At 45.5% G+C, this 144,179-nt stretch overlaps 3 protein-coding genes across 4 annotated transcripts in view; all 3 read right to left on the bottom strand.

The window, feature by feature from the left end:
* Positions 1 to 10,020, bottom strand: part of LOC137528923 (cytochrome P450 2G1-like) — a 21,017-nt gene extending 10,997 nt beyond the window's left edge. Inside the window, exons 1-3 of the mRNA XM_068250690.1 lie at positions 9,825 to 10,020; positions 7,714 to 7,876; positions 3,926 to 4,075 (exon numbers count right to left, since the gene is read on the bottom strand). Coding sequence (XP_068106791.1) covers positions 3,926 to 4,075; positions 7,714 to 7,876; positions 9,825 to 10,004 — 493 coding nt within the window. The 5' untranslated portion in view covers positions 10,005 to 10,020. The remainder of the gene's footprint in view (positions 1 to 3,925; positions 4,076 to 7,713; positions 7,877 to 9,824) is intronic.
* A 17,000-nt stretch (positions 10,021 to 27,020) lies between these two features.
* LOC137528924 (cytochrome P450 2A5-like) lies at positions 27,021 to 61,571 on the bottom strand. Of its 2 annotated transcripts, XM_068250691.1 has the most exons (10): positions 61,499 to 61,571; positions 57,107 to 57,294; positions 50,666 to 50,828; positions 45,870 to 46,019; positions 37,538 to 37,698; positions 36,160 to 36,336; positions 34,667 to 34,808; positions 31,560 to 31,747; positions 29,848 to 29,989; positions 27,021 to 28,549 (listed from the first exon to the last, which is right to left on the bottom strand). In XM_068250691.1, exons 2-10 carry the CDS (start codon positions 57,284 to 57,286, stop codon positions 28,368 to 28,370), a joined length of 1,485 nt encoding a protein of 494 aa, XP_068106792.1. In that variant the 5' UTR covers positions 57,287 to 57,294; positions 61,499 to 61,571; the 3' UTR covers positions 27,021 to 28,367. The 2 variants fall into 2 exon arrangements, with proteins under 2 accessions (XP_068106792.1, XP_068106793.1); XM_068250692.1 differs by lacking the exon at positions 45,870 to 46,019.
* A 25,744-nt stretch (positions 61,572 to 87,315) lies between these two features.
* On the bottom strand, positions 87,316 to 143,536 carry LOC137528922 (cytochrome P450 2A5-like). Its single transcript, XM_068250689.1, has 9 exons — positions 143,343 to 143,536; positions 137,462 to 137,624; positions 132,038 to 132,187; positions 123,655 to 123,815; positions 116,261 to 116,437; positions 102,547 to 102,688; positions 98,710 to 98,897; positions 96,654 to 96,795; positions 87,316 to 88,247 (listed from the first exon to the last, which is right to left on the bottom strand). Exons 1-9 carry the CDS (start codon positions 143,520 to 143,522, stop codon positions 88,066 to 88,068), a joined length of 1,485 nt encoding a protein of 494 aa, XP_068106790.1. The 5' UTR covers positions 143,523 to 143,536; the 3' UTR covers positions 87,316 to 88,065.
* Positions 143,537 to 144,179: the final 643 nt, after the last annotated feature.

Below are 144,179 nucleotides of genomic sequence, written 5' to 3'. Positions count from 1 at the left end.
TTTGTGCTCATTTGTGCTGCAAAAATCACCATTCTATCTGTTATCGTTTTTGAGATATTAAAGGTTTTTTATAAAGGTCAAAAGTTCATCTAGCTTCATTCACTTCACTATTGAGGTGTTTCTGGTTTATTTAATGTACAGATAATCCCAGGTTAACGAACAAGATAGGGACTGTAGGTTCATTCTTCTATGTCCCCACCTCTGTTTGTACCCCCTCTGTGTGCCTCTGCTTGTACCCCCCCTCCTGTGTTCTGTAACCCCTCTCTGTCTCTGTACCCCTGTGCCTCTGTACCTACTCTGTGCCTTTGGTTTTGCACCCTGTGCCTCTGTCTGTACCCCCAGTGCCTCTGCTTGTACCCCTCTGTGCCTCTATTTGTACCCCTGTGCTTCTGTTTGTACCCACTTGCCTGTTTTTGTACTCCCTGTGGCACACAGAGGAGGTACAAACAGAGGGATCAGTGAAAAATGGCACCCAGCTCCGTTTATATAAAAATGGCACAGCTGGAATTCCATTAAAAAACGATATTTATCGTTTTAACGATAAGAACTGTAAAAAAATGGCACCGAATTCCAAAACGTTAATTATCGTTTTAAGATGCCCATAAAACAGTTAATTATGATATTATTTTGAATGGATTTATTTCCGTTATTTATCGTTTTAGCTCTTAAACGTTATTTTATAAAACGTTTATTAACGTTTTAGTTGTTAAACTTTATTTTTCCATTACTACATACATGCATACATACATACATACATACATACATACATACATGCATACATGCATACATACATACTGTACATACAAGCATACATACATACATACAAGCATACATACATGAATACAAGCACACATACATGAATACATACATGCATGCATGCATACATGCATGCATACATACATAAATACATACATGCATACATACATACAAGCATTCATACATACAAGCATACATAAATACATACATGAATGCATACATGCATACATACATAAATACATATATACATGCATGCATACATACATAAATACATACATACATAGATAAATACATGCATACATACATGTATGTATTCATGTATGTATGTATGCATGTATGTATGTATGTATTCATGTATGTATGTATGCATGTATGTATGTATGCATGTATGTATGTACGTACGTATGCTTGTATGTATGTATATGTATGTATGTATGTATGTATGTATGTATGTACATATGCTTGTATGTATGTATGTAGTATTGGAAAAATAAAGTTTAACAACTAAAACTTTAAATAATGTTTTATAAAATAACGTTTAAGAGCTAAAACGATAAATAACGTTTAAAGGTAACCTTAAGTCTGCCCAAAAAAATGACATTTACTCACCTGGGGCTTCCCTCAGCCCCCTGCAGCCGATCGGTGCCCTCGCCGTGTCTTGGAGATCCTCCCGTCCACTTCCGGTTTCGCCGTCAGGACCCGACAGGCATGGGAACGCGAGTGATTCTTTGCGTTCCCAGCCACAATATCGCCCCCTATGCTGCAATTGCGGCCAGGAGGCTGGCCGCAATAGCAGCATAGGGGGCGATATTATGGCTGGGAACGCAAAGAATCACTCGCGTTCCCATGCCTGTCAGCCGGTGACAGCCAAACCGGCAGTGGTCACCGGCGTGGACGGGAGGATCTCCGAGACACGGCGAGGGCACCAATCGGCTGCAGGGGGCTGAGGGAAGCCCCAGGTGAGTAAATGTCATTTTTTGACAGACTTAAGGATACCTTTAAGAGCTAAAACGATAAATAACGTTTTATAATATCGTACGCTAAATATCGCACGGTAAAATGGCGCCATTATTTAGCCGGCGCAATTTTTCACTGTATGCCAAACAGAGGTGGGGACATAGAAGAATGAACCTACAGTCCCTATCTTGTTCGTTCACCGGGGACTATCTGTACATTAAATAAACCAGAAACGTGAAGTGAATGAAGCTAGATGCACTTTTGACCTTTATAAAAAACCTTTAATATATCAAAAAAGATAACAGATAGAACGGTGATTTTTGCAGCACAAATGAGCACAAACCCAGCACTAACCAACAACACCACTTTTGTGTCCGTGCGCCTTTGTAGGGGGGCTGTGTGATGTCATTGTTTGGAAAAAGATAATTGCTATTATCTTTAAAACAAAAGCAGCACAAATGTTTATTTTTTTTCGGCACAAACGGGCACAAACGTAGCACTAACCAAACATGCTAGAACTTTTATTTGTGCTGATTGTAGGGGGGCCAACTTCACATAGCCTTAGAACAAAGAGTTATTTTTTATCCACTGTTGGCAACTTTTAGCAGAGATCACCACTGTAAAAGATGGGAAAGCGTGACCCTCGGGATCACCACGCTGCTCCCATTCGTTTCTACCGCAATCCCAATGGTCTGTGATCGGTAAATGGGAACAGCTGTTCCTAAAGACGATAACAGTGCTTGTAATGAATGAAAGCCGGCATCAGTGAGATGCCAGTATTCATTCACAACGTAAAAGTAAAACACAGACACATAAAACTTCCTGTGTACTGTTCACAGTACACAGGAATTAAGTGTGGCAAGATCTTAGGGCCCAAAAGTAAAAACAACACGCACAAAATAAATACATTTTTATTAGTTTTTAACCCTTTCACTCCAAAGAAAAAAAAACCTGTAAAAAAATGACATCATTAAAAAAAATACATAAATAGTTACTTTAGGGACTTTGTTTTTAATATGTATGTCATGAACCTATATCATTATTATTTTTGCAAATAATGGCTTGTAGTTATTGATATCGTATATTAAAAAAACAAACAAACACTAAACAGTGTTATTAAAATATTATCGTACATTGTATTACCATACAATCTACTACGGACATAATTTAAATGTTGTAATAATTGGGACAAATGGGCATTTATAATGTATGGGTTTTATCTGCAATAGCACATTTTATTTTAAAACTGTAATGGCTGGAAACTACCAGTTTTTTCCATTTGTCTTTCTTCTTATTCTTTTTAAAGGAATACAAAATAAAATAATTCTTAGAAAAAAGTACCACCCAAAGAAAGCCTAATTTGTGTTGAAAAAAAATATATAGATAATTTTGGTGTGATAAGTAACAATAAAGTTATTGGCAAATGAATGGGTGGAGCATGATGTGAAAATTGCTCTGGTTTTTAAAGGACGGATATGAAGCCTGCTATATTTATTTCCTTTTAAGCAATACTAGTTGCCTGGCTATCATGCCAATGATTTGCCTCTAAAACTTTTAGCCATAGACCCTTAACAAGCATATACAGTTCAGGTGTTTCTGACAAAAGTGTCACTGAATTACATGCTTGTTTCTTGCTTTATTCAGACACTACCACAACCAGAGAGATCAGCAGAGCCGCCAGGCAGCTGGCATTGCTTAAAGAGACCCTGTATAGAAAAAAAAGTCCTCTGGGGGGTACTTACCTCAGGAGGGGGAAGCCTCAGGGTCCCAATGAGGCTTCCTCCATCCCTGTAGCTGCAGGCAATCCAGGGCAGGATCCCCTGAAGCTCCAGCGGGTGGCGCTGTTGCGGCTCTCAGCACGGAAATAGACGGAAATAGCCGATCTCTGTCGGATCCGCTCTACTACACAAGCGCCTATCTCTGAGCGGAGAGCCGATACTGCACTTGCGCTGGAGCCGGGAAGGTCAATTTTTGGAGGGGCACAGCAAGACCGCCGTGGTACACAGGAGGACTGGGGAAGCCTCGATAGAATCCGGAAGCCTCCCCCACCTGAGGTGAGTACCCCCAGGGGAACTTTTTTTAGTTACAGGTTTTCTTTAAAAGGAAATAACTATGACAGCCTTCATATTCGTCTCATTACAGTTGTCCTTTAAGGGGGACAATTCTGTGGTTGGGAAGTTGTTAATCTGTAATGGCGCGAGATTTTACCAACCTCCATGTTTCCTGAACTCCTCCGCCAGGCACTGAGCTTCTTCCTGGATCCGCTCTGCGATTCCTCTCTTTCCCATACCAAAGTTCCTCAAGGTGGTGAGTGAGAAGCGACGCAACTGTTGCCATCGTTCCCCATTACTCAGTACAATTCCTGGGTAGAGAGAATGGTGGGAATATTTCAACCCTCAAAAAGAAACTATCATCAATTTGATTTTTATATTAAAATTTGTAAGTAGCATTTTATGTATATGTAAGGAGAGGACAACTTATGTAGACTTTGTATGAGAGGGCGAGGAGTTTAACTAGTTAAGTACTGTGCTAATTGAAATCTATGCCCTTTTTTGATGGCTATCTGGCTGCCAAAGCATAGATTTCAATACACCGGCGCCGCGCGTTCTCGCTGCTTTTGTTGCTCCCGACGATCTCGTCGCTGTCTTCCCGCCGCAGCTCACTCGCTCTGTTGTCTCTATGACAGCAGAGCCCTGTGAGCGGATCAGGAGCCCATTTCATCGGTTTCTGACCCTGTCTACCAATGTAAGCAGCTCTCATTGGCTTACATTGATAGGCAGGGCCAGGAGCCAAAGAAAGCGGCTCCTGACCGTCTCACAGGAACTCTGCCACCATAGAGACTGCAGACTGGGTGGTTGAGGTTCCCAGAGTGCGGCGTGGACGGAAATTGCGGCGGGTATGTGCGACGATTCGTCGGTATTCATCATTATTCCGCCGTTTCTTGTACCAGCGATCTCTCCTTAGGGACCTCAGAGACCGCTGGTACTTAAGTGGTTAAACTGGATCCTTTGGATAATAGGCTAGTTTAAACTCCTCGCCCTATCATACTAAGTTTTATTTACTGTAAGTTGTCACCTTTTAACATTTCGGCATTAATCTCCAAATATCATTCCACCCGGAATCTTTGCTCCTCCCAGGAGACCCTCCTATAATCTAGCTTGGTCACCTTCTCCCACTCCCACATCCAGGACTTCTCACGAGCATCACCTCTGCTTTGGAACACTCTCCTTCAGCCTGTCCTTCTCCTTTGGAATGCTCTCCCCCAGCATATCCATCATTCTCCAACTTATTCTGCTGTATTTATCATATGAACATGTACCTCAGGGGCGTAACTAGAAATCACTGGGCCCCCTGCAAAACTTTGGATGGCCCCTCCCTACCCCTGGTATAGGTGCCTGCAGTATATATAGCCAGGTATAGGTGCCCACCCCTAGTATAGCCAGGTATAGGTGCCCTCAGTATAGCTAGGTATAGGTGCCCACAGTATAGCTAGGTATAGGTGCCCACAGTATAGCTAGGTATGGGTGCCCACAGTTTAGCCAGGCATGCATGCCCCCAGTAAAGCCAGGCACGGGTTCCCTTAGTACAGCTAGGCATGGGTGCCCACAAAACAGCCAGGCATGGAAGCCCACAGTATAGCCAGGCATGGGTACCCCCAGTATAGCCAGGCATGGGTGCCCACAGTATAGCTAGGCATGGGTGCCCTCATTATAGCCAGGCATGGATGCCCTCAGTATAGCTAGGCATGGGTGCCCCCAGTATAGCCAGGCATGGGTGCCCACAGTATAGCTAGGCATGGGTGCCCTCATTATAGCCAGGCATGGGTGCCCACAATATAGCCAGGCATGGGTGCCCACAGTATAGCCAGGCATGGGTGCCCACAGTATAGCTAGATATAGGTGCCCTCAGTCTAGCTAGGCATGTGTGCCCACAGTATAGCCAGGAGGGGACACAGCGGCGGGGAAGGGGGCCCACCTCCCTCCTCCCACACCTTGGACTCCTCAGCACTTCCTTCTCCGGCATTAGTTATCAGTGAGCAGCCGTGATTACCAGGGCTGCACATCGATTGGCTGCAGCCATGTCGGTAGCCTCTCTCCTCTGGCTCTCATTAAGGAGATAGCAGCATGCCCAATGCCGCCCACCCTCAGCCTTTTGGCATGCAGGTATGCGATCACAATGTGTTGGGGGGAGCGGCCAAATTGTAGTATCCAAACCATAAGACTTTTCCCCCCACTTTTGGGGAAGGAAAAGTGCATCTTTTGGGCCAAAAATACAGTAAATATAATAAATAATAATGTGTATTTTCATGCAAAAAGAAGCCAATCTATATAATACCATTTTGTATTTTCTGTTTGCTGTCCTGTGTTTCTTGTTTCTGCAGCCTCTGATTTAGAGCAGTAAAGATTTTACTGTTTAGACCTCTACAGTATTAATTTACATTTAAAGGGAACCTGAAGTTAGAGCGACACGGTGATGGCCATCTTGATTCGATTATAAACAATGCCAGTTGCCTGGCTGTCATGCTGTGCTTTTTGCTTTAGTTGGTTTTGAGTCACACACCTGCAACGAAGTGAAGTCAAAGCATCTGATCTGCATGCTCTTTCTGGCCCAGTGACTTAAACCTGGTACACACATTCAATTCTGATTGGCCAAAGATTGACCAATGTTACTACTTTCCTGTGGTATGTCAGCTTACCTACACAATCTTTTCCATAGTATTCAAAATGTGTTGGCCCTTATACTATATAGAGGTGGTAATATTGCCTATTGATTGGCCAATCAAAATTAGTCTGAACCAACCCTTAAATGGACACTGAGCCCTGATTAAAAAAAAAATTTGCGTCCTCCTGTTCCCTTCCGTGGTCCTGGTCCCAGTTCCAGTAATTTGGTGACTTCGGCTGAAGTCACCCCCTTGCACGCCCCCGCTGTGCGCCATCATGCTGGCTGGCGTAAGAGTTCTGCTCATGAGCGGTTCAGTCTTAGAGAACCGCACATGCACAGGGCACTTACGCTGAAGTTGCTGGATTACCGGAGCCGGGACCAGGACCACGGAAGGGACCAGGAGGACACCGGGAGGACCTTGTAGGTTACAGGGGGCTGGAGGAGGCTTCAGGTAAGTGCAAATTTCATTTTTAATCAGAGCTTGGGGTCCCTTTAAAGTATCAGAGGCATTTCATCAGTACAGAGGTCACACAACTGGCAATATTTGCAATGCTTATTAGAGAAAGAAGATAGAAGCATCCATATTACTTTCATTTCAGGTACCCTATTTAAAACGAGTCAGGCAGAAACGGTGCAGGAAATTTGGGCGCACCATAGGCTGCAATGGGAATTACAGATATAGTGGCGCTTAGGCAGTAATTTGGGTGCCGTCAAGAGATGGAACACAAATTACAATAAAAACAGCATAATTCAGCTGCCAGCAATAGCTGGCAGCCAAATTACTTCTTACCCCACAGTCCCCAGCGGACTGGAGAGGGACTTTTGCAGGAGCAGGGTGAGCCGTTTTTAGGCTTCACCCTACACCCAAATTTCCAGGCGCCTTAATTACATGTACACATTTTAACTCTTTATCAGCCAATTTATTTAGAGACTTGCATGTGCTCCATGCCAATTTATTTTAGCACATTTATTATTTCTTCTTTGTTACATTTCCCTGCTTCTAATTGGTACTGCTATAATGTGTCTTTATGGCCACTTGTCACTAGGGGGCAGTGTGAGACAATAACACAGGACCTCTGCTTGCAGTTTCTATATTTTCTGCTAGCAGAGAGACATCAAAGCATTCCAAGAATTTACAGAGAGGTCTGCCGACTGAGGTCAAAAGCAGAGCACTGATCTCAAACAAGAGAACTCTTTTGAAGCTTCTAATGGGTTAAAGGCTTGTTCTGCTGTAGATTGTGTTTGCCATATAAAATAATGCCATCCATTTGCATACAATTTTCATTTAAAAAATTCAAACGATTTATGTTGAGATAGTCTTGATTTATGGTAACTCACCAAAATCTTTTAAAGTTGAATGAGCAAAGAAGGTATTGCCTCTTGCACTGAACACCTCGCTGTTATCCACAAAGGCCTCCTTTACACAGTCGTAACCAATCAGGTACACCATCGGGGTATTGCCTATAAAGATTGTCAACATAGGTCCATACTTCTCACTCAGCTGTAGAGGAACAAGATTAATTATGTCATAGGCATTAAAATTATTCTTTCGCTGCCCGAAGTCCACCCCTGTGCTGTGCATGGGCGCCAGGAAAAATCAGGCACGGCTCTAGACTTTTTGCTGCCTGAGGCAAACTTTTGAGGATGTGGAATATCAGCACAGCCCCGACAATTTACTCACCATTTACTACAATAGCACACTGGCTGGCTGTGAGTCTGTGACAAACAAACTGCTCAACCTCAGCCACTCCATTCCTCCTCAGGAAGGTACACACAGTACAAAAAGGAATCTCCTCACCTGAAGCAAATGTTTCATCTTGCTTCATTAACCATTTCAGCCCGCGGGTATTTTTCACCCTATAGACGAGAGGAATGTTCCCATTTCAGCGCTCCTCCATTTCATTCCCCAATAACTTTATCACTACTTATCAAAAATAAATGATCTATACCTTGTTTTTTCCGCCACCAATTAGGCTTTCTTTGGGTGGTACATTATGTTAAGAATTATTTTATTCTAAATGCATTTTAATTGTAATAATTAAGAAAAAATTGAAAAAATCATTTTTTCTCAGTTTTCGGCCATTATAGTTTTAGGCTACTTTTACAGTGGGACATTGCGTTTTCACGCAATGTTAACGTCGCAACACAAACTAACAACGCAACATCCCAAAAATGTCACAACGCAACTCTATTCCCTGTTATCGTCGCATACAGTAGGCATACAGGCAATGAAAAGTATGCTTCCAGGTCATTACTGAGCATGTGCAAACAGTCCACCGCAGTTAATAACGTGTATAACGCACAGCATGCAGCTCTTTCTAATAATGCTACACATTACACACAAACGCAATGTGTGCACTATGAATGTTGCACAGACTTTAGTATTGCTGTGCATTAGTGCACGGTAAAACATTTTCTAATGTGCGACTTTAACATTGCACTGTGAAAGAGCCCTTAAAATTCCACATGCTACCGTGCTTAAAATCCACACATTTTATTTTCCCATTTGTCCCGGTTATTGCAATGTTAAAATTATATCCCTAGTACAATGTATGGTGACAATATTTTATTTGGAAATAAAGGTACATTTTTTCAGTTTTACATCCATCGCAAATTTTTAGCCCATACATTTATAATAATATGCCCTCTTGACATACATATATTATTATTTGATTATTCCCTAAAGTCAATAGGTGTAATTTTACTATTTGGCCACAAGATGTCCCCGCTGAGCAAATCCTATTAGCATACAAGGGAAAGCCTGCGATCACGGGTGGCCTGCGGGGAGATTAATGAATGGGTTTGTTCCCATTCATAAATGTAATGATTGGCAGCGGAAATCGTCGGCGGAAGGAAGCACAGCGGCTCTAGTTAAGAGTAAACACTGTTTTTGAACAAAAACAGTGTTTATTCTCGGCAGACATGTACGGATTGGCACAGGGGACTTTTGTCCCCTGCAGCTAATTACCCCGGCTACCAGCAACATCGCGATTGCGGGCATTTGCACGCACGATTGCCCGCAAAACACCCCAAACTGCAGGGACATGACTCGTGCGTCCCTGCGTCTGTCGCAGCTGCCGCTGCGGACGTGAAGCTCACATCCATGCAGCACAAATGGTTAAAGAACCGACCCTGGGTACAATGGGTGCACAGACACAGGGACAGAGGAGGACACAGGGACAGAGGAGGACACAGGGACAGGGGTTGTAATATATAGGACAGTGATGGCTAACCTTGGCACTCCAGCTGTGGTGGAACTGCAAGTCCCATGAGGCATTGCAATACTCTGACAGCTCTAAACATAACTCGGGGAGGCATGATGGGATTTGTAGTTTTGTCACAGCTGGAGTGCCAAGGTTAGCCATCACTGATATAGGATAATAATAATAATAATAGTTCACAAAGACAGACTGTCACTTCAAAAGAAGGCCAGTGTGAGGCAAACTTACCTTTTTTAAAGACTGGGGCATTTCTGTAACACTCACATGCCCTAGGGTGCCTAAATAAGGCAGTGTGGGTGGCCCAGGAGGCAGTTTCATGCTCTTCACCTTCCTCTTCCATGAGAACACATAGAGCACTAGGCTGACACAGACTGCCAGGAGAAGCGTTCCTGTTATTCCCAGCTCCATTCTCTCTCTCTCTCTCTCTCTCTCTCTAGACAGACTGGTTGAATACAGGAAGTACATATACAACAGCAGTTGCTGTGATGTATGGTAAATATATACTCCCTCAGCAGGCAGGGCGTGTTATCCTACAGTCTGTTATTGGAGAGCACGTGAGTCCCAAGTACAACATTTTTACTGGTTATATGCGATTGTATTACATCACATACGCAATCAGCCAATGTACACGATTGTGTGGGAGGAGATAGGAAGCTATACAATTAAATGCAGATATAAAGAAATGTATTCCATTTAAGGAGAATATTCCTTTTATGCCATATAGGGAAGATTCATGTGTAAATCCCAAGTTCAGTCACAGCAGGTTTTAATGTATATGCATTTAACTGACTCCTTCAGGATCACATGGTTCTGGCCCATTTTAGCCTGTGATTACTGCGATTGGCTCACAGTGATCACAGGGTCAGGCGCCAATGAAATTGGCTCCTGACTGGAATGCAGAGCTCTGCTCTCACTGTGACAGCAGAGTAAGCAGGCTGCAGCATTGCCGGATTGGCAAGAGAGACAGGAATGGCGTGAGTGTGCGCACGGAACTTATACCCTAGTAGGGATAAGCGGCCACTAGAACATTGATTTGAATCATGTATAAAAAGATCAGTAAGAAAAAATATTTTCGTTTCTAAAAAATAAAAATAGACTGCGGCACCAGTACATAAATTCTTATATCCTCGCTGACAACGGTAGCAGGAAAAAAAGGGGCGCTGGCAGCTAGTGGATGAAAAGGGCGCTGCCATAGGCATTTATCGTTAATACGGTGCCCAAATCAGAAAACAGGGCGCCCGAGAAATATTGTTAACAACATTAGAACATTAAAGTTTTTGAAATATGTGATAATTTTAGAAGTTTGCTATGTAATAGGTTTTTTTCATATTATTTTGTTTGTATGTAGTTATCAAATATATTATCATTTCTATTTGTGTAAGAGTGTTTCTGCTGGGGGAGTGGTTAGGGTTAGGCACCACCCGGGGGTGGGGGGGGGGGTGTTAGGGTTAGGCACTACCAGAGGGTTAGGGCTAGGAACCACTGGGGGGGTTGTTAGAGTTAGGCACCACCAGGGGAGTGGTTGGTTTTAGGCACCACCAGGGGAGGGTTCTGTGTGAGAGTAGGATTGAGTGTGTGTTGTTAAATTATGTAACGAGGGTTGGATGTGTGTTGTTAAATTACGTAACGATTTTTACGTTAATATCTTTTCGTTATCATCTCCCATCTGTTCTAAAACTGTAATTATTGTTAACCAATTTCATTAAAGATGTTTATTGTTATTGAGATTTTGTTATTCACCAACGCCAATTCGTTATCTAACCGGGCCCTTTTTTTCCTAGCGCCCTTTTTTCATGCACCCCTGACAACAGCTTGCTGCTCATTCTCAGGCACTCTGAAACACTCCCCCATTTAGTCACATGTTTGTACAGGCAGATAAGGATTGGTCTGCCCTCTGATGCCACGCCTTCCCACAGACTGTTATCCCACCATTGCCATTAGAGATGGTCAATGACAGACAAATAATTCCCGTTTTCATACAAAGTTTATGCAGTTTTGGAATTACCCAGTCAAATTTACTTCTTGCTAATAGTGATTGGCCCCATTCTACTTCATACAACTCGCATTACATTTGCAAGCAAGCTGGCATTTTTTGCATCTCATCGACCTTCTCTAGGATTCAGGCCTGGAAGGGGATTATGAACTGATGCTGAGATATTTTCCTGTTCTAATGTTACAAAAAACAATACTATTTTTTTTTTCAACAAATAGTACGGCTTGCCAGCAAGACTACATTTGAGAACTGTGCTTTCTTGCCTAGGCTTGCAAGGTGGGATCCCAATGATCTTCAAAGTGCACCCGAAACAGGGGCATAACTACAGGGAAGCAGCCTGTGGGAGAGCTGATAGAAGGCCATTAACTACTACTTCACTACCTGCAATAAAGGGGTCCATCCTTTAGATCAGGTGGTTTTGTGGCTAGTGGCTACACTTGTTTTAGGTGCGAAGATTAGGATGCCCACACTTGTTTTATGACCCTTGCAAGATGGGCCCCAAGACTGTTAGGGTCACCAAGGGTTGGTAGGGGAAAGGGTGTGAACATTGGGGGACCCCATCAAAGTTTTGCTGGTGGGCCCCTTGATTTCTAGTTACGCCCCTGACCGAAAAGACAAGGAGCCAATAGTGTGATGTAACCCAAACGCCAAAGGATAATAGTTTTAAACAAATAAATTGCACATACACATTGGGTTGCAAGGGATGCAGCCACCAAGTCAAGCCGTTGAGACGTTACTTATGGCAAAGACCATTGGAGTGTCCCGGCAAGCAATTGGAAGTCATCAGGTGACTCCCATCTGACTGCACTGACGTGTGAGACGCGGGAACCGCTGAATCTAAAGGATTATGGCATTCAGGAAGCTGGCATTTTTCAGAGGTTATGCACATGATTGCTTACATATTCCTACCTTTTACGAAATTACCCAACTGAAAAATACTGCTATCCGCCAATGTCCAAGCAGTCTGTCTGTCCAACCAAACTCCTCCCAAAGTATAATCTACTTATTGTACTTCTCTTCCATGTCTTAAAAATCTCCACTCCTCCCACCTAACTCGTATCTAGCCCAAACTAAACATTCAAAGAAATGAATAACTCTAGCTAAGAAATCGCTGCACAGCGCTTCCAATCATCAGGAAATTGCGAATGCAAACACTCTAGGAATCGCTGCACACAACGCTGTGGCAATTTTAAGGCACTGCAGTGATTCCTAGTGGGTTCCAGGCCTAATACTGTTTTTCCTTTAATCCTGTTGCTGAGCCTCTGCCTGTGACCCAACCAGCGGCATAACTACAAATTATGGGGCCCTCCCAGAGAATTTTTGATGGTGCCCCCCTATATTCACAACCCTGCCCTTCCTGCCTCCCCTTGGTGACCCGCACAGCCTGGGGGCCCATCTTACAATCATCATAAAACAAGTGTGGCCATCAGGATCTTCACACCCATACCATGTGCAGCCACAAAAACACCTGATCTGGAGTATCAGAGAAAGGCAAGGTTAGTAACTGGGGCCCCCCACACCTCTAGGCTCCCCTGCAGTTGCAGGTGCTGCTCCTCCCTAGTTACGTCCTAGGACCCAACTACTATCACCTGCCTTTTCCTCTAGTTGTGACTGGACTACTGCTTGACTCTCTTGTGGACATTACCTGTTCTGCCTGTCTCTGCTGGGGTGGTTCCGGGGGTTGTGACCTGGTAAACACTTACAGCAACACAGTCTGCTGACCACTAGGGGTACCTGCTCTTTGGCCCTTGTGGGACTCTCTGGTGTGGACCATGGCTGCTTAGACTTTGCACTTTTCTTGGGAGAGTCCACACTTGAAGCAGATCCTAACCAAACATTTTTTTAATTCAAAATATTTATGTGATGAATAGCGGAAAAGCCGACGCGTGTGCTGGCAGTAAGGCGGCTGTTTCCGCATCTGATGCGGCGGTTTGTCCGCGTCAGCATGCGGCTAGGTTATCTGGAACTAATAGTGCACATGGGAAGAATGGTGTGGGGGCCGCCGCATGTGCTGACGGTGAGGCGGCGGATTCCGCGTCCAGTGCGGCGGTTACCCCGCAGCAACATGTGTCTGGGTTGTCTGGACCTAGTAGTGCACACAGATGGAGAGCTACGCGCGCGCGCTGCTAGACAGGCTCTTTATACCAATAGGAGGAAGATCAGCTGATCAGAGCGGTCAGCTGATTCCGGCTCACTCAGGGGATTGGTTGATGGGAGCTGGGCGGCGCTGGGGAGCGCTTTACTATATATATCTCCTGCTGTTCAGTTGCTGGTTGTCTGGCGTTGCGAATGCTTATGTGTTAGCACTCAGACCTTAGTCAGATCGTTCTGTGTGGTGGAACCAGGAGGACCTGGGAATCCACACTTAGCCAGTTACTGTATATTATCTGTGTTATTCTCTAGTATAGTTCCAGGGTGTTGAGATCACGGCCCTCACACCCCAGACTAGGAATACTGTATATCATCTGTGTATTCTCTAGCATAGTTCCAGGGTGTTGAGATCACGGCCCTCACACCCCAGACTAGGGATACTGTATATCATCTGTGTATTCTCTAGCATAGTTCCAGGGTGTTGAGATCATGGCCCTCACACCCCAGACTAGGGACACTGTATATCATCTGTGTATTCTCTAGCATAGTTCCAGGGTGTTGAGATCAAGGCTCTCACACCTCAGACTAGAACTTGTTCTGATATCTGTTATGACGTATTGCTTTCCTGACCACTCCTTTGATTACTGATTCGGTACCTTGCCATTCTGATTCCTGTTGCCAAAACCGGCTTGTCTTGGATACCGAATCAGCTTACTGTCTTTGTACTTTATCTGTCAGTGTGTTGCCGACCCGGCCTGCCCGACCTTTCTGGCTGTCACCCACTCCTTGGGTGCTCAGCCTCCCGGCAGGGGCTCCCTGCCTCTCAGAGGGGGCACTGCTGTTATCCAGTCCAAGACTCCTTTCCCTGGAGTCTTTGTCTGCAGTAGAGTCTGTCTCTACTTATTGGACCACTTGCTACCCCAGTGGTCCAATTTCTACTGTTGCACCAAACACTCACACGCTTCAGGTGTCCAGAGGTTAGCAATATATCTGATTATCGGTGATACTGCAGATCATCAATAATCGGGTATATATCTGTATTCTTGGTGATACTGCAGATCGCCAATAATCAGATTCTCTCTGTGCGCTGACATCAATCGTTACAATTTAGTTGCAGCACTCTGACACATACAAAGATAAATAAACACTCCTTCAAGCCTATGAGCATTTCAGTGCATGCTTTTCACCCTTCTCTTTCCATAACTAGAGTTATACAGGTGGCAGCTAGTGTTGGGCGAACAGTGTTCGCCACTGTTCGGGTTCTGCAGAACATCACCCTGTTCGGGTGATGTTCGAGTTCGGCCGAACACCTCATGGTGTTCGGCCTTTTAAGTTCGGGTTCGCCCCGAACTTCTGTATGCCCCCGAACAGGGCCGAACAGGGCCCCTGTTCGGGCGAACAGGGCCCTGTTCGGCCGAACAGGCCGCAATACGGCCCCCCTATGGGGTCGCAGGCATAAGGGGGGAGCATGCCCCGATTGCGGGGGGGGTCGGAAATTCCCCCCACCCCCTCCGCTAGCGCTCCCCCCTCTGCCCGCTTCCCCATTCAAAAGTTTCAAGAAGTAGCTGTATAGCGGATGGCCTGGCAGTGGCACTGTGGAGTGAGGAGGAGGAGGAGTCCGGAGAGTGACGAGTTGAGGGAGGCCGGGCAGCGGGCGTGAGGTCAGAGAAAGGGCGAGTTCCGCCCTTTCTCTGACCTCACGCCCGCTGCCCGGCCTCCCTCAACTCGTCACTCTCCGGACTCCTCCTCCTCCTCACTCCACAGTGCCACTGCCAGGCCATCCGCTATACAGGTACTTCTTGAAACTTTTGAATGGGGAAGCGGGCAGAGGGGGGAGCGCTAGCGGAGGGGGTGGGGGGAATTTCCGACCCCCCCCGCGATCGGGGCATGCTCCCCCCTTATGCCTGCGACCCCATAGGGCCCCCAAAATAGGGATGTTCGGGAAGTTCGGGGTTCGGCCCGAACATGCCGAACATCTCGGCCATGTTCGGCGAACTTTCCCGAACCCGAACATCCAGGTGTTCGCCCATCACTAGTGGCAGCCATTAGCAATTCCTCCTTTGCTGGACACCTCCTACTCCACCAGTCTGCCGGATTCTGTCCCGGCAATATGAAAGGAAGGGAGGGGTTCCTACAATAAATGTTAAATATTTGATATTTAAAAACAATAATGGTGCACAAGCCAGCCTGGGGCCCCAGGAACTCTCACTGCCCGGGGCCCCAGAACCAGCATGCAACACCATATGTGAGCGCAGCCAAGCCCTGGATCTGCCACACCCAGGAGCTTGTCCCCAACTGCTCTGAAACTTACCAAACACACAGGAGATACTCACTTCCCAAACAGTTCTCTGCTGCTTATATAAAGCCTGCAGGCTGCTTGTAAGCCAATCAAGAAGTGCACATACACATTACACCTAGTCTGCAGTGATTAATTCAAACAGAAGCTGAGCTACTCAGCTAGTCATAGTAGAGGGTTTCAGTTGCATATAGACAATGGCTATATGGCCAGCAGGGGGCACCAGCGTGCAGGATATACCCTCTCATCTGCCCCCCTCCTAACTAAACTGCATGGAAATCCACATTAAAATTTAAAAACAATAATGATGCACAAGCCAGCCTGAGGCCCCAGGAACTCTCACTGCCCGGGGCCCCAGAACCAGCATGCAACACCATATGTGAGCGCAGCCAAGCCCTGGATCTGCCACACCCAGGAGCTTGTCCCCAACTGCTCTGAAACTTACCAAACACACAGGAGATACTCACTTCCCAAACAGTTCTCTGCTGCTTATATAAAGCCTGCAGGCTGCTTGTAAGCCAATCAAGAAGTGCACATACACATTACACCTAGTCTGCAGTGATTAATTCAAACAGAAGCTGAGCTACTCAGCTAGTCATAGGAGAGGGTTTCAGTTGCATATAGACAATGGCTATATGGCCAGCAGGGGGCACCAGCGTGCAGGATATACCCTCTCATCTGCCCCCCTCCTAACTAAACTGCATGGGAATCTACATTAAAATTTAAAAACAATAATGGTGCACAAGCCAGCCTGGGGCCCCAGGAACTCTCACTGCCCGGGGCCCCAGAACCAGCATGCAACACCATATGTGAGCGCAGCCAAGCCCTGGATCTGCCACACCCAGGAGCTTGTCCCCAACTGCTCTGAAACTTACCAAACACACAGGAGATACTCACTTCCCAAACAGTTCTCTGCTGCTTATATAAAGCCTGCAGGCTGCTTGTAAGCCAATCAAGAAGTGCACATACACATTACACCTAGTCTGCAGTGATTAATTCAAACAGAAGCTGAGCTACTCAGCTAGTCATAGGAGAGGGTTTCAGTTGCATATAGACAATGGCTATATGGCCAGCAGGGGGCACCAGCGTGCAGGATATACCCTTCTCATCTGCCCCCCTCCTAACTAAACTGCATGGGAATCTACATTAAAATTTAAAAACAATAATGGTGCACAAGCCAGCCTGGGGCCCCAGGAACTCTCACTGCCCGGGGCCCCAGAACCAGCATGCAACACCATATGTGAGCGCAGCCAAGCCCTGGATCTGCCACACCCAGGAGCTTGTCCCCAACTGCTCTGAAACTTACCAAACACACAGGAGATACTCACTTCCCAAACAGTTCTCTGCTGCTTATATAAAGCCTGCAGGCTGCTTGTAAGCCAATCAAGAAGTGCACATACACATTACACCTAGTCTGCAGTGATTAATTCAAACAGAAGTTGAGCTACTCACCTAGTCATAGGAGAGGGTTTCAGTTGCATATAGACAATGGCTATATGGCCAGCAGGGGGCACCAGCGTGCAGGATATACCCTCTCATCTGCCCCCCTCCTAACTAAACTGCATGGGAATCTACATTAAAATTTAAAAACAATAATGGTGCACAAGCCAGCCTGGGGCCCCAGGAACTCTCACTGCCCGGGGCCCCAGAACCAGCATGCAACACCATATGTGAGCGCAGCCAAGCCCTGGATCTGCCACACCCAGGAGCTTGTCCCCAACTGCTCTGAAACTTACCAAACACACAGGAGATACTCACTTCCCAAACAGTTCTCTGCTGCTTATATAAAGCCTGCAGGCTGCTTGTAAGCCAATCAAGAAGTGCACATACACATTACACCTAGTCTGCAGTGATTAATTCAAACAGAAGCTGAGCTACTCAGCTAGTCATAGGAGAGGGTTTCAGTTGCATATAGACAATGGCCATATGGCCAGCAGGGGGCACCAGCGTGCAGGATATACCCTCTCATCTGCCCCCCTCCTAACTAAACTGCATGGGAATCTACATTAAAATTTAAAAACAATAATGGTGCACAAGCCAGCCTGGGGCCCCAGGAACTCTCACTGCCCGGGGCCCCAGAACCAGCATGCAACACCATATGTGAGCGCAGCCAAGCCCTGGATCTGCCACACCCAGGAGCTTGTCCCCAACTGCTCTGAAACTTACCAAACACACAGGAGATACTCACTTCCCAAACAGTTCTCTGCTGCTTATATAAAGCCTGCAGGCTGCTTGTAAGCCAATCAAGAAGTGCACATACACATTACACCTAGTCTGCAGTGATTAATTCAAACAGAAGCTGAGCTACTCAGCTAGTCATAGGAGAGGGTTTCAGTTGCATATAGACAATGGCTATATGGCCAGCAGGGGGCACCAGCGTGCAGGATATACCCTTCTCATCTGCCCCCCTCCTAACTAAACTGCATGGGAATCTACATTAAAATTTAAAAACAATAATGGTGCACAAGCCAGCCTGGGGCCCCAGGAACTCTCACTGCCCGGGGCCCCAGAACCAGCATGCAACACCATATGTGAGCGCAGCCAAGCCCTGGATCTGCCACACCCAGGAGCTTGTCCCCAACTGCTCTGAAACTTACCAAACACACAGGAGATACTCACTTCCCAAACAGTTCTCTGCTGCTTATATAAAGCCTGCAGGCTGCTTGTAAGCCAATCAAGAAGTGCACATACACATTACACCTAGTCTGCAGTGATTAATTCAAACAGAAGTTGAGCTACTCAGCTAGTCATAGGAGAGGGTTTCAGTTGCATATAGACAATGGCTATATGGCCAGCAGGGGGCACCAGCGTGCAGGATATACCCTCTCATCTGCCCCCCTCCTAACTAAACTGCATGGGAATCTACATTAAAATTTAAAAACAATAATGGTGCACAAGCCAGCCTGGGGCCCCAGGAACTCTCACTGCCCGGGGCCCCAGAACCAGCATGCAACACCATATGTGAGCGCAGCCAAGCCCTGGATCTGCCACACCCAGGAGCTTGTCCCCAACTGCTCTGAAACTTACCAAACACACAGGAGATACTCACTTCCCAAACAGTTCTCTGCTGCTTATATAAAGCCTGCAGGCTGCTTGTAAGCCAATCAAGAAGTGCACATACACATTACACCTAGTCTGCAGTGATTAATTCAAACAGAAGCTGAGCTACTCAGCTAGTCATAGGAGAGGGTTTCAGTTGCATATAGACAATGGCTATATGGCCAGCAGGGGGCACCAGCGTGCAGGATATACCCTCTCATCTGCCCCCCTCCTAACTAAACTGCATGGGAATCTACATTAAAATTTAAAAACAATAATGGTGCACAAGCCAGCCTGGGGCCCCAGGAACTCTCACTGCCCGGGGCCCCAGAACCAGCATGCAACACCATATGTGAGCGCAGCCAAGCCCTGGATCTGCCACACCCAGGAGCTTGTCCCCAACTGCTCTGAAACTTACCAAACACACAGGAGATACTCACTTCCCAAACAGTTCTCTGCTGCTTATATAAAGCCTGCAGGCTGCTTGTAAGCCAATCAAGAAGTGCACATACACATTACACCTAGTCTGCAGTGATTAATTCAAACAGAAGCTGAGCTACTCAGCTAGTCATAGGAGAGGGTTTCAGTTGCATATAGACAATGGCTATATGGCCAGCAGGGGGCACCAGCGTGCAGGATATACCGTCTCATCTGCCCCCCTCCTAACTAAACTGCATGGGAATCTACATTAAAATTTAAAAACAATAATGGTGCACAAGCCAGCCTGGGGCCCCAGGAACTCTCACTGCCCGGGGCCCCAGAACCAGCATGCAACACCATATGTGAGCGCAGCCAAGCCCTGGATCTGCCACACCCAGGAGCTTGTCCCCAACTGCTCTGAAACTTACCAAACACACAGGAGATACTCACTTCCCAAACAGTTCTCTGCTGCTTATATAAAGCCTGCAGGCTGCTTGTAAGCCAATCAATGTGTGTTTGGTAAGTTTCAGAGCAATTGGGGACAAGCTCCTGGGTGTGGCAGATCCAGGGCTTGGCTGCGCTCACATATGGTGTTGCATGCTGGTTCTGGGGCCCCGGGCAGTGAGAGTTCCTGGGGCCCCAGGCTGGCTTGTGCACCATTATTGTTTTTAAATTTTAATGTAGATTCCCATGCAGTTTAGTTAGGAGGGGGGCAGATGAGAGGGTATATCCTGCACGCTGGTGCCCCCTGCTGGCCATATAGCCATTGTCTATATGCAACTGAAACCCTCTCCTATGACTAGCTGAGTAGCTCAGCTTCTGTTTGAATTAATCACTGCAGACTAGGTGTAATGTGTATGTGCACTTCTTGATTGGCTTACAAGCAGCCTGCAGGCTTTATATAAGCAGCAGAGAACTGTTTGGGAAGTGAGTATCTCCTGTGTGTTTGGTAAGTTTCAGAGCAGTTGGGGACAAGCTCCTGGGTGTGGCAGATCCAGGGCTTGGCTGCGCTCACATATGGTGTTGCATGCTGGTTCTGGGGCCCCGGGCAGTGAGAGTTCCTGGGGCCCCAGGCTGGCTTGTGCACCATTATTGTTTTAAAATTTTAATGTAGATTCCCATGCAGTTTAGTTAGGAGGGGGGCAGATGAGAGGGTATATCCTGCACGCTGGTGCCCCCTGCTGGCCATATAGCCATTGTCTATATGCAACTGAAACCCTCTCCTATGACTAGCTGAGTAGCTCAGCTTCTGTTTGAATTAATCACTGCAGACTAGGTGTAATGTGTATGTGCACTTCTTGATTGGCTTACAAGCAGCCTGCAGGCTTTATATAAGCAGCAGAGAACTGTTTGGGAAGTGAGTATCTCCTGTGTGTTTGGTAAGTTTCAGAGCAGTTGGGGACAAGCTCCTGGGTGTGGCAGATCCAGGGCTTGGCTGCGCTCACATATGGTGTTGCATGCTGGTTCTGGGGCCCCGGGCAGTGAGAGTTCCTGGGGCCCCAGGCTGGCTTGTGCACCATTATTGTTTTTAAATTTTAATGTAGATTCCCATGCAGTTTAGTTAGGAGGGGGGCAGATGAGAGGGTATATCCTGCACGCTGGTGCCCCCTGCTGGCCATATAGCCATTGTCTATATGCAACTGAAACCCTCTCCTATGACTAGCTGAGTAGCTCAGCTTCTGTTTGAATTAATCACTGCAGACTAGGTGTAATGTGTATGTGCACTTCTTGATTGGCTTACAAGCAGCCTGCAGGCTTTATATAAGCAGCAGAGAACTGTTTGGGAAGTGAGTATCTCCTGTGTGTTTGGTAAGTTTCAGAGCAGTTGGGGACAAGCTCCTGGGTGTGGCAGATCCAGGGCTTGGCTGCGCTCACATATGGTGTTGCATGCTGGTTCTGGGGCCCCGGGCAGTGAGAGTTCCTGGGGCCCCAGGCTGGCTTGTGCACCATTATTGTTTTTAAATTTTAATGTAGATTCCCATGCAGTTTAGTTAGGAGGGGGGCAGATGAGAGGGTATATCCTGCACGCTGGTGCCCCCTGCTGGCCATATAGCCATTGTCTATATGCAACTGAAACCCTCTCCTATGACTAGCTGAGTAGCTCAGCTTCTGTTTGAATTAATCACTGCAGACTAGGTGTAATGTGTATGTGCACTTCTTGATTGGCTTACAAGCAGCCTGCAGGCTTTATATAAGCAGCAGAGAACTGTTTGGGAAGTGAGTATCTCCTGTGTGTTTGGTAAGTTTCAGAGCAGTTGGGGACAAGCTCCTGGGTGTGGCAGATCCAGGGCTTGGCTGCGCTCACATATGGTGTTGCATGCTGGTTCTGGGGCCCCGGGCAGTGAGAGTTCCTGGGGCCCCAGGCTGGCTTGTGCACCATTATTGTTTTTAAATTTTAATGTAGATTCCCATGCAGTTTAGTTAGGAGGGGGGCAGATGAGAGGGTATATCCTGCACGCTGGTGCCCCCTGCTGGCCATATAGCCATTGTCTATATGCAACTGAAACCCTCTCCTATGACTAGCTGAGTAGCTCAACTTCTGTTTGAATTAATCACTGCAGACTAGGTGTAATGTGTATGTGCACTTCTTGATTGGCTTACAAGCAGCCTGCAAGCTTTATATAAGCAGCAGAGAACTGTTTGGGAAGTGAGTATCTCCTGTGTGTTTGGTAAGTTTCAGAGCAGTTGGGGACAAGCTCCTGGGTGTGGCAGATCCAGGGCTTGGCTGCGCTCACATATGGTGTTGCATGCTGGTTCTGGGGCCCCGGGCAGTGAGAGTTCCTGGGGCCCCAGGCTGGCTTGTGCACCATTATTGTTTTTAAATTTTAATGTAGATTCCCATGCAGTTTAGTTAGGAGGGGGGCAGATGAGAGGGTATATCCTGCACGCTGGTGCCCCCTGCTGGCCATATAGCCATTGTCTATATGCAACTGAAACCCTCTCCTATGACTAGCTGAGTAGCTCAGCTTCTGTTTGAATTAATCACTGCAGACTAGGTGTAATGTGTATGTGCACTTCTTGATTGGCTTACAAGCAGCCTGCAGGCTTTATATAAGCAGCAGAGAACTGTTTGGGAAGTGAGTATCTCCTGTGTGTTTGGTAAGTTTCAGAGCAGTTGGGGACAAGCTCCTGGGTGTGGCAGATCCAGGGCTTGGCTGCGCTCACATATGGTGTTGCATGCTGGTTCTGGGGCCCCGGGCAGTGAGAGTTCCTGGGGCCCCAGGCTGGCTTGTGCACCATTATTGTTTTTAAATTTTAATGTAGATTCCCATGCAGTTTAGTTAGGAGGGGGGCAGATGAGAGGGTATATCCTGCACGCTGGTGCCCCCTGCTGGCCATATAGCCATTGTCTATATGCAACTGAAACCCTCTCCTATGACTAGCTGAGTAGCTCAGCTTCTGTTTGAATTAATCACTGCAGACTAGGTGTAATGTGTATGTGCACTTCTTGATTGGCTTACAAGCAGCCTGCAGGCTTTATATAAGCAGCAGAGAACTGTTTGGGAAGTGAGTATCTCCTGTGTGTTTGGTAAGTTTCAGAGCAGTTGGGGACAAGCTCCTGGGTGTGGCAGATCCAGGGCTTGGCTGCGCTCACATATGGTGTTGCATGCTGGTTCTGGGGCCCCGGGCAGTGAGAGTTCCTGGGGCCCCAGGCTGGCTTGTGCACCATTATTGTTTTTAAATTTTAATGTAGATTCCCATGCAGTTTAGTTAGGAGGGGGGCAGATGAGAGGGTATATCCTGCACGCTGGTGCCCCCTGCTGGCCATATAGCCATTGTCTATATGCAACTGAAACCCTCTCCTATGACTAGCTGAGTAGCTCAGCTTCTGTTTGAATTAATCACTGCAGACTAGGTGTAATGTGTATGTGCACTTCTTGATTGGCTTACAAGCAGCCTGCAGGCTTTATATAAGCAGCAGAGAACTGTTTGGGAAGTGAGTATCTCCTGTGTGTTTGGTAAGTTTCAGAGCAGTTGGGGACAAGCTCCTGGGTGTGGCAGATCCAGGGCTTGGCTGCGCTCACATATGGTGTTGCATGCTGGTTCTGGGGCCCCGGGCAGTGAGAGTTCCTGGGGCCCCAGGCTGGCTTGTGCACCATTATTGTTTTTAAATTTTAATGTAGATTCCCATGCAGTTTAGTTAGGAGGGGGGCAGATGAGAGGGTATATCCTGCACGCTGGTGCCCCCTGCTGGCCATATAGCCATTGTCTATATGCAACTGAAACCCTCTCCTATGACTAGCTGAGTAGCTCAGCTTCTGTTTGAATTAATCACTGCAGACTAGGTGTAATGTGTATGTGCACTTCTTGATTGGCTTACAAGCAGCCTGCAGGCTTTATATAAGCAGAAGAGAACTGTTTGGGAAGTGAGTATCTCCTGTGTGTTTGGTAAAAATATTTGATATTTGTCATCATGCAGCTGAAAAAAGGCTGCAATTTATTATTATAATTTAGAAAATAGATTTTATTTCTGAAATCTTGTATTTTTAATTTGGGTCCACTTTAACATTGCTATTAGACTCAACCATTGTAACAACTGGGAAATTCATAAACTTGGTCTACCAATGAAAGCACATGGCAACGCATTGTAAACTTAGGCAGCAAGTGTTGCTTCACTGTTATGGTATTCCAACTTGAGATCCTCACTGTAATTTCTATGCCTATGTTTTCTAATATTGACCTTGCTGATATTAGGGAGCTGGGCTGTTTGCAGAGTGATAAGAGACAAGGTGTGCTCAGAAGAATATACAAACATTAACGTCAGTTCAACGTTCAAAACTGACAAGTGATTATGCAAATGGGATTCTGTATCACCCTATAAGGATGTGAAGGAATTATACTGACTCTGCATAAAGTATCCTTGTTGTAAGACCAAATGTAGCAATTAATAGTGGCTACTAAAATGGTAGTCATAGTCAAAACCAAATAAGGAGATACTGGTTAAAAACAAAGTAGCCGACCCGCGGCGTAGCATACGCTGCATAAGGGGTAGCGGGCAGGAAGGGGGTACTGGGCACAGCGGCGGGGAGGGGGGGTCAGACCCCCCCCTCCCTCACCTGGGTCCTCCATGTGCGCTCCCCCTCCAGCTTAATTTCAAGGCGGGGAGGGGGGTCGGACCCCCCCTCCCTCACCTGAGTCCCCCATGTGCGCTCCCCCTCCAGCTTAATTTCACGGCGGGGAGGGGGATCGGACCCTCCCCCTCCCTCACCTGGTTCCCCCATCTGCGCTCCCCCTGTAGCTTAAGTTCAGCAGCAGACGCCACTATTTGTAAGAGGCAGCGGGCGGGGATGACTCACATCTTCCGCGTTCCAGCGTGCGTTCCACTGTCGTCAATTCCTGCAATGCCGCCCACTGTATTGTAAGTGGACAGCATTGCAGAAAGTGACGACAGTGGAATGCACGATGGAACGCGGAAGAGGTGGGTCATCCCCACCCACTGCCTCTTACTAATAGCGGCGGCTGCTGCTGAACTTAAGCTACAGCCAAGCTCATGGTGAACCAGAACTCATTGGAGTGTGTGAGGGGCTACAATGGTCCTAAAAGCCCCCTTACTAAAGTGCTAAGAAATACAAAAGTTTGCTTTTTTAGAACAGAAAGAATTTGCGATAATTCAGGTTGCAGTGAGCTTGAGATGTCACCCAGTGCATCACTGCTGAATATATGCAAATGAACCATTGTTGCCCTTAGAAGCTAAACACACCTCCAGAGCCGCTGGAATGCAGTGTTTAGCTTCTAAGGGCAACAATGGTTAATTTGCATATATTCAGCAGTGATGCCCTGGGAGACATCTCAAGCTCACTCCAACCTGAATTATCGCAAATTCTTTCTGTTCCAAGAAAGCGCCTCTTAAGCTTAACACACACCATACAATCTTGGTTGTACAGATTTATCAAATCTATGTAGTATAAGGGCCAACAGATTGAAAATACCTTGAATGATTGATTGGTTAAGCTCTTATACTACATGAAAGTGGTAAGATTGAACAACCAAGATTGTATGGTGTGTGTTGAGCCTTAGTCTAATAACAATCAGTGTGTGATGGCTGGGGTGGGAGGGATGGAGGAGCGCACTTTGGTTTCTCAGCCTTGGGTGCTGGAGAACCTTGCCCTGGCACTGGCCCAAAGGGTCAATATTTTGTGTGTCCACCATTAGTTTTCAGCACTCCCTTATACTCTCTGGTCATGGAGATCACTAGAGCTTCACAAGTTACCACTGGAATCCTCTCCTACTCCTCCTTGATGACATCATGTAGCTGGTGAATGTGTCACTCCTCCACCTTTTGTTTTGAGGATGCCCCAAAGATGCTTAATAGGGTTTAGGTCTGGAGATATCCTTGACTAGTCCAGCACCTTTATCCTCAGTTTCTTCAGCAAGGCAGTGGTTGGAAACAGCGTTATGGAAACAGCGCAGGAGATTTGGGTGTCACCATAGGCTGTAATAGGAATTACGGCTAAAGTGGCGTTCAGAGAGTAATTTGGGCGTCGTCAAAAGATGGAGCACAGATTAATCAAAAAATCTCTAATTTGGCTGCCAGCAATAGCTGGAAGCGGAATTACATCTTTCCCCCACTATCCACGGCAACCTGGAGGGGGAAAGGTAATTAGCGCCGCCGGGACTTGTGCAGGAGCAGGGTGAGCCGTTTATCGGCTTTACCCTGCGGCCAAATCTCCTGGCCGCTAAATCATATGTAAGCATTGGAAATATGGTAAGTTGTAAATCAAGTTATGTAATGTTTATCCATTCCTGCCGCCTGGACGTGATTGTCACATCCAGGCAGCTGCTGCTGTGCTGTTGCGCGCGTCTGCGCATGCCCGTGCCACCCCCCGTTAGCCCAGAGATCAATGAATTGGAACATCTAAGTCCCCTGCAGAAAAACCGACAGCTTCTTATCTGAGGCCGCAGTCTTTCTGAGCAAAAATAGTTTCCCATCTTCCACATGCCTCCTGGAAGCGAGAGCATTCGCTTCCAGGACTAAAAAAATGTTTTTCACTGTGGCCATCTTTTGGCCAAATAGTAAAGCTACATCCACATACATTTTGATTAAATAAACACATATTATTACATTTGAAATTAACTGTTTACCTCCCACACCATAGCTGATGGGTTGGTGAGGTTATTACCTCACCTTCTTACTTTCATACTTACCATAGTACCCACAGCTTTTGCATTGATTCAGTTTCTTCTGTAAATTAGCAGCCGTCTCACAGGCTTCTAATATATTTTAATAATTTTATTAAAAGTTATGTTTTAGTCCTCTATATAGGATAATAATAGGTGTGTAGAATCTCTGATTCAGGCTTTGTAAATTATAGAGACATAGGTGCTCAGAAGGCTTACTACTTATTTTTTTGGCTCCAATTGTTTATTTGATTTCATTTTTCCATTCTATGTCATTGCCATTGACCTTTATAAGCAAGAACTGCCAGGGAGCCAATCAGGCTGAAAAAGCTGTTAAGTTTCCAGGCAATTTTCATGAATTTTAGGGGGGAAATTCTGCCAGTCCCTACTTATTATGGGTTGTGTAATTTAGTTGAATTGATAAGACTAAATTTCAATTACATCACAAAATAATGAAAATCAACACTCTATGAGAGGTCATTATGTAATTTAAGGCAAACAAAGATTTGTAGTACAAAATGTGTTTATAGCATACAAACTGTTGCAGTCCAGAAAAATTAATATTAGTTAAAACCTATTTCGGTTTTTTTTCTTTCAGCCTGTGTTCTTACCAGGCAGAAGTCACCTTTAAGCTGGCCATACACTGGCCCGATTTGCGGCCGTTTCGACAGCAGATTCGATCACTTGGATCGAATCTGCTGCCAATCGTTAGCGCTACACGCCGAATTTCGATCCACTTCGTCCGATCCCGTCGATCGCTCCGTGCGGAAAATTACCGTCGATCGCCCGCGGGTAGGGAGCGCGTCGCTAGCGGCGTTCGAGTGCCCGACGACCGACGCAATAGAGCGGCATACATTACCTGCTCCGCCGGCGCGACTCCAGTCCCCTGGTCACCGCTGCTCTGTCTCCGCTCTGGTCTTCGGCATGCTTCAGTTCCTCCTGCCCGGCAGGAAGTTTAAACAGTAGAGGGCGCACCACAACAGATTGTGAACGGTTTCAGGCTGAAATCGGTTTACAATCTGTTTGCAGTAAAGGCAGCCATACGATCCCTCTCTGATCAGATTCGATCAGAGAGGGATCTATCTGTTGGTCGAATCTGATGGCAAATCGACCAGTGTATGGCTACCTTTAGTGACAGTCATGTCTAGGAGAACTCATGGAGAAGCATGTGGTTTGTTTGATTAGCTGATAGATTTCCAAAGCTCTAATTTGCTAAGAGCACATCTTGATTTAGCACATGATCATGACTAGAAAATCAGAGACTTGCATATCTATTACCTGACCAAACTGATCACATGCTTTTCCATTAGTTCTCCTAGACTTTCTTGGCAGGAAGTGGGTATACCGGATACTTTAACTATAGACATAGACCGCAATAAATACTTGTTTCTCACTTATCTTCAGACCCCATAATAAAACCATGGTAGTGCCTGGGGGGGGGGGGGGGGGGGGGGGGTTGGGGGGGGCACATGGAGTGAGAAACAATGGGCCCAAATCTAATTCCCTTTTTATCCTAGGTTTTCTCCAGCAAAGCAAGACAATACTATAATAATTTGGACAGTTCTTTGTCATCTCCTTTTTCAATTGCAGAATGCTGAAGAGTTATTTTAAACAGAAGATAAAAAATTATCTCCTAGGAGAAAACTTAAAAGAAAAAGAGAATTAGATCGGGTCCAATCTCCTCAGTGGGGACAAAGGCACCAATAAAACCCTAAAGCCTTTCTGAACCCTTATTACAGTTCCACAGTGTGCAACGCTAAAATAATTTCTCTTTGGGTTAGCCTTTAAATGCTGTAATAAATTAAATGTTTTGTTATCTGGATTCCGCACTCATATGGTATGAACGGGGTAAAGAACCATTATTTCCAGGTTCTGGGGTAATATCAATATCTTCTGGGGCTTTGTTTGTTTTCAGATTAAACTTCTGCAGTACGGTAGTTACAAAGAGGAAGATCTCCATTCGAGCCAGACCCTCTCCGAGACAGCTTCTCTTCCCTGTGAATGAACAACAGTAGTAGAAATATTACTAAAGGATTTTATACTTTTCATGAAAATCAAAAAAAAAAGAGTCCTGGTGCACTAACCTTCTAATCTTTTTAGTGGTATTTGTTCAGTTCACACTGCACAAAAAAAATTCTGTTTAGCGGAACTAAACAGAACAGAGCAGCACATAGGTGAACAAATTCTAAGCAAAGCAATAGGATCTGTTCATATTAGTCCATTTGGAATGGATCCATTCATTCGGTTCCGATGAGCAGAACACAAACATGCACCATACATGATAATTCCAGATTGGCCAAAGCGGATGCCAACGGAATTAATAGAAGCCTATGAAAATGGACTGTGTCTATTCTCACTCGGCTGGTTGCCACATACATTTTGCAAATTTTACTCATATGTCACCATCCATTCAATTCCACTACTCCTGATGGAACCGCCCCTCAGTCCACTGAGGGGGAAAAGTGCCGGTATACAGATTATAGATAGACAACAGACCAATACTGTGTCTATTGCATCGGACAGATCATAGATAACATGTCCAACGTCTGACCGGTGAAATTATGCAAGTCAGAGTTTTGCATTCCATCATTGCAAAGAGGCAATGGATACCAGACAGAACATAAATGTTGGGACATGTCTGAACAGACATTATGGTTAACATAGGATCCATCAACATGTCCGTTGGTCTGTTCCGTGAAGTGGACAGCTTTAGGCTGTAGTGGGAATCTAGCCTAGCAGGAGACTCCCAGTCAGCCTATCTCTCACATTCAAGGTCATCAGTTTACTGTGGTCACTCAGTTATCAATGTACCAATTAAGTGCTCTGGACTATGGTCTGTAATGAATGTGTAAACCAGCATCATGTCATGTGAGTTTTTTTTTTACAATTGTGTGTTGAGGGTCTCGTTTGCTCTCGGGATACCCTAATGTGCCTTTTTCCTTTAGTTTTTTTTAGCATTGGCCCTCAAGGAAGAGCATGTTAAAATTAGTATGAAACTAATTTAGACCTCTTGCACACTACATGCGATTCAGATTTTTTATACGTCCGATATTTAATTCCGATTAAAAAACGTAACAGCATGCAGTATTTTTTTTAATCGGAATCAAAAATCGGGTTGGAAAAAAAAAAATCGGAATCGCATGTAGTGTGCAAGAGGCCGAAAACATTTTTAGAACTAAATTGTCAATGAAAGCCGAGCTTTAGACATAATCATATTAGGAGTCTAGGTCCACTTTACTAAATTATTCATTCATTTTTGATGAATTCCATACTGATTATTGCTTTTGCATTACCTATAGAAAAGGGCAGAAAAGCATCACTATTTCTGAAACCTCCGTTTTCATCCAGAAAGTGTCCAGGGTTAAATTCTTCAGGCTGCTTAAAATATTGGCCATCTTTATGGACTGAAGTCAGCAATGGGGCAATCATTGTACCCTGAAATGAAATGTCCAAAAATGAAGGGTCAGGCAGTTTATTTTTATTCTTTCATTTAGGTTATTGTGGGTGCAGGTAAGAGTAACATGTACAAAGTATGTGTACAAAAACTACAGTGCGTAACTGCTTTTGTAAAATGAATTATATATATTTTATGTGAAAGAACACTGGGGTTGATTCACTTTTAACACTTTGCACAATCGTAATAAGCAGATTATGATCATTACTACTTGAATAGAAAGGTTTGTGACTGAACACTCACATAGAATATTGCACACTCAGTCAGTACACTGAGTAGGCCAAACGAATGCCTATCTCACTGAGATAGAACTGCTTATATTATAATTATTATAATTACCGTTTATACTCGCATATAAACTGACCTATGTATAAGTTGAGGCACCCACAGGAAAAAGTGATTGACTCGTGTATAAGGGCATGTACACACTTGCTGCATTTGCACTGCGTTTTTAAAATCGCATGTGTTTTTTAAATGGCAAGATCTTTTGAAAAATCATAAAAATCATGATGACCTGTAAACACCGGTGTGTTGCATTTTTAGAAAAACGCAACCACACTGACTGCTGCGCTTTTTAAGCACTGCGTTTTAAAAAACACATGAAAAACGCAATGCATGCGATTTTCATTGTGTTTTTTAGGTAAGCAATCAGAAAACCAGGAAAAGATCAGTAAAACCGCAAGCGTATCGTAAGCGCGCAAAAATCGCAAGTAGAAATTTGATTAAAAATGCAATCGCATTGCACTGCATTTGCACTTACGGTTTTCAGTGTGTACAGGCCCTAAGCCCCCTCCCCGCTGCCACCTCCATAGTAGAAAAATGTGCCCCCAGTACGAGTTAGCCCCCCCTCCCCATAGCCAGATGTGCCCCAATGATGATACTGCTGTGTGTCAAGACGCAACTAGATAGCATCATAGATGTGAGACACAGCGGCTGCCACACAGGAGGAATCCCCAATCACTGCACCACTGACACGTTGATGGCATGCTCCATAAGCCAGGGGACACAGAATGTCTTGAACAGCACACTCTGCACACCATGTTGCAGGGGATGGGGGGCACAGACATAGCAGGGAGTAAGCTGGTAAGAGCAAGATCACTAGTACATGAATCTTACGCTCCTCTGCTAGTAACAAAACCTGCCCCAACATCCTGTCTGCTCCACTGACTCGCATATAAGCCGAGGGGGTAACTTTTCAGCACATTTTTTGTGCTGAAAAATTAGGCTCATACACAAGTATATAAGGTATTAATATTATTATTTTTAGGATTTAAATACTGTATATTTGGGTTTTTCCTCCCGACTTCATTTGTGAAAGAGGATTTCATTTTGATACTCTATAATACAGAAACAGGATATTTTAATCTAACCAATCAAAATCTTATTTTTTTATAGCTATCTAAAATCCAATAGTTTAAAGGAGCTATAAAATGAACGGATTAGTGAAGCATTGTATAAAAAATGTTTGTAAATTTCATAGTTAATTACTGTATAGGTTTCTATATATTTGGTGTCTCCTGGAGAAACTCACAAACATCCAAATGTCCTCACCTTTGGGATATGGTATCCTCGGAACTCTGTGTCTTTGCTTGTAGCGCGTGCTACTCCCATGGGCACTATGTCAGCAAATCTCTGAATCTCATGAACCACTGCATCTGTATATGGCATGCTGATACGGTCTGATGCTGATGGACACCGACTCTGCCCAATAACACTGTCTATCTCCTCCTGCATCTTTCCTGTGATTACATACACATCATAAACTGAGATGATGCATCACGGTAAACAACATAGGATATCTTTGTATTTAACACGAGGTAATTATGAACCAGTGTCTAGACCAGGCATGGGCAAACTTGGCCCTCCAGCTGTTAAGGAACTACAAGTCCCACAATGCATTGCAGGACTCTTACAGCCACAGTCATGACTCATAAAGGCAAATGCATTGTGGGACTTGTAGTTCCTTAACAGCTGGAGGGCCAAGTTTGCCCATGCCTGGTCAGAGTATGTAAACTGAGAGTCTATACAATGAGTACATCATCTGAAATTCTAGGTTTCTTCTTAAACTTCACAGAAAAATCACAAAAATATCTAGAAAATAAATACTGTAAGAAAAAGTCTGTCATATGTTTCTATTGGTGTGGTTGAATTCAGCTAATAGGTTCTTCTTCTTTTTTGTCTGGGGCCTCTGGGCCATGAGACACTGTCCTCATAAGTGATTTACCTGTGTCTGCTAGTGTCCTCTTCTCATTAACCTTGCTACTAGTTGAGCACCATTGTGTGCCCGATGACCTTATTTTCATGTGCACCAGGCAATATGCTTAAAGTGTACCTGAGATCAAAAATAAGATCTCTGGGTTTTATACTTACCCAGGGCTTCCTCCAGCCCCATGAGCACAGCTGTGTCCCTCGCCGTCCTACCGAGTGCCTTTGTTCCACCGCAATCAGCCCCAGATATAATAAATCACCTTTAAGTGTATGCCATAAAATACTTGCGTTTATTTGCTCAGTCAGAGCTTCAAACAGGTCAAGTACAATAATAAAAAGCTTGCCCTTACATTCTTGCTCTTCTGACAGGGACCTCGAAAGTAAATAAGCAAAAATAAAAAAAATCATCACAACCGTATTGCTGTCTACTCCTTCCTGGCTGGCTAGCCCCTAATGATGCAATACTAGCAAAACTGGTTGTGCAGGTGTGGACAATGGTATGGTGGTGATTTATTATATCTATTATGACATGCCTCATTTCAATGTGGATGTTTAAGAACCATATGAGTAGAGGGCTACTTATCTTGAATAGAGTTGGGCCGAACGGTTCGCCGGCGAACGTGGTTCGCGCGAACTTAGGTGGTTCGCGTGCGGGTGTCGCACGCGAACGTTTTGCGGCAAAAGTTCGCAAAAAATCGGTTCGCCCCATAATGCACCTGAGGGTCAACTTTGACCCTCTACATCACAGTCAGCAGGCCCAGTGTAGCCAATTAGGCTACACTAGCCCCTGGAGCCCCACCCCCCCTTATATAAGGCAGGCAGCGGCGGCCGTTATGGCCACTCGTGTGCCTGCATTAGTGAGAGTAGGGCGAGCTGCTGCAGTCTCTCATAGGGAAAGATTAGTTAGGCTTAACTTCTTCCTGGCTGCATACCTGTTCTGTTCAGTGAGCCCTCAGCCCACTGCATACCTGTACTGTGATCCTGCCACTGCATACCTGTTCATTGATCCTGCCACTGCATACCTGTTCAGTGATCCTGCCAGTGCATACCTGTTCAGTGATCCTGCCAGTGCATACCTGTTCATTGATCCTGCCACTGCATACCTGTTCAGTGATCCTGCCACTGCATACCTGTTCATTGATCCTGCCACTGCATACCTGTTCAGTGATCCTGCCAGTGCATACCTGTTCAGTGATCCTGCCACTGCGTACCTGTTCAGTGATCCTGCCACTGCATACCTGTTCATTGATCCTGCCACTGCATACCTGTTCAGTGAACCCGCCACTGCATACCTGTTCTGTTCAGTGAACAGTTTGGTGTGTCAGTGTGAAGCAGTATCTTAATTACACTACCTGATTGATGTATACACATGCAAGATGTTTTAAAGCACTTTAGGCCTGTCATTTAGCATTCAATGTGATTTCTGCCCTTAAAACGCTGCTTTGCATCAAATCCAGATTTTTCCCGGGGACTTTTGGCATCTATCCCACTCCGCTATGCCCCCCTCCAGGTGTTAGACCCCTTGAAACATCTTTTCCATCACTTTTGTGGCCAGCATAATTTTTTTTTTTTTTCAAAGTTCGCATCCCCATTGAAGTCTATTGCGGTTCGCGAACTTTAACGCGAACCGAACCTTCCGCGAAAGTTCGCGAACCCGGTTCGCGAACCTAAAATCGGAGGTTCGGCCCAACTCTAATCTTGAATAATAAAAAGCATAAAATCTGGGCCTGCATGTCTCTAGTAAACCTATTTCCCCAATCTGTGTGGTGGAATACTATAGTAAACTTTATGTTGCTTAAAAGGAACCAAAACTAAAGTAAAAAAAAAAAAAAAAAATCACTTACCTGGGGCTTTTACCAGCCCCCTGCAGCCGTCCTGTGCCCACACCATCCTGGAATGATCCTCCGGTCTACCACTGTGCTTCAGTATCGTTTTCCAGTGGCCAAGCCACTGTGCCTACGTGGCCCAGCCCACATGCATCCTTGCTCTTGCTCACAAAGTCATCGTGGTCCTGCACATCCACAGGAAGTGTAATCTCATACTGCACATGCGAGGAAGCATGCAGCCAGGGCTCGGTGGGTAGCCAGTCAACGTAAATAAAGTTGATGGGCAGAGGGGGACCGGAGGATCTTTCTAGGACAGTGTGGGCACAGGGTGGCAGCAGTGGGGTGGTAGAAGCTCCGGGTAAGTGAAACTCTTTTTTTTACTTTGGTTTAGGTTCCCTTTAATTAATCAATGGACATTCACAGAAGGTCTTTTCTGAGGACAGGACTTTGGCAGCTTGTTTTGTGTGTTGGTCGTGTTTATGCGCAGATATACCAACTACATAGTGTATGTAGTGTTGGCAGGTATTTTGCTTCAAAATAATTCTAGGCATAAGGTATAATGATTGTTTTGTCTATAATAAAAGTCCTATATACATAAATATGGCTCCAGTAATCATGCCTTACTTGTCACATCGGTTCGTTTCAGCAGGATGAGGAAGGCATGCCTCAGGGTAACACTGGTGGTCTCCACTCCAGCAAAGAACAGGTCAGTGACTGTCCCAATCAAGTTATCAAAATGGAATTCAGTGCTCGGATTGTTCTTTTCCTGTGGATATCATGGAAATATAGCAGTGAGCCTAAAAAGTATTCAAAATGTTCTCCATTAGTAGTTTACTCCATTTACTTTTGCAGTCATGTTAACTGGATTACGCATTATTATTTAACTTGCTGAAGCCCCAGCATAGCTCGGGTATGTATTTGGTTACTGTTGGGTCCGGCCACTTTTTGTAACCTTTACACATAGTTAGTCAATGACCAAGTTAACATTTTCCCATTTAAAATTAACGGTTGAAATTTGATTGGCTATTGTATGCTCCACCCACTTTCCCTGAATTTTTCATCTCAGTCACCAAGTGACCGATTGTGCCAAGTTTGGAACTTTATTACTATGAGCATTGCAGCCTTTTAAATTTTCCCATTGACGTCAATGAATGAAATCTGATTGGCTGTTAGTGGTTCCGCCCAGATGTACAGGGGGGCTGTGAGACCCCCAGAAAATATCTTTCCAGGTAGTAAGGGACCTGTATAGCAAGTTTTGTTTAAATCGGTCAATTCCCATACATACATACAAACACACACTATTCTGGTTAGTTTGTCTTTCTTCACTCACACACTACATTGGATGCCAGGAAGGCCGCAGCACCACTATTTAATATTAATGCCCCTAGTAATGCACTTTCTTCCTTAATTGAATAAAAATACTCAGTATATATTACTGTTGTGCGATCTAACCATCCCTTAAAAGACAAATGACAATCTGTAATTGGGCTGGTGCTCAACGGGATTCTGTAGCAAATTTCAATAACGTAAACACATTAGAAAATGTGAATAACCCACAAGGACCCCACGAACCCTACGCTAAAAACCAATGCCAGACCCCCCTTCACTCTATGGGCTTGATTCCCCTATGCGGCGTTACTCATATCACGGCTGTTTTCACACACATTTCCGCGCGTTCGCGGACTTTCGCGTGCAATTCCGACTTTTCGTGCGAAAATTCGCAATTGCGAACAAACACGAAAATGTGTGCGATAACGGCCATGATATGAGTTATCACGGTTTAGTGACTCAAGCTCAATGCGCATGCGCGCGTACACACACACACAATCTGAGAAGGATCTATTAGTTAGCCACTTCGATCAGTGTATGACCATCTTAACAATTACTGCAAAGTTGGACTGTTATTTATTTGAAATATATATTTTTGAAAATACTTTTTATGTTGTTAACTCACTTCCTCCCACTATATTATTTTATTTAATTTTTTTAGTTATTTTATACTTTTTAATTTCGGTTTGTATTTTTTTTCCTTTAGATAATTTACAGAAGGTTACATATGACTGCTTTTTTTTCCTGCTGCTTTGCCCACAAGATGAAGCAGTTACTCTATACATCACCTCCACCATCTTTATTAGGAAGCTGTCAATGAAATCCCGTGGGCAGTTCATGTCGATTGTCTTCTTGTGATACTCTATAGATTGAAGAATGAACTTTTTCATTTTATCAGTATTTTTGAAGACTTTCTGGTGAGGTCCCGGTAAGCAGTAAAGGAGTTTTGGAAACAAATTCAGTAACTGTTGAAAACAAACACATTTTTTAATGTTACTTGTGAGTCATTACAAAACAATTACTGAAATGAGTGAGGCCTGGAACCCACAAGCAGCCCTTTAGAAGTATTTCTGGTTTGCCGGTGAATCGCTATGGCATTGGAACCCTATGAGGACGGTTCCACTGCAACACTTGCGATCAGGCTGCAACAAAATTGCAGACTTCCACAGTTTTGGAAATCGCCAGTGTTTTGCAATATGTTGCAAAGCACCGCCAGTTGGAAGCAGGCTTGGGATGGTTTTATCAGAGATTGCAATCTTTCTGTCTAAAAATCTGGACCATGCGGATAGTATTTTGATTACAGAATAGGACCAAGGAGAGGAGGACTGTAGAAGGACTGTAGAAAAGAGACAATTTTCTCTAACTGGTACCTAAGATATGCTATAAAAAGTGTATGCATAGCCTCAGTGCCATAATTCTGGTACACAGCAATTTGGGCACAGGATATTGTGGTTAAAGAATAACCCCTATGTCCTGAAATTTACCCCTGCTCAAATGTATCCGAACCCCAACCTACCCAAATACTAATATTGAGCCCTCATTCCTCCTCTGCTCAACACTTACTTTTACTATTTACCAACCACAGCCCTCTACGAACTTTCTTTACCAAAAGCTAAGACCAACCTTGATTTTTCTCATAACCTGACCTGTTTTCTACCATTGACCTATCTCTCATGTTCAAATTACCCTGACGTAACCAAACATTATTACCTAACCCTAATCAAACTTACTCTTGTAGTTCCAGTTTAAAGTGCACATAAAAGGAACTTTAACTTACCTGGAACTTCATGTATTTTAAGATATTGAAGTTGCTTTTCCTAAAACCAATATCTGCACACAGACCACCAGCCATCAGAATGTTAGTGCTGAACCTTGTGGGGTCCTTCTCTTCTCACCCACACCCATTTCCTCTTCCCCTGTGTGGTGATTCCCAAAGCCTACATATTCATCTGCCAAGGTTCATTCAACAAGTGTGGCCAGTATGATATCTCCCTTGAAATGGGGGAGGGGGGGTGGGGGCTCAACAACACTTAATCTGGAGAACTGGGCGGTCCGCATTAGAGGTAGAGTTAGAAACGGGGGTTTCTAGGCCCCTCTGCAGTCATAGAGTCTGCTCTCCAATAGTTACACTATTAGTTACCTGGAAGTATTAGCATAGGCACTTACAATACCCCATGGAGAAGCAAGCTTGTTAAAGATCTCTTCTAACAAGTTCAACAGATTCATAAATTTCTCATCTTCATAATCAAACCTCTCCCCAAACACAACGGAGCAGATGACGTTGGAAACTGCCAGACGAAGCAGATCTGTTGGATCGAACAAGGAGTCTAAACACAGAGAAACAGAAATGAAATATTAAAGCTCCTTTTCACCCTCAGCTTTTCTGCTCTTTCCTCCAACAACAAAATACCATTTAAAACAAGCAAAATAACAAAAGAGCTAAAGCAATCATCGCTGCTAGACGCAGTTTGTGCTACCATTGTAGCCTATGCCTGCAATCAATTCACTGGGCGTGCCTTAGTTTGTGCCCAATTTACCTGCAAGAGGTTGTTGAACACCATGAGAATGTATAATCAAAAGCAGAATGTGCCTTTCATAGGATGATCTTTATTAAAAATGCCCGTATCCATGCTCAGAGCTCAGTTGCATTTATGTAGTTACAATGTTTGAGTAAGCATCACACACCTTATGTAGAAGGCTGCTAGGGAATCTAAAATGGATGCTGTGGACAAGACTGAATTTATACTTTTTTTGCTCCTAGGGTAAGTATATTGTGTCTCCCCTTCCATGTGCAGTAGTGCCCCTCCCATTTTTATGTGCATCCCCGTAACATCCCTGTACTGCAGCCCCTCTCTTTCATGTTCAACTCCCTTAGGCATCAGCTTCCATTTCCATGTGTTGCTCCCCATTGCAGCCTTCTCTTTCATTATGTAGCAGCCCCTTTTTCATGTCCAGGTGCCCCCTTAGGCTGCAGCCGTCCAAGGCCCCGGCCTTTGGGGCCATTTCGGCCCTGGCTGTGGACGGAAGCTTCACTCTGAACCTTCAAATCTCCTATTCCCTGCTGCTGGTGGCAAGCCTCTATCCTTCCTGTCTGCCCACTCTTGCCCCCTCAGCATGGAATGGATAATATCACCATTACCCCCTCCCCCCTTTTATCAGTTGTCAATCTATGTATTTGTGATCCCTCAGCAACCATGGAACCAATCACAGGTTACCAACTAAGATGCTACCATCTAGTGGTTAGAAATAAAAAATAAAATACGTTGAATAAAATATTATGATAATAATAATATTGATGCATACTTTGCTGGCCAGGTTCTAACAGCGTAAAATCAATTAACACTTCACTATACTAGATATGTTCAATAGAATTACCTAAAAACATATACAAATATGTATAAAAATGAATGAATGTTAAAAGGCTAAATTAAAATGAAATGACATAAAAAACAGCTTGTTTGTGGTAACTGGTAATAGTTAAACATGACAAGTGTCCAAATTTCACCCATAAATAATATCAAAGTAATGAATGTATGTGTGTGTGTGTGTGTGTGTGGTGGTGGAGAAGAAAGGAAGAGGGTGGAAATTGATTGGGGAAAGTTACTAAGACAATCCCCAACATTAACATTCTCAAGAAATCCCCAACATTAACATTCTCCAGAAAAAAAAAGAAAGAACTGGAGTTTGCTGCTGGAAGACCATATCTTCCCCAGGACCCCACCACCCTTCCACAGTGTTCTACAAATCTAGGCACCTCAAAAATATGACTGCTAGTAGGAAAAGAAGGACACACCACTCAAAAACTGTACATAGCAACACGCTCAAAAGGCACTTGAGTAAGCTAGGTGTCTGCCTGAAACATGTAGTTGTTATAATTTGCATGGAGTTTGTGCGCTGCACCTGGAGCAAACAGAAACCAACGCACAAACCCGCAACCAGGCAGAGATGTCACTGTTTAGGAAAAGACTGCCAAACCAGGAGTAAATGAATAATAAGGATTTATTATTAAATGAAAATAAAGAAATACTGTGCATTCACCTCATGCACAGAAACAATCAGTATCAACTTGCAGGCAATGTATTCTACACACATACAACACACTGCATCAAAGAATACTGGCAGATATATACAATAAGCATACAAGGTATGAAAATCAGGGTTTATACAAGGACTTCTCTGCATAAGCGAGCTATGCAGAGTAGATCCAGTGTATAGAATTGTGTGCACACAGACCCTGGATCCAGAATAGTAATACAACATAAACCTAGGAATATATATACAAAATACAGATTACAATCGAGGAGGAGACACACGAATAGTCGGCAAGCAGAGGTCATACACAGGAGATCAAACAGTACAGTAATCGCTAGGCAAAGAGTAGTCGGTATACAAGCACAAGGTCAAAACACGGGAGATCAATACAGCAGGGAATCAAGGAACAAGGTAATCAGGAACAGGGAACTCCGGACAGGATGGCTAGGATCAGGAACAAAGAGCTAGCAAGTTCTGAGTGTTCAGGTGTGGCCTAAATACCATGCTGAAAGGCCATGTGACAGTCCAGGCCTCCTTCCTGTCTGTGAAGAGATCTCCAGAGAGTCCACCCTCTGCTGGTGGGCAGAGGAAAGTTCAGGCTGTAACTTCATAGAGGCTGGTGACATCTGCTGGTGAAGCAGAGGTAGTACATACAGGAATCTACCAGCAGATGCAGATTGTAACATTACCCCCCCCTCAAGGAGCAGCCTCCGGATGCTCCATTTGGACTTATGCCCACCTGGGTCCCAGAAAATACTGGCAAAGAGGCAGGCCATAAATCGGTCAGCACATGAGGCCACAACCCGGGTATTACCAGGCTGACTGGACAAAAGGACCCAGAGGCAATAGGACATGTTGCAAGTCCCTCTGAAGACCTTTGGGTGAAACAAAAAAAATGAAGGACACCAAGAAGAGCCATAGATTGGACATCCACAGGAGCAGGGCATCTGAGGTCATCAAATAAAACAGAAAACTGGATGCCATCAGGAAGGGATGCATAATGGCCATAAACAGGAGGAGCAGGATACCACCAGGAGAGGCACCAGACAGGAACTCATCAGGAGAGGTACCAGACAGGATCTCATCAGGAGAGGTACCAGCAGGAGCAGCAGATGGGAGGGCATCGGCAGAAGCAGCAGACGGGAGGGCATCGGCAGCAACTGCGGACTTGGAGGCAACAGGAGCGGGAACTGCAGACTTGGAGGCAACAGGAGCGGGAACTGCAGACTTGGAGGCAACAGGAGCGGGAACTGCAGACTTGGAGGCAACAGGAGCGGGAACTGCAGACTTGGAGGCAACAGGAGCGGGAACTGCAGACTTGGAGGCAACAGGAGCGGGAACTGCAGACTTGGAGGCAACAGGAGCGGGAACTGCAGACTTGGAGGCAACAGGAGCGGGAACTGCAGACTTGGAGGCAACAGGAGCGGGAACTGCAGACTTGGAGGCAACAGGAGCGGGAACTGCAGACTTGGAGGCAACAGGAGCGGGAACTGCAGACTTGGAGGCAACAGGAGCGGGAACTGCAGACTTGGAGGCAACAGGAGCGGGAACTGCAGACTTGGAGGCAACAGGAGCGGGAACTGCAGACTTGGAGGCAACAGGAGCGGGAACTGCAGACTTGGAGGCAACAGGAGCGGGAACTGCAGACTTGGAGGCAACAGGAGCGGGAACTGCAGACTTGGAGGCAACAGGAGCGGGAACTGCAGACTTGGAGGCAACAGGAGCGGGAACTGCAGACTTGGAGGCAACAGGAGCGGGAACTGCAGACTTGGAGGCAACAGGAGCGGGAACTGCAGACTTGGAGGCAACAGGAGCAGGAACTGCAGACTTGGAGGCAACAGGAGCAGGAACTGCAGACTTGGAGGCAACAGGAGCAGGAACTGCAGACTTGGAGGCAACAGGAGCAGGAACTGCAGACTTGGAGGCAACAGGAGCAGGAACTGCAGACTTGGAGGCAACAGGAGCAGGAACTGCAGACTTGGAGGCAACAGGAGCAGGAACTGCAGACTTGGAGGCAACAGGAGCAGGAACTGCAGACTTGGAGGCAACAGGAGCAGGAACTGCAGACTTGGAGGCAACAGGAGCAGGAACTGCAGACTTGGAGGCAACAGGAGCAGGAACTGCAGACTTGGAGGCAACAGGAGCAGGAACTGCAGACTTGGAGGCAACAGGAGCAGGAACTGCAGACTTGGAGGCAACAGGAGCAGGAACTGCAGACTTGGAGGCAACAGGAGCAGGAACAGCAGACTGTGGGTTATCAGAAGCAGGAACAGCAGACTGTAAGTCATCAGGAGCAGAAACAGCAGACTGTAGGTCATCAGGAGCAGCGGACTGGAGGCCATCGGGAACAGCGGACTGGAGGCCATCAGGATGGATAAACTGAAAGTCATTTTCCAATAGAGCAGGCAAAGCAGCAGACTGGACAACAGTTTGTAAATGCAGGGTATCTGGAAGAATCTGTGGGAATTGAGTACCAGAAAATGTCTTTGAGGACAAGCCATCAGCAGAAATGAGTGTGCGCTTAGCCTCAGCAGAAGACTGTGGGAGCCCTCTTTCAGCCGAGCATTGAGGAAGCTGGATCTCAGCAGGAGTCTGTGGAAACAGGGCATTAACAGGGGTCTGTGGTGCCTGAGTGTCAGACATCTGTGCGGGTTGAGCCTCAGCATAAGTCTGTGCTCTAGCAGAAGTTGAAGGGCAAAGGGCATCAGCAGAGACTCGAGAAAGCTGGACCTTTGGCTGAGCGACTGGCTGGACCACTGGCTGCATAGCTGACAAGACCCTTGGCAGAGCTATTAGCTGAACCTCAGATCGAGCAACTGGCAGACCAACTGATCGAGCACCCGGCTGGGCCTTTGGCTGAGCTGTGGAGTACGATTCTGCTGGAACGGCAGACTGAGACTTTGCCGGAGCAGCTGGCAGGAGACTTGCTGAGACGTCTGGAGGACCCACTGCCGGACCAACTGACAGAGGTTCTGCCAAGCTGTCTGACTGGGTCACTGCCAAACTGACCAACAGGGACACTGCCAAGCCGACCGACAAGGATACTGCCAAATCTTCTGAAAGGGAAAACATTGGGCCGACGGACACTGGTACTGCTGAGCTTACAGACACTGGTACTGCTGAGCTGACTGGCACAGGCAGGGCTGAGGAGACTGGCACAGGCAGGGCTGAGGAGACTGGCACAGGCAGGGCTGAGGAGACTGGCACAGGCAGGGCTGAGGAGACTGGCACAGGCAGGGCTGAGGAGACTGGCACAGGCAGGGCTGAGGAGACTGGCACGGCTGAGGAGACTGGCACGGCTGAGGAGACTGGCACGGCTGAGGAGACTGGCACGGCTGAGGAGACTGGCACGGCTGAGGAGACTGGCACGGCTGAGGAGACTGGCGCTGGCACGACAGGAGTAACTGGCACGACTGAGGTAAGTGGTACAGGCAGAGCTGAGGTAACTGGCATAACAGGGACAGCAGGCTGGAGTGAAGATGGATTATGTTTCGGTAAAGATACAGTTTGTGGATCTGCGGAAACTGGCAACATAACTGTTGGAGTCTTTGCGGTGGTAACTGGAAGGATGGAGGCTGTAGGAAAATATTTCCGTTTGAACTTAGATTTTTGACTCAGTCTGGAAGCAGGGGTGAGTTTAACAAAGTCCTGATGTGCAGAAGAACAGGGCAGGTATGATGTAGGTAGCTGGAATGACCATGGAGTGGATCTAACCGCAGTTTGTAAAGGAGCAGTTCTTTTATGATTTTTGGATACAGGTAATTCCAAGTCCGTGGAACAGGTTACTGAGGACAGAGAGCATGTCTCTCCCTTGATGCCTGGGGCAGAATTAACAGGTGGTGTGCTCTGATAATCATAAGAATGAGACAAAATTCTTTGCCAAGCGATTACTAGACCAGAACCTGATTCATATTTACAAGTCTTGTGATCAACCATAGACTGGACAGCACGCATGCATGCAAATATATATGAATCCCCTTTTTCTAGATAGAACTCAAGAAATCGATCCCAGTCACTCTTAAGGTAACCATACATCTGATCAATCTGTTCAGGATGGAATACTGGATCAAAGCTGACAAACTTATTGCTGGAACTGACAGGGTTAACATTGGCTGCTGAATGCTGCACAAACTGACTACCAGAAAACTCAGAAGGATCTTTTTTATGCAAAATCTTTTTCCATTCATCAATCAAAGGAAGTACACGGTCAGACTTGCAAACATTCAGGTTCATCAGAGAAGTTGCAGATTTTATACATGCATCCAAAAATGTCTTTTCTTTTGTGGAATAGAATTCATTAAATGATTCCCAATCATACTTTAATTTATCATTTAGTGCATTAATTTCCCATCTACTGAATGGGGGATCCCAATCACTCTTAATGGGAGCTTGCAGATTACCCTGAGCATAATTGCAGGACTGAACTGTCTGTTTGGAAGTGACAGGAATATGATTAGTTTTAATTGGCTTGGTTTGGTTTATTACTGAAGAGGAGTTGTTATTGCAATAGACAGGCAGGGATCTAACTTGAGTCCAGGAGGTAGAAGGGTCTCTTACTGCAATTAGGGTTTGCAGAATCTGCAACAATGCTTGCATCTCAGATTCTGCAGAGTTGCCCTGCTGCATAAAAGATTTAACGTGCATAACAATTTGCATTAACTCTTCACGGGAATATGCTGACAATTCCTTATAACACTCATATTGGTCTTCCTCTGCTAGCAAGGAGTAGAAGTTATTGTGCTGAATAGTCCAATCAACTTCCATAGCTGAAACAAAAGAGATTCCAGTATTAATGGAAGTAGCAGGATTATGAGTGGGCTTGATTGAATCTGGTTAATTACTGGCCAGGATTTGGCTTGATTCAAAGGGGCAGCAGGACAATTAATGGGGCCTGATAAATTACCCGGAACATGCATTGTGGAATAAGCAACTGAATTTTGTTGGGCTTCAGAACAACATTCATGCAAAACCGACAAAAAGTCTTTTAAATCATAAGGAAAGGTTCTTTCATTACTCACAGACTGAACCCATGAAATCAGCTGCTGCAGATCCTCAAATGAATCGTCTGCAAACGTATAATAGCAAAGTTTCCTTTTGTCTCTTGCTAGAATAGCATATTCAGACAGGTGTTTTAAATCCATGTCAATCATGGCTGGAGAAACAGGATCTCAGACCTTTTCCTAGTGACAAATTGTTTTGGCTAGCTCTTCTGTTATAATTTGCATGGAGTTTGTGCGCTGCACCTGGAGCAAACAGAAACCAACGCACAAACCCGCAACCAGGCAGAGATGTCACTGTTTAGGAAAAGACTGCCAAACCAGGAGTAAATGAATAATAAGGATTTATTATTAAATGAAAATAAAGAAATACTGTGCATTCACCTCATGCACAGAAACAATCAGTATCAACTTGCAGGCAATGTATTCTACACACATACAACACACTGCATCAAAGAATACTGGCAGATATATACAATAAGCATACAAGGTATGAAAATCAGGGTTTATACAAGGACCTCTCTGCATAAGCGAGCTATGCAGAGTAGATCCAGTGTATAGAATTGTGTGCACACAGACCCTGGATCCAGAATAGTAATACAACATAAACCTAGGAATATATATACAAAATACAGATTACAATCGAGGAGGAGACACACGAATAGTCGGCAAGCAGAGGTCATACACAGGAGATCAAACAGTACAGTAATCGCTAGGCAAAAAGTAGTCGGTATACAAGCACAAGGTCAAAACACGGGAGATCAATACAGCAGGGAATCAAGGAACAAGGTAATCAGGAACAGGGAACTCCGGACAGGATGGCTAGGATCAGGAACAAAGAGCTAGCAAGTTCTGAGTGTTCAGGTGTGGCCTAAATACCATGCTGAAAGGCCATGTGACAGTCCAGGCCTCCTTCCTGTCTGTGAAGAGATCTCCAGAGAGTCCACCCTCTGCTGGTGGGCAGAGGAAAGTTCAGGCTGTAACTTCATAGAGGCTGGTGACATCTGCTGGTGAAGCAGAGGTAGTACATACAGGAATCTACCAGCAGATGCAGATTGTAACAGTAGTGTATTGCCTTTTGAGCTCCGATACAGCTTGTTGCCTTATAGCCTTGAGTAGCATGTTCTTCTTTGCTACGTTTGATCTGTAATTACAGTAGTGGTGGACTACAGGCACCAGCCATCTGTTTATATACCAGTTTTGCTCCAGTGAAGGAGTATTCATATATTCAAAAATAGGATTTCAATAGCAATGCTTCAAACACAGACACTCCAGACACTTCTCCAGCTATCGGAGGAATGCTCGTCTTCCTGCGTCATTGAGTATATAGTTTAAGCAATAATAAAAAAAAAAACCTCAATCTCAGTCTTTCTTTCATATATGCAGAGCCTTAGCCATCCATTCCACTTGGCCCTGAGCCTTATCAACCACAGTGATGGAGCTACTGGCATACAGAAGATCTCACCTACCTCCATTTTTCCTGAAAGCTTCTGCAAGGTAATGAGCCTCTTCCTGGATCCGCTCCTCAATGCCTCGCTTCCCCATTCCAAAATTCCTCAGAGTGGTGAGAGAGAAGCGTCTCATCTGCTTCCAGCGTTCGCCGTTACTTAAGGCCACACCTTCCATTATTCACAAGAAAAAAATCTTATCAGAATACTCTCTTATATTTGCATAGGCAGAATCAGGACAGTGCTGTTCCTTACTCTGATTCGTCCATCCCCTGTGTTTGTATGAGTAATCATGAAGCGCCTACCACCATGACAGTAGAGGGGGTTTCTTCTGAGAAGGGTCACCGGGGATGACCCAAGGGTAATCAAACTCACCCTCCATATGCCACCTCGGTTATTTTAGTCAAAAATTACTTTTGGGGTCAAACCCTGTAAACCCAGCCATACATTTCCTTCTTCTGTTTCAGATTATATTTGTCACATGTGGATGTTATATTTCTCAGAGAAAAAAATGATAGCATACTAAGTAAGGGATTGCCTGTTGGGGTAAAGTATGGTGGGTCCTGTGCTGCTATGGTAGCTATGAAGGCCTAACAGGAACTCCAAGCATGATGGCTAATGCAAAGCAAAAACTGTATGGAGTTGCTAGTCTCCCATTAAAAATCCTTCTTGGGTGGGGAAACAAGATACACAGCCTAGATGGGGAAAAAGAAACACAGCCTAGATATAGCAACTAGTACTGGGGTAACTCAGGGTTCACAACTAACACTGCTGTCTTGTGGTGGCAGTTGAATTCCAAAGGCAAAGGGAAGGAACCCTGATGGAAAATCAGCGTGCCTGTAAGCTTAAAGCGGACCCAAACCAAACATTTATTTTAATTCAAAATATTTAGTTGCACCACTCTGACACATATAAAGATAAATAAACACTCATTCAAGCCTATGAGCATTTCAGTGCATGCTTTTCACCCTTCTCTTTCCATAACTAGGTTTATACAGGTGGCAGCCATTAGCAATTCCTCCTTTGCCGGACACCACCTACTCCACAAGTCTGCCGGATTCTGTCCCGGCAATATGAAAGGAAGGGAGGGGTTCCTCCAATAAATGTAAAATATTTTATATTTGTCACCATGCAGCTGAAAAAAGGCTGCTATTTATTATTATAATTTAGAAAATAGATTTTATTTCTGAAATCTTGTATTTTTTATTTGGGTCCACTTTAAGGTGGCAACATCGGCCTACCACCAGAATTGGATGCTAAAGGTTAATAACCGACACACCATAAAGCAAAATATTACTGAAACTTAACTGAAGGATAGCGTAATATTATTAAAAAAACACATAAAATCTTGATTTTAATATTGCACTCCCAATGTGAAGGAAAGTGGCTACAGCCTGAGTTTTAGATCAGGCTCTGCCCCGTGTGTCACACATCTGCCTCAGGTGTTTGCATTATTTTGCTCTGTAGGGAAGGCTCATAAGGAAAAGGCAAACCATCCCAAATCATTTCCTACACAAATGTTAGTAGGATTTGCAGGCCTGCAGAAAGTGTAATTGGATGGGGAACTGATAAGAATAAATTTGTACTTTATACTTTAGCAAGCGTTTCAACATCCAGCTTATGTCACTTACTTAAACAGGAACTCCAGTGAAAATAATGTAATAAAAACAGTGCTTCATTTTTACAATATTTGTGTATAAATGATTTAGTCAATGTTTGCCTATTGTAAAATCTTTTAAATCCCTGGTTTGCATTCTGTCATGTATTACATGGTGACATTTTTACTGTTGGCAGGTGATGTAGCTGCTGCATGCTTTTTTGGCAGTTGGAAACAGCTGTAAACAGCTATTTCCCACAGTGCAACAGGGTTCACAGACAGCAAACTGCCAGGAGTACGTACTCAGAGTTTCTCGTGGGAGGGGTTTCACCACAATATCAGCCATGGTCTGTTTGTGAAAAGGAATAGATTTCTCATGTATAAGGGGGTATCAGCTACTGATTGGGATAAAGTTCAATTCTTGGTCGGAGTTTCTCTTTAAATCAGAGATGAATTGAGAAACAAGTGCACAACTTCAGGGATAATAATACTTTCTTTGAGTGTCCTCTCACACAAACAGCATCACGTCACGGTAATCTCTTCTGCCACTTTCCCACAACAGCTTATGGCAGTGGCCATTCTTGCCTACGGTGCGACGCGATAGATGTGGTCTGCTTCATGCAGAAACTGCAGTGCACTGGCAAGAAGTGCAGGCAGGACTGGGCGGAGCATGACTCTATGGGACTCAATGGCACTGCAAACAATCTTTATAGATTATTACGGTGGTGGTGTGGCGTGGGAATGGACGTGACTTCCTTCCTTCTTGGAAGTAAGCATGTCACTAAGCTGGGGGAGGGGTTAAGCTGTCTGGCGCAGGAAACAAAATACAGGCAATAGTGCGGTGCGATAGGGTACTTATGCCACCTGTCAATTGCACCACACGTGTGAAACTACCCTAAAGAGAATCTGAATTGAGAGGTATAATATGGAGGCTTCCATATTTGTTTCCCTTTAAACAATACCAATTGTCTGGTAGTCCTGCTGATCGTTGTAGCATCAGTAGAGTCTGAATCATACCTGAACCAAGCCAGAAACACCTGATCTGTTGCATGCTTATTCAGGGCCTATGGCTGGAAAAAAATAGAGGCAGAGGATCAGCAGGACAGCCAGGGAACTGGTATTGGTTAACATTAAATATGTCAGCCTTCATATCACATGCACTTCAGTTTTAAGAGGTTTCCTACTTAAAACAAATTCAAAGTCTGTCTGCTTTGTACTTAGCAGTGCCAACTAGTGGCCCAACAAATGGAGATGAAAAGCACATTCTGTGTAGTAACAGAGTAACATATAGCTAGTGGTCGGAGGAATTGGTAATGTTGAATGTAAACAAAGAATGTTACAGACCCTGGTCCCTGAGAATGTGAGGAATCAGGTGAAGGGATTGATGGAACCCGGTTTTAGATAACTGCACGTTTATAAGTATAGTTATCTTTTAAAGCAAACCTGTGACCTAAAGTAAAAGTTAGATACTTACCTCGATAGAGGGAAGCCTTTGGATCTTCCCATGTTCTTCTCCAACAACAACGAAACATCTACAAAGCGCATCTGAAACATCTGGACCCAAAACGCATAGGCTTGTCTCAGATCAGTACATAGTGATGTGTACAGAGTAAAAAGTTATGTGATCATAAATGCCAGACTAAACAGATGGCTTTTCAGTTTTGATTTAAACGTGTCCAGGGTTGGACCTGTCTCGATTAAGTTTGGCAAGGCATTCCACAGGGTAAGGGCAGCATGACAGAAAGCTCTGGCTCCAAAGGTTTTTAGTTGGACTCGGGACTTGGTCAAGTTATTGGATTCTTTTGACCTGAGGTTGTGGGAGGTGTGCCTTCAGGTATGCAGGGCCTAGGTTGTGTAGGAATTTGAATGTTAGCATGCCAATTTTCAAAAGGATTTTTCATTTTGGGGGTAGCCAGTGTAGTGAGCAAAGGATTTGTGTTATGTGGTAATGGTGGGGTTGGCTTGTTAACAGTCTTGTGGCAGCATTCTGTACCAGCTGCAGGCAGTGTAGGTCTTTATTTGGAAGGCCTGCATAGAGGGCAATGTAATAGTCCAGCTGTGATGTGATGAAGGTGTGAACTAGTGTTGGAAGTTCCTCTGAGGGAATGAGGTGTTTAATTTTTGCAATATTTCTTAGGTGAAACAAGGAGTGTTTCACAACAGCTGAATTTGATTTCTGAAGTTTCATTCCCCATCAATCAGCAAAGCCAAGCTGCGCACAGTGTTGGAGCTAGTAAGGTCGGAGTTCCCTACCCTCAGTGGTGTTGACTGTGTCTGGAGCATCTTTTCTGCTAGTCGCTGGATCTTCCGATGACAAGAACCTCCCTTTTGTCAGCATTTAATTTAAGTCAGCTTTTATTCATCCACTCCTGAAGCTCAGCTAAGCATGTGTTTATTTTTGGAATATGGGGTGTGTCATGTCAGGTTTGAATGACAAATATAGCTCCAGATGCCTCCTGGATGCTAGGACCCCATGGAAGTTTGTGTGAACGAGTGTGGCCTTTGTCTAAAAAAAATGAGTCTGACCGGGTTCATACTACTGCACAGGCACGTCAACAAGGGCTTGATGACGGCCTTTCAGCCCCGGGTTGCCCATGAGGCGGAGTGAGGTGGGTTCCTCAGGCAGCAGAAGTGGTGGTAGCGCACCGCCTGGCCATGGGGGGTTGCGATAAGCTGGTAGAGATGGCCCGACCCTCCAATTTTCGGTTCGCGCGAACTTTCGCGAACCGCAATAGACTTCAATGTGGATGCAAACTTTGAAAACTATTGGTGCTGAAATAATCTGATTTTCATGCAGAAATCCATTTGGTTGTTTTTTGTAAGCCTCTGATTGGTGCAAAAATTCCTATTTTCATGCAGAAATCCGGTTGTTTTCACTTTAAGGGGCTTCCTTGTGATTGGCGTACAAAAATCCGCATTCCGCCGGAATTACGCATAGCAATTACGAAATTCCGTCGGAACAGTATAGCAATTCTGTTTCGATGTGACGGAACGGAACCACCAAATTCCGGCCGGAATTGCGGAAAACGGAATTCTGCGGAATGCGGTGAGCATCCCTAGTAAAAACCATTTCATCAGCATTTTGTTAAATTTGATGGAGAATATAAACAAATGATTATTTTACACATATTAGCATTGCTCCTAGTCCTGTCATGTTACAGTATTATTATTTATATTAACTATTTTAACAAAAACATGACAATATTTCAGTAGAACTCACCATAATCTTTGAAAATCAAAAAGGCTAATTCCATGCTTGCCCTGGCAGTGAAGGCATCACTGCGGTCTACTAAGGCCTCCTTCACACATTCATAACCCGATAGCACCACCATTGGGTCATTAGCCATGTATATAGTGAATACTGGTCCATACTGCTTACTCAGCTGAAACAAAAAGTGAAATAATGCTAACAACTTAGCAGGACAATAGTTTTATGTTTTAAACAACTTCTATAATTAAAGCTCCCAATAAGTCAAATATTTTAAAGCCCATATCTCCCCTCTTCCCTATTTTTAGTGTGCTAGGATGTGAAATAAGTCTTAAAAATGAATAACGGTGCAAACCATGTGACCGTTTTCAGTTAGTCATCTCACTAAAGGTGGCCATACATGGTACAGTTTTTTCATACAATCTTACCATTTCTATGTAGTATAAGGGTACATTAAGTGAATATACTGAAAGGATACATTTAGACAAGACAAGACAAATAACATTTATATTGCGCTTTTCTCCTTGCGGACTCAAAGCGCCAGAGCAGAGCAGCAGCCACTAGGGCGCGCTCTATTGGCAGTAGCAGTGTAAGGGAGACTTGCCAAAGGTCTCCTACTGAATTAGTGCTGGCTTACTGAACAGGCAGAGCCGAGATTCGAACCCTGGTCTCCTGTGTCAGAGACAGAGCCCTTAACCATTACACCATCAGCCAACTGCAGTTCCCTTATATTACATAGAAATGGTAAGATTGTATGAAAAAATTGTACCATGTATGGCCACCATTATATTATAAATGCAAAAGTTTGGCAGTTTGGATGTTTGTTACTCGATCACGCAACAATGGCTGAACGGATTTGAATGAAATTTGGCACACCCATAGTACATTACCTGGAATAACCTATAGGATACTTTTTATCCCCATAACCAAAAAGTGGGTGGAGACAAATACAAATTTCACTGGGAAAATGTAAACTGCAGCCATTCTTACACCGTTAATGGTAGGGTTCTCAAAATTTGCACAGTTGGTCACTGGGTGACTGGGATTGATATTCAGAAAAAAGGGTGGAACCTACAAACATGGGCATTCCTAGGGTCCTTGGAGATTGGGGGCATCTGTGGGAACCAGGTGGTGGGTATATGCGGCGTGCAAAGTGCACCGCAGCAAAAAAGGGCGTGGCCATGCAGTGAGTGGGTGTGGCCATGGGTGGGGCCAAATGTACATGAACTTAGCAGCAGTGTAAGCTACAGATAACAGGCCTGCCCATCTAAATAATGGATGGAGCCCCCTGTCCTTTATTTAGATAATTTACAATCAGTATAGGCATAGATCAAAAATGTATACGCACATACAATTTTGATTGGTCAATCACTGACCAATTTTACCAACCCCATGCAGCAAGTGGGCCAACAGACAATGAATTTGATGAACAGAGCTAAAATTGGCTAATCAAAATTGTATGTGTGTACCAGGCTTTACAGCTAATACTGTACATACTGAAAGTAGCAGGGATCAGCATACAATACAGCTGGTTTACAATCAGTAAAGGCACAGTACACACTGGAGGTAGATCAGCACACAGTGCAGGCACTAGAGAACAGCTTATACTGTACATGCGGTAGGCAGCAAAGATCAGCACATTGCAGCTAGCGCGCCGAAAAATATGAGGGTTATGTTGTAAAGCGAGCCGCGCCGAAAAATGGGTGTGGCCATGGACCAGAATGTGGGTGTGGTCATAGGTGGAGACAAATTTACATGAACTTAGCAATGGTGGGACATTAGATTAGGACAGTGGTAGCGAACCTTTTGGAGGCGGAGTGCCCAAACTGCAACCCAAAAGTCACTCTATCGCAAAGTAGAAACAGCAATTTAAACTAAATACTGTATAAACGTTTTAACTCATACATGAACATTATGGAAAATACAAGTTGAAAACAAACTGTGAAGATAAACAATTTCATCCATCCTACTCCTGAAAAAATGTATTCAATTTTTTTTAGAACCTCCCAGTTTTATTTTCTGTTTTAAAAAGCTAAAAAAGTAGGTTTAATGCTATTGTCTCATATGATGATGATTCAGCTTTTCCCATAGTCTCGCAGTTAGCAATCATGTGACCCCCAACAAGACAAATTCAGCAATCATGAGGCCCCTATCAAGACAAATTCAGCAATCATGAGGCCCCCAACAAGACAAATTCATCAATCATGAGGCCCCCAACATGACAAATTCAGCAATCATGAGGCCCCCAACAAGACAAATTCAGCAATCATGAGGCCCCCAACAAATCATGAGGCCCCAAACAAGACAAATTCAGCAATCTTGAGACCCCAGATATTTGTACTAATTAAATCACAGTGTGCAACTTGTGCATGGCAATCTTACTGCAGATTGGTGAATCAGGGCCATTGCTGGAACCATTCTGATGATGGGCTAATCGACATACCGACAATTGGCAATAGCTTATCAGTTAATTTGCATCTGTGTACATTTATTAGCTGCTACTTAAAGGGATACTTAAGCCTGGAATAAAAAAAAATCAGTTTTACTCACCTGGGGCTTCTACCAGCCCCCTGCAGCCGTCCCGTTCCCTCGCAGTCATTCACAAATCCTCCTGTCCCCCGCCACCAGCTAGTTTAGTTTCGCCAACAGGCTCGACCATACATAGCCTTCTTCGTGTTCCCGTCCACAATAGCGTCCTGCACCTGAGCAGGATGCTATTGTGGACGGGAACGCAAAGAAGGAGATGCATGGCCAGGCCGGCACAGGTGCAGTGAGTATGTTGGCCGAAAACTAAACTAGCTGGCAGACAGGAGGATCCGTGAGTGACTGCGAGGGCACACGACGGCTGCAGGGGGCTGGTAGAAGCCCCAGGTGAGTAAAACTGACTTTTTTTATTCCAGGCTTCAGTATGCCTTTAAAGCAAATCTGAAGTAAAATTAAAAAAAAGTCAGATACTTACCTACAGAGAGGGAAGACTTTGGATCCTGTAGAGCCTTCCTGTTCTTCTCAAGATCCCCGCGTTCCAGCGCTGTCCCTGAATCAGACTTGCTGCCTCCAGGAGCCCTTGGAAGCATTTGTGTCCCCAAGTGCTTCTGAACAGGGCTTCTGCTGGTAGCCCTCTGATTGGCTGCTAGCAACGAAAAAAAGACACGGCACTCAGGAGCTGTGTGCAGCAACAAGCTGTATTGAAGCAGACAGTACACCTTCAATACAGCTTGTTGCTGCACACAGCTCCTGAGTGCCGTGTCTTCCTTTCGTTGTTGCCTGTTCGTTTGCAGGTGTGGTGGACCTGCATGACACTGAGCACCGGCTGGCCAACTTATTGTTGGTTATACCCAAGGTGAGGTGATTTCCTTGTTCCTGTTGTATGATTGGCTAGGGCTTCTGCTGGTAGCCCTCTGATTGGCTCAATGACGTCCTGGACATCATCTACTTAGTTACAGTATCTCAATAGTCGGATTTCTGCGGATATACGCAGATATCCGCATTGCCACCCAACTATTTGCAGATAGCTATCCGGATTTCCACAGAAGTCCGAATCGGATAGCTGGATATCCGGGTTACCAGGATATCCGGAATCTGGATGAGCAGCACGCTGCCTGCTGGCCAGCTATTAGCCTTAGCTAGCTGCAGTATAGGTTAGGTTAGAGATTAGGGAATAGGATTACTGTGCTATTGTGTAGTTAGTACTGTAATACTGCAGTCAGTGCTAGTAGTTGTTAGAGTAGTAGTACTACTGTGTTAGCTTACTACAGAACTGCTGTGCTGATGAGCAGTGCCAGTGTGACAGTTAGTGGCTTATCCTCTGCTGTCACTGGGCATGTGGCACTTGGCACGTGGCCCTTGGCACTTTGCACTTGCCACGTAGCACTTTGCACATGGCAGGTGGCACTTTGCACATGGCACTTTGCATGTGGCAGGTGGCACTTGGCACATGCCACATGCAAAGTGCCACGTGCCAAGTGCAAAGTGCCACGTGCAAAGTGCCACGTGCTAAGTGCCACATGCCAAGTGCCACGTGCCAAGTGCCACTGCCAAGTGCCACATCCGGCATGCTCCTGGCAGACGTTACACCTGCTGCTGCTGCATTGCCCTGCTCCTGCTGCCTTTGCTGCTCCTACTGCCAGGGTGCCACAAGCCACTGCTGCTGTGCTGATACCACCTATATTTAACCCAAAACACAATTGCTGTGGGCTGCATAATTTTTTGGAGGTGTCTGGGCTGAAAACTGCCATGTCCCAGTTGTGCGGTTGGACTTTGGACACAATGTGGGCTGCACGACCGCTGTCTGGAACCTAGTCCTGATGTTAATTGACAGCCAATTTTTTTTTTTTGGGGGGGGGGGATTTTAAGTCCCCACATCATCAATTAGTGTTTCCCTTTAAAAAATAATGATGCTACATGCCTCATTTACCCTAAAAAACGTTTTTAATGCAATTTAAAGGCCACTTTTTCTATCCAGATATCCGAATTTGCCCGGATACCCCGGATACTGGGGTTGGAAATCCGATTCGGATCAGAAAATTTTGAACTCGGATATCCGACCCGGATCGGATATCTGGGTATCCGGATCCAATCCGGATTTTGAAAAGGGGTATAAGAGCAGTGCTGCTTCTGAAGACGGGTGGCTCCATACTGCGCATGCACAAGTGCGCGTGAGAGTGACCCATCTTTGGAAGCACTCAGGAACGGGAGTGCTTCTGAGGTTCCTCAATGGTGTAATAGATCAGTTGCTCAAATGAATGAAATGGGTTACAGCGCTGGAACAAAGGGACAGTGATACAAACATAAAGGCTCTACAGAATACATAGCCTTCCCTCTCCAAAGGTAAGTTTGTGATTACCCCCTGCATATCACTGGTGCAAGCTGGACTGATAAAGTGAACCTGTTTCAAACATGACCCACTGCTCACTAAGGGTAAGGCTGCATTGTTTACAAGTTTACAAAATGTGTGCAGTGCTGGTAGTGAAAATGAAGTGCAGAAAGCAGTGGCGTAAATAAGGAACCTGGGGCCCCAGTGTGAGTTTTACTTGGGGCCCCATGCACTCTATTGATATGGAGCCCCAACACCTACCAAGGACAGCTGCAGTGTCAGAGAGGTGTAAGTAAGGATTACCACAATGCAATGCACATATAGAGGTGTCCATTACCAGAATAGTACCAATAAAAAACTAATAAGATGGATGATGGAGGGCCCTCAGTGGGCCCCTCTGGTCCAGGGGTCCGGTGCAGTCGCAATCTCTGTATCCCCTATTGCTATGCCACTTGCAGAAAGTTATCACTGATTGTAAAGCAGTCTATATCCTGGCACATGGACTACAACTGCATTTTTGACAACAACCACTTGACCACCCATCAGCCTCTGCACTGAAGTAGTGGCTAGCTTAAAGAGGAACTCCAGTGAAAATATTATAATAAAAAAGTGCTTCATTTGTACAATAATTATGTATAAATTATTTAATCAGTGCTTGCCCATTGACAAATCTTTCCTCTCCCTGATATACATTCTGACATTTATCACATGGTGACATTTTACTGCTGGCAGGTGATGTCAGCGGAAGGAGATGCTGCTTGCTTTTTTGGCAGTTGGAAACAGCTGTTATTTCCCACAATGCAACAAGGTTCACAGACAGGAAACTGTCAGGAACATGGTGCTGACATCACACTGTAGGAGGGGTCACAACAATATCAGCCATACAGAGTCCCCTGATAACCTGTTTGAGAAAAAGTAAAGATTTCTGGTGGGAAAGGGGGTACCAGCTACTGATTGGGATAAAGTTCAATTCTTGGTTACAATTTCTCTTTAAACTCAGATCTGGGGGGGGGGGGGAGGGGGGGGGAGGGGGTTAAAGGGATGTGGTTGTGCCTCCCAAGTCTATAATCTATAAAGGACCGAGAAGGATCCCCAGACTTCAGATGAGTTTGTAAAAAGCCTGATAACTTAATTGCAAAAATCCACAAAAAGACATAGACATCCACAAGATCAAACAAACAAACACGGAGCGTATGTGTTTCCTTCACTTAATATGTTGTGTGATGTATCAACACTAAATAATGTCAGCAGAACTATAATACTGAAAAAGAGAATCTTTGCCTTTGTTTGTAAAAGTACTGTAACCATAGCAGTGCTGTACATGTATATTTTCAATGTAACGATATTACATTATTTCTCCATTTCAGCTTGCACCACGTTTGAAATTCCAAAACTGACTGTAGGCTCAGATTGTACAATTATTGCAAGCATGGAATCTGCATGCAGTACAGCCTGCCCAGAACTTTTCATCTTGCTGGATAAGTAAATACCTTCACAGGGCAAGAGCATAAATGCATTAATCCTAAGACTGCAGAGATGAAATTATGCTTGTGATTAGTCCTTCCAATATACAGAGCTGAAGTTTAGATTCACTTTAGAGTCACCATTCACTTCAGTACAGTCCATACTTTCATGCTCACCTTTACCAAAGACTGTGGCATTTCCTTGGTGCTCATGTGCATTATGGTGCCCAGTATTGGCAGTGGAGGAGGACCTGGAGGCATGTTCTTCCACCTCATTTTCCTCTTCTTGGTAAAGAAGTAGACAATGAGACTGATGCACACAGCCAGCAGGAGAGTCCCAGTTATCCCCATCGCCATTGTCTGGTCTGAGTGAAAGAAAAGCCATAGAGGAATTACACATTGTGAAACTAGCTGGGTGTCATCGTACAGGCCATCATTATTTCTCACGTGAGTGTCATCAGGGCTGGCGCTACCATAGGGGCAAAGGGCGCAATCACCCCAGGGCCCCAGCATCCATAGGAACCCCCAAGTGACCCCATCACCCTACTAAAATGTGTCTGAGCTACCTGCCCCCCGCACTCCCTCTGCCCCCGCAGCAATATGGAGACAGTGGGGATGAGTGTACACTCACCTTGTCAGAGTTCACGGGGGCCCCAGGTTACGTTTGCCCCGAGACCCGATTGTAGCTAGGACCGGCCCTGAGTGCAATGTACAGAGGTTGTGGGATTTTTTGGTAAGCACTTTACCTATGAGTCATCCATTATCCATTCCATTATTTTTCTCAAGTGATATAAGGTTTACCTTATATACTTGCGAATAAGCCTCATTTTTCAGCACACAAAATGTTCTGAAAGGTTACCCCCTCGGCTTATATGCAAGTTACTGGAGCAGAAAGGATGGTGGAGCAGGTTTTGTTACTGGCAGAGGAGCGTAAGGATCTTGCACTAGTGATCTCTTGCCAGCTGGCTCCCTGCTGTGTCCCGCATCCCCTGCAACATGGTGTGTAGAGTGCTCTGCTCAAGACTACCTGTGTCCCCTGGCTTGTGGAGTGGAGCGTGCAAGCAACATGTCATCGGTGCAATGGTCGGGGATTCTTCCTGTGTGGCACTCGCTGTTTCCCTTATATTTATGACGCCATCTAGTGGCGTCTTGAGACACAGCTGTATCATCCTTGGGGCACATCTAGCTATGGGGAGGGGTGGTAATTTGTACTGGGAGCACATCTGACTATTGCAAAGGAAGGGGGCTTATACACGAGTCATTCACTTTTCCTGGTTTCTGAGGGAAAAGTGGATACCTTGGCTTATATGCGGGTCGGCTTATATGCGACTATATACAGTAAATCCCTCTAGGAGATTGGCCTTGTCCCCCAACCCCCACCGCCGCGATATGGCCCCCGAGGTTAGCGAAAATATTTGTTGTTAACTTTGAGGTAAACACAGGGGAGAGGAATTCCCTGTTCAAAACGCAAGCCAGGGGCGTTCATATAGGGTTTCCTGAGCCACGCCCTCTGCCGATCCCCGCCTCCCTGCAAGCTATGAGAGACACACAATCTCTCAGTGCAGCATTGTGACCTATAGGTCACGAAAGTGAAAGTGGGCCATTGCGGGCCACAGGAGAGGTGGTTTTTGCGGCTACCTAATCCGCTCAGCCCCGCGGATCAGGTAGCCTTTTTTTTTTTTCATTTTTTTAACCCACCTCGGGCACTCTTTAAGGCCCCGTTCACATTACAAACGCGGACGGGCACGCACGCGGAAAGCAACGCGTACGAACGCACGCCATCCGCGTTTGTATGCGTTGCGTGGCTGATCCCATCACTGAAAAGTGAATGGGACAGCCACAAGTTTTGGCAAAAAATGCGTGCAGCATGCGTTCCCGGACCGCACAGGTCCGGAACGCATGCAGTGTGAACATCAGACAGTGCACTCTATGCACTGTCTGATGTTGTGCGTGTTGGCCACCTGCACGCGTTTCCAAAACGCGGCTGGAAACGCATGCAGTGTGAACGGGGCCTAAAACAAGCATACATATTTATGAAATTGTGACTTCATAAGTAAGCAGCATCTTGATGTACAAGCACAGAACATATATGCAAGTCACATGTTAACACTGGAGCCAATAGTTCTTCTCCCTTTGAAGCTGCAGGCACTGGCGTAACAATAGGGAATGCGACCCCTGCCGTCGCGGGGGGGGGCCCGGGGCCCCCCTAGGGCCCGCTCGGGGACTTTTTGGGGGCAGGAGGCGTCGCAGCATAAGAGGAGAGCTGTGGCCGCAGATCGGTAGGGAGGGGGGAAATTCCCCCCCCCCCTCCCTCACCTCGGGCTCTCCTCTTAGCGCTCCCCTCCTGCAATCAATCATTGGTGGTGCTCGTGGCAGCCGCGGCGGCGGTGGCAGGCAAGCTGAGCACATGCCTCCTTCTGGCCGGAGGTCTCCGATCACTAAGTGCTTTATAGGAAGTTCCATAAAGCACTTAGTGATCGGAGACCGGCCAGTAGGAGGTATGTGTTCAGCTTCCCTGCCACCGCGGCTGCCACGAGCACCACCAATGATTGATTGCAGGAGGGGAGCGCTAAGAGGAGAGCCCGAGGTGAGGGAGGGGGGGGGGGGATTTCCCCCCTCCCCACCGATCTGCGGCCACAGCTCTCCTCTTATGCTGCGACCCCTCCTGCCCACAAAAAGTCCCCGAGCGGGCCTTGGGGAGGGGGGGGGAGAGGGGAATATTTTTTTGCAGGGGGGCCCGGGCTTTCTAGGTAAGCCCTTGGCTGCAGAATTGTACTTAATCAGAGCGTAGGGACTGTACAGTGTCACATTTCCATGAAATCCTTAAAAGTAGGCAAAAGCAAGATGTCATTGGATAAATTCCTTGTTAAAGCCACACACAAATAAAGGTTGGTTTGAGCCAACAGATATGAATGATTCTTTAATACTTTTAGCCATAGACCTTGAACAAGCATGCAGATCAGATATTTCTGACAAAAATCTGGCAAGTTTAGCTGCATGCTTATTGCAGATATGTGATTCGGACACTACTCATGCCAGAATGAACAGCAGGACTGCCAGAGAACTAGTATTGTTTAAAAGGAAATGAATATGGCACGCAGCCTCCATATCCCTATCACTTCAGGTTCCCGTGAAATCTTGCTCAGTTTAAAGTAAACCAGAGATGGTAATATAGAAAGATTTGATGCCGTACTTACCGAGGGCTTCCTCCAGCCCCATAAGCAGTGCTGAGTCCCTCGCCGTTCATCCGCAATCTGCCCTGGTAACTGTCTCAGTTGCGTAAGTCGGGGTCTTCTGCGAACTGCGGAACTCGGGAGGACAACGAGGGACTTAGTACTGCTTATTGGGCTGGAGGAAGCCCCGGGTAAGTATCAAATCTTTCTATATTACTGTCTCTGGTACACTTTAAAGTAAACCAGAGCTGTAAAAAAATAAAGATTTGAGACTCATCTGAGTCCCATGCATTCTCCCGCAGTCTGTGGTTCAGCCGCAATCAACCCCTGTAATAGGCTTAGTCGCATCAATCTGGGTCTACTGCACATGCACGGGAGGCCCGCGCAGAACCCGACCTAACCAGGTCGGGTTCCGGGTCTGCGTCTTCTGCGCTCCACCGCGCGGGTCACGTGGTCAGGCTGACGTCATCAGGACGGTGCTGAGCAGGCGCAGTAGTTCTGCGACCCGGATCTGGCGAGGTCGGGTTCTGCAGCGGAGAAGACCGGGAGCCTCCGGAGCTGCGGCGCGGCGAGGGCACAGGACGGCTGCCATGGGATGGAGGAAGCAACAGGTAAGTGGATCTTTTTATTTTATTTTTTTTGCTTGGACACTTTAAGACCTGGTTCACAATGCAGGAGCTTTTTTAGCGCTAGTAGTGTGAAAGGCTCTTGGTAATGCAATGCTATGGGGAATTTTTAGAAAATCACATAGATCAAGTGAGAACACACATATATTGTAGCATTACATTAGCAAAAGCTTTTAAAATCACAGTGTTTAGAAAAAGCTCTTGCGGTGTGAACCAGTCTTTACATTCAGGCCTGAGACACACTGCAGAATGCTTTTTGATCCGTCAGTGCGGCATTTGGGTTTTAAAAGCAAAATACGCTCATATGGACTTTGCCCCGATTTTACAGCGATTTTTATGCCTTGTCAATGGGAGAGGTTTTTTTGTTGTTTTGAAATGCAGGGCGGACAGATCAAAAAGTGCTCTGCAGTATGGGCCTGTTTCCACTACGCGCAGATTCTGCATGCAGAAAACTGACTCCAATGAATGCCTATGGGCCTGTTTCCACTGAACACAATTTTTCTGATGCAGATTTCCCATAGGCATTTATTGGAGTCAGTTTTCTACATGCAGAATCTGCGTGTAGTGGAAACAGGCCCTTAGTCTCGGGCCTCAAAGGGATTACTGGTACATAATTGGCTGGAGAGCAAACGCACAGAGTGAGGAGACACTGAATATTACTCTTGAGTGAAAACAGTTGATTCCCTTGCAGCTGGTATACTTTTCAGTACTGACATCCCCTTGCATTTGATTCTGGTAATTTGAAAGTGGTTATGTTGTACAATACTCACAGTGCAAGAAACAGTTCCTCAATCCTCACCACAGCGGCCTCAGTGTAAGCAGTCAGGCTGTGTTAGTTCCTGGGTGAAAAGTCTACTAGTCCATATAAGGAAGTAACAGGAAAAGAAATCTCTGTACTATAGCGAGGAGGGTTGAGCTATCTGCACAGCTACAGTGAGAATAGCTCTATAATGTACAGCAACAAGTAACATTTCAGACCATACATGTATTTAATAAACAACATAATAAACAGTACCATCCATAAAATAAACTTGGTGAATTAGAAATGTGAGATGACCTGCTTGTGGCAAAGTGACCATGTAATGCAGTCACAATCGCTCAGCATTTTTGCTAGTGTTTTTTAAAGCAATTTCAGAAGCGTTTTTTGTAGCAATTTTATTTCAATACTAGTGATTGCAAAAGCAATTATGATTGATTAACAATTTAAGTTCTACAAGGAATTTTGGGTAAGCTGGTGGTTACTGGGTAGCACAAGAGCTGCAAAACTGCTTTTAAATTGATATGTATGGAGATTGAATAGCGATTTTGCAGTGCTTCTATCCTTAATTTCAACATCGCTGCTATGCGTTCCCATCACTACCGCCGATCGTGCCACTCTGCACCTGCCGCGGCTCACTCACCCTGCTGTCTCTATGACAGTAGGGTTCCACGAGCCGGGCAGGAGTCGATTTCATTGGCTCCTGACCCTGTCATCACTGTGAGCCAATCTCATTGGCTGACTGGCTCACAGAGCTCTGCTGTCATAGAGACGGCAACGAGGGTGGGCTAAGTCGACGAGTGAGCGGCGGTAGCGGCTATTCTGTGTGGTGTGACATCAGCGAGCCCCTTCTCTTTGTACCAGCTGTCTCCAGAGACTGCTGGTACTGAAGTGGTTAAAGAGACACTAAAGCGGAAAAAAAATTATGATATTATGATTTGTATGTGTAGTACAGCTAAGAAATAAAACATTAAGATCAGATACATCAGTCTAATTGTTTCCAGTACAGGAAGAGTTAAGAAACTCCAGTTGTTATCTCTATGCAAAAAAGCCATTAAGCTCTACGACTTTCAAAGTCGTGGAGAGGGCTGTCTAATGACTTTTATTATCTCAACTGTAAGTAAACAAATGTCTTTTTCTCTGCCAGAGGAGAGGTCATTAGTTCACAGACTGCTCTGAAAGAATCATTTTGAATGCTGAGTGTTGTGTAATCTGCACATATTAGAGAATGATGCAATGTTAGAAAAAACACTATATACCTGAAAATAAAAATATGAGAATATTTTCTTTGCTGCTAATCTTCTAGTAATTATTCATAGTACACAACCAATTCATTATACCGTATTATATATTTTTTTCCGCTTCAGTGTCTCTTTAAGCAATATCAGTTGTCTGGCTATACTGCTAATCCTCTACCTCTAAAGGCTCATACACACATCAGACTATAATCTTTGGAAAATGAAAGATCACAGACCAATCTTACCACCCTTCATGTAGCATGAGAGCCATACCTTCACAGTCTTTTCTATGGAGCTGAACTCCCCATCAAAAAAATTCTTTGCAAGATGCTGCACACACAGATGCTGTACAGACACAAAAGATCAGTATCTGCATCCTGCCAAAGATCCATTCCTGCAAATTGCATTCATAGTCTATGAAATCTGCAGATCATCACACACACCTTGTTTAACTGACATTCATCTGCAGATCAGACAATCATCTGCAGATCTGAAAATCCATCCTGGTGGATCTGATCTGCAGATAAATGTCTGTTAAACAAGGTGTGTATGAGGATCTGCAGATATCATAGACTATGAATCTTCTATGAATCCATCCTCTTGTTTCCCCCCATTCTCTTTAGATTGTAAGCTCACAAAGGGCAGGGCTCTCTCCCCCTTTTGTGTCTTGGAAATCATTATACATTTTAGTCATCATGTTATTTTTATCAATGTCATTACCACTTCTGTATTTGTATTCTGTATGCTGTATCATTTTTTGTATTTTGTCACTAATTATGTATCTTGTATATTAGTGTACACCATTGTCTGTATTATGTACCCCATGTTTGTTTCTTACTTTGTACAGCGCCACGGAATATGTTGGCACTTTATAAATCAATAATAATAATGAATGCATTTTGCAGGAACGGATCTTTGTCAGGAACTGATCTTTTGCAGATACTGATCTTTTGAATGTCTACAGCATCTTTGTGTGCAGCATCTTGCAAAGATTTCTGTCTGATGGGGAGTTCAGCTCCATAGAATAGACTGTGTAGGTATGGCTCTCATACTACATGGAAGGGGGTAAAATGGGTCTGTGATCTTTCATTTTCCAAAGACTATGGTCTGATGTGTGTATGAGCCCTAATACTTAGACCCTGAACAAGCATGCAGCAGATCAGGTGTTTCTGACATTATTGTCAGATCTGACAAGATTAGCTGCATGCTTGTTTCTGATGAACACTACTGCAGCTAAACAGACCAGCAGGGCTGGCAGGTAATTGGTATTGCTTAAAAGGAAATACATATGGCAGCCTCAATATACCACTCAGTTCAGTTGTCCTTTCACATTGAATCACGATAAGTAGCAAAATGCTTCAGACAGAGCAATTACGATTTCACATTCGCTCCAGTAGGCTCACCCCCATTCACTTCCATTGGCATGATGATTTTGCCAATGTCACTCCAATGTCTGTATGTCCTCGTGCAGTTGTATTAGGCGTCTAGTCAGGGCCGGGCCGAGGCATAGGCTGGAGAGGCTCCAGCCTCAGGGCGCAGTGAAGGAGGGGGCGCACAATTCATTCAGCTGTCATTCCTAATTGTGTTTGAAGCAGAAATAAATAAGAAAAGGGGATACATAGCAGTGACTGCAAGCCAGATAACTAGATATTAAGGTGTTGGGGAGGTTGGGGGCCCTGTGGCACCTCTTAGTCTAATAGCAATCAGTGTGTAACGGCTGGGGTGGCAGGGATGGAGGGGCGCACTTTGGTGTCTCAGCCTTGGGTGCTGGAGTACCTTGTCCCGCTGCGTCTAGTACTGCTGGTAGATACTCTGCAGCATCAGCGGGAGATGTCCACGGAGGTGGTGAGAGCCCCTGCAGGCAGAGCTCCTTATGTGCAAACTTTATGTGCACTTATGTAATCATCGCAAATTGCAAGGTTCGTGGAACTGTGATACAACCTTTCTGAGTTTGATATAACGCAGCAACAGACTTTTTGTGCCGCTACTCGCCTAATACAACTGAAATCATGACGAGGGCATACAGACATTGGAGTGACATTGGCCAATTTTGATTGTGTGTGTGGCGTGGAAGTTTGCTTTACACAGCCAGCTGTGAGAGTGGGGGGCATGTTAGACACTGCCATGTGTCTGTTTTTAACAGGGATTTTTGTAGGGATTTTTGAGTCCCCATATTTTCAAGTTATTGTTGTATTTTCGCAGTACAGCTCCCCATGCATTTAGGTAATACTATTACTAAATAGCTAAACGCGCTTTATCTTTTATTGTGGATGATGATTTTTGCACAGCTGAAAGTGCTCTGGTGGGCCTTAATGATATTCCATAGCAAGCAATGGGGTTGATTCACTAAAGGAAATAGCGCAAGTAAACTCCTGTTACTCACGCTATTTCCACAACATGCTTTAAATGTAGTGCGGTGCACGCTACGTGCGCTATTAGTCGCGTAGCGTGCGTGTAAACAGGAGCACACGCTACACCCAATAGGCTGCTTTTCAGGCAGCCTATTGGTCCAATCAGAGTGCAGGGATCATGTTCTCTATAGTGATTGGACCCGCAGGGACTCAGGGCGGGAAGAGACGAGTACTCCTTATATGCTGGAAGGAGGCTTAAGGTAATAGCATTCGCTAAGCTGCACTACCCGCAGCATAGCATGCGCTCTTATAAACAACAAGTTTTATGCTCGCTACTTTTTCGGGGTTCCCAGTGCACGGGCCCCGTATGTGAGTTTCTTTTATCCTTGTTTTTAAATTGTTTTACTTGTTATGTAATAAAGACGGTTTACACTTAGATGTGCCGTACATCTCTTTCATGTCACTATCCTACTGGACTCCCCTTTGGCGAGTCTCTGTGACCTCAGGATATCTACTATATCCCAGAGGAATCTGTAGTGTGCAACATCGCTGGTGAAACGACACCATTTGAAAGTTCTGCAAACCATCTATCAAACTCGTTTACAACCTTATAATGTGGGTTGTTGGAATCTGGTAAGCCTTGCTTCTTTACCCTTTTGTTCGAAGATCCTGTATACCAGAAAATGACGAAAGCTGTATTACTATAGACCTGCGATGACTTTATATATTCATAGCATGCGCTCTTGTTTATATATGCGCATTACGCAGCTAATAGCAGGCGTAGCTTGCAGCCTATTGCATTTAAAACACGCTATGGAAACAGAACAAGTAACAGGAGTTTACTTGCTCTATTTCCTTTAGTGAATCAACCCCAATATGTGCTATAAGAACACATAATAATCCTACCTAGTAAAACCTGCGTCCAAGTGTGCAACCACCGTACTGCACAGGCCTGAGCAGCATGCATGCACTGGTGGGGGAGCAGGCCTTGCGCACTAGGGGGGCATGTGTGGTAGGTGTGTGTGAGCGTACGTCCTACTGCCGGTTAACAAAGGGGCTTAATGGTTAGCATTAGCAATGATGATAAAATACCAATACACTGAAATGTGGCTTCTTAATTGCTGCAGCTATTGTACAATGATTGGCTTTCATATTGCTTTGCCAAGTAAGTAATATGTGTGGACAGCACTCTCACCTTACAGCACTAGGTTTATAGGCTCAAATCTACCAGGCCACTGTCATTATGGAATCTGTATCTTCCCCCTGTATTTAAAAGTTTCATGTGGGATCCTGGGAACTGTGGTTTCCATAGGGTTCCCAAGTCATGGATTGTGGCTCTCCCAACAGCCGTCCTGTCAGTACTATTTTAGCTGTAAGGGGTTGAGGATCAGAGAATTTCCCTGCCCCAAGAAGCAGATGGGATAAGTTTATTGAAATCCTGGGAGGGGACAGGACAAAGATGGAATATGTAATGTCACCAATATAGAGTAAGATGCACACCTCCCAACTTTTTGAGATGAGAAAGAGGGACACTTAAGTCACACCTCTGCAACAACCCTGACCACGCCCCCATCACACCCCTAGTCAAAAATATGTTGTTTTTATAATTCAAACCACACTGGTCCTTTCTATCCTGGTTCATTTTCCTTCATATTAACATTTTAAAATTAGTAATATATCAATTTAAAGGATGGGAATAAAGTTTAGAGTCAATCAAACACATTATTTTAGTAGAAATATACAGTATATATACAGTACAGACCAAAAGTTTGGACACACCTTCTCATTCAAATAGTTTTCTTTATTTTCATGACTATGAACATTGTAGATTCACACTGAAGGCATCCAAACTATGAATGAACACATGTGGAAGTATAGTACATAACCAAAAAGTGTGAAACAACTGAAAATATGTCATATTCTAGGTTCTTCAAAGTAGCCACCTTTTGCTTTGATTACTGCTTTGCACACTCTTGGCATTCTCTTGATGAGCTTCAAGAGATAGTCACCTGAAATGGTTTTCTCTTCACAGGTGTGCCCTGTCAGGTTTAATAAGTGGGATTTCTTGCCTTATAAATGGGGTTCACCGGCGTACCTACCGGGGATGCGACGCCATCAGCCGCAGGGGGGCCCACTCGCTGTGTGCGGGGGGAGCGCTGCCGCCCGCCCGATTCTGGACCCCCCAGCAAGGTGCTCAACTGGCCGCGGCGTCAAATAGACGCTGCGCTAGTTCATTCCCCGCAGCCTGCAGTCTTCCAGGAGGCAGAGCAGGGCTACGGAAAGATGGCTGCCGAAGCCCTGCACTGGAGACTATTTGTGTCTCCAGTACAGGGCTTCGGGCGCCATCTTGCCATAGCCCTGCACTCTGCCTGTCAGCGCGGGAGATGTGCTGCACAGGAGGATCATCGGGGAGCTGCGCACCAGAGGCCGGGAGAGACTCCTGACAGGTGAGTGAATTGTTGAATTTTTTTTTTTTACAGGGGCATTTATTTTTCTGGTGACTGCAGGGTTCTCCCCAGAAATTTTTTTCAGCCGGGTGGCATGAAAAATTAGCCGGGTGGGGAAGTAAGGGTCCTTTTTCCACTAGGAAGCGCAATTGCGCTGCAATCACGCAACCTACAATTTACACTACACGTGATTGCTCAATATAGCTGCCGGGAACGGAGCACAATCGCCCGACAATTGAAAAATACGACGCATGCTAGTGGGAAATGAGCACCGTGATTTACATGTAATCATGGTGCTCATCAAAACAGCTGCGATCCGCTTTCTTAAGCAGTTAGTGGAAAAGGGCCCTAAGGTCATGCTGGGTGGAAAAGGAGGGTTACACCGAAGTGGGGTGGGTGGTTAAGTATGTCAGGCTGGTGGGTTGGGTAAGTGGGTAGGTAGGTCAGGCTGGTGTCTAGTGAGGTAGGTCAGGTTGGTGGCTAGTGGGGTGGGTGGGTAGCTGGTCATGCTGGTGGGCTAGTGGTCAGGCTGGTGGGCTAGTGGGGAGGTGGTCAGGCTGGTGGGCTAGTGGGGAGGTGGTCAGGCTGGTGGGCTAGTGGGGAGGTGGTCAGGCTGGTGGGGTAGTGGGGAGCTGGTCAGGCTGGTGGCTAGTGGGGAGGTTGTTGGGCTAGTGGTCAGGCTGGTGGGCTAGTGGTCAGGCTGGTGGGCTAGTGGGGAGGTGGTCAGGCTGATGGGCTAGTGGTCAGGCTGGTGGGCTAGTGGGGAGGTTGTCAGGCTGATGGCTAGTGGGGTGGGCTAGTGGTCGGGGTGGTGGTCAGGCTGGTGGGCTAGTGGTCAGGCTGGTGGGCTAGTGGGGAGGTGGTCAGGCTGGTGGGCTAGTGGTCAGGCTGGTGGGCTAGTGGTCAGGCTGGTGGGCTAGTGGGGAGGTGGTCAGGCTGGTGGGCTAGTGGTCAGGCTGGTGGCTAGTGGGGTAAGCTAGTGGTCAGGCTGGTGGGCTAGTGGGGAGGTTGTCAGGCTGATGGCTAGTGGGGTGGGCTAGTGGTCGGGCTGGTGGACTAGAGGGGAAGTGGTCAGGCTGGTGGGCTAGCCTAGTGGGGAGGTGGTCAGGCTGGTGGGCTCCCAACTAGCTCTCGACGACCCGCCCGTCGGCAACATCATTCATATGGCTTTACATCAGCCGCCCTGTCAGCCTGTTATGTGCTTACTTACAGGCTTGACAGTGTTCGTGCACGCAGAGAGTCGTCTCTGAAAGACTGTTGGGCCGGCTGAGCCTCGCGCGCGCTGCTCCCGCCTCCTACTACGCTCTGCACGCAGACAGCTTTGATGTGCAATTGTGCATCTCTGAAGACTGTTCGCGTAGCCTCCCGCGCTGGTCCCGCCTCCTACTACCGATCAGCCAATTAACGCACGAGCTCGCCGAGAAGCGCAAGATCTCGTGCGAGGAACTGTAGATTCAGGAACAGCGCTGATTGTTTTTTGTGAGAGAGCCCGTATCCGAGAGCGCGATCCACGGGCACGCGGCGATGACGGCTGGAACGCAGCCAGCCGGGCGGTAATTGATTTTACCCGGGCGGCGCGCCCACCTGTTTGATCCTGGGGAGAACACTGGACTGCTGCACACATTACGATTTTTTGGATGATTGTTGCCCACATTACGATATTCTGGTGAATGCTGCCCACATTATGATATTCTGGTGAACGCTGCCCACATTACGATATTCTGGTGAACGCTGCCCACATTACAATTTTCTGGTGTCTGTTGCCCACATTACGATTTTCTGGTGCCTGCTGCCCACATTACGATATTCTGGTGAATGCTGCCCACATTAGGATTTTCTGGTGACTGCTGCCCACATTAGGATTTTCTGGTGACTGCTGCCCACATTACGATTTTCTGGTGCCTGCTGCCCACATTACGATATTCTGGTGAACGCTGCCCACATTAGGATTTTCTGGTGACTGCTGCCCACATTAGGATTTTCTGGTGACTGCTGCCCACATTACGATTTTCTGGTGAACTCTGCCCACATTACGATTTTCTGGCGCACATTACGATTTTCTGGTGATTGCTGCCCACATTACGATTGTCTGGTGAATGCTGTCCACGTTACGATTTTCTGGTGAACGCTGCCCACATTACGATTTTCTGGGGAACTCTGCCCACATTACGATTTTCTGGCCCACATTACGATTTTCTGGTGAACGCTGCCCACATTACAATTTTCTGGTGACTGCTGCCCACATTACGATTGTCTGGTGAATGCTGTCCACGTTACGATTTTCTGGTGAATGCTGCCCACATTAGGATTTTCTGGTGAAATGCTGCCCACTTTACAATTAATTTACTGTGAAACGCTGCCCCATTACGATTATTTGGCACCTATGGGGGAGGGGGGCCCATCCAAATATTCGCAGGGGAGCCCAGTGATTTCTAGTTACGCACCTGATGGGGTTGGGACCATCAATTGCAGTGTGGAGAAGTTAGGTGGATAGTCCTACTGAATAGACGGTTAGAATTTGTATTATGGCAAGAAAAAAGCAGCTAAGTAAAGAAAAACGAGTGGCTATCATTACTTTAAGAAATGAAGGTCAGTCAGTCCAAAAAATTGGGAAAACTTTGAAAGTGTCCCCAAGTGCAGTCTCAAAAACCATCAAGCTACAAAGAAACTGGCTCACATGCGGACCGCCCCAGGAAAGGAAGACCAAGAGCCACCTCTGCTGCGGAGGATAAATTAATCCGAGTCACCAGCCTCAGAAATCGCAGGTTAACTGCAGCTCAGATTAGAGACCAGGTCAATGCCACACAGAGTTCTAGTAGCAGACACATCTATAGAACAACTGTTAAGAGGAGACTGTGTGAATCAGGCCTTCATGGTAGAATATCTGCTAGGAAATAGGCAACAAGCAGAAGAGACTTGTTTGGGCTAAAGAACACAAGGAATGGACATTAGACCAGTGGAAATCTGCGCTTTGGTCTGATGAGTCCAAATTTGAGATCTTCAGTTCCAACCACCGTGTCTTTGTGCGACACAGAAAAGGTGAACGGATGGACTCAACATGCCTGGTTCCCACAGTGAAGCATGGAGGAGGCTGTGTGATGGTGTGGGGGTGCTTTGCTGGTGACACGGCTGGGGATTTATTCAAAATTGAAGGCATACTAAAACCAGCATGGCTACCACAGCATCTTGCAGCGGCATGCTATTCCATCTGGTTTGCGTTTAGTTAGACCATCCAGAGCCGGGACAAGGTCCTCCAGCACCCAAGGCTGAGACACCAAAGTGCGCCCCTCCATCCCTGTCACCCCAGCCATCACACACTGATTGCTATTAGACTAAGAGGCGCCACAGGGCCCACAACCTCCCCAACATCTTAATATCTAGTTATCTGGCTTGCAGTCACTGCCATGTATCCCCTTTTCTTATTTATTTCTGCTTCAAACACAATTAGGAATGAGAGCTGAATGAATTCTGCGCCCCCTCCTACACTGCGCCCTGAGGCTGGAGCCTCTCCAGCCTATGCCTCGGCCCGGCCCTGAGACCATCATTTATTTTTCAACAGGACAATGACCCCAAACACACCTCCAGGCTGTGTAAGGGCTATTTGACCAAGAAGGAGAGTGATGGGGTGCTGCGCCAGATGACCTGGCCTCCACAGTCACCAGACGTGAACCCAATCGAGATGGTTTGGGGTGAGCTGGATCGCAGAGTGAAGGCAAAAGGGCCAACAAGTGCTCAGCATCTCTGGGAACTCCTTCAAGACTGTTGGAAGACAATTTCAGGTGATTACCTCTTGAAGCTCATCAAGAGAATGCCAAGAGTTACATAGTTACATATAGTTAAAGTACATAGTTATTTTGGTTGAAAAAAGACATACGTCCATCGAGTCCAACCAGTACAAAGTACAACTCCAGTCTGCTCCCTCACATATCCCTGTTGATCCAGAGGAAGGCGAAAAAACCCTTACAAGGCATGGTCCAATTAGCCCCAAAAGGGAAAAATTTCTTCCCGACTCCAGATGGCAATCAGATAAAATCCCTGGATCAACATCATTAGGCATTACCTAGTAATTGTAGCCATGGATGTCTTTCAACGCAAGGAAAGCATGTAAGCCCCCTTTAAATGCAGGTATAGAGTTTGCCATAAAGACTTCCTGTGGCAATGCATTCCACATCTTAATCACTCTTACTGTAAAGAACCCTTTCCTAAATAAATAGCTAAACCGTTTTTCCTCCATGAGCAGATCATGTCCTCTAGTCCAGTGTTTCTCAACTTTTTTGACCCAAGTACCCCCTATCGCAATTCAGTTCCAGCCGAGTACCCCTGAATTCAGATCAATGTACTTTGATGAAATAGAGTGTGATCATGTGCTATTTAAAAAACGTAACCCAAAAAAACAAAACAAATAAAAACTGACACTTACCTGGGGCTTCTATCGGCCCCCTGCAGCTGTCATGTACCGCGCCGTCCTTTTCCGATCTTCTGTTCCCCGCCGCCAGTCCCGGTCTAATCAGGCAACTAATTAAACTGCGGCTGCATGTGTGCTTGCTCCTCTTGCAAGTCATCGGGAGCTTACTGCGCAGGCATAGTACAAGAAAACTTCGTACTGCACCAGCGCAGTAAGCTCCCGATGACGGGAGCGAGCACTATTCGTCTGGTTAGACGAATATTAGACAGGGACCGGCGGTGGGGAACGGAGCATCTGAGGAGGATGGTGCGGGACATTACAGCTGCAGGGGACCGATAGAAGTCCCCCCAGGTGTCAGTTTTTGTTTATTTAGCCCTACCATAAAACCCCCTTTAAGCTGCCCCCTAGTACTGTGCAGGCTGAAGCACTTCTATATACACTGTGCTTAGAGTGCAGGTGCTGCAGTAATGAATTAAACTGTACGTGGTGGGATATATGCTCTGCCCAGCTAGATCCTGGGCTTGTTTGTCCTTCACAAGGAGTTCACCCCCAGTATGAATCCTTCTTCTTATCTCTGTCTATTAGAGGCAGATCTGCGGAATCATTGTGCTTGGTAAGATGTCTTTTGAAGTATGCAGACAGCGTGGGGCTGTGACATGTCTCTGCCTCCCCTCCTCCTCACAGGCTGTTCACTGCTCGCCAGGGGCGTATCTGGGTAATATAGCGCCTATGGCAAACACTGAAACTGCGCCCCATATCCATTTGCGCACCATATCCAATTGTGCCCTGTATGCATACTGAATGTGTCCCTCCAGTATGGATATCCAGATGTGCCTCCCTGGATACGTAGTGAGAATTAGCCCCCCAGTATTGTTAATCAGAGGTAGAACCCAGTGTAGGTCACCAGAGTTAGCCACCCTGTATAAGTAGCCAGAGGTTTCCCCCTAGGCTAGATAGCCAGAAGTAGCCCTTACTGTATAGGTTGTCAACCAGCTTAGGTTGCCCTCCCAGCATAAGTAATTAGATGAGTGCTCTCCCCCCTGTATAAGTAACCCCCCCCCAGTATAGGTTGCTAGAGTTAGCCCCCCAAGTATAAGTAACGATCAGCATTTCTCAGTATGGTGGTGGAGCATGTGGGAGAAAGGGGCAGCCATGGGCGCCCATGGTGCTGTGGCGCCCATGGCACAATCCATGCCTGCACCCCTCTAGATACGCCTCTGCTGCTCGCTCCTTTCCTTTGATTCCTTTGAGAAAGTTTATAGCCCCGGAATTGCTGCAGTTACCTGCCCAGCTACCACAGTAAGAAACTAAAGACCTCCGTTCATAGTGCAGACTAAGCAGATCTAAACTTACTCTGTGCTGGGAGGGCAGCTCCGCAGAAGCAGAGTCTGAGCTGCGCTATGTCTGATTGTGCTGCTGCTTACAAGACGAGGAAGTGATGTGTGCGCATGTCAGGGCAGCATTAAGCAGCACAATCTGACATTACACAGGCGCAGTTTCCCTGCAGAGCGCGGCTGGCAGACCACACAAGTGGATATCAGTAAGCCAGCACAGCTGTGCTGCGTACCCCTGACTGTGGTCTCGCGTACCCCCTGGGGCACGCGAACCACGGAACCTCTGCTCTAGTCCTTTGAGAAGCTCATCTGCCAAGCTATTATATTGCCCTCTGATGTATTTATACATGTTAATTAGATCTCCTCTAAGGCGTCTTTTCTCTAGACTAAATAAACCCAGTTTATCTAACCTTTCTTGGTAATCGAGACCTTCCATCCCACGTATCAATTTTGTTGCTCGTCTCTGCACCTGCTCTAAAACTGTAATATCTTTTTTGTAATGTGGTGCCCAGAACTGAATTCCATATTACAGTTGTGGCCTTACTAGAGAGTTAAACAGGGGCAATATATATTATGCTAGCATCTCGAGTTTTTATTTCCCTTTTAATGCATCCCCAAATTTTGTTAGCTTTAGCTGCAGCGGCTTGGCATTGAGTACGATTATTTAACTTGTTGTCGATGAGTACTCCTAAGTCCTTCTCCAAGTTTGATGTCCCCAACTGTACCCCGGTATAGGTAGCCAGCTATAGGTCCCCCCCCCCTTCCAAGTATAGATAGCCAGGCATAGGTGAGCCAGTATAGCTGCCCCCGGTATAGGTTAGCCATGTAGGTGCTCCAGTATAGGTAGCCAGTATAGTTGCCCCCAGTATAGGTTAGATAGGCAGGCGCCCCCAGAACAGGTTAGCTAGGTAGGTGCCTCCAATATAGGTAGCCAGTATAGTTGCCACCTGTATTGCTAGGTAGGTAGGTGCCCCCAATACAGGTTAGATAAGTAAGTGCCCCCAGTATAGATTATATAGGTAGCTGCCCCCAATATAGGTTAGATTGGTAGCTGCCCCCAGTATAGGTTAGATTAGGTAGGTGCCCCCCAGTATAGGTTAGATAGGTAGCTGCCCCCCAGTACAGGTTCGATTAGGTAGGTGCCCCCAGTATAGGTTAGATAGGTAGCTACCCCCCAGTATAGGTTAGATTAGGTAGGTGCCCCCCAGTATAGGTTAGATTAGGTAGGTGCCCCCAGCAGGGCCGGATTACCGACCAGGCAACAAAAGCAGTCGCTTGGGGCCCCATTCAGAGTCAAAGGGGCCCCATCAGCACATAAACCAGGCCTCGCCATCCTGTCAGCGGTGGCTGGATGGTATAATGGTTAAAGGGGCTCTGAGCAGTGCAGTAACTATGGAAAGATGCATATCATTTTAAAGCTCTCTTTCTCCTCTTTCCAATGATAAATCACCACCCTATGCCTTTTAGTTTTCGCTATTTTCGCGAAAATCGTGGCCACAGCAATTTCGACCGCGAAAATAGTGAAAACTAAAAGGCGTAGGGTAGTAGTTTATCTATCATTGGAAAGAGAAGAAAGAGAGCTTCAAAATGATATGCATCTTTCCATAGTTACATTGTTTTACACAGGACGACTTTTCTCCAAAGTCGGCAGCTCGATTCAGCACAATGCAACGAAATATAAGGAACCCAGGGGCTATAATTACAAACATCATGCTGGTAGGTGTGAGGATGTAATTAATTAGTTGTGGTTATGCTTAAAGGGACACTTAAGTCAAACAAAAAAAATGAGTTTTACTCACCTAGGGCTTCCAATAGCCCCCTGCAGCTGTCCGGTGCCCTCGCTGTCTCCCTTCGCTCCTCCTGGCCCCGCCGGCAGCCACTTCCTGTTTCAGTGACAGGCGCTGACAGGCTGGGGACGCGAGTGATTCATCGCGTTCCCAGACACATTAGCACCCTCTATGCTGCTATATGGTATATGATATATGCTATAGTAGCATAGATGGCGCTATTGTGGCCAGGAACGCGAAGAATCACTCGCGTCCCCAGCCTGTCAGCTCCTGTCACCGAAACAGGAAGTGGCTGCCGGCGGGGCCCGGAGGATCGGAGGGAGGCGGGGAGAGCACCGGACAGCTGCAGGGGGCTATTGGAAGCCCCAGGTGAGTAAAACTCATTTTTTTGTTCGACTTAAGTGTCCCTTTAAAGGCATACCCACAGGCACTGCTCGGAGTCCCTTTAAGAGCTCTGCCTCTGACACAGGAGACCAGGGTTCGAATCTCTGCTCTGCCTGTTCAGTAAGCCAGCACCTATCCAGTAGGAGACCTTAGGCAAGTCTCTCTAATACTGCTACTGCCTATAGGGTGCGTCCTAGTGGCTGCAGCTATGGTGCTTTGAGTCCGCCAGGAGAAAAGCGCGATATAAATGTTATTTGTCTTGTCTTGTCAAATGATGCCGTGCGCTGCTGATTGTCTTCAGAGCCGGGCTCTCCTCCTGGGTCCCCCTCCTGCTACTGTGCGCTCTGCTGCTGCCCACTCCTCCCTCTCTTCCCACAGAGAACCACAGCTGCAGCAAGAATGATAGCAGCAGATGGCAAACGCTCACTCACCTATCCATGATCCACGCGATAGAGATCCCGTCATTAGAAACCCATTTGTCTCTTCTACAGTGCAGCCACTCGCTCTGAACTTCCTGATTCTCAGATCAGACAGGAAGTAGGAAGTAGTAATAGTAGTAGTAACAGAGCGGCAGCACTCTAGAGGATACAGATGGGCTCCGGATGACGGGACCTCTATTGCTTGGATCGTAATAGGTGAATGTGAGTCATCTGGTGCTGTCGTTCTCCCCCGCTGCAGATGCCTTCTCTGCTGGACTATCATATTCACTGGGATGGAGGCTGCATGGTGGCTGTCTAGTTTGGGAGGAAATCGGTTGTTCGGTGGTGGGGGTGGTTATGTAATTCTGTCTGGGGAACGGCTTCCGGTTTGGCGGTGTCCAGAGCTTTCTGCTATTGCCAGGCTGGGGATGCAGAGGGAAAGTGCTGCTGCTGTGACATCTGGCGCCCTCTCCACAGTCACAGCCCCTGAGTGCAAATGTCCCAGCCATTCATCTCTCACTCTGCATTTTGCAGCTGCTATTCCCTGCATTGTGCAACCACAGAGGAAAGCGGGCTGTTGCCCATAGCAACCAGTAGCTCGGCTGCCCCGGTGTGTGCGGCATGTTGCTGTGCAGCTGCATCTTCTGATTCTATTACGACATGATGGGGGGGGCCCAAATCAGTTACTTTGCTTAGGGCCCCATTTAGCCTTAATCCGGCTCTGGCCCCCAGTATAGGTTAGATAGGTAGCTGCCCCCAGTACAGGTTAGATTAGCGCAAAAGGTGGATCAGCGCAACACCAGGCCGCCTCCGAATGGCCTCCATCAGAGATGCGCTGAGCCCCCCCAGGAACTACAAACGCACCTTGAACCCAAACAGAAGCTCTGCATATACACCAAAAGCATGGCTGTTAAGTGGGAGCAGCTGACCAAAAACAAATTACATTAGTACATAGCAAGGAAATGAGCAGCGCTACTTAAAAACAGACTAGTGCCTACCTGCAAAAGAGTGCAAGCCCCACTTGTGGGGTCGAATACACACCGAGCATACACATGACCTGTCTACCACTAGAGGAGGATGTTGGTTTCCATTAACAGCTTGCATGCAACCTATTAAGTACTCGTCCCTCCCACTGCGAAGAAGTCAATACTCCATGGGTGGGGCCTAACACTAACTAAATCCTAACCTATGTATATGCATAGCCTGGGTGCGGCTAATCAAATAAAATCGAAAATTGAAAATTGCGCAAAAGGTGGATCAGCGCAACACCAGGCCGCCTCCGAATGGCCTCCATCAGAGATGCGCTGAGCCCCCCCAGGAACTACAAACGCACCTTGAACCCAAACAGAAGCTCTGCATATACACCAAAAGCATGGCTGTTAAGTGGGAGCAGCTGACCAAAAACAAATTACATTAGTACATAGCAAGGAAATGAGCAGCGCTACTTAAAAACAGACTAGTGCCTACCTGCAAAAGAGTGCAAGCCCCACTTGTGGGGCCGAATACACACCGAGCATACACATGACCTGTCTACCACTAGAGGAGGATGTTGGTTTCCATTAACAGCTTGCATGCAACCTATTAAGTACTCGTCCCTCCCACTGCGAAGAAGTCAATACTCCATGGGTGGGGCCTAACACTAACTAAATCCTAACCTATGTATATGCATAGCCTGTGTGCGGCTAATCAAATAAAATCGAAAATTGAAAATTGCGCAAAAGGTGGATCAGCGCAACACCAGGCCGCCTCCGAATGGCCTCCATCAGAGATGCGCTGAGCCCCCCCAGGAACTACAAACGCACCTTGAACCCAAACAGAAGCTCTGCATATACACCAAAAGCATGGCTGTTAAGTGGGAGCAGCTGACCAAAAACAAATTACATTAGTACATAGCAAGGAAATGAGCAGCGCTACTTAAAAACAGCCTGGTGTTGCGCTGATCCACCTTTTGCGCAATTTTCAATTTTCGATTTTATTTGATTAGCCGCAACCAGGCTATGCATATACATAGGTTAGGATTTAGTTAGTGTTAGGCCCCTCCCATGGAGGATTGACTTCTTCGCAGTGGGAGGGACGAGTACTTAATAGGTTGCATGCAAGCTGTTAATGGAAACCAACATCCTCCTCTAGTGGTAGACAGGTCATGTGTATGCTCGGTGTGTATTCGACCCCACAAGTGGGGCTTGCACTCTTTTGCAGGTAGGCACTAGTCTGTTTTTAAGTAGCGCTGCTCATTTCCTTGCTATGTACAGGTTAGATTAGGTAGGTGCCCCCCAGTATAGGTTAGATTAGGTAGGTGCCCCAGTATAGGTTAGATAGGTAGCTGCCCCCAGTATAGGTTACATTAGGTAGGTGCCCCCAGTATACGTTAGATTAGGTAGCTGCCCCCCCCAGTATAGGTTAGATTAGCTAGCTGCCCCCCAGTATAGGTTAGATAGGTAGCTGCGCCCCAGTATAGGTTAGATAGGTAGCTGCCCCCCAGTACAGGTTAGATTAGGTAGGTGCCCCCCAGTATAAGTTAGATAGGTAGCTGCCCCCAGTATAGGTTAGATAGGTAGCTTCCCCAGTATAGGTTAAGTATGTAGGTGCCCCCCCATAATGGAGGGGGGAGCCGCAGCCGCAGGGAGGGCAGCCCGACCTCTCCCTCCCTTCCTCTCCCCGGGCCACCCTCCATGCTCCTCTCTCAGAGTGCAGAGTGAGCACGCAGGGAATCGCTGTATATAGCTACTCACCTCCCTGGATCCAATCGCCGCTCACTTGTCGCCGGTCTCCTCTCTGCATAGACGCTGATACCCACGCTGCTTCCTGTTTAGCAGGAAGCATCGTGTGTATCAGCGTCTATGCAGAGAGGAGACCGGCGGCAAGTGAGTGGCAACTGGAACCAGGGAGGTGAGTAGCTATATACAGCGCTTCCCTGCACGCTCACTCTGCACTCCGAGGGAGGAGCATGGAGGGTGGCCTTGGGAGAGGAAGGGAGGGAGACGTCCGGCTGCCCTCCCCGCGGCTCCCCCCTCCATTACAGCGCCCTCTCCCAATAGCGCTCAGAGCGGCCGCACGGCTGCACGGACCTAGAAACGGGCCTGTTCATAGTCATGAAAATAAAGAAAACTCTTTGAATGAGAAGGTGTGTCCAAACTTTTGGTCTGTACTGTATATATATATATATATATATAGAGAGAGAGAGAGAGAGAGAGAGAGAGAGAGAGAGAGAGAGAGAGAGAGAGAGAGAGAGAGAGACAAAGTCTTGAAAGACGGACAGATGAGGAGGAAAGAGGGACAGAGGGACAGGGCTCCCAAAGAGGGACTGTCCCTCCAAAAGAGGGACAGTTAGGAGCTATGAAGATGGTCGGCACTAAATGCTGACTTCAGATACAAGCTATGTGTCACTTCCCCTGGATTGTGATTACATTAGTAGAAGTCCAATGTATACAGTAGAGAAGAGACGGAGCACCAATCCTGCTCATTCAGGTTTATTAGTAACTACACAGCATTACAGGTATACCAGATACAGTACAGATGGAGATACCGGCCTTACAGCCGTTTCGCGGTGTTACCGCTTCCTCAGACACCAAGATAGGTATCGATACGGCTGTAAGGCCAGTATCTCCACCTGTATTGTGTCTGGTATGCCTGTAATGCTGTGTAGTCACTAATAAACCCGAATAAGCAGGGTTGGTGCTCCATCTCTTCTCTACTGTATACATTGAAATCTGGAATGCCTAACAACATGTGGCCCTCAGATAATATGTATTATTATTATTATTATTGATTTATAAAGCACCAACATATTCTGTGGCGCTGTACAAAGTAAGAAACTAACATGGGGTACATAATAATACAGGCAATGGTGTACATCAATATACAAAATACATAGTTGGTGACAAAATACAAAAACGCTACAAAATACAGAATACAAGATATAGAATTGGTAATGACAGTGATAAAAGTAACATGATGAATAAAATGTATAATGATTTCCAGGACAAAAAAGTGGAGAGAGCCCTGCCCTTGCGAGCTTACTAATATTTCCCAGAAGGAGCCATTTTGACCCCTTCACCCAATAACCCTGAAAGACCAAATGAAAATTTAAAGAAATGCAGTGCAAAATATATTTTAAGGCCTTTGAAAGTATTTTATTAAAATCTTTGTAACTCACGTCTGTTTTTGACTGTTTTCATCTTTTGTTCTCCATTTGCTATATACTCCTTTCATTGCAGAATCCACACTCTCATCTTTGCCACAACATCACTCACCAAGAGCCACACCACGGGCATATTTTGAATCTCCTACAAAGTAGTTGCATAGTAATAGGGGATGCAGAAGTTGCGACCGCTTCAGGGCCCCTGGAGGAGAGGGGCCCTCCTTTATTCATCTTATTAGCTTCTAATAGGTGTTATCCTGGTAATGAACAACTCTAGGGGCTTTATTCACAAAGTGGTGCTAACCTAGTTAGCACGCCTAAAGACTTTTGGCGTGATAAGCATTGCACTAAGTAGGTTAGCACCGATTTGAGGGAAAAAGTTTTGCGCGTGCAAAGTCCGGTGCGCATGAAACGTCGCATAGGGTTTAATGGCGTTGCGCGCGTTAAACTTTGCGCGCGTAAAACCTTACGCACACAACTTTGCGCGCGAGTTTATTTTATCACGCCTAAACTGAGTTTAGGCGTGATAATGGGCTTTTCACCAGCGTGCTAACAGTTAGCACGGCTTTGTGAATCAAGCCCTATATGTGCATTTAATAGTGGTAATCCTTCACAAACTGTTTCCTTACGTTGATTACACCTCTTTGGGCACTGCAGCTGTCCTATTAGATTTTGGGGCTCCACATCAGTAGAGTGCTTGGAGCCCTATGTAAAACTCACAATGGGGTCCCAAGCTCCTTAGCTATGCCACTGCCGCCAAGGTTTCAAACTGGTTCCTTCATCTGGATCAGTGGGCATAGTTAGTAGTACATTCAATTATACCCTAGAGCAGGCATAACCAAAGTCTGGCCCAGGGGCCAGATGTGGCACACTGAGCTTTTTCTGGTGGCCCCCGAGGTTCTCTACAGTTGTTAATTCCATGGAGCCTGCAGGTTGTAACTGTGGTGCCACATGCAGGGGTCACATGCAGGGGCCACTTTGTATTGCTGCCCTGCCTACCTCTGCTTACCTGGAGGTTATCAACCACCACTGTAGTAGCAACCAATGATTAGCAGCCGCCATTAGGCTATGTTTAATTTGGTTAGGTCAGTCCCCTAATGGGGATATGGCCCTTGGACTAAAAAGTTTGGAGTCAGTGGACAACCCTGCTCAAGAGAAAAAATTCAAATCAGCTTTTTGCAGGCCTGAAGTGGTTTCAAACTCAGCAAATATTCTTTGTTCTAAAAGATTATTCACAGCCTTAAACCAACTACCAGCAAAAACATGTTTAGTTGAACAGCATTCAAAAAATTAAAGGCACTACCGCCGGCAACGATGGGTCCGCTGACCCTCCCGCTGGGCGGACGTTCAGCCGACAGTAGCACGTGTGTAAGCACTGTCGGCGGACTAATAAGTCTGTTTCTGAACGATCTGCTCAGCAGAAACAGCTTTATCAGTCTGCCTGACAGACTGTACACACGCACTACTGTCGCTACAACGCCCGCCCAGCGGGAGGGTCTGGCGGACCCGTCGTTGCCGGCGCTAGTGCGTGTGTACGAGCCTTTACACACATCACTTCATTCTGCAGTGGAAGGTTGTCATCCTAACTTTTAGCTTTCGATCCGAGGTGATACCATTGTATCAACAGAGGAATGTAAACAATGGATAATTAGTTACAGACAACAACAGCTGAACTACACAGAGCTGACAAGCAGACACAGATGAGAAATGTATTACTAGATAGCTGCTGTATTTATATTAAAATCTATGAATAAAATGCAATGACAGCTTTCAGACCAGATAAACTGAACTTTGGGACGTTGTAATTTATGAACAGGCAATATTACTTCTGCACAAAAGCAAATATGGTAACTCAATGGGTAATAAGAAGTAGGAAAACACATTTTTATTGAATGTTATTTCAGAGTTTTATTCCACTTTAAGGTGTACCAAGGCGAACCTCAGGTACTTGAATGCATACTTACCTAAGAAGAGGGAAGCTTCTGGATCCTATAGAGGCTTCTCACACCGTCCTTGCAGAAACGGAACACCCCAAACATTTTGAGAAAGGCTTGTTGGAATAAAGATAGGTTTTTTTTAATTTATTTTTTTTATGCCCATATAGGCCAATTTACTTGTGCTGTCCCACCCTCCCCCAACATTTAGCCCCTTTTTCATATGCAGCCACCCCTTCTTCATTCTTCAGTAGTCCCCCTTCTCATCTATATACAACCCCATTCTTAAAGAAGAACCATAACCAAAGATTGAACTTTATCCCAATCAGTAGCTGATGCCCTCTTTCCCATGAGAAATCTTTTCCTTTTCACAAACGGATCATCAGGGGGCTCTGTATGGCTGATATTGTGGTGAAACCCCTCCCACAGTGTGATGTCATGACCATGCTCCTGACATCACACCATAGGAGCCTTGTTGTATTGTGGGAAATAACAGCTGTTTTCAACTGCTAAAAATGCAACATCCACAGACATCACCTGCCAGCAGTAAAGATGTCGCCATGTAATACATTTCGGAATGTAAATCAGGGAGAGGAAAGATTTTACAATGAGTAAACACTGGCAAAATCATTTATAAATAATTATTGTAAAAATTAAGCACTTTTTTCATTATGTCATTTTCACTGGAGTTCCAGAGTTCCTCTTTAAGCAGTAGATCCCCTATTATGCCTGGTACACACCATGCAATTTCCCATCAGATCTGGAATCAATAATTCCCTACGGTTCCGATCATCATTTTTCTGATCAATTTTGAGATCCCTTCTGTAAAAAATTGACCAGAAAAATTATCGGAAATCAGATTGAACCTGTAGGAAATTATCGATTCAACCTGATAATATAACTGTCATCTTCCTGTTTACTATTTACTTGCATCAGTGTTTTACTTCAGCTAACATCTGGAAACGGATTCCAGAAAGGACTGGAAAGGGGACTGGAACCCAAAAAGCTGGCATTATTTAACTCTATCAGTTAGCCATTTAAAGGTATAACTTTTACATAAAACTTTGTTTTTTCTACCTACTTCGATTCAACTCAAAATCTGACGGGAAATTGCATAGTGTGTACCAGGCATAACATTTCCAGCTTCCAGTTTGCAGCATTCCTTTTTTAATTTACAGCTAGACACTTAACACAACAGCCTTATCTTCCATGCCCTAGGCTGCAGCCTTGGTGCCCTTGGCAGATATCAAGCTTTGCATATCAGCCCTTGTAAACCAGGCACAATAAGCTGAATTTACAGATGAAAAACAGATCAGTTTGTTGTTCTGATATCAAAAACCTGTCTCATTATAAATAAACTAGCAGCAACAATAATTAACGGGGTTCTGTTGACCTTTTAAAAAACAAAAACTGCCACTTACCTGGGGCTTCTATCAGCCCCCTGCAGCTGGAATGTCCCACGCCATCCTCTCCCGATGCGCCGTTCCCCGCCACTGGCACCGGTTTAATTATTCATCTAGATGAATAGAAGTGCGGCTGCACAGCCATGGCCACGCGTATGCTCACTCCCGCGCGTCAGTGGGAGCTTACTGCGCAGGTGCAGTATAAAGTTTTCCTGTACTGCGCCTGCGTAGTAAGCTCCTGATGACGCGCGCGGGAGCGAGTACACGTGCGGCCGCGCTTCTATTCGTCTAGTTAGACAAATAATTGCACCGGTGCCGGTGGCGGGGAACGGCGCATCGGAAGAGGACGGCGTGGGACATTCCAGCTGCAGGGAGCGGATAGAAGCCCCAGGTAAGTGGCAGTTTTTTTTTTAAAAGGTCAACAGAACTCCTTTAACCCTTTTCAAACACAGAAACTTACTGAGCACCAGCTGCTTAGCTCAAATGCAGTCAATTCAGCTACTGTTTATGCTGCTAATTAAAAGTCTTGTGTAGTTACACATATACTTGCCACTTACAGCAGGTCTTCTAGGTCCTGACCACATCCGATCACATGATATGTTATGTGAACAGGATCCAGGATATCATGCCAGGTAGAAGAGACTCTTTCATGATACCTCTTCTACAACTGGGTGGGGCTGTAACGCTGACATCCCAATCACATGTCATATGTTGTGATAGGAACTGAGAAGACATGTCGGGAGTACATTGACGCCGCAGTGGAGGAAGAAGAAGCCAATCAAGCCATCCAGACATGTATGTATGAAAGCTCCCTGTGTTTACATGCTAGTACACAAGTCAGCACAGATCAGACAGAGCTGACAGCTCAAATTACAGTGGCAGATAAGGGAGAAGTAGACAAGCTGTTATCTTTAAATACACAGTGTGGGTTTCTCATTGTTTTCTGTGTTTTATCTCTAGGTCAGTGCAACAAAAAGCAGAGTTTTAAAGCATATCTTATTAGTATTATTATTTTTATTAATAGAGCGTCAACATATTCCATAGCGCTGTACAACGTGCAAAATATACAAAAATGGGGAGCATAGATAAATGAACAGTTCAACATACTGTACAATCAGAATTCAGGACAACCAGTGACACAAGTACAGATACATACAATTAATGTGTAGTTTGAATAGCATCACCAATACTGATAGATGTTTTTCGTTTGATAAATTGCACAGAAACAGGAAACAAAAAGGGGAGGTCCCTGCCTTGCAAGCTTACAATCTAATGTCCCAAACATTTCTAGATAGGGGTTATCCTGGGGGTTTGGTCTACAGGTTGAGGGATGAAGTCTCGGCAATGAGTAGGAGTGACCTTTTGACATCGAGAAACAGGAATAGCAGCTCATATTCTAACAATAGAATAGTCTGTGTGACCACTTATAACACCTTATCCAACAACATTTCTTCATCTATTAGGAAAACTGGCATGTGTTGGCATTGTTAAGCACTGACATTCCAGCTTTTGCTAATCCTCCCATGATGGTCTTTAAACACGCAAGATCTATTAAGGACCATTTGATCAGGGCCGATATTGGCCCCACTAGTGTTGGCAACCTTAGACGACTGGCCCCAATACATTGTGGCACCTTCCCTTGCTTACAGTGCGTGAATTGTAAATATATAATGAAGGGAAGGGAATTCAATCATCCCATGCGAGGCACTCCGATTAAATTGCCACATTGTGCCACTTGTGATTCTAAGTACGTGATCTATGGTATTAAATGCCCGTTTGGCAAGTTCGATGTTGGAGAGACCACCCGTCCTGTAAAGGAAAGTATAGGTGAACATCGTTGTAACATAAATAGAGCCTACAAAAAGAATGGCTCTCCTGAATCTTTGGTGTCCCCTGTTGCCCAACACTTTTGGGAGGCCAAACATGCAGCGAATCAACTTAAATGTCTAGTTCTGGTCTGGAAGTTATTGAGAAGTCCTGTAGGGGAGGTGATAGACAGGCATATCTTAAAAAACGTGAGGCAGGCATATCTTAAAAAACGTGAGGCATCCTGGATCAGACGTTTGCATACACTGGTGCCCCATGGCATGAATTTGGACTATAGTCCATAAGGTATTCCGCGCTGGTTCCTTTCAATGTTATCTTTGAATTGTCACCTGTGATCTTTCTTTCTCTATCTTCCTATGTTTACTTTCTATTTTTACTTTTGCTATTCTTTATTCATTTGGACAGCATTGACACAGTTTTGGTGCACTTACCTTAGAGTTTTTCATTTCCATATTGTTGCAAGCGACTGGTTTGGATCTTGCAGGCAGGAAATTATGTGAATTCTAGTCAGGAAATGACATATGTATTCCACTATGTGTTCCAGGTTGTCTGGATCTTGCAGGCAAGCGACCGGTTGTTTAGATCTTGCAGGCAGGAAATTATGTGAATTTTAGTCAGGAAATGACATATGTGACATATGTACTCCACTATGTGTTCCAGGTTGTTTGGATCTTGCAGGCAGGAAATTATGTGAATTTTAGTCAGGAAATGACATGTTTTCCAGGTTGTTTGGATCTTACAGGCAGGAAATGATGTGAACTTTAGTCAGGAAAATACATACGTGTTCCAGGCCTCTTTCCTGTGATCTTACAGGTGTTTTCTATCATTCTGGAGTGAGTTAAGGGTGTGGTTACTCCCTATATATTGTCAGCTCAGTCATCACTTGTTACCACTCTCTCCTGGTACATCTTGCCTGTGTGCTGTGTCCAATGTTAGTCTAAGTGAGTATTTCAGGGTGTTTATTAGTTTTGTTAACATCCTGATTTTTTTTTGATTGATAAATGGCCATGGAATTTACTATTTTGACTGTTTCCTTACTTTTAGCTTTTAGTATGGTTCATTATTTGTAAATTTATTATTATTTACTATTTGGCTGCTGCAATATGGCTATATATTGCCCATTAATGCATTATTTGCTAGCTACTTGATTGCTGAAGTATCCTTATGTTGGAGCATTTTTTACATTGAATAGTGCATATTATTATCTTTTGATATATTATATATTGTGTAATTATTTTAGGTGGTGTTTCCTGGCTTGATTTTGTCCAGATGGTATTCGGACCAATTTTTGTCCTGTATATTACAGGTATTCTGTTTTTTTCCTGTATCTCCTCCTTTCCCTTCATTCAGTGGTGAGGTGGATTTGTTTGCTCTATTTCCCTTCCAATTTTCTATAGGATCTATGATTCCTACACAGTTTGGTTATTTATTTTTTTCAGGTAGCTTATGTTTATTTTTTATTTTATTTTTTTTGTCTTTTATTTTTATTTTTTTGATTTTCTGGCTTATTTTTTTCTGGCTTATTTCTCTTGGGTCTATTTATTTTTTTCTGGTCTGCTCTCATCTTGGTATTTTTGATTATGTTACCATTGTTGTAATTTAATTTTTATATTCATTTTATGTATTTGGTGCAGTTTGCTTGCTTTATTGTTAATTACTGTAATTTAATGTTGTATTTTCTATACATTACATTTTAGATTACAATTGTTTGTGAAGGCCTGAAGAAGGTTACTCCGAAACAAGTCGACGTTGTCGTTTTTTTTTTTTAAACAATTGCATATTTCAACATATGTTTTTGGTACTTGAAAATGGGATGTTGTTTGCAAAGATGAATTCTCTTGAAGATTTGTGAACTCTGTTTTTACAAAATAACTTTTTGATGCATTAAAATTTAAGATCATCTTGAAACTTCTTTGTCTCTTCAAAAATAGTTTACTATTCATCCTTGTACTTATATGGTTATATTATTGGTGTTGTGGCGCACCATTGAGGATATGGTTTTTGGTCTCCCAATTTTTCTAATTACAGGTGCATGTAGAGCCCAGCAACCCGCCCCCCCCCCCATGCAAAACTGAGCCAGCCATTTTGCCTGCAAAACCCTGGCCACCCAATCCCCCCCCCCCCCCCCCCCTCCCCTCGATAAACATTTTAGCCAGGCCCTCCTGCAATACCTTATTCTATTCTCTCCCAATGATGACTCTGCTCGAATCGAAAATTTATGCCCCAACATGCCCGACTAATCATTATTTTGATCAATTTCACTCGAAAATGAATCTAAATTATCAATTAGACAGCACAAAAAATCTGGATCGATATGGGGCAGGCTGAAATCTATTCAAAATCTGTGTGCAATGTGTGAAAATAATTATATTTTTTGCCCTGGAGACTTTAAAGCGGATCCGAGATAAACTTTTACTCATTGCATAATTGTGTACCTTTCATATAGTTTATAGAGCATTCCTCAAGCCCAATACTTATTTTTTTGTTTTAATACTCCAATTCCCTATAAACTAAACAAGCCTCGCCCACAGCTTCTCCAGAGAGCCTTGGCACTCTGAGCCTTAGTAGCAAGGGCTTATGGGAGCTCAGTTTGGGCAAGAGGAGGAGGAGGTTACTAGCCAGAGATTTCAGAGGCAGAGGGGAGGAGGGAGGAGGATAGGGAAGTGGAGCTTTCACAGGCTGAGGGCTGGAGATGCAGAGCACCTTGCCTGTGTGTAATGTGACAAATAGAACATGGCCGAATTCCTTGTATCACAGGAATAAATGATCATATACTGTTGACACTGTTTGCAGCTAGATTTGCTGTGTAAACTATCTAAACTTTAGATAAGATGTATAGACAAGTTACTTGTTATAGTTAGTTTTTCATCTCGGATCCGCTTTAAATTCTTCAGTAAATGTAAGCTGATGTTATCTGGGCTCCACACACATCTGATATGCTCGGGGTACAATAGAATTATTTCCAGGTTCTGGGGTAATATCAATGTCTTCGGGGGCTTTGTTTGTTTTCAGATTAAACTTCTGCAGTACAGTGGTTACAAAGAGGAAGATCTCCATTCGAGCCAGACCCTCTCCGATACAGCTTCTCTTCCCTGTGAACAGTAAGTACATGTTATTTCAAGCTTTACAAGGAAAATTTAACATTCTCCAGTAAAAAGAATGTAATTAAAAAATGCTTAATTTTTACAATAATTATGTATAAATGATTTAGTGAGTGTTTGCCCATTTGTAAAATCTTTCCACTCCCTGATTTACATTCTGACATTTATCATGGTGACATTTTTACTGCTGGCAAGTGATGTCAGTGGAAGGAGATGCTGCTTGCTTTTTTGGCAGTTGGAAACAGCTGTTATTTCCCACAATGCAGCAAGGCTCCCACAGTTTGATGTCAGAACCATGGTCCTGACATCACACTGTGGGAGGGGTTTCACCACTATATCAACCATACAGAGCCCCCTGATGATCTGTCTGAGAAAAGGAAAAGATTTCTCACGGGAAAGGGAGTATCAGCTAATGATTGGGATGAAGTTCAATTCTTGGTTATGGTTTCTCTTTAAACCAGTTGTGAGAGCAATTAACCTAACAGTAAGTAGGGATGAGTAAGAGCATGTGTGTGGGGCTTAGGCTGTGTAAGCAGGGATGAACTCATCTAGCCTGCAGCCTTCCTTCTGATGCATTCCACAATGTTCTCCATCTTCTGACACCTCCGCTGGCTAGCCCGTAACTTTCACTGTGAAGGCGGAAGTGTCAGAAGATGGAACGTATTGTGGAGCGAATCGGAAGAGAAGCAGCGGCCTAGGTGAGTTAACCTCTGTTTACAGAGCCCCCCCCCCCCCCGCCCTCTCAAACCCCCTCACCCCCACATCGCTGTCCTCCTCTGGCCCCTGAGCCTCGCCCTGCCCTCTCCACCCTCGCACCACTGCAGCTGTGCTTTCCTGTTGCACCTCAACGTCAAGGTCAGGGACCTCCAACTCCTCCTCCAACAATTCAAAGTCCTCCTGAGAGGTGGATTGCTGATCCAGCTGGGTCAGGGCCTCCTCTCCTCTCCCGCTTCCATCAGATTAAACAGGGCCCTGTCCAGCAGACAAACCATGGGCACCCACTCGCAGAGGGATGCCCGTTCCCAGCTCACCATGTTGGTTCCCTACAGGAAGGGAGCCAACACCAAGCACACTTGCTGCATCTGCCCCCACTGTGCGTTGGTAAGGGCCTGGAGGTTGGTGGTGCCGGAAACGATGTGTCGGCTGGCGGCCTTCCTCTGCTCAAGCAGCCGCTCCAACATTGCCAGGGTGGAATTCCAGCAAGTTGGCACATTGATGACAAGCCAATGTCATGGCAGGCCCTCGCACTGCTGCAGGTCGGCCAAGTATGCTGAGGCACTGGCGGAGCGGCGGAAATGGCGCACAATTTTCCTTGCCACTTCCAACAGATTGGCCATCCCCGGGTGGGTGTGCAGGAACTTCTGCACCACCAGGTTCAGAACGTGGGCCAAACAGTGTCCCCTGTCGATGGCAGCCAGCAAGTTGGACACCACCAATCCGATTCTGAGGCCTCTGGGGGTCAGCCACCTCTTCTCCTGCTCCCTGAGGTTCTGAAGAATGTCGGCTGCCTCTGCTCATGACCTCTGCTCAGGCTGGCCCTGCAGTTTTTGCAAACTGCATGGCTTTCATCCATGTCGAACACGTGAAAAATACGCTAGAGTTGGAGTTTGAACTGCCCCTTCCGGCTTGAAGGCTGGGCTTTTCTTTCTTTGGTTGGGGGTTGACTGGTGCGGGTGCCTGTGGTGGTAGCGGCTGAAGCAGCAGGCTGTGGCTCCTACCTTCCACGCCCTCTGCTGGCCCTGCCCCTGGTTGCCATGCTGCTGCACCCCTGTGCCAGAGCCTCCTCCTCCTCCTCTGAGCTGCCTTCACCCAACTGTGGCACATAGGGATGGTCCCATACCTCATCATCGTCATCATCATCATCCTCCCCAAACAGCTCCTCTGAGCACCCAACCACCTCTTCTGCCCTAACATCCCCGTGATCAGGCCCCTCCTCCTCCTCATCATCAAAATCAGGTTGTTGTTCGCCGACAACAACCTCCTCCATCTCAAACTCCTCCTCGCCTGTCCCCATGATCTCCTCCTCAAACTACCTACCTGCAGGCCTAGCACACAGACCTAACACTAGCCTAGCACAGTATGCACTATACACTAGCTGACTGAAAACGATAACACTCAAATCACTATCTACCTATACAGCAATATAATCAGTGTGTTCAAAATTAGGTTAGGATGCAAAACGTTCTGTTTTCTTAGTGAAAAAGCACTTGCTATCAGACACAGCAGCACTGGAGATGCTCTCAGTACCACAAGTCACAGCAAGGGCGAGATCCTTAAGATGGGTGCCTCCTTATATAGAGGAGGGGAGAGCCAAGCTCCCCTCCTCTAATTAGTTGCTAGGACCTTGGCTGGGGGCCCTCTGATTTGCCCAATGACATCATACAATGGTTACCGCGCGCGTGCATTCGGATTCGTGATCACGGATTTAACCCATGATCACGACCGAATTCGTGTTAATCACGGATGCACGCGAATTCGGATTCCGTGGTCTGTATTGATCATGGGTTCAGAATTCAAAGCCAAAAAAGGTTGTGATGAGCAACCCTGTTAATCGGAATGGAATGAGGTGCTTAACAGCTGTGAGGATCCCCGGTGGATCCCCGGTGGCATGCAGTATGTGGCAAAAGGTGAGACCTTAGCTCATGAAGATGCTGTAATAGGGAAAACACTGTTATTGTATGGAGAACCTTGTGATCAGACACTTTCAACAGACTTCATTGCTCAACAAGGTCTGTACTTCACAGAGGCATCTGTTTTCTACTGTATTGGAGTGACAAGGGTGTTTGTGTCCGGGGCACAGTAAGTCACTGCTTCCCTCATTTGGCTGCCTAGTCAGCATCTAGTGCTGACCCTCACCTTTTCTACTGATTTTGTATCGTGGGCCTTAAGGTGGCCACATACCATGCAATTTTTTAAATATCTTTTCAATTTAAGAATTGCAATCAATTTTTCTGACTGTAACATTTGAAAAAATATGACCAATGTACCACACACCTATGTTCAATTTTTTTTCCTCAATTATGATAAAAATGATTAGAACCTCAGAGAAAATTGCTAGGGTGTGTATATTAATAAATTAACAATTCAACACACACCATACAATCTTTAGTAGACATTGAAGAGAAATATCTGGCATTCCGGATCGATTTAAATTGAAAAAAACTGGAAATCCGATCGGATTTAAAGCTTTTGATTTTTTTTCGAGAGATACGATCGTTTTTATCGAATTACTGTAAAATCTGATAATTTTATTGTATGGTGTGTGGCCACCTTTAGTTTGTGAAATACATGCAACTCAGGGCCAGTTTAAGCGGCACACAGGCATCTGGTGCAAAGGTAACTTGGGGGCTCCATCCCCACAGCAGGGGAAACTTTGGTCAATTGTGAGTCTAGCTGGGCTTTGAAAAGGGTTTGCTTAAATCACTTTATAATTCTAATTACAATTTTCTCAATGATGGGGAGACAGATTTGTCCAAACTTCAAAACCCCTAACAATGGTACTTAGCTTCAGGAATTACATAATCCCACTTTCCTAGTGGTCACAATGATCCTCCTCACAGCACCCTTGAAGCCCTATGCCCCCGGGGCCCCTGAGCCGGCTGCCGCATCTTCCCCCCCAGGTGGTCTTCCTCTGACTGCTCCCTGTGGCCCCTACACCATATGAGGCTGCATTGTAGTAACTCGTCCCAGCGCAATGCTCTGTCTGTGCTCCGTTGCTCCGTCTGCAGCCCCGCAGCCTTCCTCTTCTCCATGTTATGTGTAGATAACCTACATCAGGTCATGGAGAAGCAACAAGCAGGAGGGATAGAGCATAAGACAGAGCATAAACGGAGCAGCTGCCAGGAGAGGTGAGTTATTTCAATAGAGCCACACATTGTGCAGGGCCCCAGGGACTCAGGAGCAGTTGGAGGGAGACTACCTGGGGTGGTCCGATGGCGTGGCATGCCTTGGGGGCCCTGGGGCAAATGCCCCCTTTGACTTAATGGCAGCGCCGCCCTGCCCTGAACCACATACAGTGGGTTGCAAAAGTATTCGGCCCCCTTGAAGTTTTCCACATTTTGTCATATTGCTGCCACAAACATGAATCAATTTTATTGGAAATCCACATGAAAGGCCAACACAAAGTGGTGTACACATGAGAAGTGGAACAAAAATCATATATGATTCCAAACATTTTTTACAAATAACTACAAAGTGGTGTGTGCATAATTATTCGGCCCCCTTTGGTCTGAGTGCAGTCAGCTGCCCATAGACATTGCCTGATGAGTGCTAATGACTAAATAGAGTGCACCTGTGTGTAATCTAATGTCAGTACAAATACAGCTGCTCTTTGAGGGCCTTAGAGGTTGTTGAAGAGAATATTGGGAGCAACAACACCGTAAAGTCCAAAGAACACACAAGACAGGTTAGGGATCAAGTTATTGAGAAATTTAAAGCAGGCTTAGGCTACAAAAAGGTTTCCAAAGCCTTGAACATCCCACAGAGCACTGTTCAAGTGATCATTCAGAAATGGAAGGAGTATGGCACAACTGTAAACCTACCAAGACAAGGCCATCCACCTAAACTCACAGGCCGAAAAAGGAGAGCGCTGATCAGAAATGCAGTCAAGAGACCCATGGTGACTCTGGACGAGCTGCAGAGATCTACAGCTCAGGTTGGAGACTCTGTCCATAGGACAACTATTAGTCATGCACTGTACAAAGTTGGCCTTTATGCAAGAGTGACAAGAAGAAAGGCATTGTTAACAGAACGCATAAGAAGTCCCGTTTGCAGTTTGCCACAAGCCATGTGGGGGACACAGCAACCATGTGGAGAAGGTGCTCTGGTCAGATGAGACCAAAATGGAACTTTTTGGCCAAAATGCAAAACGCTATGTGTGGCGGAAAACTAACACTGCACATCACTCTGAACACACCATCCCCACTGCCAAATATGGTGGTGGCAGCATTATGCTCTGGGGGTGCTTCTCTTCAGCAGGGACAGGGAAGCTGGTCAGAGTTGATGGGAAGATGGATGGAGCCAAATACAGGGCAAACTCGGAAGAAAACCTCTTGGAGACTGCAAAAGACTTGAGACTGGGGCGAAGGTTCACCTTCCAGCAGGACAATGACCCTAAACATAAAGCCAGGGCAACAATGGAATGGTTTAAAACAAAACATATGTTACAATGGCCCAGTCAAAGTCCAGATCTAAATCCAATTGAGAATCTGTGCCAAAAACTGAAAACTGCTGTTCACAAATGCTGTCCATCTAATCTGACTGAGCTGGAGCTGTTTTGCAAAGAAGAATGGGCAAGGATTTCAGTCTCTAGAGTAGATAGCTGATAGAGACATACCCTAAAAGACTGGCAGCTGTAATTGCAGCAAAAGATGGTTCCACAAAGTATTGACTCAGGGGGCCGAATAATTACGCACACCCCACTTTTCACTTATTGATTTGTAAAAAATGTTTGGAATTATGTATGATTTTCATTCCACGTCTCACGTGTACACCACTTTGTATTGGTCTTTCACGTGGAATTCCAATAAAATTGATGCATGTTTGTGGCAGTAATATGACAAAATGTGGAAAACTTCAAGGGGGCCGAATACTTTTGCAACCAACTGTATATCCCTGAACGGTAAATATAACATCAAAGTGAGTTATTTGTCCTGTGCTGTGAGAGTCTCCTTTGTTCTTGCGATACAGCTAAGGCCCGGTTCACATTAGCGTTTCGTGCCAAAACTGTTCCAACGGATCCGTTGTCCGGTCGAACGGATTAGTTGCAGACCGGTTTAAATCCGTTTTTGGTCCGTTTCAGTTCTGTTTGTATCCATTTTGCATACGTTTTGTGTCAGTTTCCGTTTTAAAGGGGAAGTTCTAAAATTAGCATTAACGATAAGCTATATATACACACCAGAGCTCTCAATAATCTGTAAATACATTGTGGTCATTGTTGAGGAGAGAGCTTGCTGTTTGGACAATGGATCCAGTGTATTTCTACAGCTTCTGGCTTGGAATAGCAGCATTTTTAATTTTCATCTACTACTATGTGGGATAGAGGCCTGCTTTTTGCAGGAGTCGGTGAGTGCACCCTCTACTCCTTGAAAGGTTGTCCCTGCACTTGGACAATCAGGTCCTTGATGCTGTATGGCCTGATGTCTTCCATCTCTTTCCAGAAATCCACAAACTGGGATGGATCTCACTCCTGCAGCACTTCTAGGCCCATGTGCCAAACAAACAAGCCAAGATGGCCACTGTACCATAGAGCTGCACCATAGAGAGTACACAGGAAGCAACTACAAAAGGTCAGTTTTTATAGTCAGTGAGTTAAGTTCCTGTTTCTATTGGTTCCTATTGCCCTGCAAAACCTTCCATTTCAGGTCTGCAGGGAGCAACAGCCCGGAAAATTAGGGCCTGCGGCATTTTTTCGATCCGCGGACCGGAACGTGCGCAACATATCCGTACACATGGAAGGATGTGTACGGTCCCACATATTAACATTGGATCCGTTCGCGTCTGTTCTGTTTGTACAGTATACGGTCCGGGTCCGATCCGCAAAAAACTCTAATGTGAACCGGGCCTAAATGCAAATTTTTTTTTGTTTTGTTTTGCAATACCTGATCACTGGGAAGATATGCTGAATACATTATGAAATGTTTTAGTATTTAACACAATGAAAGCAAAGCTACAAGCTACATTCACAGTGGGGCGTTGCAACATAACTGATGCATAGTAAAGCAGAAAGTTGCACTGCAATCATAACCCTATGTTGTCACAGTGTGACCGTAGCAGTGCAGTGACTGTGAAGCATGATTTTTATTGACTGCATGCTTCACTGTATATGATATGACGTAATATGTTGCCAGTGCTGCGTAATATGTTGGCGCTTTATAAATACAATAAATAAAATAAATATGACACCACTCTTATAACTTGCAGTGCGACTTTTCCATTCCACTGCATTCCTATTTTTACTCCCACTGTGAATGTAGCCTCAGGCGGGTTTAACCTGTGTTTTTTGCATAGCCGTGGAGTTGCAATGCTCCTGCCGACAGGGTCATATGCATAGCACTGCTCATTGACGTACTCCTCGTTGGGCAAGAAGTCCAATGACTTCCGCAGCTGATGTGTCGCCGCAGAAGTCATACAGTAATGCGCTGCAGACTTTATGTTGGCTCAGTGGCGATTCAGAAACTTCTGATGCAACGCGGTAAGTGTGCTGAGCCCCTTTGACTTGCATTGCGGTTGTGTTACCCAGTGGCATAGTTAAGGCGCTATGGGCCCTGATGCAAGTTTTACATACCCCCCCCAGGACATGGGGAACAGCTTGTTAATGATTATTATTATTCAAAGCATTTATAGAAGTGATCATTACAAGCACAGCACCAAAAAAAGAGCTAATACTGAAGTTTATGCTCAGTCTTTATGCTCTCTGGCCCAAGGGTCCCAGTGCAGTTGAGACCTCTGCAACCCCTATTGCTACTGGTGTAACCCCGTGGTAAAACAGAGCAATGCACACTTGCAATGCAAATGTAAAAGGGGCCTTAGAGAAAAAAACATACCAGGATGCAAGATCCACTTAAAGGATACTGCAGCCGAAAGGCTACAGAGAGATAAAACCTGCATTGTGTAGGTAAAGAAAAGGACATACTCACTGCTGCCCTCGCTCCCTGCCGTCGGGTCCTGCTCGTCAGCCACAGCTCCCGGTACTGGCCGACTCTCCTGACCCCTGACCCGGACATACTGCGCCGCACATGCGCAGTATGTCCTGTAATCTTCGCTTCTGGCGTCGCATCATGACGCCAGAAGTATGGACACTCCCCCGCCTCCTGCGTGTGCGCTCCAGCGGCTCCACTATAAAGCTAGCATAGTGGAGCCGCTGGAGCGCACACGCAGGAGGCGGGGGAGTGTCCATACTTCTGGCGTCATGATGCGACGCCAGAAGCGAAGATTACAGGACATACTGCGCATGTGCGGCGCAGTATGTCCGGGTCAGGGGTCAGGAGAGTCGGCCAGTACCGAGAGCTGTGGCTGACGAGCGGGACCCGACGGCAGGGAGCGAGGGGAGCGGTGAGTATGTCCTTTTCTTTACCTACACAATGCAGGTTTTATCTCTCTGTAGCCTTTCGGCTGCAGTATCCTTTAAACTAAATAATAAAATGGCCCATTTGCGATAAACTTTTAACGTTCATCTTCTCTTTAAACTACATTTTCAGCATTTTACAATTGAAAAAGTACTGACAAGCTGGTGAAAATGTGCTATCAAATTTATTTTGAGTGTTTTCTTGCTTGCTGGTGGCTTAAAGGGCATTATATGACAAGGTGTGAAAATATCACCTAGGAGAAAACTCAGGAGAAAAAATGAATTGCAAGTATATGGGCCAATGGTTCATACTGATTATTGTTTTTTATTACCTATAGAAAAGGGTATAAAGGCATCACTATTTTTGAAGTCTCCATTTTCATCCAGAAAGTGTCCAGGGTCAAATTCTTCTGGGTTCTTGAAATATCGGCCATCTTTAAGGACTGATGTCAGCATCGGGGAAATCATTATACCCTGAAATACAACATTCAAACATTAAAGCGAACCAGAGGTGAAAAAAAAAACTGATGAGATAAACAATTATATTTATCCTCTTACTCCAAAAAATGACTTTTTTTAAAGTATCCCAGGTTTCCTTTTATATTTAAACATTTACAAAACGGTTGAATGTTTTACTGTCTCTAATCGGTGGCAGTCTATTAACCTCCTTAGCGGTAACCCCGTGTGTGACACGGGGTAAGCCGCCGGAGGGTGCCGCTCAGGCCCTGCTGGGCCGATTTGCTTAATTTTTTTTTTGCTGGACGCAGCTAGCACTTTGCTAGCTGCGCCAGCACCCCGATCGCCGCCGCCGCGCGCCCGATCGCCGCTATCCGGTGCGGCGCGCGGCCCCCCCCCCCCCCAGACCCCGAGCGCTGCCTGGCCAATCAGTGCCAGGCAGCGCCGAGGGGTGGATCGGGTCTCCCAATGATGTCCCGACGTCGCTGACGTCGGTGACGTCATCCCGCCCCGTCGCCATGGCGACGGGGGAAGCCCTCCAGGAAATCCCGTTCTTTGAACGGGATTTCCTGATCGCCTATCGCCGGAGGCGATCGGCGGGGCTGGGGGGATGCCGCTGAGCAGCGGCTATCATGTAGCGAGCCCTCGGCTCGCTACATGATAAAAAAAAAAAAAAAATTAAAAAAAACTGTTGCGCTTCCCCCTGGCGGTATTTTTCATACCGCCAAGGGGGTTAAGTGTCCCAGAGTTAAAATGCATGAACTAATGACCTTTTTCTGCACTCAGAAGTTGTATTCTGCCAGGTAAACTTTTACAGCTGTAATTTGCTTATCAGCGATGTTTACTATATTCCTACCAAGCTACGGACAAGACAGAAGCTGTCACTTCCATGCCTAGAAATTAACTCTTTCAGGCAGCAAAATAAAGTAAAACAGCCTGGTCATATGTTTTGTACTGTACATACACATGATTATCTCATCATGTCACATATCGCCACATGTAAAATCCAAGCAGTGGCATAGCTAAGGAGCTGTGAGCCCGATGCAAGTTTTATGTTGGGGCCCCCAAGCACTGTATACCTCAACGTCCTCTGGGTCCCCTTCATGCTCCCACTGGCGGCTCCGGTAGATGCGGAACTTTGGAAAAAGTCACAATCGTGCGCTCATTGCCGTAAAGGTCCTGTGCATGCGAGGTTCAATCTTTCAAGTACGGAGCATGCGCAGGACACTTACAGCAACAGGCGCGTGATGCCCGGGTGCACAGATGGGCCACGCATGCATGACTGTGGTCGAAGCCAGGTACCTACTGGAGCCTTCAGCGGGACTATAGAGGGAACCCAGAGAACACCAAGAGACCTCACAGCCTACAGGGGGACTGGAGGAAGCCCCAGGTAAGTCCAGATTTGGTTTTTTTAGTTCATTGTTCGGGATTCCTTTAACTTGTTTAAACATTCAAAGAACTCATTTTCAATTATAGACACATAATTCTTGGCTACTGCTTCTTGCATTTAAATATTCACCCAGGTGATAGGACACTTACACAAGCCAGAGGATACTGAGTGGCCAAAATAAAAACTGACCTCAGGCTGACCTGAAACTGCTCAGCTTAAGCATAGGTATAGAATTTCCACACAGAAAGTAAAGAGAGGCAAGTTAGTAGATTGATAGGGGTCAATGGCGTATGTCGGTCAACACTATATTAAACACCATTACCATTGTGCACCCGATTGACCACGTCAGTTAAAGATTTGCAAGCTTGATCAATAAATTCATTCGATTTTTATCTAATCGGATGGCCAATTGGGCCTCAACATCACTGGATGGATGGATCACTGGACATTAAGTCAAGCAGTGGCTGGAAAAGGTGTACTAGATAAGAACATAGATTTCTGTATCTTGGACGTCTCACTCATAAACCCTCAAAGGTTCTCACCTTTGGGATATGGTATCCTCGGAATTCTGTGTCTTTGCTAGCGGCATGTGGTACTCCCAGGGGCACTATATCTGCAAATCTCTGGATCTCGTGGATCACAGCATCTGTATATGGCATTTTGATACGATCCTCTGCTGATGGACAACGGCTCTGCCCAACAACATTGTCTATCTCCTCCTGAATTTTTCCTGTGAAGATATAAACAATACAAACTGAAATAAATTCCGCAAGTTACTCATGAGCCAGTATCTAAACAGCAAAATGATAAGGTTAAGACCTCATCATGTACACAATGATTGTTTTTTCTGACCATCTGTGAACACTTGTGGACCGACTAACCGTCAGAATTAGGAGTTTGCATGCAAATCATGATAAAAATGACAATAATGGGTACAAACTGGAATATAGGATAACAGGCAGCATAGCTTAAGAGCTTTAGGCCTCAGTGCGAGTTTTACATTGGGCTCCCTCAAGTGCTCTATACATAACAATTGATACGAAGCACCACAATTTTTCAAAAAGAAAGTGTAGTTTGTGAGAAAATCGATTTAAAAAATGCAAAGAAAAATGGTGTTTAAACTCATTTTTCAGAGTTTAAAATCGATTTTCTCAAAAACAACAAGGTCTTTTTGACTTGTACCCACTATTTTCCCTAACATAAGTAGCAGTTTTGGTGTCCATAGCATGTATGGGGGCTGTGCTATTCACCGGTAAAGTCGCAAAATTACGAATGACTATACGAAATCAATCAATTTTGTGTAATCGTAAATAGCTGATTACGACCATCACTACAGCTAATCAAAGCACATATAGAGGTGACTATTACCTTCATTGAGGTAATCCACCTCAAACCTTATTTATTTTATAGATTTTAATTAATTTTATTATCCTTTCTGACAAAAATCTGATAAGATTAGCAACATACTTGTTTCAGGTGGGTGATTCAAACACTAGTGCAGCCAAAGAGATTAGTGGGACACGTACATACAAAAAAGGCACACTGACATTTTGGCACCCAGTAATGCCAATAGTAGAATATTGGTATTTAATACCAATATTTTACTATGGCTAAACCTAAGCCTACTCTCACGTCTTCCCCACACAAACTACATGCCTAACACCTAACCCTAACCCCCCCCCCCCACACACACACTACCTTCCTGATGCCCAACCCTAACCACCCCTCCCCTCCGCACACACTACCTCCCTGATGCCCAACCCTAACCACCCCTCCCCTCCGCACACACTACCTCCCTGATGCCCAACCCTAACCACCCCTCCCCTCTGCACACACTACCTCTCTGACGCCCAACCCTAACCACCCCTCCGCACACACTACCTCCCTGATGCCCAACCCTAACCACCCCTCCCCTCCGCACACACTACCTCCCTGACGCCCAACTCTAACCACCCCTCCCCTCCGCACACACTACCTCCCTAACGCCCAACCCTAACCACCCCTCCCCTCCGCACACACTACCTCCCTGATACCCAACCCTAACCACCCCTCCCCTCTGCACACACTACCTCTCTGACGCCCAACCCTAACCACCCCTCTGCACACACTACCTCCCTGATGCCCAACCCTAACCACCCCTCCCCTCCGCACACACTACCTCCCTGACGCCCAACTCTAACCACCCCTCCCCTCCGCACACACTACATCCCTGACGCCCAACCCTAACCACCCCTCCCCTCCGCACACACTACCTCCCTGACGCCTAACACTTACCCCCCCCCAAAAAAAAAAAAACCCTATCTGCCTGACTCCTAACACCGCCCAAACACACTACCCACCTGACATTTACCCCTAAACCCACCCACACACCAACTACCTGCCTGACATGGGGGTGTGGGTTGGTTAGGGTTACATGTCAGGCATGTAGTTTGTGGAAGGAGGGTTTAGGGTTATAGTACCAGTGTCCAATATTTATGGGGAAACCAAATTTCGACTTCATGCCAATATTTCTATTGGTGCCTATGGCAGGGCCCAAAATTCCTGCGCTAGCATGCACCGCCAGTCAGCTAGTATTTTTTTCAAACTCAGTATGACAGCTTCATACATGTGTTACTGGGCCTACCTAACCAGCCCATAATTGCATGATCATGTATCTTGTACCCTGTTTGCCTTGTATAGCTTTGTTATATGTTGTATAACCTTGTTACATCTGTCATTCTTGTATCATTATATATATTTATTGTCCAGCTCTGCGTAACATGTTGGTGCTTTATAAATACAATTAATAACAATAATATAAAAGGAAATACAGTGGGATGCAAACGTTTGGGCAACCTTGTTAATCGTCGTAAATTTCCTGTATAAGTCGTTGGTTGTTACGATAAAAAATGTATGTTAAATATATCATATAGATGACACACACACAGTGATATTTGAGAAGTGAAATTAAGTTTATTGGATTTACAGAAAGTGTGAAATTGTTCAAAATCAAATTAGGCAGGTGCATACATTTTGGCACTGTTGCCATTTTATTGATTCCAAAACCTTTAGAACTAATTGTTGGAACTCAAATTGGCTTGGTAAGCTCAGTGACCCCTGACCTACATACACAGGTGAATCCAGTTATGAGAAAGAATATTTAAGGGGGCAAGTTGTAAGTTTCCTTTCTCTTTTAATTTCCTCTAAAAAGTAGCAATATGGGGGTCTCAAAACAACTCTCAAATGACCTGAAGACAAAGATTGTTCACCATCATGGTTTAGGGAAAGGATACAGAAAGCTGTCTCAGAGATTTCAGCTGTCGGTTTCCACAGTTAGGAACATATTGAGGAAATGGAAGACCACAGGCTCAGTTCAAGTTAAGGCTCGAAGTGGCAGACCAAGAAAAATCTGGGATATACAGAAGGAAGAATGATGAGAACAGTCAGAGTCCACCCATGGACCAGCACCAAAGACCTACACCATCATCTTGATGCAGATGGAGTCAGTGTGCATTGTTCAACCATTCGGTGCACCTTACACAAGGAGATGCTGTATGCAAGAGTGATGCAGAGGAAGCCCACAGCACAAGCAGAGCTGCTTGATGTATGCTAAAGCACATTTGGACAAGCCAGCTTCATTTTGGAATAAGGTGCTGTGGACTGATGAGTTATTTGGGCATAACAAGGGGCGTTATGCATGGAGTAAAAAGAACACAAGAAAAAAACCTGCTACCTACATTAAAATATGGTGGTGGTTTCATCATGCTGTGGGGCTGTGTGGCCAGTGCAGGGACTGGGAATCTTGTCAAAGTTGACGGACGCATAGATTCCACTCAGTATCAGCAGATTCTGGAGACAACAACCCTAAACACTGCTCAAAATCCACTAAGTCATTCATGCAGCGGAACAAGTACAACATTCTGGAATGGCCATCTCAGTGCCCAGACCGGAATATAATTGAAAACCTGTGGTGTGAGTTAAAGAGAGCTGTCCATGCTTGGAAGCCATCAAACCCGAATGAACTAGAGATGTTTTGTAAAGAGGAATGGTCCAACATACCTTCAACAAGAATCCAGACTCTCATTGGAACCTACAGGAAACGTTTAGAGGCTGTAATTTCTGCAAAAGGAGGATCTACTGAATATTGATTTCATTTCTTTTTTTGTGGCGCCCAAATTTATGCACCTGCCTAATTTTGTTTAAACAATTATTGCACACTTTCTGTAAATCCAATAAACTTCATTTACTTCTGAAATATCACTGTGAGTGTCTCCTATATGATATATTTAACTGACATTTTTTATCGTACCAAACAACAATTTATACAGGAAAATCATGACGATTATCAAGGTTGCCCAAACTTTCGCATCCCACTGTATATATAAGTGACTGTTACTTACTTGTCACATCGGTTCGTTTCAGCAGGATGAGGAAGGCATTCTTCAGAGAAGTGCTGGTGGTTTCCACTCCAGCAAAGAAAAGGTCAAAGACTGTCCCAAACAAGTTGTTGAAATGAAATTCGGTGTTTGGATTGTCTTTTTCCTATGGACATTATCACATTTTTAGGAGTTAGCCTAGTCGTCAGTAGACAAAATGTTCGCCATTGACAGTTTACTTTCTGCATAACTTTTTGTGATGAGAAAAAGGGACACTTTAAGACACGTCCTTGCCACACCTCTAATCACACCCCCACCACACCCCTAGCGAGAACACCCCTAAAAATGTAGAAGCAAAAGATGTCATTTAAGAATTCAGATCACTCTGCTCCTTTCTATCATTGCTAGTTTTTCTATGTATTAACATTTGGCATTAAGAAATACAGTATATCAATTTAAAGGACAGGAATAAAGTTTGGAACCAATTAAACACATTTTCAGTAGAAAACGACATATACTTACATAGATCTGTATACAATATCAGTCCTGAAAGAGGGACAAATAAGGGGAAAAGAGCGACAGAGGGATTTGGTTTGTCCTCCAAAAGAAGGACAGTTGGGAGCACTGGGCACTGGCGTAACAATCGGGGATGCAGCCGCAGGGGGCCTGTGGGAGGAGGAGAAGTCACGGGGGCCCAAGCGGGAGAAGTTGAGCGAGACTGTGCTAAGAGACTGACAACTAGAGGTGTGGAGAGAAAAAGCTTTCTGCTTATTTCATTTTAAACAATGCAAAGTGCCTGGCTGTCCTGCTGATTTTTCTGGTCAGTAGACAGTGTTTGACTCACACACCTGAAACAAGCATGCAGCAAATCTTGTCAGATTTTTGTGAAAAACCTGTGATCTACATGCTTGTTCAGGGTCTATTGCTAAAGGCATTAGAGGCAGAGGATTACTAGCTCTGCCAGGCAATGTGCATTGTTTAAAAGTTAATAAATATGTAAATTGCCATATGTCTCTCTCTTCGGGCCTACTTTAAAGGAAATCTAACGTGAGGGGAATATGAAGGCTGCAATATTTATTTCCTTTTAAACAGTGCACATTGCCTGGCTATCCTTCTGATCATCTGCCTTTTAATACTTTTAGTCATAGACCCTGAATAAGCCTGACCTGATAAGCTGCATGCTTGTTTCGGGTGTGTGATTCAGACACTTCTGATGCAAAAAGATCAGCAAGACTGCCAGGTAACATAAAAGGTAATAAATATGGCAGCCTCTATATCAGGGTTGCCAAGCGTCCGTATTTATACGGACTGTCCGTCAAAATGCTCTTAAAAAAACGCTGTCCGTATTGCCCGTATTTCTGAGGCACTTGTCCGTCCAAATACACCTACATTGAATTGATCTTCTGTGCGCATGCGCCATGCGCTTCGTTCTCCCTCTCTGTTCCCCCCCTCCCTCAGCCTCCCTCCTTCCATCCAATCACATATTGCCTTTTTGGAGCTGGCGCCTCTCTCTACCCAATAAGAGAGAGAGAGGCAGCTACGTCATGCAGCCCGGCCAGCCAGTCATGAGCAGGACACGATGGAGAGGAGCAGCGCCGCCAGAGATCCCAGTCCAGCAACCAGTGAGGGAAATGGCCTGTCACCAGCCCCCGCCGCTGTCCAGAATCCAGCATCTGCCCGCCGCCAGGCCAGCCACCAGAGAGAGAGCCAGTCAGCCACGCAGCAGCAGCATTCCGAGGGTGAGTGAGTCTGGTGGTGTGACGGGTCCTCCGCTCCTCCGACAGGACATGACTGAGTGAGGAGGAGAGTCAGAGCCTCTCTTTGCCACTAGAGACCCACCTGCGACCTGCCACTATTACTAACCACCTCCACCACCTGACTGTTAGTGCCAGGCAGCCCGCCGTCACGACCACCGAGACTGTCACTGTAGTGACAGAGTCACTTAATACCACAGGGGTAATTATGTCAGAGCACAGGAAGGACTACTAAAACTGAAGGCAATAAATATTTGTGAGGTAGCAGCTGCAAATGACAATTTTTTGTTTTTTATTCTGTTTAATAAATCCAGTCTCAATTTTTGAAGCAGCATACTGTGTCTCCTCTGCTGGAACTGAATGTAAACAGACTGGGCAGTCACATCATCTCCCTTCCTGCTGTGCCTGTCTCCTCCCACCCCAGCTAGATGTGGCAAGCAGCTAGTTTTACCCTCTTTATGCTGTAAAGGCTGGGATTTAAGTGCCTATGTGATTGTCTGTTCAGTGTAGTCCACCCCCCCCCCCCCCCCTTCTACAATCACAACCATGCTAAATGTGCAGAACGGCAACCTGCAGATGAAAAATGTGGCTTAACTCAGAGAATGTCCTTTAGCAGGCACCCAGGAGGATATCATTATGTGTGTATAAGAAGCAGACCTCTGCAGGGCAGCACGGTGTGTGGCAGACCTCTGCAGGGCAGCACGGTGTGTGGCAGACCTCTGCAGGGCAGCACGGTGTGTGGCAGACCTCTGCAGGGCAGCACGGTGTGTGGCAGACCTCTGCAGGGCAGCACGGTGTGTGGCAGACCTCTGCAGGGCAGCACGGTGTGTGGCAGACCTCTGCAGGGCAGCACGGTGTGTGGCAGACCTCTGCAGGGCAGCACGGTGTGTGGCAGACCTCTGCAGGGCAGCACGGTGTGTGGCAGACCTCTGCAGGGCAGCACGGAGTGTGGCAGACCTCTGCAGGGCAGCACGGTGTGTGGCAGACCTCTGCAGGGCAGCACGGTGTGTGGCAGACCTCTGCAGGGCAGCACGGTGTGTGGCAGACCTCTGCAGGGCAGCACGGTGTGTGGCAGACCTCTGCAGGGCAGCACGGTGTGTGGCAGACCTCTGCAGGGCAGCACGGTGTGTGGCAGACCTCTGCAGGGCAGCACGGTGTGTGGCAGACCTCTGCAGGGCAGCACGGTGTGTGGCAGACCTCTGCAGGGCAGCACGGTGTGTGGCCGACCACTGCAGGGCAGCACGTTGTGTGGCCGACCACTGCAGGGCAGCATTGTGTGTGGCGGGCTTCTGCAGGACAGCATTGTGTGTGGCGGGCTTCTGCAGGACAGCATTGTGTGTGGCGGGCTTCTGCAGGACAGCATTGTGTGTCAGCTCAGTAGGACTGTTTCACATGAGCCTTATGCAGTAATCACCTGCTTCAGCTATGTTTCTCTCCTCCTGTAACCCACAAGAAGTTTCCAAAAAAGCCTGCTACTGACGCCGCCCCCTGGCTCCACCCCCTGTCCGTCCAAACCTTGGGGTGTCCAGATTTTTTTGACCATTTTGTCCAGGAAAAATAAGAAATTGGGTTGGCAACCCTGCTCTATATGCCTCTCACTCCAGCATACCTTTAATATGAAAGAGAAAGGACTTCTCTTGACACTGGAGCATTTATTCCCAAATCTCTTAAAGGGAACCTGAGACAAGAAGCATCTGAGGTACCATATTTACCTGTGGCTTCCTTAAGCCCCCTTAAAGCTGGGGGCGTGACTTCCGCCGAGGAAGAGACGGACGCGTGGTAGACGAGCTCCCGCTTGATGGCAGCTACAGCGGCTCACAGCGACTTCACCCCAGCCAGAGACGACATGCCAAACGTGGAGGAAATGCCGCTGGACACCGACCTCTCAAAAAAGAGGAAGCAAGCCCCGCCGGCTCCCCGCAAACTGACGGACTTCTTTCAGTCCACGCGACCAGGCCAGGCCCAAGATGGCGCCGCGCTAGTAGGAGATGCCCCGGCACCACAGGTGGCCTCCTCGCACGGCAGGGAGAACGAGTCTCAGTCTCCCCAAGATGACTCACCAGCACAGGACAGCGACCTATCACCCACCGGCAGCCCAGCTAAGTCGCGACCAAGGAGGGACTCCGGCTCAGCGGTAAGCGCCCAGACATGCGGGGTAGCACAATCTGTCAGCACTTCCCTCTCCATAGAGTCTTTCCCTGCCACAGACACATTTGCTACGCAGTCTTTTATCAAAGACATTCTTCTGTCTTTCCGCTCCTCATTGATGGCAGAGATCTCATCACTCAATGCAGGTATGCACACTGAAATAGCTACTCTGGGCAATAGAGTTAATGCAGTAGAAGAGAAAGTGGGTGAGGTGGTAAAGGAGTTTAATATCATGGTAGATTCTGCCACAGCCTCCACTGACGATATCAGATGGCTGAAAGCCAAAGCGGCCGACCTCGAAGATAGGAATCGGCGGAATAATTTGAAATTTAGAGGCATATCAGAAAAAGTGCAGGAGCAGGAATTAAAGCATTTCTTGCAGAATCTCACTAAATCCCTTCTGCCAGACACCACAGAAATCGAGCTAACTATTGATAGGGCGCACCGCCTCCCCAAGCCACCCCACCTGGCAGATTCTATACCTAGAGACGTGATCGCACGATTTATGTTCTACCACGTCAAGGAAGGAATTGTGCAGGCAGCAAGAAAAGAAGGCTCTCTACCAGAACAGTTTAAAAACATACAGATTTATGCCGATCTATCAGCCAACACACTGAAACTCAGGAAAGACCTACAGCCCTTTACTAAAGCGTTGCAACAACTCCAGATTCCATACAACTGGGGCTTCCCCACAAAGCTGAGGTTCTCTTACAAGAACAAGAAATACGCGATCATGGATACAGAGGCTGGTATGTCCCTTTTCAAGCAGCTACACATTCAAGCCCATCAGCCCACCCCAACATATAAACAAGCTACCAGATCCACTAAGGTCCCTCCCGATTGGATCAAGACCTCTCACCGCTGATCCACATCACCCCCTGGCTCAAGGGGTCATGCAACATAGCTCTGCCTTCAAGTGTTACCTGGAACACTTACCCTGCTCTTTGATCTCTATTTTTGCCCCACCTCTGTTAGTGGACGAAGAACAGTGTCTCACTATTGTTTATTTGAGATCGACTTAAAGTTGAGGAGTGTATTCTCCGGATATGTTATGTTGATGTTTATTATGTTTATTATGTTCTACATGGTTTTTGCTTCACCTCTCTTTTCTCATAAGCTGATTGATATGTGGCCAAAGTACAACGTGTGCTATATATGTGGAAGGGGTCCAGGCAAGGGCCTACACGTAATAAAAGCTGGTATGCTCCTAACCTAATATGCCACTAAAAATTACCTCATTAAATGTACGGGGTCTGAACACCCCTTACAGACGACATCTCCTGTGGAACGAAGTTACCACGCAAAAATCCCAAATCCTCTTTGCGCAGGAAACTCACCTGCTGGGGAAAGACATACATCTCTGTACCAATGTAAATTTTCCTTTGATATACCACAGTACATTCATCAAAAAAAAGAGGGGGGTCATGATGGCTTTCCATCGAGATTTAAAAGTCTCCCCTAATAAGGTACTCATTGACCCAAATGGCAGATATATTATATTCACAGGCCACATCAACGATGAGCCCATTACGCTGACCACACTCTATGCTCCTAATTCTGGTCAAAAAGCCTTTATACAAAAAGTGTGCGCCAAAGCTAAAACCTCCCAACTTGGCCGCCTTCTAATTGGTGGCGACTTCAACGCTTGCCCAGCCAGAATAGACCACTCACGCAACTCTCCTCTCCAAATCATTGACAAAGTAATACATTGGAATGATCTCTATGATCCGTGGCGTGCACTACACAATACGGAGCGGGACTACACATACTTCTCCAGTGTCCATAAAATGCACTCGAGAATTGACCTATTCCTCACTGATAAGTTGCTGTTACAAACAGTAATAGATACCTCAATTGGTACTAAATTATGGTCAGACCATGCCCCCATTCACATTGAGCTAAATGATAATCTACAGACACAGAAGCCTACTCTCTGGAGACTCAATTCGTCCCTTCTCCTCAACCCTACCTTTTTAGATACTCTGCTCAAAGAGAGTCAAGAATTTATGACAATTAACAGAAGTCCTACGCTAAAACCCTCAACTATCTGGGCAGCCTTTAAAGCCTTTGCTAGAGGCATCTTAATTAGACAAGGCGCGAACCAGAAGAGAGAAAGACTCTCCAAACTTGACAAGCTATTAGCTCTGATACGAAGCCAGGAAAAACTACACAAGCAAAATCCGACATATCAATTAGAGAGACAGCTCTTCCAATTAAGAAATGATCTACAGATCATACTACAAGCAAATTATGACCTGAATATCCAAAAAGCTAAAATAAACTCCTACCACCAAGGCAATAAGGCCGGGGCACATCTAGCTAAATATATTAAACAGAAACAAATCAAAGCCAAGATACATGCCTTAACAAACCCAAAAACAAAACAAACAGTCGTCAATCCCAAACAGATAGCTGACCTCTTTTGCGACTACTACTCAGAGCTATACAACTTAAAAAATGACCCTAACACCCTCCAACCCACAGACGAGACCATCACCTCCTTCCTAAACTCTATCCACTTACCATCATTAAACTCTTCCCAACTGGCTCAGCTAAACCAACCCTTTTCTTTAGAAGAAATCACCAAAGCTATTAGCTCCCTGAAACGCAATAAAGCACCTGGGCCTGATGGGTTTAGCAGCGAGTTCTTCCTGGCTTTAAATCAGACAATCTCTCCCCTCCTAGTGGACCTTTTCCAGGAATTTGCCCTCACAGGCCAGATTCCAGCTGAATATCTAGAGGCCACAATCACAGTGATACACAAACAAGGGAAGGACCCCACTAATGCGTCTAATTACAGGCCTATCTCTTTACTAAATTCAGACATAAAATTATACGCAAAGTTAATAGCTAACAGACTTATGGAACACACCCCCACACTCTTAGCCCAAGACCAGGTGGGATTCACCAGGGGACGCCAGGCGTCAGACGCAACTAGGCGAATGCTAAATATTTTGAGACACATTGAGCTCTGTTGAACGCCTTCTTTGCTACTAACTTTGGATGCGGAGAAGGCGTTCGACAGAGTTCACTGGCGATTTCTCGAAGCCACTCTAGATAAATTTGGATTCTCAGGTACGGTCAGGTCAGCTATTATGGCACTATACACCGCTCCATCCGCCCGAGTCAACGCGGCGGGCTTTATCTCAAAACCCTTTTCCATAACAAATGGAACATGACAGGGCTGCCCGCTGTCTCCAATACTATTCGTGCTGCTAATGGAGACAATAGCACAAAAAATTAGATCCAATCCGGCGATCTCAGGTATAGAATTTGGTGGTCATAACCACGTAATTAGCATGTTTGCAGACGACGTAGCATTAATAATTTCCAATCCAACTACATCACTTCCCGCTCTCTTACAAGACCTCCAGAGTTTCTATGGAGCCTCGTTATATAAACTAAATCAGACTAAATCATTTGTCTTAGGCCTCAATATTCCTACATCCTTAAAAGCCTCCCTTCTAAGATCATACCCGTTCCCTTGGGCGGATGAAGCGGTGACCTATTTAGGTATTCAACTATCAGGGAGATCAACCAACCTTTTCAAACTAAACTACATCCCCCTACTTGACGCCATAAAGAAAGAATGCACAAACTTGGCTAATTTCTGGCTTTCTTGGTCGGGTCGCATTGCGGTCTTTAAACAATTCCTCCTGCCCAAGATTCTATATGTCTTCCGAACGGTTCACTTGATAGTATCTAAATCGTGGTTTGCTGATATAAAGAAATGCATCAACACATTTATATGGAAGGGGAAGAGAATACGCACCTCATATCAAGTAATGACGCTAGCCAGAATAAAGGGAGGAATGGGTCTTCCTAATTTAGAGTTGTATTATCATGCTTCACTCCTTGAAACCATCCGACAGTGGTGGGCCCAGTCAGCTGTTAAACCCTGGATGGTCTTTGAATCGCATGCCTTGAAAACCGAGTTCCGGCCCCTGCTGACAAGCATCCTGATGGGTGCCAAACTGCCAACTTCACTGTATCCCTCGATACAAGCTTCTCTCAAATCCTGGGAATATTTTGTGAAACATCCTCCCCCCCCAGGTGGTTCAATCCCCATAATCACTTCAATTTCAGTTCTCGAACATTTTACACAGGATTTGGATCTTGCGGTATGGAAGAAGGCAGGGATAGCTCATCTACACAATCTGTTGAATCATAACCAACTTAAAACCTTTGCCACACTCACAAAGCAATTTCCTTTACCTCAGTCCCAACTATTTACATTCCATAGAATTTTCCACCTATGGAAATCAAAAAATTTGAACAACCCTACTTTGCAACCTACTATTGCCACGATGCTTAACCTTAAAGGCCACCTAAAAAGTGGGACTGCCGTCTGGTATAAGGCACTAAACACAAATACACCTTCTCCCCTCAAGAGATATGCCGATATTTGGTCACTTGACCTTAACTGCAATATAACATCTGAACAACTCCTAATAGCAAATAAAACGGGGTTGTCCCTATCAAAGTGTAACACACATTGGGAAACTCTAAAGAAAATCTTATACAGATGGTATATGACCCCTAGACAGATAGCTTCATTTTCACCCACCACCTCCCACCTATGTTGGAAATGTAACTCCGAGATAGGCACCTTAGTACATATGCTGTGGGAATGCCCCATAGTGGCCCGACTCTGGGACAAGGTAGAATTGACAATTAGACAAACACTAAGATGCAGGTTTAAACTCACCCCAAAGCTAGCTCTATTATTAGTGGGGATCAATGATATTCCAAACAGAGATAGACACCCCATCGCCCATCTTATATTTAGCGCCCAACATCTAATACTATCGAATTGGAAATCCGCTGAAGAGCTCTCCTTTCCCCACCTCCTAAACAGCACAATACTTAACCTAGACATGGAGTTTAAAATTAGAGGCAGACTAGGATTAAATAGAGATAATTACACTATCCCAACTGCATGGATGCCCACAGCCGTTCGCCCAACCGCAGGATCCAATCTTGGAAACTAAGTTTGTTCCAAAACTGAGGCCCTTTCCTGAAAATACTGCCACATAGTAATGGTTACCATTACCACGAGAATCCACAAACACAAGACGAGAGGTGATAATTAAGCCAGGATCAGACCCTGGCTTGTTTATAGTTAGTAAACTAAGTTATGGTATGATATATATGTTTAGTTCCTAAGAGTGTTTATTGCCACAGGATGCAGATTATAGGATTGAAGATGTTCATGTACCTAAGCAGACAAAATGTTGGCGTTTGGACTGTGTCCCTTCTATGCATACCTCACTGGTGTGGGCCGAGGCCACCTGATAGCACCAGAGACTGTATTCGAGAGACATTATCTTTGGATACCCATAGGGTGATGAAAATTCTCAGATAATTCTCACACTGGAGATTACCATATGTCTAATTTGCCTGTTATCATACTGTACTATTATTACTATTATTGCTGTATACTATATATAAAAAAAAAAATTTTCAATAAAAAACTCTTATTGCTGAAAAAAAAGCCCCCTTACAGCCACTCAGTCTCTCACGGTCTCCCCAGCAAAAAAAAGTGTACTTTGGGAACTTATAATTTCTAAATGAATAATAATACTTATGCACAAAAGCAAACATGATAACCGTATGGCATATAAAACGTAGGAAAACATGTTTTTATTGAATATTATGTCAGGGTTTTTAAGGGGGATTAAGCAAGCCCCAGGTAGGAATGGTACCTGAGACGCTTCTTGTGACAGGTACACTTTAACAGTAAGTAGCATGTGTATTGAGTGCCATTGTGAGACTAAATATATTATTTTAACTGAGTTTTTTTTAATATATTTTATCAGTCGTACACATGCTGAACCGCCATCGCCCAAAACAAACAAGTTGGCCAACCACCGTTTAATGTCCTTCTGTCTTTTTTCCCAGTCAGTTGGTTTCCAAAGGCTTTATGCCATTAACCAGTGATGGTAAGCGGCATCCGTGGTGAGGGTGGGACCTGCACCCGCTCACACACTTTAGCCCCACCCCCTTGCATGAGTGCCAGCGTGATTTCATTATTTTGCAGTGCAAAGTGCCATTACAGAGGGTCAAAGTGTCTGACTTTGTCTAACACTTTGATCCACTTAAAAGGAATCTGAAGTGAGTAAAATGATTTAAAATAAACACATGCTGTAGCTGCAAATGAATATTACATACTTACCTCACTGTCAGTTCCACTCAGAAGCTCACAATTTTCTTCTTACAGTGATCCCTTTCAGTTCTGACAATATTTTGTCAGAACTGAAATATACCAGTTTCTGACAGTTATAACTGAATGTGCAAGGTAATGTCCATGTTTCCCTATGGCTCAAGTGGGTGATATTACAGTTTAACCATTTATGCCGCCTGGACGTGATCCTCATGTCCAGACGGCTGCTGTGCTGCTCCTTTGCGATTTGGCGCACTCCCGCGCGCGTGCCCCCGGTAGCCCGGAGATCATTGAATGGGAACATGGTTCCCATTCATTGATTTAAGTCCCCAGGCCACTGTCTTTCTGAAAAAAAAAAGAAGTTTCCATCCTCTTCTTGCTTCCTGGAAGCTAGAAGAACAACAAACAAAAATCTCACTGTGGCCATCTTGTGGCCAAATAGTAAAACTACATATACATACATTTTTTTTTATACAATAAACACACATTATTACATTTAAACTAATGTTTAAATTAACTGTTTATTTCCCAAACCAAAAACTACCCAAATAAAATTTTTAAAGGAAAAAAAAAAACAAAAACAAAAAAATAGTTACCTAACTTTTTAAATATGCATTTGAAGAGGGTATATTATGAACATTTTTTAAACTATAAACTTGTAAAAAGTGATGCAGCAAAACTGAAAAAATGCACCTTTATTTCCAAATAAAATATTGGCGCCATACATTGTGATAGGGACAACATTTAAATGGTGTAATAACCCAGATAAATGGGCAAATAAAATGCATAGGTTTTAATTATCGTAGCATGTATTATTTTAAAGCTATAATGGCCAAAAACTGAGAAATAATGATTTTTTTCCATTTAGAAAAAAATAATTCTTAGCAAAATGTACCACCCAACAAAAGCCTAATTGGTGGCGGAAAAAACAAGATATAGATCAATTCATTGTGATAATTAGTGATAAAGTTATTAGCGAATGAATGGGAGGTGAAAATTGCTCTGTTGCATAAGGTGAGAAATCCCAGCGGGCTGAAATGGTTGACAGTGTGCTGACCAGGAGGCTGTTATGGGGTAATGGCCATTTTTAAAATGGAGTACAGAGAATTAAATTGATAACAGTGGACAAACAGGACGCATGAGAGGAGGAAGAGATTGATTAGTAGACTATACAGGAGGTATGTATGTCTCTGTTTATTTTGAATTATATTTTCAGTTCAGGTTTTTTTTTAACCTACCCAGCGGTAAGCCCGGGCTAAGCCACCGCGGAGGATTTCTCAGCCCATGGTGGGCCGATTTGCACGCTTTTTGCTTTGTTACACACAGCTAGCACGTTGCTAGCTGCATGTACAATCCGATAACCGCCGCTCCGCACAAATTCGTCGCTACCCGCCGCGTTAGAGGCCCCCCCAGAGACCCCTTGCGCAGCCTGGCCAATGACCGCCAGGCTGCGCTAAGGGGTGGATCGGGACTCCCCCAGACGCCATGACGTGGATGACATCATCCCGATCGTCGCCATGGCGACAGGGGAAGCCAAACAGGAAATCCCGTTCTAACGGGATTTCCTGTTTGCTCTAATCGCCAGAGGTGATAGGAAGGGGTGGGGGGATGCCGCTGCACAGCGGCTATCATGTACAGTGGGTTGCAAAAGTATTCGGCCCCCTTGAAGTTTTCCACATTTTGTCACATTACTGCCACAAACATGAATCAATTTTATTGGAATTCCACATGAAAGACCAACACAAAGTGGTGTACACATGAGAAGTGGAACGAAAATCATACATGATTCCAAACATTTTTTACAAATAAATAACTGCAAAGTGGTGTGTGCATAACCACTGCAACCCACTGTAGCTAGCGCTAGCCTAGTTACATGATTTAAAAAAATAAAAAAAAAAGGGCTGCGCCGCCATCCTGGCGGGGTGGTTAAAGAGAATCTGAAGTGAAAATAAACGTATGATATAATGAATTGTATGTGCAGTACAGCTAAGAAATATAACATTAGTAGCACCGATATGAGTCTCATATTGTGTTTCTAGTACGGGAAGTGTTAAGAAACTTCACTGTTTATCTATGCAAAAGAGCTTCTCTGAGCTCTCTGACTAATTAAGTCAGAGAGCAATGCTATTTTCTGAAGCACTTATACATCAAAGAAACAATGAAAGGCAACTTCAGATACGATTTTACTGCAGAGAAGTTCAAAGGATCATTAGCTCTGCTCTGTTTCATAGTTTAAAATGCAGATTGTAGTTTGTAAATTGCAAATATTAGAGAATGCTGCAATGATGAAAAGCTATATGACTGAAAATGAAAATATGAGACTCTTTTTCTTTGCTACTAATGTTCTATTAACAATTCATTATATCATACTTTATTTATTTTTTTCGCTTCAGTGTCACTTTAAGTAGGATGCTGTGCTGGATCTGATCCAGCAGCAGCAGTGCCTCCACGATCTGCAAGCATGTAGTTGAGCAGCAGGAAGAAAGCCGGCACATCTGTGGCGGATGGGGGTGGCTAAGTTCAAAGTATTGGACAATGTCCGACACTTAGATCATTCACAAGAAGATGGCACTGTCCAAATTTTATCGACATTAGCGCCATCTAGTGGTAACCAGGTATTCCTATGTCGGACTATGTCCAATATTGTTTCTAAGGGGAAAATGGCAATGTAAGACATAGTCCGACATAGGATCAGGGCCGGCGCTACCATTAAGGCAAAGGAGACAGCTGCCCCAGGGCCCTAGAGCTTGTAGGGGCCCCCAGTGGCTACAAGAGGAAAAACAAATTTTCAAATCGGCCTTATAGTTTTTGAGAAAATCGATTTTAAAGTTTAAAAGGAAAAAAGTATAGTTTTAAATGCGGTAAATGTAACTTTTAGTAGCAAACCTAACGGTAGTGTAATTTTACATGCATCAAACGAAAGCGCAATAAATTTCCTGACGGGGTTTCCAGGGGGTCTATACGCAGCCGCAGCGCTTTGGCCAGGGATCGCTATACAGCCGCAATATGGCTGTATGAAGATCCCTGGCATTTTTTCCTATTTTCCCAATTTTTTTCTATGTTTAGAGTGTGGGAATTTTTTTTTTTAATTATGTGGGGTCCCCCCTAATGAAACTTTTTAACCCCTTGTCCCCCATGCAGGCTGGGATAGCCAGAATGTGGAGCTCTGACCGATTGGGACTTCACACCCAGTCTATACCAGCTGCAAAAAAGGTCCCCTAATGCCGATTTTTGTTATATATGTTGGGGGGCCCCCCAGGTTTATTTTGCCCTGGGGCCCCATTTTTGCTTAAACCGTCCCTGCATAGGATGGTAATGCGAGGGGGGGAGGAAAAGTAGACGGCACAGGAGTGGTGTCCTGTGTTGGGCAGGTTTAGTGGGGAGAACAATACGCTGAACCGGCGCTCGGCCGAATTGATCTGCCAAACTGATTGCTGATTGTTGGGGGCATCAGAGGCAGCTGTGCAGTCACTAGATTCTCAGTAGAGGGGGTCATAATCGGCCTCTCCCCAGCTTGTGTACGAGGCAACAGTCACCCATCTAGTGGCAAGATTGTGTTCATATTGTTTTAACCAATTTTCTGTAAATTTTGTAAATAGCATGTACAGTACAAATAATGAACTGATGTTGGTGAATCACAAAAAGAGAACATCAAACAGTATTTATATCTCACCTCCTCCATCCTTATTAGGAAGCTGTCGATGAAGTCCCGTGGGGAATTCCTGTCAATTGTCTTCTTGTGGTCCTCAAGCGCCTCTCGAACAAATGTTTTTATTGCCTCAATAAGCCTGAAAAATTTCTGATGGGGGCCAGGTAGTTGCTGAAGGAGTCTTGGAAATAAATTGAGTAACTGTTGAAAGCAAACACACCAAATATATAAGTAGATAAATACTTGCTCTACTTACATAACATATGCTTTGCATTGTCCACATTTTGATTTTAGTGATTTTTCTGCAGTAAATAAAGAGAAAATCTTTCTCAGCATTTCCCATTTTAATCGTGGCTATTTTGAAGCCAATCCTGATGTAATTTTCTCACTTATTCTCCTCTGCCTGATTGTGTATGCATTGCCTGCCCTTCACTATAGAAAATGCATTGTCTCAGCCTGAGAAATATTGGCCAATAAGAGAGGAACAGAGGTGTGGGAGGGGAAAACAGGAGGGAAAGAGGCTTCAGCCAATCAGGCTGCATTAGTTAAGTCTGAGGGGAAGTAGAGAAGCAAAAAAGGACAACCCAGCATGCCCTGCAACTTCCTTTATGTGTACCAAATTTTGTGTGTACCAAATAAGAGTCAGGTAAACTGAGGAATGATCATTTATCACCAAGAAAAGTAATAGTGATTTTAAAATTTGTATTACCTGGTTAGCATCCTTATTACTTGTTTGCCAGATAAAAATAAAGAATTGATTTTTTATTTTATGCTCGACAGTTACACTTTAACCACTTTCGCCTTCAAGACATAGCTCCTACGTCCAAATATGTATGCTGGACGTAGGAGCTACGTCTATGAGTAAACAGAGCCGCAGGGGTTTGCAGGACCACCTGTTAGCCCGGAGATCAATGAATGGGAAAGCAGTTTCCATTCATTGATCTAAGTCCCTTAGAACAATTGCTGGCTTCTATGGAGAAGCGGCGGTTGTTCTGTTACACCTCCCCTCTTCACTTCCTGTAAGTACACTTACAGGAAGCCCCCCAAAAAATTGGCTGTGGCCATCTTGTGGCCAAATAGTAAAACTACATCTACATACATTTTTATTAAAATGAATAGATATGTTTACATTTAAAAGTAACTGTTTACCTCCCACACACCCAAAAATATTTAAATAAAATTTTTAATTAAAAAAAATTACAATAAAAAAAACAAAACATAAATAGTTACTTAAAGCGGATCCAAGATGAAAAACTAACTATAACAAGTAACTTGTCTATATATCTTATCTAAAGTTTAGATAGTTTACACAGCAAATCTAGCTGCAAACAGCTTTGATGGAATATGATTGATTATTCCTGTGATACAATGACAGCAGCCATGTTGTTTGTAAACATTACACAGAAGCAGGCTTATCTGCATCTTGAGCAAAAAAAACTAATCCCCGCCTCCTCCTCCCTCCTCCCCTCTGCCTCTGAAATCTCTGGCTAGTAATACCTCCCCCTCCTCCTGCCCAGAGCACCCATGAGCCCTTGCTACTGTCTGAAAGTGCCTTGGCTCTCTGAAAACCTGTGGGCGTGGCTTCTTTAGTTTATAGGGCTTGTAAATAGTGATGGACGCAAAACTGAAAAAATGCACCTTTATTTCCAAATAAAATATTGGTGCCATACAATGTAATAGGGACATAATGTAAATGGTGTAACAACTGGGACAAATGGGCAAATAAAATACGTGGGTTTTAATTATGGCAGCATGTATTATGTTAAAGCTATAATGGCCGAAAACTGACATATGCATTTTTTCAATTTTTCTCTTAATATTCCCATTAAAATGCATTTAGAATAAAATATTTCTTTGCAAAATGTACCACCCAAAGAAAGCCTGATTGGTGGTGGAAAAAAAAGATATAGATTATTTCATTGTGATAAGTAGTGATAAAGTTATTGATGAATGAATGGGAGGTGAAAATTGCTTGGATGCATAAGGTGAAAAAACACTAAAGGCTGAAGTGGTTAAGCAATGGTTGCAGAGATTACCAGCAAACAGATCCAGGTGCTGATTTTATAGATGCATTTTGCTAAGGAAATGTTTAAAAAACATTGCTGCAATCTCAAATATATACCATATATACCAGCGTATAAGACGACTGGGCGTATTAGATGACCCCCCAACTTTTCCAGTTAAAATACAGAGTTTGGGATATACTAGACGTATAAGACTACCCTGGCCACCTCTGCATCCCACCACCTACTTCTCTAACACACAAAACATGTCTCCTCCATCTATCTGGCCCACCCCTGTCTCATAATAGATCAGAATATATTAAATCAAAGAGGATCTAAGTGCGTCACATCAAAATGATAAAACTATAAAAGAACATAGAACTGGCATTACTGGGTGCTGCAGTCATCCGGGGGAGGGAAAAGAGATCAGGCTGTGCATTCCATTTTCAGAACTGGTAATTACAGCACTGCTGTCATCCCTATAGCTTTTTGCAAACAGCTGCTCGCGTGAGTAGCAGAGCAGCTGCCTGGTTCCGGGTCACCTGACTGGTGACGTATGTGCTCCACAATACAGTATGTTCCTCCTCTCTTCCAGCATGAGCGCACATGTAGCAAGTGGAGTGCCCACGTCACCAGTCAGATGACCCCCCAATCATGGGCGTCCGCAGAAAATTTTCCAGGGGGGGGCAAAAAGGAGGGGCGGTAAGCTGTGCGGCGCGCGTAGCGCGCCGCGCCAAAAAATGGGTGTGGCCAAGGACCAGAATGCGGGTGTGGTCACGGGTGGAGCTAAATTTACATGAAGTAAGCAATGGTGGGACATTAGACTAGGACAGTGGTGGCGGCGAACCTTTTGGAGGCCGAGTGTCCAAACTGCAACCCAAAAGTCACTTATCTATCGCAAAGTACCAACATGGCAATTTAAACTAAATACAAACGTTTTAACTCGTACATGAACATTATGGAAAATCCAAGTTGAAAATAAACTGTGAAGATAAACAATTTCATCCATCCTACTCCTGAAAAATGTATTCATCTTTTTAGAACGTCCCAGTTTTCATTTTCTGTTTTTAAAAAAACTAAAAAAGTAGGTTTAATGCTATCATGATGATGATTCAGCTTTTTCCATAGTCTCGCAGTCAGCAATCATGTGACCCTCAACAACACAAATTCAGCAATCATGAGGCCCCCATCAAGACAAATTCAGCAATCATGAGGCCCCCAACAAGACAAATTCAGCAATCATGAGGCCTCCAACAAATCATGAGGCCCCCAACAAGACAAATTCAGCAATCATGAGGCTCCCAACAAACCGTGAGGCCCCCAACAAGACAAATTCAGCAGTCATGAGGCACATAAATAGACAGCATTTCACAATATAGACAGAATGCCCCTTAATATGGTAGACACCTCTCACCTGGCTTCTGAATTTTCCTCTACTGGCGGTGATGCTGGGCTGGCCTGGCTGGCGGTGATGCTGGGCTGGCCTGGCTGGCAGTGATGCTGTGGCCTTTTTGGCAGTGATTCTGGGCTGGTTGACTGGTGGTGATGCTGGGCTGGCTGGCCTGGATAGTTAAGGTAGCGCCAGGAGCCCTCCAGTGTGGGTAGTGACAGGAGCCCCCCGAGTTCAGGTAGTGACAGAGACCCACAGTCTAGGTAGTGACAGGAGCCCCCCAGTTCAGGTAGTGACAGAGACCCACAGTTTAGGTAGTGAAAGGAGCCCCCCAGTTCAGGTAGTGACAGAGACCCACAGCTTAGGTAGTGACAGGGACCCCCAGTTCAGGTAGTGACAGGGACCCCCAGTTCAGTTCAGGTAGTGACAGGGACCCCCAGTTCAGGTACTGAAATGGACCCCCAGTTCAGGTAATGACAGGGACCTTCAGTTCAGGTAGTGACAGGGACCCCCAGTTCAGTTCAGGTAGTGACAGGGACCCCCCAGTTCAGTTCAGGTAAAGACAGGGACCCCCAGTTCAGTTCTGGTAGTGACAGGGACCCCCAGTTCAGGTAGTGACAGGGACCCCCAGTTCAGTTCAGGTAATGACAGGGACCCCCAGTTCAGGTAGTGAAATGGACCCCCAGTTCAGGTAGTGATATGGACCCCCAGTTCAGGTAGTGACAGGGACCCCCAGTTCAGGTAGTGACAGGGACCCCCAGTTCAGGTAGTGACAGGGACCCCCAGTTCAGTTCAGGTAGTGACAGGGACCCCCAGTTCAGTTCAGGTAGTGACAGGGACCCCCCAGTTCAGTTCAGGTAATGACAGGGACCCCCAATTCAGTTTAGGTAGTGACAGGGACCCCCAGTTCAGGTAGTGACAGGGACCCCCAGTTCAGTTCAGGTAATGACAGGGACCCCCAGTTCAGGTAGTGAAATGGACCCCCAGTTCAGGTAGTGAAATGGACCCCCAGTTCAGGTAGTGACAGGGACCCCCAGTTCAGGTAGTGACAGGGACCCCCAGTTCAGGTAGTGAAAGGGACCCCCACGAACGCTACAGAACCCCTTGTGCTGTCCCCCAATGTAAAGTGTGCGCCCAGGTGCCCTGTGCGTGTACGTTACCTGTCTGTGTCCACCAATGTCTCAGCACTGCTTCACATACACACATCCTGGGTGGCTACTGCCATATACGTGGGTGCATGTTGATGTATACGCATACCCCGACAACTACGTAGAGCATATGTATGTGAGGCAGTGCAGAGACGGACACTGACAGGTAACATACACTGCACAGGGAACCCGGGGACACACTTTACATTATGGGGTCAGTGCAGGGGTGGATGTGGGGTCACAAGGCTGATTCTCGACAGAGTTCATGCTGAAATCAATCGAGAATCAGCTTGTGGTGTATGGGCAGCTGACAGATCTCTCTCTGATCAGATTAGTCAGAGAGAGATCTGTCTCTTAGTGGATCTGCCCACAATCGTTAGATCTATGGGCACCCTGGTCCCTGAGCAAAGTCCTAGATAATTGTTCTAACTTAGTGTGCCCTTGTTTATTTCCCCACCCTTCCCCCCACACTGTCAGCATGTATGTATTTATTGCTGCTCTTTCTCCCCAGCAGGTGGTCAGTCTCTGTTTTTATCAGGAGTGACAATCTCCTGATCTCCTGGCAGCACACTGATTAGAGCAGGGGATGTGTGAGTCTCCTGACAGGCAGCTATGCACTGTGAGCCGCTCAGAGCTGTGTATATCAGCATCCTACTGTTCATATGCTACATGCCGATATACACAGCTCTGGGCTCACACAGGGAACAGCTGCCTGTCAGGAGACTTGTCCTCTCTCCTCTACGCTGATTCCAGTCTCCCACCCCCCGCAGCTCGCCCTCACCTCTGCCATGTTATCACATTCAGGGGGATGCATTGTAGCAGCACTCGAGACCTCGAACGTCTGGCTGGTGGGGGCGGGGCAAAGGCGGGCCAGTGGCAGATCCACAAGCTCTGTGGATAGGATACTATGCTATAAGGAAGGGGCGGAGAGGTGGGGAAGAGCTGTGTCTCTATTGGCCAGGGGGCGGAAGGAGAATGTAGTAAGAGCGCTGTGGGGAGAATGAATGAACGATCGGGAACTTTAGTAAATGTTAGTAGTGGACGACCAGGGGGGGGCAGCTGGCGGCCAGGGAGAGGCAACTGCCCTATTTTGCCATATGTAGGGACGCCCATGCCCCCAATCTGGAAGCTGCCCTGCTACCCGCGCGAGCGGCTGCTCGCAAGATGCTAGTGGGATTGCAGGCTTTGACTTGCAAATGGATCTTTCCGCGATGGCTGCTGCACCCAGTATGTCATTTAAAGCTCTGCCTGGCACAATACACTGACACCCGGCACCTGTCACTCGGCTTATAAGACGACCCCCAACTTTTCAGAAGATTTTCAGGTGTTAAAAAGTCAACTTATACGCCGGAATATACAGTATTCTAAATCCGACATGCAGGTTGGTTGGCCAAGAAGCAACAATGGCACCCTGAACGTCTTTTATTGGAAAATTTCTTACAAGCAGGCCCGGATTTACCTCACAGGAGCATATAGGCACAGATGTCCTGGTACCTTAGATTTTGCAATGCATGAACCTACAAACCCCACCAAACTGCACAGCTAGTGTGCTCAGCTGTCACTTCTCCCTTACTTCCCTTGCCTCTCACAGGTAGCTACAGGTGCCCCTTAGTATTAGGTAGCCAGAGGTATCTATTAGGTAGCTAAAGGTGTCTCCAAGTATTAGGTAGCTGGAAGATGAAGGGAGATCTGATCAAAGGAATGCCGAGAGCGGGGTGAGTAACGTCTCATTTACACTCTCATCAGGACTATGCATAGGGCAGGAGGCAGGGAGGCAATCCAGAGGGGGGATTGAGCTGTCTTTTCGTCATCGGGCGTCTGTAGGCATGTGCCTACAGTGCCTTATGGTAAATCCGCCCTGCTTACAAGCAGAGTTGGTGTTCGAATTCAGGATCCTGAATTTGGAAACCTAAATTACGCTGAACGCTACACTTCAGCACCCAAGCTGGTGTAAAGGGTAATGGGGAGTTCACTCTCTTGTGATTCATGCCACACTTGACTTCAATCGTCTGATTTTTCCTCCTTCAGGCTGGGAAGGAGGAATCATTGGAGTCACGTGACGTGCGATGTGATCCACAACTTCGTGACCCTGTCCACTAGAGTGGGTGCTGAAGTCTAGTGTCCAGAATAATTTGTGTTTCCGAATGCAGGATCCTGAATTTTAACAACAACTTTGCTTGTCAGACATAGGAGACAGAATATCTGCCCCCCCCATCTTTTGCAAAGCTTGTCACTTTGTCTGGTGCTCAGGAGGTAATGGGAGTAGTAGCATGGGTCGCTTACTGTGCTATCTGATCACCCCCTTAAAGTGGTAAAATTGTGAGCGGGCTCGCGGATGTCCCACGTCATCTCCATGGCAACAGGACATCAAGTTTTGTTGCAATGGAGATGATGCAAGACATCGATGAGCGAGGTGAGTCTTAAATCCCCTGTTGCCCGCTCACAATTTTACAGGAAGGGAGGGTGGGTGGAATTTGAAGAACGTGGCCCTTGGTCCGCACAATGTGGCCCGGGCCGTGTAAACTTTTCCCAGGTCTGGTATAAGACAATTGTAGCCACCATCCCCACCCAACCCATAACAATTTATACTACAACACTTGCTTTGATGGTGGTTCCGGCTCACAATTGTACAGGGAGGGAGGGTGGAAGGAGCCTGTCGGCAGGCTGGTGAAGCAGCGCACGCGGGCTGGATGCGGCCTGCGGGCTGTAGTTTGCCCGGCGCTGTATTATAGCCACTGGCAGAAGGACCTCCTGGTTTTGAAGGTCCCCACAGAGAAAGGGGAAAGGGGTTGTAACCTTAGGGAAGGGCCCCTTCAAAGTTTTGCTAAGATGCCCAATGATCAGTAGTTCTGGCTAAACTCCAGTTTAGAGACTTACAATACCCCATGTTGCAGAAAGCATGAGGACGAGTTCTTTCAGTAAATTCAGCAGATTCATGAATTTCTCATCTTCATAGTCAAAGCGTTCTCCAAAAACAATGGAGCAAATGACATTGGAGACTGCCAGACGTAGCGGATCTGTTGGATCGAAGAAGGTGTCTAGACAAAAAAGAAAAAGAAAAGGTACATTTAATGTTGGTGAAAAATATATGTAAAACAAATTGTGAAAAGAAAGTAAACTTGGGCTATAGTAGATAATTCTCTCAGTATCTACAATCACCCTCTTTCCTACTCTGGGTTTTCTCTACCCAGTTCTCACCTCCTATACTTTTTACTTTTTTACTCCCTCTCTTCTGGTATATTAATCTCCATTTTTTTCTACAACTAAATCTATTCTGTAGTTGCTTAGCTATTCAATGAATTTTAAACAAACACACAATGGGCTTGATTTACAAAGCGGTGCTAACTGTTAGCACGCCTGTGAAAAGCCCCTTAGCATGCCTAAGAGCTTTTCACGTGCTAATTTGCACGTCAAATGCATCGCGCGCAAAGTTATGCGTGCAAAACTTTGTGTGCGTAAACCTTTATGCGCACAGTAAACCTTTATGCGCGCAGAAAACTTTACGCGCGTAAAGTTTTGCGCGCATAACTTTTCGCACGATTTATTAAAGCTTTGTGCGTGCTAACTACTTAGCACCCTAGTTAGCACGCACAAAGCCTTTAGGCGTGCTAACTAGGTTAGCACCGCTTTGTGAATCGAGCCCAATGATGGTTTGAATTCATAGACCATGTTAACTTATATGTGCATCTCTCCTGCTCAGACATGACACTGCCTTTAAAGACTTTAACCTCCTGAGGACCACGGTCTTAAGCTCCCTGGTGATCAGGCCATTTTTTATCAAAATAGGCCACTGCAGCTTTAAGGACTTGCTGCAGGGCTGTACAACTCAGCACACAAGTGATTCCCCCCCCCCCCCTTTTCTCCCCATCAACAGAGCTTACTGTTGGTGGGGTCTGATCGCTCCCCCAAACGTTTTTTAGTTTTTAAATACATATTTATATATTTTTTTAATACATGTTCCTATTTTTTTTTATTCCTCCCTCCCCCCGCCAGCTAATCAGCGTGATCGGCGGTCATAGACTTCAGCCTATGACAGCGGCTCACCTCCCTGCCTACAGAGGGGACAGCCGTGTCACATGCCTGTCCCCATCACAGTGCTGCCTTAGATCGCAGAGCTGTACAGTGTTATTAGCCATCTAACAGTCTCCGAGGGGCAATCGCTGGTGGGAGACTGATGGTGGAGTGGAGCTCCGTCATTCCAGTGGGGATGCGCGCACATCAGCACGCGCGATCTCCTGCAATCCCCATTCCAAGCCATTCACCCCAATCGGCATGGAGTGGTCCTGGGGCTTCCGCGCTGCTCACGCCAAGCGGCAGTGAGTTAGGCAGTTAAGGGACACCCGAGGTGAAAATAAACAAATGAAAGAAATGATTGTATCTATCTTCCATCTCCTAAAAATGACTTTTTAAGATATTCCACAGTTTATTTTATGTTTAAATCTACTTTTTAAGTTTTAACTGTTTTATTGTTTTTGCTCAATGACACATTCATTGAAGTATGCCAGAGCTAAAATCTATCAACTATTGACCCTTTTTATCTCTTTCCTGGTCCCAGAAGCCATTTAAAAAATAACCTTTAAAACTAACCTTAACCCCCCACGCTTAACCCTTAAGAATCCCCCCCCCCTAGGATCCCGCCATGCCTAACCCTTAAGACCACCCACCCCCAACCCTTAATACCCCGCCATGCACACCTAACCCTTAAGACCCCCCCCCCCCTCCACCGCCTAACCATTAAGATTCCCCCCAACCTTAAAGACCCCCCCCCCCCCCCCCCTTCCCCACAGCTAACCCTTAAAACCTCCTTGCACTTATCGGGCACTGCGGGCACACAAATAACCCCATAAATGCCCATTAAAATACCAGCATTGAGGGGAAATTTGGGCACCTGCGGCGCCTGATAAAGCCCTGTACACGTTGCAGCTTATGTAATTTCTCCGCTATAAGGAGACTGCTGGTGCATACTGTTACATTTGGGCACAGCGCACCGGTTATGCCCATAACGAGTGCGCTACATAGCAGAGAAATTACATTAGCACCATACTAGCGCCCAAATCTTTATAGCGATATTATTATTATTATTTAGTATTTATATAGCGCCAACATCTTCCACAGCGCTGCACAGAGTATATTGTCATGTCACTAACTGTCCCTCAGAGGAGCTCACAATCTAATGCCTACTATAGTCATATGTCTATGTATGCATTGTGTAGTGTATGTGTTGCAGTCTAGGGACAATTTTAGGGGGGAGCCAATTAACCTTTCCGTATGTTTTTGGGATGTGGGAGGAAACCGGGGTGCCTGGGGGAAACCCACACAGACATGGGGAGAACATACAAACTCCTTGCAATGTGGCAGAGAAATTATATTAGCTCCATACCAGCGCCCAAATCTCCTCACGGCTTAATTGCCGTAACAGTATTTGTGGGGCTTCATTTAGAATCTGTGTCCATCGACATTATGAATCTGAGTAATTCCTCTGCTGTCTGACAAAAATGCATGTCGCAGTGCATAGGCATCCCACACCGTGCTGCAGTATACAAGTGAAAAATGACAGATTTTAAAAAATAACCCTATCCTGTACTTATGTGGTGTGCGTTGTGTTAAGATGCAACACTATGGGCCCAATTCAATTCACTTTTTCTCCTAAGTTTTCTCCTAGGAGATGATTTTTCATCTTTTGTTTAGCTGCTTCCGGACGGCCGTAGTTAAAATCTATGCCCTGTTTAGGTCCTGCCAGGGCATAGAGTTCAACTTCCGCATTTGTGCACTCCCACCATTCCCATTGCTCTCTCCAATCCAATCATGCTACTGACTGCTCACTCTGCTGTCACAGTGACACAGTGACAGCAGAGCTTTGGTGCCTCAGGCTCCTGACCTCGTGATAACTGAGAGCCTATCACAGTACTGTGTACAAAAGTGAAAGAACGGCTTAAGAAAGCTAATTTATTGTTTTGTCGAATATTTGTTGTGTTCAAATATATGAACTATAGACTTATTTATCTGTTCTCGTCTGGCAAAGAACTGGTCTTCTGAGAGCAAAGTATTTTATGGCTATTCCTTATCAATGAGTGAGGTATAGTCTGACTGGGTCCCATCTGGAGAATAACTGTCTGTTCCATAGCTGTATATTAACTCTTTCAGGCAGAGGAAGAGGAAGAAGAATAGAAACACAGCATATTTATTTGTGTGCTTGGAACTCTACATACATATATCTATTTAATCATGTCACTTAACCACTTCAGCCCTCAGTCATGTTTCACTTTATGCATCCAAGCAATTTTCACCTCCCATTCATTCGCCAATAACTTTATCACTACTTATCACAATGAACTGATCTACATCTTGTTTTTTCCGCCACCAATTAGGCTTTCTTTGGGTGGTTCATTTTGCTAAGAGCTACTTTACTGTAAATGCATTTTAACAGGAAGAATAAGAAAAAAAAACGGAAAAAAATCATTATTTCTCAGTGTTCGGCCATTATAGTTTTAAAATAATACATGCCTCCATAATTAAAACCCACGTATTGTTTGCCTAATAGTCCAGTAATATGCTTGACTGAACTTGGCTCTGTTGGCTCAATCCTAAGTCAGGAGAGCTGGTGCCGGTGCAACTCCTCCAGGCAGGTACACCACCCCTCCTCCACACAGTGATACTTAGATACAGTAGAAGGAGGCACTCCACAGGCAGGAACTTGAGTTCAATTTTATTGCATGTCGATACACACTACATGTTTCGGGCTCCGCCCTTCATCAGGTGTCATCAGGTGTATTACACCATTTAAATTATGTGCCTATTACAATGTATGGCCACAATATTTTATTTGGAAATAAAAGTGCATTTTTTTCGTTTTGCATTCATCACTATTTACAAGCTTATAATAATAAAAAAAAATCGAAATATTTCATTTTTACATGGATAATTAAAAAGTTTAGACCCTTAGGAAAATATTTACTTTTTTTATCGTATTTTGGGAGAGTGGGATGTACATAGTAATTTTTTAATGTAAATATGTGTTTATTTTTTTTTTTTTTAATGTAGATGTAGTTTTACTATTTGGCCACAAGATGGCAACAATGAGTTTGTTTATATTACATCCCTCTAAGGCCTCTTGCACACTGCAAGCGAGTCCGATTCAGATTCCGCTTTTTAATCAGTTTTTACATCCGATTCAGATTCAGATTTGCAGTTTGGTCCCTGCACACTGCAAATCGGAATCTGAATCGGCTGTAAAAACAGATTAAAAAGTGGAATCTGAATCTGAATCGCTTGCAGTGTGCAAGAGGCCTAAGTGTAACATGTATGCTTAGAGGGACATAGGGGGGAACGTAGGAGGCAGAAAGAGCGAGGCTTCTGAGAGAAGCCGTCGCTTTTTCTTCCATGGAAAGGGATCAGTGATCGGGCTTCATGTCCCGATTCACTGATTCCCTGACTGATTCCGGCTAACGAACCGCGGGCCGGAAGCGTGAGTGCACGCACGCGATTGGCCGCGGGAACGCACATGCGGCCTTCTGGACGTATATTATACGTCCAAAAAGTTAGAGTAGTTAAGCTTCCCTTTAAAGTGGGATTGTCACCATAAAAATCTCAACAGCAACTGGTCTGAGTGTATTAAGTGATAAAGACGCTAATCCTGCATTGAAAACTTTCAAAACTTTTTCTGCTGCAGTTTGGAGTTATCACATACCTTATACCCCGAGGTGACACGTGACGTGATGAGATAGACATGGGTATGTACAGTGCCTAGCACACAAATAACTATGCTGTGTTCCTTTTTTTCTTTCTCTGCCTGAAAGAGTTAAATATCAGGTATGTAAGTGGCTGACTTAGTGCTGACTCAGACAGGAAGTGACTACAGTGTGACCCTCACTGATAAGAAAGTCCAACTATAAAACACTTTCCTAGCAGAAAATAGCTTCAGAGAGCAGGAAAGAGATAAAAAGGATCAATAGTTCATATATTTTAGCTCTGGCATACTTTAATGAACGTGTCATTGAGCAAAAACAATAAAACAGTTAAAACTGAAAAAGTAGATTTAAACAAAAAATAAAACGGTGGTATATCTTAAAACAGGGGTAGGGAACCTATGGCTCGGGAGCCAGGTGTGGCTCTTTTGGTGACTGCATCTGGCTCACATACAAATCAGTAGGGGTTGATTCACTAAGCTACACTGCTCAAGCAGCGCAGCTTAACGTGGCTGCGCAAGTAACATTTTCAAAGTAGGCATGCTACTGCTGTAGCATGCACTACTAACTTACTCACGCTACTCCAAAACGAACAACGGCTGCTCCTATTGTCCCACCCTGGACCCTATCAGGTCCAGTGACATTGAAGGACGAGATCTCCGCCCTTTGGGCCAATAGGCTGCTTGTCACTTGACAGGCAGCCCATTGGGCCAAAGTGCAGGGATCTCGTCCTACAAAGTAAATCAACCCCCAAGTCAGCTAGCTAATTGTACAAGCTGTTAGTTGGTATTTTTCCTCTCTGGCTCTCAGGGAAATTGCTGATGTTGCTGAAACCCAAGAGTAGCTGAAGATGTGTCTGACACTGCAGCTGCCTGACGGATCAACTGTATACACATCACCATGGCAACAAGGACGTGAGCCCTCCTGTCCCAGTTTGAAACATATTATATGGCTCTTGCGGGATTACATTTTAAAATATGTGGCGTTTATGGCTCTGTCAGCCAAAAAGGTTCCTGACCCCTGTCTTAAAAGGTCATTTTTTTAGGAGAAGGAGATAGATACCATTGTTTATTTTATTAGTTTATTTTCGCCTCGAGTGTCCTTTAAGAGCACTGGCCTTTTAATTGCCATTGCCATCGGCTGGCAAAACAGTTGCATGCTGGGGGGCTCTTTATCTATAATATATTCCTCCTCTTTCCTTTATTAACACTCCTTCTAATGACATAAGACAGTGCACTTCCTAGTATAGACTTCAGTGGGAGTGTCTGAAGACTGTGGAAGGAGGGTAGGTAACGAATACACAATTAGCATGAGAAGAAAAAAAGAAGAAAAAAAGAGTGAGGGAGGAAATGATGTTAGGATTAGTTTCATTCAAAGGTAACTAAGATGGAAACTGTCTAGAATAGGATTCTCTGCTTTTCCTTTATAAAATTCACAGGAATCATAACAGACAGTGCAATACATCTGTTATGTAAGTAGAACTAGTATTTATCTACTTAAATATGTGTTTTGTATTTCTCGGTTAGCATGGGTGTCGCTTGTTCTTTAAAGGATACGTCCAGAGGATAAAAAAGAATTCCACTTACGTCATCAAAATCCACAGCTGACGTCATCAGGAATGTACTGCGCAGGCGCGGTAGTTCTGCATCTGTGCAGTACAGTCCTGATGACGTTAGAGGTGGAGCAGTAGAGCACACAAGAAGCAGACCCGGAAACCCATCTGGCGAGGTCTGCCTCTGCAGCAGAGAATACTGCGGCTGCCAGGGGCTGGAGGAAGCCCCAGGTAAGTGGATTTTTTTCCCTGGACATATCCTTTAAGGGACGAGGTAAGGCAACTAAGGGGTTAGGAATAAGGGTAAAGTAGGAGGTTAGCCGTAAAGGGTTAGTGTTAGGTTTGGGAGCACAAGGTTATTAAGCAGTTAACTGTGAGGCAAAATTGCTTTTAGTTGACATTTCAGGAGAGGGGAAGATGCACAACAGGGTGGTGCAAAGGGATCAGTGAATAATGGCGCACAGCGCCTATGCATAAAAATGGCGCCGCATTAAAAAGATACGCTTATCGCTATTTATCGTTAGTACTGCATAATAATGGCGCACAGGGAAAAAAAGAAGAAAAACGGCACACACTAACGTTTTTTATCAATAGTGGCACACACTAACGTTATTTATCAATAGTGCACACACTAACGTTATTTATCAATAGTGGCACACACTAACGTTATTTATCAATAGTGGCACACACTAACGTTATTTATCAATAGCGCCCTACATAAGCCAAACTGCAGACGTTATTTAACTGCAAAGCGGTGAATGGATTTAATGTAACACTGTCAAGGTTAGGGTTGGGCACCACTGGGGGGTCTCAGGGTTAGGCACCACCAGGGGGGTCTTAGGGTTAGGCACCACCAAGGGGGTGGTTAGGGTTAGGTACAGGGAGGGTTCTGTGTGAGAGTAGGGTTAGGTATAGTTACAGTACAATATACACCACCAGGGGGGTGGTTAGGGTTAGGCACCACCAGGGGGGTAGTTAGGCACCACCAGGGGGGTGGTTAGGGTTAGGCACCACCGGGGGCGTTTAGGGGTTAGGGATAGGTACAGAGAGGGTTCTGTGTGTTAACGCTAAATAACGATAAGGCTTTAACGCTAAATAACAATAAGGCTTTAACGCTAAATAACAATAAGGCTTTAACGTTAAATAGCGATAAGCGGCAAATGGATTAGCGGCAACACTGTGCGCCATTATTCACAGGCGCCATTTTCAGATGGATGCGGTGCAGAAGCCAGCAGAAAAAAAAACACAATGCACTTGTTCATCATTACAGTGCACTTGTTCCTCGTTTGTGTGCCAGTGTCAGGGTGTGCTGCACACACGCTAGGTTCTCAGCCACAATGACACCAAATGACCTTATCTAGTAGTGACTGGATAGTGTACTGGTGAAGGGCACTGCCTTTGACATGGGAGGCCAGGGTTTGAATCCTGGCTAGCAGGGATGAGTTCACTCATGATTCAAATGAGGCTTAATTGCTGTAGCTGTGTGGCTGGAGAATAAGGGGTTATTTACCCATAATTCTGCCATCCTGCCTGCGCTCCAAACAGCCTGCACGCGTCCTATTGGTCACGTTGCAAGCCTCACTACCATGCACTTCCTCCCTCCGGCTTGAAGGAGGAAGTGTGCTGAGGTGAGGCTTGCAATGCGACCATTAGGAAGTGTGCAAGCTGTTTGGAGCATAGGCAGGATGGCGGAATTATGGGTAATTAACTCCTTATCATCCAGCCCCACAGCTGCGGCAATTAAGCCTCATTTGAATCACAAGTAAGTACTCGTGAGCCCATCCCTGCTGGCTAGGGTCAGTACCTATTCAGTAAGAAGTCCTTGGGCAAGACTTCCTAATACTGCCGGATGGCCCCTTGAGCTTAGTGGCTGCAGCTCTTGAGCGCTTCGAGTCCAACAGGAGAAAAGTGCTATACAAATGTTAGTATTATTAGTCTGTGAGCAAGGCTTTAGCTAATCTTTGCATTCTGTCTTGACTCTTACCAGTAACAAAACTGTCAGTATATAAAACATCTCACCAACCTCCGTTTTTCCTGAAGACGTCTCCCAGGTAACGGGCCTCTTCCTGGATCCGCTCCTCAATGCCTCTCTTCCCCATTCCAAAATTCCTCAGAGTGGTGAGGGAGAAGCGCCTCATCTGCTTCCAGCGCTCGCCGTTACTCAGGATCAAACCTTCCATTGTTTGCAAGGAGAGATTGTAAAAACGCTGCAAGCATGCACTTCAGTAATGGCTAGTGTAGAAACAGAATAATACTATGCTATGCCTCTGATTCACCCAAACCTTGTGTTTGCTTGCCCAGTCATAGCTGTATCTGACACAAACTATACTGAGCCTTAAAGCAGACCTGAACTCTGAACTTCCTCTCTGCTCTAAAAGATAAGCAACCGCATACTAACAGCATGCAAGTAGTTGCTCTGCCATGGCAGTTAGCTGACACAGCTGCCAGATCAAATTACAACTTGTGATTAGTCACAGTTGAGGGTGAATTAGAGAGGTTTAGGGCCTGTACACACTGCTGCGCTTTTAAAATCGCATACGATTTTAAAATCGCATGCCTTAACCTTCCTGGCGGTAACCCCAAACGTAGTTCAGGGTAAGCCGCGCAGGAGGTTTTCTCAGGCCCTGCTGGGCCGATTTGAATAATTTTTTTTTTTGCTGAACGCAGCTAGCACTTTGCTAGCTGCGTCAGCACTTCGATTGCCGCTGTCTCGCGCTCGATCGCCGCTATCCGCGTCGCAAGACAGCCCCCCCCCCTAGACCCCTGCGCTGCCTGGCCTATCAGCGCCGGGCAGCAGCAAGGGGTGGATCGGGACTCCCTTAGACGTCACGACGTCCATGACGTCGGTGACGTCATCCTGCCCCATCGCCATGGCGACGGGGGAAGCCCTCCAGGAAATCCTGTTCTTTTAACGGGATTTCCTGATCGCCTATCGCCGGAGGCGATCGGCGGGGCTGGGGGGATGCCGCTGAGCAGCGGCTATCATGTACCGAGCCCTCGGCTCGCTACATGATAAAAATAAAAAAAAATAAAAAACGGCTGCGCTGCCCCCTGGCGGTTTTTAATATACCGCCAGGAGGGTTAATAAGAATAGAAAAAGCGCATCGCACCAGTGTGTACAGGTCTTCATGATTTTCATTATTTTTTAAGAGACCTTGTGATTAAAAAGCGCGTGCGATTTGAAAAGCGCAGTGCAAGCGCAGCAGTGTGTACAGGCCCAAGAGACTCTGTAACAAAAATGTCATCCTGTTTTCTACCATCCTACAAGTTCCTAAACCTGTTCTAATGTGCTCTGGCTTACTGTAGCACTTTCTACTATCACCGTCTCTGTAATAAATCAACGTATCTTTCCCCTGTCGGACTTGTCGCCCTGTGTCTGGAAGGCTGCCAACTTCGGTGTTGTGGATCTGTGATGCACGCCCCCCTCCAGGCCCCCTCTATGTACACTCACGTGTGTGTTATTTACATTAGCCAGCTTTTCTCTGCTCTCTTATCTTTTACAAGCTGGATAAATCCTACTATGTTGTGAAAGGAGTCACATACTGAAGAATTACAGACACCAGGCAGTGCTGTCTGCAGGAAGAAACAATAAGCTGGTAACTGTTCAGTGGGTGAGAGCTGCAGGGGGAAAGAAACACACAAATGATCTCTTGAGATTCATAAGGAAAGCTGTATACAGCCTGCTTGTGTATGGATATATTTTCTATGTGTGGACATACTGTACATCAACCTACTTCCTGTTTTGGTGGCCATTTTGTTTGTTTAGAAACAAACTTTTAAAATCTGTTTTTGACTAGTTTTAATGCGGCGGGGAGCGGCGAAATTGTGACAGAGGGGAATAGGAGATGTCCCCTAACGCACTGGTATGTTTACTTTTGTGCGATTTAAACAATACAGATTCTCTTTAACTCTCTAAATATATACAGGGTGCATTTCTCTATTCTTACCTTCTGTCCTGTGCAAGAGTTCAGGTTCACTTTAAGAACGTTTGTGAGAAACACATTCTCCACAATTGTTAAGGCAAATAGCTGGACTGTTTGTTCAATATTCTGTGGATGAAGATGGAGGAATCCCGTAGACAAGTTGTCTGATCTCTAATTCAGTGGTCCCCAACCACCGGGCCGCGGCCCACTGCCGGTCCGTGGACAGTTTTCAGCCGGGCGGCGGCAGGTCTGGCCTCTTGCCCCCCCTCCCCCCTCGGCCACCACTCCTGTTACATTATGAGCTAGCGGCCGCTTCCTCTTTTACATTCTCCCGTAGCCCCTCTCCTCTTTGCAGCATCTCCTATTACAGCAGCGCATCCTGAGGGAAGGAAGCAGCACAGCGGTTCCCATGGTAACGGCGATGTATATCGCCGCTATAGGAATCCGCTATCCTGCTTCCTTCCCTCCTTACAGCAGCCGCAGGACGCGCTGCTGTAATAGGAGATGCTGCAAAGAGGAGAGGGGCTACGGGAGAATGTAAAAGAGGCAGCGGATGCCAGCTCATAAGGTAACAGGAGCGGCGGCCGCGGTAGGAGGGGCTATACATGGGCAACTATACTAGCAATACAGGGGCAACTATACTAGCAATACAAGGGCAACTATACTAGCTATACAGGGACAACTATACTAGCTATACAGGGGCAACTATACTAGTTATACAGGGACAACTATTCTATACAGGGGCAACTGTACTAGCAATACAAGGGCAACTATACTAGCTATACAGGGGCAACTATACGATCTATACAGGGGCAACTATACTAGCTATACAGGGGCAACTGTGTTAGCTATACAGGGGCAACTATGCTAGCTGTACTGGGGTAACTACACACTGGGGGAAACTATACCTAGATACCCTATACAGGGGGCACGTATGAATGGTGGCTACCTACCTATCTATACACTCCAAAAGGGGGGGCGCTGCTAACCCCACCACCAACCCCACCACCAACCCCCACTCCACCATGCAACCACCCCCCCCCCCCCCCCCCCCGCCCCGAAGAGAAGTTTGGTCTGGATATCGGTCCCCGGACTGAAAACAAAATGGTTGGGGACCCTACTAGAGTGTCCACTAGTTGCTGGTATGCGTATCAGGGCCGGATTAACCCACTAAGCACCTCAAGCAGCTGCTTGGGGCCTCAGTCAGAGTTTAATGGGTTCCATCAGCATGTAATCAGGCCCTTTACTGTTTCTCTTTCTTCCTCCCAGCAGGAGGGTAATCACACTCACACTTCCCAGCCCCTGGCCCCAGCAAATGACACTGATAACAGCTGAAAGCAGAGCGGCTGTTTAAATTAACCCCTCCAGCCAGGGCCGGGCCGAGGCATAGGCTGGAGAGGCTCCAGCCTCAGGGCACAGTGCAGGAGGGGGCACACAATTCATTCAGTTGTCATTCCTAATTGTGTATGAAGCAGAAAGAAATAAGAAAAGGGGATACATAGCAGTGACTGCAAGCCAGATAACTAGATATTAAGGTGTTGGGGAGGTTGTGGGCCCTGTGGCCCTCTTAGTCTAATAGCAATCAGTGTGTGACAGCTGGGGTGGGAGGGATGGAAGGGCGCACTTTGGTGTCTCAGCCTTGGGTGCTGGACGACCTTGTCCCTGCTCTGCCTCCAGCAGCAGAGGCTGTATTTTAGTGTGTCTGTCTGTGTTATTTTCCAGTTACAAGCATGTGTTTCCTGCCCCCACCTCTTGGTCACTGACGGGAGAGGCTGTGGCACCATGTGTAGAGAGCATGGACAGACATACACAGAATACAGCCTTTGCTGCCTGAGGGGATAACTTACAGCCCCACTGTTTCCAGCTAGGTAAGGTGAAGGGGACAACTTGTAGAAAAAGTGCAGCTACAAAGAGCATATTAAAGGAAACCTAAACTGAGAAGCATGTGGATTTTTTCTTTTCAAATAATACCAGTTGCCTGACTCTCCTGCTGATCCTGTGGCTCTAATACATTTAGCCACAACCCCTCAACAAGCATGCAGATCAGGTGCTCTGACTGAAGTCAGACTGGATTAGCTGCATGCTTGTTTCAGGCGTGTGATTCAGCCACTACTGCAGCCAAAGAGATCAGCAGGACTGACAAGCAACTGGTATTGTTTAAAAAGAAACATCCATATCCCTCTCAGTTAAGGTTCCCTTTAAATAAAGTAAATTGGGCTAGGCAAACTTTATCAGCCCCCTATTAGTTGTATCTTTTGCTGTCTGTATCCCCCTTGCCCACCCCCAAACCAATGGAACAAGGGGCCACATACCTGCCTTTCATTCAAACTGTGCACAGCATAGCCTTCTCACCTCTCCTGAAGACGCACTACCATTCTTTATGCTGCATCCATCTATCTATCTATCTATCTATCTATCTATCTATCTATCTATCTATCTATCTATCTATCTATCATTCAGATATTTAAGGGGGGGGGGGTCCAAATCTGCTACTTTGCTTAGGGCCCCATTCAGCCTTAATCCGGCTCTGATGCATATCACTCAGAGTACTTGAAAGGCTCCATAAAAGAGTGCATTCCCTTTGGCAGGACATAATTTGCATGATCATGTGTTAGAGCTGGTCCACACAAGACACTGTTGCAGGACGGACACTGCAGTCCGGATCAGGGGAAGTACCCACCGTACTGCAAACTGATGAAAGTGCATCAGTTTTGCATCAGTTTCCGTTCAGGTTTTTCCCTGACAGAAAAAGTCTCCATCATTAGGAAGGAGTGGGAGGATTTTTTTGGGCCAATCATAAAGCTCAGGCTATCCGTTTTAACATCCGTTTTTTGCCAGTGGAGCTGGAGATGCGTTTTCTCATTGCTTTTCACTACCCCTGCGTGTATCCGTGGTCCTGATCCGTTGCGTGAAAATGCAGCAGATCCGGACCTTCCGTTCAGGTTTTGAAAACGGATCCCCGCAAACGCAGACGGATCCGTTTTTTACTTGGGTGAGGCTGGCTGCTATTTTCAACATTAGTATCCGGGACTCGGTTTTTCATCAGGTTTGAAAAACGCAGCCAGCCACGGATACGTTTCCGGACCTAGTGTGGACCAGCTCTTAAACCAGGAAGTCATCACAGCAAATCAGAACCTTACAAATCTATCAGCTGCTTCTCCATGAGTTCTCCTGGGCAGGGTCATCCCTATCCATAATTTGAGACAATGCAAATTGCAAAATAAATAAATAAAACGCTAGTGCATCGAAAATATGTACAGTATATCTATGTCAGATAATCAACAATTTGGTGGTACACACCTTATCAAGTAAAGAAATGTTTGTATATGCTTACAATATTTTTTTAATGAAAACTAAAATAAAACTTTTTGAAAAAAACTAAAAAAAACCTGATCATATGCTTTTCCGTGAGTTTTTACCAGGCAGGGCCATTCCTGATTGTTGAGTGAGTGTGGCTGTTTTTGTAGATTGAAATATTTTCTTAACAAAACTAAAATACATTTTTTGTTGAATGTCAAGCTCACCATAATCTTTGAAAAGTATGGATGATATTTCATTGGTTGCCCTGGCACTAAAGGCATCACTGCGATCTACAAAGGCCTCCTTCACACATTCATAACCAGCGAGAACCATCAATGGTTGATTGGCCAAATAGATGGTGAACACAGGTCCATACTGCTTACTCAGCTGAAAATACATATAGTTGCATAGTTATTTGGGTTGAAAAAAGGCATACATCCATCAAGTTCAACCAGAAAATAAAGTACAACACCAGCCTGCTCCCTCAGATATCCCTGTTGATCCAGAGGAAGGCAAAAACCCCTTACAAGGCATGGTCCAATTAGCCCCAAAAGGGGAAAAAATCCTTCCTGGCTCTAGATGGCAATGAGATAAAATTTTTGCATCAACACCACTGGGCATTACCTAGTAATTATAGCCATGGATGTCTTTCAATGCAAGGAAAGCATCTAAACCACCTTTAAATGCAGGTATAGAATTTGCCATAACTACTTCCTGTGACAATGCATTCCACATCTTAATCATTCTTACTGTAAAGAACCCTTTCCTAAATAAATGGCTAAAATGTTTTCCCCCCATGCACAGATCAAGTTCTCTAGTCCTTTTTGAAAGCCTAGGGACAAAGAGCTCATCCGCCAAGCTTTTATATTGCCCTCTGATGTATTTATACATGTAATTAGATCCCCTCTAGGGCGTCTTTAATCTAGACTAAATAAACCCAGTTTATCTAACCTTTTTATGGTAAGTGAGACCTTCCATCCCACGTATCAATTTTGTTGCTCGTCTCTGCACCTGCTCTAAAACTGCAATATCTTTCCTGTAATGTGGCGCCCAGAACTGAATTCCATATTCCAGATGTGGCCTTACTAGAGAGTTAAACAGGGGCAATATTATGCTCGCATCTCGAGTTTTTATTTACCTTTTTAATGCATCCCAAAATGTTTTTAGCTTTAGCTGCAGCGGCTTGGCATTGAGTACAATTATTTAACTTGTTGCCGATGAGTACTTCTAAGTCCTTCTCCAAGTTTGACGTCCCCAACTGTATCCCATTTATTTTGTATAGTGCTCGACCATTGGTACGACCAAAATGCATGACTTTACATTTCTCAAAATTGAATTTCATCTGCCATTTATGTGCCCATATAGCCATCCTATCCAGATCCTGTTGCAATATTTCCCTATCTTCCTGAGAGTTGATGATTCTGCACAATTTTGTATCATCTGCAAAAATATCAATATTGCTCACTACTGCATCTACTAGGTTATTAATAAATAAACTGAAGAGCACTGGAAACAGTACTTGAATATGATTAGGGATGGGATGACGAATACAGCGAATCCGCAAAGCCTTAGAGTATTGGGAAATATTTGGTATTCGTGGATTCAAATCCCAACGTTATTTACCGCTCGCTGAATCTCGATGTTGCCTCCCCACGCATACGCCGCCCCCCCCCCCCGCTCACCCTTGTCCTCCTCTGCTTGCCCCCCGCATAGTTGAAAGTATCCGCTCACCTATCCAGAGTGGAGCGCAGAACGGCAGACCTTACCCTGGCTTCCTTGTTCCCCCTAGTGACCGGCTTTTACTAATGCGTCATCAGTAAAAGCCGGTCCGTCCACTAGGGGAAACAGGGAAGTCATGGGAGAGGTCTGCCACTCCATGCTGGAGGTAGGGGGTACTTTTTATGCAGAGGGGGCGAGCGGAGGAGGCTGTGGGGGGAACAGGGAGCACGGGGCTACCTACACTGCAAGCCCCTATACCCTGCTACCTATACTGAGGCTCCTATACCTCATTACCTATACTGAGGCTCCTATTCTCTGCTACCTATACTGCAGGGCCCTATACCCTGCTACCTATAAAATGAGGCTCCAATACTCTGCTACCTATACTGAGGCTCCTATACCCTGTTACCTATACTGAGGCTCCTATACTCTGCTACCTATACTGCAGGCCCCTATACCCTGCTATCTATACTGAGGCTTCTATACTCTACTACCTATACTGAGGCTCCTATACCCTGCTACCTATTCTGCAGGCCCCCTATATCCTGCTAGCCATACTGAGGCTCCAATACTCTGTTACCTATACCGTGGCTCCTATACTCTGTAACCTATACTGCAGGCCCCTATACCCTGCTACCTATACTGAGGCTCCTATACTCTGTTACCTATACTGAAGGCCCCTATACCCTGCTACCTATACTGAAGGCCCCTATACCCTGCTACCTATACTGAGGCTCCTATACACTGCTTCCTATACAGAGGGTCCTATACTCTGTTTCCTATACAGAAGGCCCCTATACCCTACTACCTATACTGAAGGCTCCTATACCCTGCTACCTATACTGAGGCTCCTATACTCGGCTACCTATACTGCAGGCCCCTATACCTTGCTACCTATACTGAGGATCCTATACCCTGCTACCTATATTGAAGGCCCCTATACCCTGTTACCTATATTGAAGGCTCCTATACCCTGCTACCTATACTGAGGCTCCTTTACTCTGCTACCTATACTGCAGGCCCCTATACCCTGCTACCTATACTGAAGGCCCCTATACCCTGCTACCTATACTGAAGGCACATATACCTTGCTACCTATACTGAAGACCCCTATACCCTGCTACCTATACTAAGGCTTCTATATTCTGCTACCTATACTGAGGCTCCTATACCCTGCTACCTATACTGAGGCTCCTATACTCTGTTACCTATACTGAAGGCCCCTATACTCTGCTACCTATACTGCAGGCCCCTATACCCTGCTAGCTATACTGAGGCTCCAATACTCTGCTATCTATACTGGGGCTCATATATCCTGTTACCTATACAGTAGGCCCCTATACCGTGCTACCTATACTGAGCCTCCTATACCCTGTTACCTACACTGAAGGCCCCTATACCCTGCTACCTATATTGAAAGAGAACCTAAACTGAGAAGGATATTGTTTTTTCATTTTAAACTAATACCAGTTGCCTGGCTCTCCAGCTGCTCCTGTGTCTCTAATACTTTTAGCCACAGCCCCTCAACAAGCATGCAGATCAGGTGCTCTGACTGAAGTCAGACTGGATTAGCTGCATGCTCGTTTCAAGTTTGTGAATCAGCCACTACTGCAACCAAAAAGATCAGCAGGACTGCCAGGCAACTGGTATTGTTTAAAAGGAAACATCCATATCCCTCTCAGTTTAGGTTCCCTTGAAGGTCCCTATACCCTGTTACCTATAATGAGGCTCCTATACTCTGCTGCCTATACTTAGGCCCCTATACCCTACTACCTATACTGAAGGCTCCTATACCCTGCTACCTATACTGAGGTTCCTACACTCTGCTACCTATACCACAGGCCCCTATACCCTGCTACCTATACTGAGGCTCCTATACCCTTACCCTGTTACCTATACTGAGCCTCCTTTACTCTGCTATCTATACTGCAGGCCCCTATACCCTGCTACCTATACTGAGGCTCCTATACCCTGCTACCTATACTGCAGGCCCCTATACCCTGCTACCTATACTGAGGCTCCTATACGCTGCTACCTATATTGAAGACCCCTATACCCTGTTACCTATACTGAGGCTCCTATACTCTTCTACTTATACTGCAGGCCCCTATACCCTGCTACCTATACTGAAGGCCCTTATACCCTGCTACCTATACTGAAGGCACCTATACCAAGCTAGCAATACAGAAGGCCCCTATACCTTGCAAGCTATATTGGATGCACCTATACCTAGCTAGCTATACTGAAGTCTTCTATACTTAGATAGCTATACTGAAGTGATCCATATCTTGCTAGCTATACTGAAGGTATCCATACCTAGCAGGCTATACTGAAGGCATCTATACTTAGCTAGCTATACTGAAGGCACCTTTACCTAGCTACCTATACTGAGGGCACCTACACCTGGGTACCTATACTGCGGGCAACAGATTGCACAATTCTTATGTGCAGGATTCGTTAGATTCGTGATTCGAAAGGTTTGATATATTCAAGAACCTTTTTAGATTTGGATTCGGATTCAAAGACATTTTGATTCGTCCCATCCCTACGATCCCTTGACCACAACTCTTTGTTTTCTGTCCATTAGCCAGTTCCCTATCCATGCACACAGACTCTTCCCCAATCCTTGCATCCTCAACTTTTGCACCAGACCTTTGTGGGGAACAGTGTCGAAGGCCTCATAACAATATGACATTATTGTTACTAATTAGCAACATAGGATGAAATATTTACATAATGTATCAATTCTGTAGTCAATGCACCAAATTTTCTTTTGATGAATTCCTTTTGAGCATCACCTTACTGTTTTTGTGTCTCTATAGCCCTATATAGGCATGATGTCTGCTGTTGAGTAATACCTTGTTCACCTATTTTCAGCATTTTAGAGTGACTTTGTGGTGCCCAATATTGCCCTTGGACAGGACTCCCTTCCAATGTAGCATGTGCCATCAACATGCATTCAAGTGGAAGGAGCACATATGTTAGCTCTTGTAGTGTTAACATTTCTGCGTCAACATAGCTGGGGTGGCCACAGAACCAGGGTCAGCGTTACCATGAAGCAGACTGAATCACATGATTCAGAGCAGCTGACTGTAGGGGACAGCGTCAGCTCTACACTCAGCCAATCATTTTCAGTCTCTCCCTCTGCTCTGCTGCTTCTGCCTGACTCACAGTCAGAGCACAGAGCTTTCCTGCTGTTAGTCTGTAGCCCCTCCTTCTTTCTATTTGCTGTTCAGATTTAGTTTACCTGTATGCTGTGCATGTATGACTGAGGAAAGCATAGGGTGTATGTGTGCATGCGTGCGTGCATGCTGCCCCAGCACCTTTAGCCATTGGCACCCAGCTGCCCACTTACACATCCGCACCTAATAGCACCCATTCACTCACCTGTCAGCATCCAGGCCAAAACATGTAAAAAGGGCGCCGCCATAAAGATTAATGTAACTTGCATCCTGGGTGGTGGCGCATCCTCACAGGTTTGCTTCAGGCAGCAAAAAGCCGAGAATCTGCCCTACACTGGGCTGGGGGCTGCATTTAAGTTGCTACTCCTATTTCTATAAAAATAGGTCGGTGGTGTAATAGTTTTTTTTAGCTCAACATTAAAATTATGCCCAATTGTGCATTTAGCAGCAAGACTGGAGCATCTGTTTAAGGTACCCATTACTGATACAATCTTGATTGCAAAATCTTACTACTTCTATGTGAGGTATCCATCAGGAGCGCGTACCTAGGCCCCACCGGGCCCCCCTGCAGATTTTCAGAGCGGTCCCCCCCCCCCGGGGCCCGCATGGGGCTGTTTTGTGGGGGCTGGAGGGGTGGCAGCATGAGGGGAAAGCCGTGGCCACAGTCGACGGGGAGAGGTGAAGTTCCCCCCCTCACCGCTCCCCTCCAGCTTAAATGTGTGTGCGTGGGCAGCAGCGGGCAGCAAACAGATACATACCTTCCGTGCGCCCCAGCCTGCGTTCCTCTCGCTAGCCTCTGACGCGACTTCCTGTTATACCGGAAGTCGCGTCAGAGGCTAGCGAGAGGAACGCAGGCTGGAGCGCACGGAAGGTATGTATCTGTTTGCTGCCCGCCGCTGCCCACGGACACACATTTAAGCTGGAGGAGAGAGCCCCGAGGTGAGAGCCCCTCTCCCCGCCGACTGTGGCCACGGCTTTCCCCTCATGCTGCCACCCCTCCAGCCCCCACAAAACAGCCCGTTCGGGCCCCAGGGGGGGGCCCAGGCCCCCCCACGGGAGCAGGGGCTGCAGGCCCTATTGTTACGCCAGTGGTATCCATTGATAGGGTATTCACTACATAGATTTGGTAAGATTGTACAATCAAGATTGTACCATTGATGGGCACTCTAGAGTCCCCAGTGAATTCAGGATGGTTCATACTCACCTTTACTAAAGACTTTGGCATTTCCTTGATGCTCATGTGCAGCATGGTGCCCAGTATTGGTAGTGGAGGAGGACCTGGAGGCATGTTCTTCCACCTCATTTTCCTCTTCTTGTTGAAGAAGTAGACAACAAGACTGACACAGATAGCCAGCAGGAGAGTCCCAGTTATTCCCAGTGCCATTGTCAGCACCGATCTGTCTTCTACATGAAAGAAACATGAAATAAAAGTAATGTATATTGTGCAACTGGCTGGGTGTTATCTTACAACCTATCCTTATGGCTCACATGAGTCCAACGTGCAGAGATTATAGGATGTTACAGTAAGCACCTTCCATATGAGTCATTCTGTTTAAATTCCATTTTTACCTTATAGCAAACCTGAACTGAAATATAAAATTCAAAATAAATATACTCGTCATACTTACCTCCAGCTCAGCCTACTCATCAATCTCTTTATCCTTTACCGCATCCTGTTTGTCCACTGTGAGCAATAGAATTCTCTCTCATCCATTGTTAAAATGGTGATGACCCCATAACAGCTTCCAGGTCAGCCCTCCGTCAACCAGTAATATCGCTTGTGTCATAGAGAAACATGGACAGTACCTTGTACATCAGTTGTCCTTTCATTTATAACTGACAGTATCTGATATAGTGATAAAGGGCGCTAAGGCTTTCAGATTCCGAAGAGACAAGTCTGACTAGATCTAGTCAGAACTGGTAGGAATAGTTGTTAGAAGACAATGGTGAGCTTCTGAGGTGAACTGACGACAAGGTATGTAATATTCATTTGCCAGTATATCGTGTTTATTTTAATAAATTTTACTCGGTTCAGGTTCAC

Source organism: Hyperolius riggenbachi, chromosome 8 (assembly GCF_040937935.1).
Source record: "Hyperolius riggenbachi isolate aHypRig1 chromosome 8, aHypRig1.pri, whole genome shotgun sequence".
Classification (NCBI taxonomy): Eukaryota; Metazoa; Chordata; class Amphibia; order Anura; family Hyperoliidae; genus Hyperolius; species Hyperolius riggenbachi.
Note: the sequence above shows the minus strand (reverse complement) of the source record. Positions and strands in the feature narration are given on the sequence as shown.

Coding starts and splice junctions, on each gene's coding strand:
- LOC137528924 (XM_068250691.1), bottom strand. CDS start 57,286: ATGGCGATGGGGATAACTGGGACTCTCCTGCTGGCTGTGTGCATCAGT. Junction 50,829..57,106: donor TGCCACAGTCTTTGGTAAAG/GTGAGCATGAAA, acceptor TTTTTGTTTCAG/CTGAGTAAGCAGTATGGACC. Junction 28,550..29,847: donor TTTTCTGCCCTTTTCTATAG/GTAATGCAAAAG, acceptor GTTCATTCACAG/GGAAGAGAAGCTGTCTCGGA.
- LOC137528922 (XM_068250689.1), bottom strand. CDS start 143,522: ATGGCACTGGGAATAACTGGGACTCTCCTGCTGGCTATCTGTGTCAGT. Junction 137,625..143,342: donor TGCCAAAGTCTTTAGTAAAG/GTGAGTATGAAC, acceptor ATGTATTTTCAG/CTGAGTAAGCAGTATGGACC. Junction 123,816..132,037: donor CGTCTTCAGGAAAAACGGAG/GTTGGTGAGATG, acceptor TTTTTTGTCTAG/ACACCTTCTTCGATCCAACA.